Genomic DNA, 144,179 nt, shown 5'->3' with positions numbered 1-144,179 from the left:
TGTGCCTTTCTTCTTCCTCCTGAGTCCTCCTCTTTGCTTAGACATCATCTTTGCATCCACCCACCTTGTGCACAGTACACAAAATATAGCAAAAAGGTTTGGTGTCTAGATCTTGGGGGTGGCCGAAATGGTTTGCTGCTGGAGGGTTTGCCATCACAGCTTTGGTTCCAGCCCGCGAATGCAGCAACAACAAATCTAAGGGTTGGAACTTGGTTTCGTGATTGTTGCCATGTTTTCTCATGGCTCAAGACTCCCCCTCAAATGCGAACAGATCTCAAAATGCAGCGGAGTGCAAAGTATACGCATCATTTTGATCGTCTTCATTTTGATCATCTTCTGAACCTGTTGATTTGGAAGCTATGGCAGAACGCACGTCTGCATAGCTTCAGTCGGAGATCTGGCTATGTAATTAAGTATGCTCGTCTTCATCATCTTCTAAACCTGCGCAGCTTCGTGCATTTGAATTTCGAGATTTGTTCGCCTTCATCTTCCCTCATACTTTGCACTCCGGTGCATTGGATCTAACATCTTCAGAAACCCACAGCGCGGGTAACTTTCTTTCGGCCGTTCCTTTTCATCTTTCCAATTTGCATGTGTCTCTCTGTTCGCTTAGCACTACTCCACTTGAAGGCTTGCAACAATCGTGCCATCACGACACCTCCATGCATCATCGCTAGCTCTTTCTCCATCGACACCTTCCTCCTTCCTTGCAACTGCCTCCTAGCCCCCCCTTCCCTCTCTACCTCTTCCCCAGCATCCTCTACCATAGACGCAACTGTGATCCTCAAAAGTTCGGAGGCGAAGGCAGCATGGGTGAGAAGAAAGCACACATGGGTGAACGAACGAACCATGCAATCCAAAATTTTATTACAAAAGAAAAGCGACTTACCTGAGATGGCTCGTCAAGTCAAATCACTTGGCCCCATCTTTCGTAGCTGCGTTGTTGCTCCTCCGGCCTTGACACCTGCTAGGACTTCCTCAGGGAATTCCTCAGGTCTGTTGCAGCATCATTTTGAGTGAGCAGAAACTCTCACAATGTAACTCGAGCATCCGCTATTCTACGAACGTTGGAAGCACTCGACGATCTAGCAAGAGCTCCTGGTTTAATTGAAGCTCGACAATCTAGCAAGAGATCCTGGTCTGATTGAAGCTACTCAACGATCTAGCAATGATCTTTCTCTGGACATCTATTCCCTTCTATTCCCTTAAGGAGGGATCTACCAAAGCTGCAAGGTGGCCTGAGGCTGGAAGATGAAGAACGTTCGAACTTCGAATTGTGCCGTCCTGTGAATGTGGCGCGATGGAGGCGTTGTGAAGTGAAGGCGTGACGGCTCCACATTATGGGGTGACGGCGTTGTGAAGGCGTGATGGCTCGTCGACATCCCATCGAAGATCGTTGGCTTCCTCCCTCCTCGACACGTGGCGGTTGGCCTCGTTCCTCCTTAAGGAATAGAATAGAAGCTTCACTCTCTTAAAGGATATCCTCCTCTCCAAACACAGGCGTGCTTACCCTTCTTTGCTTGCCAAGAGACCCATTATTTCTTGCTCACTACATCTCGGTATCGACACCCTTATCGGTATGTTTTCCAGAGCCGCCTTCTGTTGCGCAGCTCACTTGATTGACCCCGTAGGTCCTTTGCTTCCCGCTCAAATGTCTCATTTATCTGGCTACTCTACCCTTACCTCTACTTTCCTCTACTGTGTCGACATCTTCCCTTCCTTTACGTCTTCGCCAACCACGCTGGCTATCGTAGCAGTTCTACGGACTTTACATTCATGCTTGGCAACATAATGTTCCCTTTTACGTAGCTGCTGCGCACATAGCCTTAGCTCCCTCTCAGAGCCGCTGCATTGTACCATGAGCTGCCCATCTTGCTTCACGGCAATTCTTTCCATGCAACTCTTTCCACCTTGGCCTCGCTTCAAGGCAGCTATTTATTGAGAACTTGGGACTGTACCTCGCAACGCTGTTCCTTTCTTTCATTCTTCCGTTTGCTGGATCCCTTGTTGGCGTCATAACAAGCTCAGGTTCATTCTTTCATACTTTCATTCTTCCCTCTGGCTCACGTCCCCTTGGACACTGTTGGCTTCATTCTGTGTGCTCTTACTCCCCTTGCAAGCCTCGTGTTGCCCTTTGCGTTGCTCAGTTCTCAGAACTTGCATTAGTGCATAGTTCTCTTTCTTGTCCGTCTACTTGTTGTTACTCACACACACACACACTCACAGGTTCTCCTCGCCATTAACGACGGTCTCCTAGTCTTACTGCTCAAAAAACCCACCTCTCAAGCTCATCCTCATACGTTGCGGCAGTCAATCGCCCTTCCACCTTTACTTTTACTTCTGATTTTGCTTTGCTTGTAGTGTGTTTCTTCTAGCCACGTTGGTGTTTTCACGACTCCACTGATTACCAGTACTTCTCTTCGGTTTGCCACACTTCTCTACGCTTCACCGTTACTTCTCTATGTTTTGCCACACTTTGGTGCTTCCTTCCGTGATGGCATTACCAGCCTCGCAAATTACTGTTGTTTTCGCTTTATGCATTTGCTCTTGCTTACCTCACCATTATGTTACATTCTTGGGCTCGTTTTGCCACTTTCGGTGCTTCTCCCCCTTTTTTTTCTTTTTTTTTCTTTATATATATATATATATATATATATATTAGTTTACCCTGCTTTTCTCTTTGATTGGGCTTGTTTTCTCTAATTATATATATTTATTTCCACTGATTCTCTATAATCTAGTAGTTCTACAAGTTTCTAGATTACATTGCAATGGTGTTTTTTCATGCAATCTGTATCCTTTATAGAGCATTGTAGATCCGGTGCAATAGTGCAAGACGTTAATGATTTGTTCATCAGTAGTTTCTATGTTTTTTAAGTGATGAGAGGTGTAGAATTTTATGTATGGAACAATTTTGTGGGTTCCAAATGAACCCCAAACGCCCTCCATATCTAATTGAGTTGAGTTGTTTAGTGGGCCAAGAGTAAGCAATCGACAATTCAAAGATGGAGCTATGAACAATTTCTTCAATTTCTCAAGATGTTGGACACTCGATCGCTCAAGAATACAAATCAAGTTGCTAGATGCTTGCATGTCCCAAATGTTGGCTTAGAAGGAACTTAAGATGACAAGAGGTGCCAAGGTCAATTGGGAAAAGCTAAAGACTTCATAAATCAATGACCAATTGGTGTAGCTAAATTCAATAAAATAAAAGTCAGGGTGATATGAGGCACACCTCTCCTATCTGAGTCATCATCCTTGGATAAGCTTTTAATTAATCCACACCTTTGTTCCACTCTTTTGGCAGCATCGACTAAGTCATTAAATCCATTCGGGCCATGGATCTCAATTCCGCTCAATACGCTACAGATTTCTTTCGGTAATCCCTTGCAAAAGTACTCTGCCAACATCTCAATTGTGGGTCATTTCGCCACATCTAACTATGTGTTGAGGCTTTGGAACTTTTGTGCATAGTGTTCCACCATCAATTTCTTTTGATGGAGCTATCGCAACTTCTTGCGGCGGATATCATTTGGTGTTTTCTACTTATGGAACCTATATAGGAAAGTTGTCTTCAATTCCTCATGGTCCGCAAACTATGCTACGCCATATGGGCTCAACCAACTCATAGCCCGATCGCTTAGGGTACCTACAAAATGCTGTAATTTCTCTAGATACCAAACATATTATCAAAGCAACTCGCCTGCCATTGGGTTTCAAATTGTGCCACATGGCTATCCATGTCATCCTTCTTCCAACCCTTCAATTTTTTGAGCTTGCAATTCAAGCTTGCTATGTTTGGATTCATTGGGTGGTTTGGTAGAGCCGATGAAATGGATGATACTGGTGGAATCGGTGGCACTTGTGGCACTACTGGGAGACTACTGGCTAGCACCACAAGCACTTGTGGCACTGGTGGCACTACTTATACTTGTGGCACTAGATTCACTACCTTTCAAAATTGATTACATTATTAAATTTAGATGAGCTATTGAATTAATTTGTGTTTGAATTCAATTGGCTTACAGTGTTCCAAGGGACAATCAAATTTAGTTACCTTATCGGGATTCTTGGATCGATTGGATTTGAGAATGTTGTTGGGTTGACTTGGCTTACCAGATCCTTTTTCTTTGTTGGATTTAATAAAATTGCAAATGTTTGGTTGTCCAAAACTACAATCTCAAAATAGATTCAATTCTATACTTGGTCCTACTAAATCCTAAGGTACTAAATACATATGAAATTGTGGCTCACGCTCCTTACGCCTTTGTTCAGCCCTTTCTAGCATTTCCCATAGTGTGGGTTACTACTACCCCTTGAGGTATTGCTAGACTCAGATACCATGGGCTACTGTGGGCACTACTGGACTGTTGGTCCTCATTAGATTCTCCTATAGGTTCTTTGGCTATGGGTTCCAATCCTTCTGCTACTACTATCATATGTTTTTCCTTGTCCTCGAGTTCTATGGTCGGATTATTTCATCCCTTCCCTCCAACTTGAAATAGATCATACCATAGTCGATGGTTGGTTTGCCACTAAGCCAATGTTGTAGTTTTAATTACAGAGAACACATCACACTGCAATTGATCTCCTAGTAGATGTTAGGAGCAATGCCATAATAGAGCAACAATGCGAGAAGCAAAATGCGTAAAATACACAATGCAAAAAGTGCACAGAATGGAAGAGACAGAGAGACACTGATATACGTGGTTCACCCAGTGTGGGCTACATTCATGGAGAAATAGTCAATCCTATTTTTTCCTTATCTAGCCAGCGAGAAGATACATAATGCAAGCAGTATATCCACTGCTAACCTGCTATCTGAGCCACCCTTATCTTACAAATTTGACCACACAATTCATGAGAAACTCGTGCACCAATTTTCATGTATTCGAACCCCTCGATGATAATACTAGGGGGGGCGTTGCCCCCCCTTACCCTCCTTCATGGGATGGGTATAAACATGCCTGGGTCCAAAACATGACAAAAAACAATCTATGGAAGAAAAAGATCAGGCTCCACGTACCACAACAAAGTCATACCTGTGTCATCCTGAGATGTCGTTGGGATGTTTCCATCCAATCTCAAGGGTTATTCCACATTTAATACTAGTTTAGTGGTTTGCAGATCTACATCTCACTCCTGTAGAGGCATTGTTGTCATGATTACTACTGGTTTAGTGGTTTGCGAATTTGCATCTTGCTCCTGTAGGTGTTGTTGTCACGATCACGTACACAAAGCAATGGGTCTTGATTAAGCCATTAAATTTGACATGTATCCCGTTGCTTTCCATTCCACCTGTACTATTGAATACACTTTGTAGATGCTTCTTCTATTAAAAAGCACCGGATCTTCACCAACCATGTAAGCAGAATGATTCTGCCACAAAATTGCGCTTGTTGTCTCCTTGTTCTTCCAAGAACATCAACATTATGGTCTATGAAATTAATTGAATTCTTGATATGTCAATTTTAAGGTTTGACATTTAGTAAGAGTGTAGAACATTTATTGATGTTAAAGACAATGGTCAACAAACTCATAGGTCATTTGTAGCAATTATAATGGTTAGGATAAGTCCAAGCTAATCTTATCAATGATGTAATTGAAGTTCCCACATGAAATTAGTGGCATGATTGCATGTTAAAATATTAAGATCTCCCTCCCTATGTAGAGAGAACATGATAATTGAATCTCTATGTTTCATGTCAAAGTCTATGGTGCCTTAATTTCATCTATGAGAGTCTCTCATACAACAACTCTTCCTTTTGGCTATTACCTTACTAGTCATGTTATATTAGTTAGTAGATTAGAATAAATGTTACTTCCTCCAATTGATATGAAGTTAGACACTAAAGAAGAGATTTATTTATGAACATCACCATACTTGAGCCATACTTGAGAAAAAACATCACCGTATTTATGAATATCACCATACTTGGGGGGGAAAAAACAAGATGAAATTGTTTTATAGGCTTTTGGGACTTCATATTTCTACTTATCACACAATGTTTGTCAATGCAACTTTTAATTTTGCCAAGTATCAAAAGCTATTAAGTATGTCCATGAGAAGAATCAAAGACAAAAAAAAAAGCAACAAATGTTTCTTGACACAAATTCTAGTGTGGTTGAAGAGGAGAGGGATAAGCACTTTTTATAGTTCTGAATGCTCAATTGTGAGGTTACCAAATTTCATCTTTTAATATTGTCGATCCATGATAAAGAAATTATTGGTATGACTATTTTCCTTTATTCAAATTGAATGTGCCATTAATATTACACTCTATGTGCTCTTTACCGCTTAAAGAGGTGGTGGAGTGTTTATGTACACAAAGAATGATATTGATGTACTTATTTCTTTTATTCAAATTGAATTTGTCATTAAAATTCAATACCTCAATGACATTCTCAAATCTTTTTTCCCTAGAGAGCAATCTAATGAAATTTCAATTATAACAATATAAGAAGAGCATTGTTAGTTTTTCTTTTTTCCAAATGACAAACAATAACTTTAGGACGATCGGATTATGTGTGCACGAGGATCGAGAAATATCAAGAGCCTAAAGCGAATAAAAGAATATTGTTGGGTTGTATAATGGAGGAGTGAAAGTAAACTGTTTTTTGGTTGGTTTCTTTTCTATTTCGGCCATTACCGTCTATGATATGTGGATATTTAAAACATCAAATTGGGACTGATTTCCAAGGACGCCTTGAATTGACGCGACAATCCTGAGACCAGGGGGATTGCTTTTGGAGGATGTGTAATCGTGGCCCATGCTCTTGGGAAAATTATGTTTCTTGGAAGCCCTCAAATTTGAAGGCTGCAACACCCTTCAAAGGGGTTTGTACCCTTCCCCTCAAGGGAAATAGAGAGATCAATCTTCAAAAGAAGGACCGCTTTGGGAAAAATTACAAAGGAAATGCCAGGTCACCCTTCAAAAGTAATTACAAGAAGGATAACTCTTAAATTGCCCTTCAAAATGAAATTCTAGGCTACCCTTCAAATTTGAGGGGTGTTTCTTGGCACAGTTGATAGTTGTGTCTGGAAGATGCGCTATTGCAAATGAATTGTCATGGAGTTGATAATTGTGTTTGAAAGATGCGCTATTGCGAATGATTTGTGTTTTGAATTGTCCATGAGTAGCGGCCCATACTGTTGATTGAGTCTGGATGTAGTGCGCATAATTTTCTAACAGCGCAGTACCACGATGTTCTCATCGCCAGTGCCAGTATTTTATAACACAATGATTCTGTCGGAGATTTCAGAGCACGATTAGAATAAGAGGTTGAGCCGCTTTACCATGGAGGTGGGCGAGATTTCGAACCAGTGATTTAAATTGGGTTTTACGAGACAATTGCCACATGCGCCCTTAGGACGAATTTGTTCAAGGTGTGGAACACGAGTTGTAGAACAGTTTCGTTGATGTAAAATATGTGATCGTAGCGCTTTCTAATGATCAGAATTGTTGCTTTGATGCAACATGTCGTAATTCAGAGACAAGAAGAGTATGGAAAGATGGATGGAGGAGAGTGCGCGCGGAGTCAAGACTCAAGACCCCGTTGCGTTCCAGCGGTGATGGAGCTCGATTATTCGTGGAAGCTCGAATCATCATCATGCAGTTCACTCCAATTTTTCCAAGTTGCACTGTGCATCTAGTCGATTCTTCAGCTACAGCTAGCCTCGAGCTCGAGGTAAGGCTATGCATATGCTGGTCGTTGATCTCACCTCACGATATATCTGTCGTACTGATTCTCCCTGCCAGCGCCATAGCTGCGACAGCGCAAAGGTGTGATCACAATGGAAGAGTGCACATTCTTTGGGACGGTCGAAGAAGCACCACCCTTTTCAGCTGTCGGCGCGAGTCGCCAACCTTAAATTCTCGCAGTCTCTGGGCCTTTCAGTATCAGTTGCTAAGTCCATAGGAAGATATCAAACCTTTCGTCGCCTGCTTGGTCTCCATCATTTCCCTCGTTCCCTCCATATTCCCTTGTCTACATCTCTTGCTCAAAGCTACAGCTCTTTTGTCTGCGGTTCGAAATTGCATTTATTTCTATGGATTCCAGGCGCATTTCCAAGGGCTCTTTGGGCTCTGAGGCAGAGCGCCGGTCATTGCCGCCGTGCCGGGGTCAGGTGAAAAAAGACATTGCTGCCAAGATAGTCCGCCAAGTTTCAACATTGATGTCCTTGGCCAAGCCCAGGTCGCAATCTTTCAACAGTGATTCTTCATCACATGGGAGCGTCAGCTACCCTTCGGAGCCTCCTTCACTCTCTCGTCTGTTTTCATACATAAACAGCTCCGATTCAGCCGCAGAAGACTAATACAATGCCTCTGCGTTCGGATAAGTTTCTCGTTGCAAAAGCCTCTAGACGTCCTCTGTGAATACTAGAGGTTTAAGCTCTTACTGAGCTTTGTATAGCATGGGAGCGTCGAGCTCCTTCAATTCAGCCGTAGTAGACAATTCAATGGGTGCCAAAGCAATGCCTCTGGCCAAAGTGTTGGAGCACTAGTTTCGAAAATCTTAGATGCACAACCGTGTAGATGTCGTTGTAAATACTAGAGGTTTATGCTCTTACTAAGCTTTCTATGGCACTGAGCAGCTTGATGTACAGCTTTTCTCATAATCACTATTTAAGAGATCAGCTGGGAATACCTTGATGATCGGTCTGTACCTGAACCCATGTATTGCAGCATTAATCTTATACCAAGCCATGCAAATATATCTCTGATGATCGTTGTACAATTTTGATGTAACGCCTCTTACAAATAATGCTACAGCATCCTTACGACAAGAATTCGCTTAGTATGATTCCAACAAAAATCCTAGCTTGCACCTTCCAAAGCCAGCTTTGTTCTTAAGAACGTTTTGGGCTTACGAACAAACACTAAAGATCTTAATTGTTGGGTTGGTAACTTTTGACATAAGATCTTAATTGTTTGGTTGGTACCTTTTGACATTCACATTGGATAGAAGCTGGCTCGGGGGTGCACTACTAAGAAATCCTAGGTATTACGTGCATTCAAGGGGTATTAAAAAAACCCCTCAACTAAAACCACCCCTCTTTACTTATGAAATAATGGAATTTTCTAAAATTTTGAACTAAAAAACTCTTCTGTTATTGTAATCCTATAAATTTTTTTTCTAATGTATGATTAAACTACCCCTCCTTTTAAATGCACGTGGTACACTAAAATTTCTGGGAATGAACCCCCAGAGCAAGTTGGTAAGAGGATTTATGTACATTAATAAAGCATACTTACTAAAATATTAAATAGAAATTTGCAATGCATAATAAGACATCTCTCTTATTCAATGTCATAAAATTTACAATGCATAATAAATTACATCTTTGAAATTTACAATACATAATAGAAAAGATGACCTACATGATTGCATTTTTCTAATTTCCACTCATATGTCATACAAGTTGTCATAACTTAGTAAAAGATGCATTTATAATTTGTCATAATTTATTTAAAGACAAGATAGAATCTAATTTGTTATGACAAACCACAATTCAGAATTTAAAAAAGAAGTATACTAATTAAGGCTTAACATAATGATTGTTGCTCTCTGTGCTAGGCATGTGGTAAGGATGCTCTTTTTCTATGCTGGAGCATGTGGCTCGCATGTGGAAATGACTCTTTCTCCATGTTGAGCATGTGGTAAGGATTTTTATCTTTGTGTGTTGATTTGATAGGTTTCTAGGGATAAATCCTTGAGTGTTTTGGATTTCTCCTACTTTTTCTACATGCTCACTATGACATTGATTGAGAGATATCCCTCAATATTGTGTAATAGATACCTTGGACAGCTCCTTATATTAATACACAAATAGGGTTAAGCTTGAGTAAAATTGTTCTACCTCTGAGGGAAAAAGAAAGCTTGAGGCATTGAGATGGGAGAGTCCACACATGATAAAGAGCTAGACTAATATGCGTAACTCAAGTTCAATTAGGTTACTAGGTTGTGATTTGTACTCATAGAGAGACTTAAGAACTTGCATATATATTGTTGTTGAAAAGAAACCAATTTCACATGTGAGTAAAGCTTCCTTGCACATGTGGCAGATGTGCTCTTTCTTCCAATCTTCTACTCACATTGTGCCCTATCTTGTGTCCAAGGCACCACATGTCTCAACATGTGAGCCTTAGTGATCTACCCTTGCATACTAATAACAATATGCGCCTGTGATATTTACATGATGTTGAGATCATTCTTCTTAACTGCAAAAATTAAAGGCATGTTGATTTGATGAAGATAGGTTTAATACGTACTATAGACATATCAATAAGATCAAGTGGCAATTGATAATGACCAAGACATCCTCAAAGAATAGGGTGTAGAGAGGGCAAACTAGGTAATAGTTAAGATGGCAATGAGAATGCTAAGAAGGAAGGATCTTCATTGTTCATTTTGGGTAGAGACAGTCAATATTGCTACATATGTAATCAAATAAACTTTGAAAAATGTAATTGTGGGGTGGACACCTCTGGAGATGTAAGCATGTGATCAAGCATTTTGAAGCATTGGGGTTTGACACTTAGGCCTGCGTACACAATGACACATGGAGGACACATGTAGTAATCTAGATCCATAGAGCTATAAGTTCATCTTCATTGGTTATAGTGAAGAATCCAAGGCCTAACATTGTACTATCCAAAGGTGATGATTAGTTGGGATGTGGTTTGCCAAGAGACTAGCTCTCTAGATATTAGAGCAACCCCTAGGATCACACTCTAGGGTAGACATGATATATTAGGTCTAATACCAAACCTGGATCCGACATTAGGAGATGTAGAGTTAGATCCAGATTCAAATGCTAGAAATATATAAATTTTGACAAAGGAGAGAGGATATTGCTTTGGTTTGTGAAGACACTGAAAGACTCCAAGAATGTTGATAATATAGCACTACAAAGCATAGGTCATTTTCTGATAGAAATATCGATCTTTTTTACACTAAAAAGTTTTTTTTAACGGGCGTAAAGGTCGGTATCTATGTCGCTATAAGCGTCAAAAAAGAACGGTCGCTATATAAGCATCGCTATATAGCGACGATTAACAAAAGCTTTAAAAAAACATTAGTGGGGCTAAACATGGTCACAGCAAGCCATGTTTTGCCCCACTAATATTTTTTATTTAGTAATTACAAAAGAATGTTTTTTGTTACAAAATTTTCCTTGTGAAAAGGGTGATATAAAATTGCTCAAATGAACCGAGCGAGAGAAGCATATACATGTCGAAGATATATAACATTGTTTGTTACAAAATTACCCTTTCGAAAAGGGTGATACAAAATCGCTCAAATGAACCGATATACAAAAGCATATACATGGCAAAGTATATGCAAACTACTACTAATACTACTACTACTGCTACTGCTCATCTGAATCATCGTCCTCGTCCTCGTCGTGCTGGCTTGATCCCTGGCCCTCGTGAGCTGCACCTGATCCCTAACCCTCATGAGCTGCACCTTATCCCTGGCCCTCGTTGAAGTCGTGTAAGCCTAATCCCTCATCATCATCGCTCACCTCCACTGATGGGACATTCGAGTTTTGATTCTAAGAGTGAAACCATATTAACTGGAAATTAGATTGGAACTTAAAGAATAAAACAGTTTAAAAAGTGAGATTACAAGTAGGAGTAGACTTATACCATGTGAGTAGCCACCTCAGCCCAATCGACCGTCGCTCCCAGTGCCTCTTACTCAATAAATCACAGCTTTATTCCTATGTGAAACACGTGTTTCGTCTTTGTGTTTGTAGGAAGGCGACCCATCGTAGCTTGTTGTGGGCCCAATTTATGAGAGTTAGATAAAGTGCATGCAATATGTAGTAAAACAAAATAGAACAATATATTAAATGAGAAGAAGTAGACTTACCACGATTGCCTCGAACACTGTCCACCTGCACCAAAGTGTGAAGTACCTACGGAGTCCAGCCGTCTCCTTGCAGCCCTCCTTTGACCCTCGAACTATTCGGGATGGTCCCTGTACTACTTCTTGAAAAACTTCCAATCAGCTTTGTCTGCCCAGCTGGGTTTAGCCTTCCCCTTTGCGATGAAAGTACACAAGGTTGACCTACGATGCTTCAAGAGGTCCCCCATGCGCTCTTTCATGTAATCCGAATTGAACTCCCAATTTGGAGGGTTAGGATATTGTCTTTTCAATTCATCGATGACTGCCTGCTTCTTTCCCTCATCTTGGTACCACTAGTCAATAGCTATGCGGCTCTTGAAGTGGTGGCTCATCAACCGCCTCATGGTGGCCATCACCGCTGTGTCCTTTTTATTTTCTATTATCTCTCCAGCAACCGTGATTTCATAAAACAAGTCCTTGACCAGGTAAGGAGGACTCATGGTAGTGGCAGAGTCAGAACGAGTGGTGTTTGTGAGAGCGCTTATGGAGCAAGAAGTAGCAGTAGGAGTAGGAGAGAGCAAGGGACTCTAGGGTCTTGGGACCAAGTGGAGACCTATAGTAAGGATGTGAGTGTGCTGACTCGTTTACATCTCCCGAGTCAGCACAACATAAGCGACCCCTCCTACTCTTCCTTCCCTTACGATGGGCATGACCAGGTGATGAACCCTCAGTCGAAGGGGCTAGAGGGGACGACTAGACAGTGGATCCAGCCATCGGTGTAGGAGAGGGATTTGCTGAGGTCCTCTAGGATAATAGAGAGAAGAATCTCACTGCCTCCGCATCGGTCATCTGTGCGATAAACTCGTCGGGACTCCCGACAAAGCCATGGGCTGCTAGCAAAGGAGTTTCCCAAGGGGTAGTCATAGTGCTACATCTGAGTGGAGTTGGGCCAGGGGTATAGTCATAGGGGTAGGCCCTTGAGGTGTTGCCTGAGTGGAATCAAAGTCCTCTGGGGAATAGAGATCATGATGTCTCCTCTTACAAGGGTTTTTGTATGTGTCGAACATGCGACATGATCCCATGTCTAATTTCGGGGGATTGGACAAATGTAGACACAAACACAAAACAAAAAACAAGAGTGAGTAAGAAGCGGAAAGCATATGCATAAGAGAAGGAGAAGCATAAGAGAAGGAGAGGGGAAAAGAAGAGAAAGCGAAGGGAAAAAGAGATTGAAAGAGGGGAAAAGAATCAAATATGCATAAGAGAAAAAAGAGAGAAAGCATATGCATAAGAGAAAAAGAGAGAAAGCACATGCTTATGCTTATGCATAAGCATATGAGCATATGCTCATGCATAAGCATAAGCATAAGCATAGGCATAGGCATAGGTATAGGCATATGCTTATGAAAAGAAGAGAAAAAGAGAGGGAAAAAGAAGAGAAGGAAAAGAGAAGGAGAAGGAGAAGGAGAAGGAGAAGGAGAAGGAAAGATATGCTCATGCATAAGAGAAGAAAAAACATATGCATAAGAGAAAAAGAGAGAAAGCATATGTTTAAAAGAGGGGAAAAGAGATTGAAAGAGGGGAAAAAGAGATTGAAAGAGGGAAAAAAGAAGAGGGAAAAAGAAAAGAAGGAAGAGGGGTATAGAGATTGAAAGAGGGAAAAAGGAAGAGGGGAAAAGAGCATTGAAAGAGGGGAAAAGAACCAAATATGCATAAGAGAAAAAAGAGAGAAAGCATATGCATAAGAGAAAAAGAGAGAAAGCATATGCTTATAAGCATATGGGCATATGCTCATGCATAAGCATAAGTATAAGCATAGGAATAGGCATAGGCATATGCTTATGAAAAGAAGAGAAAAAGAGAGGAAAAAATAAGAGAAGGAAAAGAGAAGGAGAAGGAGAAGGAGAAGGAGAAGGTGACATATGCTCATGCATAAGAGAAGAAAAAACATATGCATAAGAGAAAAAGAGAGAAAGCATATGTTTGAAAGAGGGGAAAAGATTGAAAGAGGGGAAAAAGAAGAGGGAAAAAGAAGGAGTTAGAAGGATTGTCTCCAACTGGGAGCCAAACATGTCTACTGTGGACTCGAGCAATCTCGGGCTCCTCTAATTTAGCTACTTGCATGGCCGATTCAATCTCTACCAACAGGATGGCAGCTACGGTGTCATGGGGGGACCTGAATCATAGCTGATCTAAGGGATGACTTGATAGCCATTAAAGCATTAACTTTGGCTTTACGGGTGTGTTTATAACTATTATCGAAGTGCTTGGCATAGATAAGGATGCTCCTTATGGTTGCATCCCATTTGTCGTATGGATCGTGGATTCCTTCTGAGCTCTCATGTCATGTCCTCCTGATATCCACATAGGACTTAAGGTGTCTTTTGTTAAGCTTGAAGGGGATCTTGGGGCACCAACTCAATATGTATTATGTTAGTATTGTTGTCCAAACTCTAGGGTATGGGGAGACAAGGTCCATATATAATATGCATGGATTTCCTACAAAAGTTTTAAATATGCAAGGAAAAAATATGACAATATCCAGTCCTCCTTACCACAAAGTATAAAGTTGAAAGTTCAAAAAATATGTTAGGGTAGAACACAATCATGCTAATTTGACTAACTTTTACTCATCGCATATTGTTAAATTCATCTCATACTCAAAGTTTTAATAAGTGTCCTTACAAAAGGAAGCTGGCATCCCAGAAAGGGGATATTGTGGGAGTGGCCACTCGTAATTGGCATGCAAAAGCTCCATTTGACTAGAATGTGATCCAATAGACTAGATACGTGTCCCCTTGCAAGGGGACATGTATCTACCACCCCTCCTCGGATATGTAGAAGCGATCTATTCTTCCATACCAAATCATCCCATGCTTCCTTCTCATTGCTACCAACGATAGAACTGCCGATTTGAGAGCAGTCCCAACCCTCCTTTGTGAAGTTCCAATCACCCCCAATGATCCAGTTGCCACTCGAGACTTTGGCTTTGAGGAAATTCTAGCAGCCCAGGTGCTCTTGGGGCACATTCAAGGCATAAAAACCCCCCACATTGAAGGAAAAGCCTTGGAGGAAAACCTCCACTGCAATGTACAACCATCATCATCTTTAAATAGCTCTCATTGAGGCATTTGTGCACCAGAATTAATGTTCCACTTCTACCTTGACACGGGCAATTGATCCACAATTGGTAGCCCAACTTGCTACATGCATACCACCAACTATTGTTGACTCCATGCTTTAGCTCCTGCAACACAACCACTAACGTCTTAGCCTTCCTAATGACATCTAGGCATCCCTTATGCTTAGGTTTACTACAACAACCTCTTATAGTCCACGTGACAATGGACACCTTCGACGCCCAAGGGTCACCGAACCCCTTAATGTGCAATTGCCTTCAGAAAAAGTTGAAGCATTTATCCCCTCTTGTGTTAGCCCCCACATGACCTCTTTGAGCCTTTTGGTGAGGCTGTGACGTCTTGATTCTGCACCCAAAGGTTCACCAGTCAAGCCTTTAGCCTTCTTCTTCTCCTCCAAAAGTCTTTTTTTCTAATTAGCATCTGGCATCTCCACTTCAATAACTTCCTTTGTACATTGTCTATCCCTAATGCACTCATCCTCCGTAGTAGACCAAAAAAAACCTTTCCCAATGAACTTCGTAGTATAGGCATTACTAGGCATGTCACAATCTTAGAGAAGGAATTGAGCCAGCTCATCAAATGAAGGTACCCTTCTTGTGAAGAAGAGGTAGATCCCACCCTTGAACCTCTTTGGAACGATGGGCAATCTCTACTTGGAGTAGCTTTTTGGCACCTTCATTAGGTAGCAACAAAAATCCAATGAGTCATTCTTGACACCTTTTCTTTACTAAGAAAATGCAAGAGAGAAAATGTTAACATATTAGATTACCTCTTGTGAGCCTCTTGTGCACTCATATTTCTCTATCATTTTCAACTCACATAAAAGTGAGTTGAGTGTAGACCCAAAGATAATTAATATTGAGAATGGATATGTTTTCAATGCTCTTTTGAGTCAATTTATATTGGTTTATGTGTACAAAGTAATCTAATACACCTTTTGATTCATTCTTTTAGACTCAATCATATATTTTTTTGAGTGCTTGAAAATATATGTTGTGGTGGCCATATAAAAAATGAAGGGAAGAACCTTTGAAATTTGCTCCGAAGTCAGTCTTTTAGAGTCCCTTGCTTCTGTAGCGAGTTCATTGCAAGCATAAGCATAATCCTAACCATCAATTGGCTCAAATTTACAATGCAACAATAAACTTTTCTTTGAAATTCTCTCATAATTTTCCTTTTCACCCTATTTGTGTGGGATTTGTTGAAGGTATTGTGTGAAGAATTGGGTGAACATCTCCTCAAAATGTGTAGGTACTTCAAACATAACTCCATTTTCATGGTTGCCTATCATTGGACAAAACATCATTGTATGCACAACTACATTAGAGACCACGAGTCTCTTGCCATCCACCAAAGCCTTGAATATCTGCATAGCATACAATATATCAAGATTCCATTCACAGCATAGGGATTCTGTCCCCATATATATCCCACATCATCTTCCATGATTGTCTCATTATGATGCAGATTTACCAGGGGTAAGTGAGGGGGGATAATCCCCCAAACTTTGGAGGTCCCTTCCTTGCCTCGTCTCCTTCCCTCCTGCACCAATTCCATGGTGCGTGCTCCATACCCTTCCGTTCTTTTGTCCTCCATCTCCTTCCTTTCCTTTGCTAATTCCATGTCGCGTCACTAACAAAAGGAAGATTGAAAGGAGGAGGAGCAAATGTCTGAAGGAACATAGAGGAAAAGGAGGAGGAGCGGGTAGGGAATCTAGAGGAGAAGGAAGAGATGGGTAAGGAAGGAGTAGTCCTGAGGAGGGGAGAGCGGAAGAGGTAGATTAGTAAGAGGGAATGGGAGACTAGGAGCTTACCAACAAGAGTCAAAAGAAAGAAAAAACAACGTTAAGGTAGAGAAGAAGGGAAGAGGAAAGGAAAGGGGGGTTTGGGGAGATTAAAATTTTAATTAAAAAAAGGAGAGAGTGCGGATGATTTAAATTTAAAGAAAATGGAAGTGCGGGAGATTCAAATTTAAATTAAAAAAAGAGAAGTGCCAACATCCTCTTAAACATTCTCCTTAGACCTTTCTCCATAAAATTCCTTCCTTACTTCATGACACACGACATTCTCTTCCATGAGATCCTTCCTCGCTTCACGACACTCCTTCCTGCTTCATGACATTCTTTTCCTAGTACGTTGGTAAGTTCGACCTCTATCATCTAGTTTTCCTGACACTCTTTGTTCTCTTTTGTTGCACTTTTATTGACACTCTTTGTTTCTCTCTCTGGCATATTCTTCTCTCTCCTTTCATCATTCTTACACTCTCCTTTATCTTCTCTCTTTATATCACCCTTCGCATATCCCTTTCCCACATTCCATTCCATTGTTTCGTCATTGCTCCATTCTATTCCCTCGCTCATCCTGTTTCCTTGCTCATTTCGTACTCTTGTGGTTTAGATCTTTGCAGAGTAATACTCTTCAGAAGTAAGCTCTATCAATCTTGGCTTTCCTATGGCATTTCCCTACTTAGTTGTTGGACCAAGTAAAGGATGTGTCCTATGAAGCATCTATCAGTTCAATTGCCTCTTTTAGTGCATTCCAAGAAAGAAGCTCTTTGCCTCCAATGGTATTCCTCAAACCTTGCCATCTATCCCTCTTGATTTCTACTATGTTGAACTCTCCTAGAGGATCAGATTTGTCTATATCACATTATCATCCCAAAGCAGAGTGCTGGGAGGGTAGGTTGAGTATATCTGGCAAGTCAAATGGTCATGGTTGAGAACTCGATCCAAATTCCATTAGGCCCAAAGGTGGGTTCAGCTTTGCCTATGAGCTAGGTTAAATGAGTTGCTACCCCTAAGAGAAGCACCTCCTCTACCTTCTTCATGGTTTATGACAAACCAAACTCGTTTTTCATCTATCTGCTTTAGGTTCTTTTCAACTTATCTCCTCAAACTTTTACTTCTTGAAGGGCTAGAAAGTCTAGATGAAGATCACTCTTTCTAATTCATCTCTTGAAAATTAGAGGTTTGAGATAATTTGTAAGCCCCTAAACACTAACACTGAGAAATGAAAACTTTTTTTGGATGGGGGTCTGCACTTGGTCTAAAGCTGACGGGACTGTGTTGAGGGGAGATGGTGAATTCTCTTGACATCCTTGTTCTCTCCCTTTCAAGGATGCTGGCTTCTTTCGGATTGTTAGTAGCTAGGTTCACTTTCTAACTTTTGCTTTTGGTTCGGAGTGTTTTCTTTCCCTTAACAACTGTGAAGGCCGTCTCTCCTTTTTCAACTAGCGTGTGTTCTTCCTAGGTTAGCTGCTCCTTGAAATCCTATGTATTAGCTATGAATTCTTCCTCCTCCTCCAAAGTATCATCATTTTGTCCTCATTTACAACAACGACTGCTTCACTTTTCTTCTATGGGGGAAGAGGATCTTTCCCTTCTTCCTAGGGCAGACTGATCAACTTCTCTTTCTGAGGCTCAATTTTGTCAGCTTTTGGGTCGATCTCCTAGTGTGGACTCAGTTTATTCTTTCTCCCTTCTCTTGCTAGATTTGGTAGGGCAGTCCTTGATAAATTTCCTCCCAGACTGCATAGGAAGCAGGAGTTAGGAATGTTTTTGTAGAAGACTCTTTGGAAAAACTCTCTTTGTCACCATCTAGGATTCAGATAGCATTTGGTGGGTTGATAGCAAGGTCCATTAGGAAACAAGCCTGGGGATCTCCCCTTGGTGTTAATAAATCTTTCAATTTCAAGGCCAAGAAACTGACCCAAAGGCACCCATAGTGCATCAATTTGTGGAAATAGAGAGAGTGGCAAATCTAGGAATTTCCACCTAGATCGAAGCTTTGGAGAGTCAGGGCTAAAGGAGAGATAGCAGTTGGTTTCTAATGGTCCAAGTACCATTTTGGATGACCTATGTAGCCATATCAAGCTTTTTGAAAAGGAATACCATGTACCCATTTCTTAGGAAGCATATACTAGTGATGTTCAAGCCTTTGTGCATCCATAAGTTGCACGCCCACCCTTCCAAGAAAATAGTCGGGAGCCTCAGCCTATGTATAAAATTGACAACAGCACATGCACACAACCATTTTGTTGTTTGATTAAGAATACTGTTTTGCACTTTTACCATTGGGATCTTACATTTTCCAAGCTTTCCATCTACTTAAGAACTTGTCTTATCTTTTTTCATTGCTGTTGTTCTGTTGGTGACCTCCAAGTCTTCTTGTTCCAATTGTTTGAAGACTTTGTTTGCTCTAAAGTTGAGCATCTCCTAGGCCATCTGTTTAGGTACTGGAGGTTCTTTAAAAAGTATTTGGCTTCTGCCCTAGAGAGCTCCATCATAGGTCCCTTTTGCTAGCATCTCAGGTAGGTATTTTCCGCTCTATGCATTCTAGAACATGTGAAGAGGCTTGAGGGCTCCATTGGTCTATATGTTTTGGCCCGCAGAGGAGAATAACTACACTTTTGTAGCATTTTGTATCTTGCTTTCCTTCTATCTGAAGCTAGGGGGATCCTTTTGGAAAGCTTCTACATTTTTCCAATAGCCTTTTGAGTGCATCGGCTTCTCTAGTACTTTTCTAAAGTTCACATATGTCGCTCTCCTTCAAGTGTAGTATGAATATAGGGAGGCGGAAATGGGATTCGGTTTATGTGGTAGTCTTTCTCCAGTTGTTTGCATGTCTACATCAATGTGACTTCATGTGTCCACACAGAAGTCCCTGAGTATCCTGAGCTTCGAGGCTAGGTCGACCACTAGTGGTGGCTAAGCTAGACAAAACCCTATCACTACCAAGGGTTTTAGCACAATCTCAAGAGAGCGAAGACACAAGGAAATGGAGATGATGGATGAATTGATAAGAAATGTGGGAGGCCGCAAGGAAGGTATAGTATGCTCCATGGTTGAAGGAATGAATGATTGGAAGAGCTTTATTCTACCTGTAGTGGCAACACTATTCTCATGATATAACATCAAAACCTAAAGGACCTTATAGTCTCTACACTTCAATTCCGATCAAGGAAATGTATCCAAAATGGGCTCCTATAATAGAATTCAGCAAGAAATTTAAGTGTGAAACAAAAGGCTTAAAGGTTTTATTAAATACAAAGAGGAAATGCTTTAGATATTTCCTTATTGGAATCCCTCTGGAAGGAACACACTGCTAGTATAACTAGCAAGACCTACCAATTGATAAAGGACTTGAGAAAATGCAAGAACATGATGCTAAGGAAGAACGACCTTTATTTTGGCCAAATGTTGGTAAAGACTTGCACCCATCTTGTGGACTCTTTGAAAATGAATTTGAATCGCTACTCCCATGTCCATATTGTGGACTGAAGAAGAGAGGGTTTATGCCACAAGTAGATATAGACATCCATTGTTTTGCTATAGTTCGACCATCGGACACTGAACATGAGAATGTGAAGTTTTGGGTTACAAAAGAGGTGGAAGTGAGCATGGATGATCAGAGGGGATATACAACATTAAAATGGTACGGTATGAGCCAAAGACTAGGAAGGAGGACCAAGATAACAATACACTATACACTGACTCTATGAAAAAGGAATGGGTCTCAAACCATGAAGCAGTTTTAGAGCTTTCCATAGAGTGTTTTAGCTTTAGCAGCCCAAGGAAGTTGGCCCGTGTTTCAGATGGATGTAAAATCTGCCTTTCTGAATGGGGATCTCAAGGAGGAGGTATATGTGGAACAACCACTGGGTTTTGTGATCCCCGGTTCAGAAGGTAAAGTCTGTAAACTGAAGAAGGCACTTAACGGGCCAAGAAACAGGCCCCACGAGCGTGGTACCAGTGGATTGATGCCTACTTTCTGCAAAATGGGTTCAGGAGGAGCCCATCTGATGCAAATTTGTATATCTTCAGAGAAGGAGGTAGGTGTATGATCGTGGTCCTTTATGTGGACAACCTTGTCATAACAAGGAACCATGAAGAGAAGATCTCATAGACAAAGCATTTGCTAGGAAGAGAGTTTGAAATGACAGACCTCAGACTAATGCATTTTTGTTTGGGGATTGAAGTTTGGCAAGAGCTGAAACAGATCTTCATTTCATAGCTGAAGTATGCTGGAGAGATACTGAAGGCATTTGGCATAGCTGAGTGCAAGACAGTTGGTATCCCTATGGAGGTTAACGTGAAGCTCTCAAACGAGGATTCATCACCACTGGTGGATGAAGCGAAGTATAGAAGGCTTGTGGGTAACTTGATTTACTTGTGCAACACGCGGCTGGACATCAACTTTACAACTGGTGTACTAAGCAGGTTTTCCAATAAGCCCCGGGAGAACCATTGGAGGGCAGGGATGCGGGTGGTGAAATACATCAACTGATTATGGCATCACCCATACCAAGGGCAACATCTGACCGGATTCTGTGACTCGGATTGGGTAGGAGACATGGACAGCAGGAGATCAGTGATAGGTTACTATTTCTCACTTGGATCTGGAGTTGTGTCATGGGTCAGCAAGAAGCAACCTACAGTTGCTCTTTCTTCTACCAAGGCCGAGTACAAATCTGCATGCTTTGCTTCTTGCAAGGCAGTGTGGTTGAGGAGGGTTTTGGGGGACATGGGTGCAGTGCAGAACAAGCCTACGCAGTTATCATGTGACAATTAGAGTTGCATGGTGATTGCAAAGAACCCTGTGTTCCACGCTCGCACAAAACACATTGAGATTCAATATCACTTTGTACATGAGCTCATCATGGATGGAGAGGTCGACTTGGTGTACTGTCCAACTACAGAGAATGCTGCGGACATCTTCACAAAGGCTCTTGGAAGAGACTTGCTGGAGAGGCATCTTCATCGACTTGGCATTGGGCCGAAAAAGTAAGTTCACTTGTGAGTGGACATTGAGGGGGGGTGTTAGATATCAATGCTCCACTCTCATGTAACTACGCGGGAACTAGCTATAACTCTACTTGTAAGCCTCCCATATGAGGAGAAGGCATTTGAGTAGCTCGGTTATCTGGTAGGTCCTAGTTTGGACACCAAATGGGGGCCATGTGTGGCCTGATGGCTGGACGGAGTTGGCACACTACCAACTAGGCTACATGCAAATGCGGGAAGGCATCCCATGACTGACCGCATTGAGGGTAGATGGAGCATTTCCCGGGGCAGCCCACTCTCAGGATGCGAGGCCCGTTTGGAGTCCCAAATGATACCGGATGGCTGTGGGCCGAACGGTGACCATAGGTCAATTGCTCTATTTTGTGCACCGGTTCTATCGTGTGGTCGGTGGCCTATTTCAGGACTGACCCCTAGTCAATTGTTTTGGGTAGATTGGGTCGGTCACCGAATTGGGTCTAACCGACTATGACTGGTGGCTATATAAGAGCAAGCCCGTGAAGCCCATTTCATCACTAGCTACAGCAACCCTAATTCCTTAGCATCCAGCCTCCGTATTCTACTGTTTCCAGCTCACCATCGAAGCTTCTTTCATAGGAGCGCACGGCTAGGAGGCAGCGCCATCTATTATATCAGTTCTACAGTAATCAAATTTTTGATTCTCCATACTATCTGCTTTTCTCTCTTGTGTACGAGATCCTGTTATCTGTTGAGCACAAATGTTGTATTGCTTTCTTATAGGGACAAATATCACATCTTCAAAGGTATATCATTGACAAAGAGCTGGGTTTAAGTTGCAAAATGTGAAATCATCTTAGGTGGGATTGGTGTTTTCCTATGCACCAAAAAGCAAAATTTTTAGTCTTGCATGCTCAAGAGAACAACAAAAATCAAAGTAGTACAGAGACGTGCTACAAGATCCTTTATATGGAGATATTGAATTTCAAAGGAGGAATCTAAGAGAACTACAAGTGTAGAGGAAATAAATTTAGTTATCTTAGGGGATATGGCCATTGAGCCTCATTGACATTGCATGTCTCATATTGCAAATGAGGTGGAGGCAACTATTATATGCATATAAGAATTAGCTGATGTGTAGCTTCCTTGATTTCTAGAAAAGAGTGCTCACTAAAATCATATCTAGCATGTAAGATTTTTTATTATGTGCTCCTCCATGTTCTAGAGTTGTGTAAGGCCAAAGGTATGCTCATTTTTCTGCCAAAGTTTTTGGAGCATAGATTGTCTCGATGCTTAGTTGGCTTACTAAGAATCAACTTACTATGAAACAAGAGTAGCTTTTCATTAAATTTTTTTAAAAGACTACCTCAAGTATGTTAGAATATTTTTTGCCTATTTTTGTACCATATAGAAAGATCATTGGTCTCATAGAATCTTTTGTGAAGCTTACTTTCATCTCTAATTACTTTGCATTTGTTCATATTTCATTAAGTCTTTGTGAAATCTATTGTTGGTCTATACTCATATTATCTCAAAAAAAAACCTAAAAGTCAAATAAGGAAAATCAAAGGACTTGAATAGTTTCTTGGAATGATAATTGCTTTACTTACTATAAACAAATAATTAGGCAATATAGAGTATATGATATCATGGTTCTAAGATCATGGACTAGTCTTAGGATGTTTGGTAGTAGAAAAAGGTCACCAAAATTTGGGGAGTCTAAAAAAATATCAGGTTGAAATGCACCAAAAGAGTTTCCTGCCAAAAGTACCTACTTTTATTTTGATTTTTTAACTTTGAAAGTCCTACCTTTTTTGCAAGGTTGCTCAATATTTTCATTACACTTTGAGAACTTGAACTCAAGCCCCTTACTCTCATATTTTGATGTCTCTACCACTGACACCATATAGGAAAGAATTCAACATGTTATACACACTATGTGAGCTAAGAGAATTGGGTCTTCATGATAGATGTGATAAAGCTTTTGGAAGCTGCAAGCACTTGAATCTACTAACTGTTTGGCTTATGAGAAGAACTCTTGATGTACTATAGAGATTCAAACTATATCCTCCATAAGCCAAATACTTAGTCATTTCCCACTATTTTGAGTCCACTTAGTTTTGTTTCCCACCATGCCAAGTCTAGTTTATTTTGGATATACTACCCATGTATTGTGAGTTTATTTGTAAGGAGTTGTGGGTATATATGGCTATGTATTTGGATTTACTACCCATGTATTGTGAATTTATTTGTAAGGGATGGTGGAAATATCTCGCTATATAATTTATTATGTATTTATCTTCTAGTCCTCATCCTCCATCACTTGCTCCTTCTCCTTCTCTTACACATTGACCTCCACCTCTCCACTCCTCAACCTCTATTTCTATTAAGCTAAACTACCTTTTGTGCCATCACTACCACTACCATCATTCATGCCATTTCTTTCCCACTTCCATTACCACTCCCACCATCACCAATGATTTAATGAACTCTAATCAACTTGATTCTTTCAAAATAATTATTAATCCTCTTGTACCACACCCATAAGGCATATTTTGGCCCATAAATTACTTTTTAGAGCATGTAGACTCAAGGGTCATCTTTAACTAGGGTGGCTGCTCCATTTAAATCTCCTCTTTGACGTCTCTATTTAAGAATGTTGATGTCTATCTAAAAGATGGACCCATAAGAATGGGTTGCCAATGTGATCACCATCTAGATTGTCTCCATTTGTGTTATGTGAAAAAATGCCTTGTCATGTGCAAGCCCCTTAGCCACCAGTCAAGGCAATCATCCTATTTGACTTATACTTGAGGTTTAATATCCACTTGTCCCTATAATAATTTGTCTAGCTAGAGAAATTCAAATTTGAGAAGATGTAGTCAAATAATAAAGATTCTTAGTTGGCCATGCAGGAAACATTGGAGTTTGGTGACTTTGGACCCTCACGCAGAGAAATGCTATTTCACCAATTCAATGGAAAAATATCATGGCTATGTGTTAGCATAAGTGTACTCTTAATGCCTTGTAACTTTCATGGTATGTATCTTGTGCAATGCACATATTCATTTTGTTGTATGTTATGATGGAAAAATCTACATTCAAAGTTAAAAAGTGCAATCGGACAAGTCACAAACTACCATGGTGACTTGCAATAAGAAATATCCTTAATGTTAGTCCTTATTTCATATTTTTCCATCTTGCATTGGATTTGTGCTCCCATTACCATTCTCGTATCTAGAGCCTTACTCTCACACTCTTCGCCTTACACCCTCACTTTATATTGTTCCTTGTTCCATCTTCCCTTAGCTCAACACTTCGTGGACCTTTTTGAAGTCATCTCTTCCATGGAGGTTGCCATTAGTAGTAATAAATATTAGATTGCAGAGAATGAGGCAAATAGAGAGCAGAGAAAGAGACAACGTGCTCCACTCACCCAAGCTGAAGAAGAGGAGTTTGCTCTTTAAAATTTCCTAAAGAGAGAGGGGAGAGGGGAAAAAAAAGTAGTTGTACTATCAAAATAAATATTTTAATTTCATATAGTAGAGAACTAGTAGAGTTTCTAAGTGAGGTTACTGCTCGTAGCACTCGTCATGGGAGATTTCCACCACATGAAGAGCAAGCCATACGGAATCAAGAAAGTGCTATCGAGGAAAAAAAAAATCCTTATTTATCTTCTATAATTGTAATTACATTGACCACGATGAGATGGTGGCAGCATAAGATTGGGTTGAATCTTGGATAGAAATAGAAAATGCTAATAGGCTTCCATTGACTATAATCTAGAGGCTTATTGTAACTTTTTGAAGGTGTTTGTTAACACCATTAGTAAATATTATGAGAGTTTACAAATGATTTTGGCCTTTTGGTGCAACTTAACTGTGTCATGTTAAATTTTATAATTTTAATGTTATTTCCTTTAAGAAACTCTTAAAATTTGCTTGCTTTTATGTTTTGATCTATATTTTGAATAGTGGTGTTTTTTCTTAAATTTAATCCAAAAACTTGTCCAAAAGTACCTATAAAAATAAACTTGGACATTGAAAATTCCAAAATTAATGAAATGTGTGTTACCAATGGCTACATCATATTTGGCTTGGTGAAGATAGCATTGACTTGCTAGAAAGGAGTCACCTCTTGCTTCACCTTGTCCTTTTTTCAAGCCAGTCCTTTGCTCCTCCACTAGTCATTCATTGCTCGCTCCCCTTCGATTTGTTCTTAGTCTTAGTTAAATTCTCTTGAGATGTCAAATTAGGGGCTCAATTCCTTTGTTCTTGTATCTCTCCCCTTAGCCTTTTGTTCCTCCCCATGAGGTAACCATGCCAAGAGTAGTATGATCTTTATTTCCTTGTAAATGATTTCAAACTTAGTCCATTGGGATTTTATGATGTTTGGTCATGAACCCTCTCCATTTTGACTCTACTGTTACCTTTTATAGTGATACTACTTCATCTCACATCCACCCTAATCAATTCCAATGATCTTCTTATGCCTTACACATTATGTACACACTAGATTTGGATGTGAATCAAGGGAGTGTTTTCTTTGTTGATGCATAATGCACATGTTGTGGATTTGAGAAATTATGAGAGTATCTTAGTCTCCCATTGGTGGTGAGCCCTCCTTGGTAGGCTACACTTCCCTCCCATTTTCCCCACCCCCTCCCCTAGTATTTATTATATTTCCCCACTTGTCCCCATCTTATCACTCTCTTGATCCCTTCTCTTGTCCTCCTAGTAGCCACCAAATCTTGTGTATCCTCTTTCCTTCAAAAGAAAGGATTCAAAGAGTCTTAAATACCACCCAAATCCATCGTGGACCTCCCCCAAATAGCTTCCAAGCACCCAGGGAAGCTGTTTGCAAGGAAACATCTTCTCTTATAGCATTGTAACAAGGGTGGGAATTGTTGCTCTTTCTTTTTCATATATAAAAGTAGATTTATGTTGGAATAAGGATCAATACCACTTTTTCTTGCATGCCAAAGATAGGCCTCCACTTTGTGTATGTCATAAGTAAATGATAAATGGCATTTGGAAATAAAAGAGTTTCGGATTTTGATGTGAGGTACAATGGAACCCTCTTTGATTGACCAACTTAAATCTCTAAGAAGGGATAGAACCAAAGGGAGAAACATAAGAAATGGAATATTTTTGGATTTGTAAATGGTAAAAGACTTTTAATATAGAGTGCAAGTTAGCTATATGACTTATAACATGTAGCTAAGTCTTATAGCTTAACCTCAAATTCCTTCAAATTATAACTTCTTTTGTGAATTCTAGAGCTTATGCTCTTCAATTTATTTTATTATCTTTCCATTTTGTGACTTTTATAGGTATCATTTTTCCATCCTTGATATTATTGTCTCATTATACTTAGCATATATTTAGCTATCATTACTTTGTATTATTTCTAAACTAATTTCATTTTAATGACGAGCTAGTGATAAAAAGGTCTTACAAGAGCATTCTATGATTTCCATGGAGTGACAAATGAGGTCACTTGATCTATTATGTACTTTTCTAGTTACTTTTTTAGTGTATATAGGTCTTGTTAAAACCAATAAGAACAAATGCCACTCTTAAATTTTGTTCATTTCAAATATGTGTTACCCCTATACAAGCATCACCAACTCATAACCTCTAGGCACGTTACATATATTCTCCCTTGATTACATTTATAAAAACACATCCTTGTACCTAAATTTCTAATATAGTAGATGACATGGGTATGCATGTACATGTTCTATACATAGGTATTTGTTCTCTTAGATGTTTAAATAATTTCTATGATATGGATACTTATGATGCATATAATGGTGTTTGGATCCTAAACATTAGGATATGATATGGATATCATTTTTATTGATCATTGATGTATATATTAGCTTTGAAAATTTAAAAGCTTATATACCATGCTTTCATTGACCTTTTAATAAAAACATTTAACAACATCTTTTTCCACTCCTATTCTATCCTTTTGCTAAAATTTTGCATTCTTGCATGCCATATCATTTTGAATTTATGTTTATTACATTTGATCTTATTAAAGTTAAGGAAGCTTTTTTGGATCATTTGAAAAAGGTCTTTGAAGGAAGTCCACAATTGACAAAATACAACTAAGAAAGTTCATTAACACGTTACCCATATCAAAGCATAATAACCCCTTCTTATATTTGGCATCATTGGAGTAGTACACTTAGTGGATTTACCCATGAGTGGATTGAACCATGACTAAAGATAAGCAATATCCAAGAAAAGTACGCTCCCAAAGCATCAATACCTTAAATTATAGAAAAAGAAATAGATTTTGATTATTGCAAGAATGATAATTAATATACTCCATCAAAGCATTTATCAAAAGAACATTGTTGTCATCTCTAAGTTACCAACTTTCTCTTCTATGCAAGGAAGAAATAGGAATGGCCACATGCAATTATGCACGATTGTTCTAAAACATGATTTAAATTCTAAGTCAATATGCCTATAACATCATATATATATTTATGCACTTACACACCTCTATATTTGTTGTATCAATATTGGAATTCCAAAGGAATCCACTCCAATATTTTTCCAACACCGACACACATATTCAATCTAATATATTTCATTTACAAAGTCCCACACACAATCTTATACCTATTAAGTTCTCTCACCCATCCATCAACTGGTATATTTCATGGATGATTGGCACCATTGGGATAGCATGGAAGCATTAGCTCCTTTTTAGCCACAATAAATAATTTAGTGGGTGGCAAAGCAATGCCTTTGACAATAGTTTTGGAGCACTAGTTAAAGTAACAATCTTTGTTACATAAGCATGTAGATGTACTCTCTAAATAATAGAGGTTTAAGATCTTACTAAGATTTGTATAGCAACTTCACATACAGCCTCTCTCATCATCATAATCAAGCAATCATGCTATGAATACTTTGACAATTATGCTATACTTGAATTCATGTATAGAAGCCTTGACCCTACCAAGCCATGAAGATATATATACCTTTGATGATCGTTGCACAATTTTGATGTAATATCTCTTACAAATAATGCTACAAGATCGTTTAGACAGGTGAATATGCTTAGTATCAGTCCAAAAATATCCTTTCTTCCACCTCTACCTTGGCTACATCATCAGAGATAGAGGGTAGGATTCCATTTCAACATTTTTGCTTTGTGTCCACCTTAGTGCTAGCCAACCTTTTCCTTGGTCTATGTCACTCAAGGTGTAAAGAATCCCCCTTGATATAGCTTGGTTGGGTGACTTAGAAGTTCATTGTCTTTGACACTCTCAACTCCATGGTTCTAAGGTTGTAGGGTATTATCTTTGATGGCTCATTGGTCATAGTTCTTTCTTATTCATGGTTGTGCCCAATACAAGTAATCCATCACACTAGTCCAAATGTCCATTTACACCACAAAAGGATAAGAGGAGGCTTAATCATAAAGGGTTTCTTTAGAACCACAAAAATTAATAGAAATGTTGATTCTTCTTGCCGCAGCAAAATCCTCCTAGACATGCCTCATGTCCAAGCCTTAGCTGCCCCAAAATGCTTCACAAAATACTTCTTTAGCTTCTTCTTAAGCGGCTACCCATCGCATGTTTTATTCATTGTAGAAGCCTTTCTCCCCTTCAAGAATAGTCAACAAAATTTGTGTGAGTCCTACATGTCCTTCTTTTGCATTTTGTTTCACTCCTCTAGCTCAAACTCTTTACTTCCTCTACCTCATGCATGTTGCTTGGCTGCTTTTTTCTTACCTTTCACTCAAGCTACCGTTCCATTGAGTAGGAGGTGCTATTTGGCTAATTATTCAAGCTTTTAAGCTTTCTTTGCTTCTTGACTGACTTATTTCTTTATTGGCCTTATCAGATTCCTTTTATGCTCCTTCTTCATGGGCTTTCTTTGGGATCTTTGTTACTTAATGTTCAATCTTAGCTACTCTTCACAGCTTCTCCTTAAATCTTTTCTCTTGTATCTTGTGTTGTTGCAAAGCTTCAGCTTCAAGCTCATCCTTGTCTATGTCTTGAATTATTATTTTTCTTCTCTCAGTTTAGGTCCATGGTCTCCTCATTGCCTCACTATCTTCTTCATGGTGCTCTGACTCTCCAAGTGATAGGTTGTTGTTTATGCTCACCACCTGCTTATTCTTTGATGGGGTTGTTACATTCTCTTCTTGTGACTTCTCTCCTAACATGCTTTCATTCTTAGTACTCAAGCATATATGAGCTTCTCAGTAAGATATTTGGCTACCTTCCTATAGGCATACAAGGCTTTCATTTGAAATATTGATTTATGCAAATTTTTCACATAACTCGAGCAAAAAGAGCCAACCCTTGCCTTTTCTGACCAAGGCATCAAACTCCTCACAAACAATAATATAATATGCCTAGTTCCAAGCATGTCATGGCATAACAAAACACTGTATATAATGCACAATTGAGCTGAGCGTAATGAACTCCCAAACCAAGACTTCCAAATTCAATTTGATGAATATTGTCCGAAGAAAGCTTCTCCAAGCATTTGATGTCCACTTGCCACACTTGTTCAACAATTACATTCTTCCTCTAACAATTAGGAGAGATGTGGAGTGATAATCATCATAACCTCATAGCCCTAAGAAAGTGGCTCCGATACCATGCAAATAAACATGGAATCAAGCAAACGAAAAGCTCAAGGAGGGTGGAATGGGTCCATAACCAAAGGGTAGATAATACTCCTCCTACCTTCAAATGATTATTTTATAGCCACTAAGGCTTATCTCTCATCTTCTTCCCTTAAAATGATCAAGTACATAATTTTATAGCCACTAAATCTTGTCTCATATAACCAATAAGGCTTATCTCAATCCCTATCTTATCTATCGAATCACCATTCTCAATTCTTATCCAACATATAGTTTTCTCTTCATTGTTTTGTTTTGTTTTGAGAGTTGGCTTTGCTGTGTGAGGCACTTACACCCACCAGACATCTCATCAAGAACTCTTTTATTTGTCTTCTCTTGAGTACTTATGTGCTTCTTTGCACACATATTCTAAAAACTTGTCCCAACCCCAAGGAACAAAGACCATCCTAGTATGTTTGGATTCCCACCATAGGGGAGTATGGGTCATTGCATTATATGAAAAAGGAAAGGGGTTGGTGGAATTACAAGAATTGAGGATATCATTGCCATTTTTGGTACAAGCTATATAAGAATAGGGATTGATGATAAATTTAGCAAATCTGGCCATGAAATACTTACTAGAATTGAGGATATCAATGTTGTTTGTGGGATCGCAATGTAGCAATGGGGATCAATGATAAATTTAGTGATATTGGCCATGAAGTACTTGCTGGACTTCTAGATATTGGTGCCATGTGTGGTACTATGATCGATGATAATAATGACATTGTCCATGATGTTCTTATTGGGGTGGAGGACATAGATGCCATTTATGGGAGGATTGATGACTTCGTGACATTGTTCATGAGGGCATAAATGATCCAAAACTTATTTGTGATGCTAGTCATGATGTGTGCACTAAAATGGAACCAATTTAATGGCATACTCAATCAAGTGCTTTTGAAAAAATATTGACTTCTATGAACTTGTTTAAAAGATTACCATTTCCAAGATATTACAAAGCATCAAAGAGTTTCTCAAGGCCACTCAACATTTGATTTTACGAGACGAAGATGCAAGAGAAATATATTCAATGTCATCAATGAGAAAAAAGAGATATTTTGCTAAAAAAGAAAGTATGTGAGTGTCAAGACGCAATGAATCATGGCACCAATTTTGGAATTCAAGGGGCATGTAATGCTATTTGAATAGAATATACAAGGAACTAGAATGAAATATTGTTGTAAAAGACTTTGCATTATAAGAGTTACCAAAGAAAATTATGAGGCTATAAATCTGAGTATTTGAAGTAAGACAAATAGAGATAATCATCTTCTTCAAGAGTTTTCTTAGCTCGTTCAACAATCTCAAGACAACTTAAAAGAATTCTATGCTATGCAATCCTTAATTGATATTGATAATTAATGGGATAGCCATTTCCAACTGAGGATATTGGTTGTTGATTGGATTATCACATGGAGAGGCCATTCAAAAGATGAAGGAATGAAACAATGTCAAGCACCCAAGATCCCCAACTCTCTTCCCAATGTAGGAGTGATTGCATCATACAATGATGGTGTTTGAAATGCCCATGATTGATATAGCAACTCTGATAAGGGGAGCTCATCAAGTATTGTGATACTATTGCACACTCACAATTAGGCAATACCTCTTCTTGTGGAGAACTTCACCCCCTTGAGGGTAGTTGAGAAGAGAACAAGCAACTAGCACATCCTTTGAAGAAGACAAAAAACAATGGAAAATCATAGCTATAAGGGAAGTAAAGGAGCACACAATAGTTTTCACAAAGTGAACAAGGCAAACAGATAGACCTAGGTACAAAGAGAGAAGCTCCTTGAAATCTTGAGAGGATCTTGGTTTGCATGACATAAGATTGTATAATAGGTCTCTAATATGCTACCATGACTTTTTCATGGTTGTTCCCCATGGATGGATATAGTGAAAGCATTCATAGAAAAAGGCAAGGACCAAAGGTTGGGGTGTGGGCTGCTCTCCCATGATATGACCCACTAGTTTGGGTTTCCCTTGCAGCTGCATGGCTCTGATCTTGTAGCTGGTCTAGTGATGGCATGGAAAGAGGGTGTTAATCTGCTCACCTTGAAAGGTAGGGAAGGCTTAAAAGGGGACTCGAGCCTACTCAGTATGGACCATTTGGATTCCATGACATAGTTAGGGCACACAATCTTTCAAGAAAGGCCTTATAGTGTGGGCGGACCTCTAACATTCCAGAGTGTGGGCCTTAAGAATGTGGGTGGAACTCTACATCCCAGATTGGCCGAATGGTAGTTCTAGAGCAGATTCGTGATTCATGGCGCATGAACACAATTGTGTCTCCTACAGGTGGTGGGTAAAACCTACCTCAGAAGGTCTCGACCAGAGTAGTGTACCGTCACCTAATGCGGGGTTGTCTCTTCTTCCAGATTTGAATAGGAAATGGGCACTGTGAAGAAGCTTGCTATGGTGGCGAAAGGGTTTGCATATAGATTGGAAAAGTTGTGTTGCAAGCAAGCCTAGATTCCTTTTATGGAAGATAATACATCAGTGGCTTCGAGTTAAGGGAAAAATTTCCAAGTTTTCCATGTCTCCCCAGTTTGTTCGCTCTGTAATCGATCGGTGGAGCACATGTGCCATCTGATGTGGTTTCATGTGAAGTATGGCGCAAGGTAGAGGGGGCAATCCATGAGTCAAGTCTTATGTCAAAATTTTACATAGGCTCGAGATGTGCCCGAGATGGCATATGGTTTTGTTGGGAGAAGACACGCAACTCCCGTCTTCTTTGACGGTTTGTTGGCCGTACATCCGTGCAACAATTTTGATTGCAGTGTTCAATGGTGGTAAGGGGGTAGGATGGGGAGAGTCAGCCATCACGATGCATGTGAAAGGGCTATTTAGGGATGTAGGTTGGGAAGCACCCCGAGGAATCTACTGGTAATCGAGACCCACCTCTAAGTCTAGTATGATGTGGCCTTTTCTAGTGCAAGATGAGGGCTTGTGACCCATTTTTTATCAACCAGGTTTGTAATCGGTCTCCTTTTTTTTTTCTTGACCAACCGCTAAATATATTTGGCATTTTGTGGAAATAAAAACTTTCATGTTGATTTAATCTAGTCAGCACTTCACCTTCTCTTTGACTCTCATGATGGGAACTTCATAGACCAAAATGTTATATTGACAACTGAATGCTCTTGGAGTGCTCTAGACTCCCTATACTCTGTGTGGTTGTCTTTAACATAGTCTGATGTTGTGAGCATCTCAATTTTGCACAATGGAAGAAGTCAAAAGTGACTTTTGGTTTTCTTGAAAAAAAAAAGTGACTTTTCGTGAATTAATTAAGTTCACTTTAGCCAAGCTTAGGGCGTTTACACTCTTGGCCCACCCTAGGCATGCCAAAGGTGCATGGATAGGCAAGATTGCCTGCCGATTGCCCAAAGTTGAGATGTATTAAATGAAGGTTGGGCGGGCTTGCATGGTCATAGTGTGTAAATGCCCTTACTCTCTACTATGCATCTCTTTCACTACATTTAATGTGGCTAGCAAAGCCTCTCTCTTTCTCTCTCTCTCTCTCTCACCCTGGGCACATGTACCATTTTTGGCATAGTTCAGGGTGCTTGACAGAAGGCAGAGGATGGCTAATGGATGCAATCTGACTACACGAGCAAGTAATGGATGCAATTGGACTACACGAGCAAGCAAGGTCCGGCAAGAGGTGGGTATCTAATAAAAATGCAGAACATTGCTTCTCGGACTTCAATCTGAACATGTGCAGAACATTGCTTCTCGGACGTCAGTCCAGCCAACTTTGGGCAACCATGTGCACCTGATTCTGATAGCATGTGATCTTAAGAGAGTCTCTCTCACTTTGCTTATCTGCTTGCCTTCGGAACAATCTTCTTGCTCTGGAGTGCTCTTTTTGTTTGCCCTTGTTCTGGAATGGCGGAACGAAGCACCCTAGGCATATGTGCTTCATCGTGGATGCGTCCCCCCAGCACGTTCTCGGAGCCATGCTTGGTATCGTATGGTTTCTTGGTGAGCAATCACTCACCGAGACTCTAGTTCAAGGTGCATCTATAGAGCTAAGAGACTACGACGCCATAGCACCACCCTCCCCACGAAGGACAAGGCTCTAGGCTCATCACGCACGGCAAATGAGAGTTGAATCGCCCACTACCATCTCCATCCGCATGACCACAGATAAGGCCGAGAAGAAAACCTATGAGGAAAGAAAGAAGGAGAGGTGGTCAAGCCACGCATAGCATTCGAACCCCAACTATGAAGAAATAGGAATGAGAGGCCGACGAGCGTAGAAGGCTCGAACGATCGTGAAGGAGGATGCAGAGGGAAGACCACGAACATGTGATCTGCAAACATAGCAAAAGGCCGAAATCAACTGTTTGTGTGGAGGAAACCCAGGCGGTACGGAGGCTACTCAACAGAAAGGTTGATGAAGGCTGAAGCTTCAAAGAACTCGCAATGAAAGAGAGCCTACAAGAGACTCAAATGGCCAAACAACAACAAAACGAGGTACAATAGTAGCAGACTCCTGAAGCAAGCAAAGGCTATAGAGGCTTGCTATAGAGACAGCCGACTGCACCTAGCAAGCTTGGGAGGAGCTTGAGGAACAGGCAAACAGTAGAGAGCCGAGAGAAGGTCCGCGAGGACGGGCTCAGACATACACTCAGAAGGGACTGTACTTGAAATTAGCAGGGTGTTCATGAGGAGCTCGGGTACGAGCTGCAAAGAAGGTTGAGGAGCTTGGAAGCTGTGAATTGTGAAGGAAGCTGCAGGCAGTCGAGGAAGAAACTTGAGAGGAGCAGCAAAAGACCTGCGTGAAGGCTATAGCGTGAAGGCTATATTAACGGTGAAAGGCGGTCACCCCACGAAGGAAGCTTTGCGGGATGGAAGCTTGAGCTATAGAGGAGGTTCAGGAACTAAGGCTCTTTACAAAGTGTCCCCATCCAAAAACATTCGTGGGTGGGCTCGAATGTGCACCCCCTTACACCCCAGCCGCCCAAGTGTGAGATCATTAAACTAAATGCTTGGCCAGGTCATATGCAGAGTTATATTGATTTTCGTAGACATGTAGTATGTATACATGTAGACCTCTATTCCTATGATTGGACGTTATGATGTGCATGATAATTGACATGATAGATACAATCTCATTTGATGTCTATTTTCTAATTTTTGCATAGGTCTCGCATAGGTGTTCAAAAGGTTGGGATATGTATACCTTTTGAAGAATATCTTAGTCCAAAGTTTGATGTTTGTTTTGAATTTGTAAACTCTAGAAGAAACTAATAAAAACAAAAGGAATTAATAGATTTGGAGTGGAGTCCTAAAGTACTATAAATGCGCATGAGAAGAATGTGCTCCTTAGAATATGTGCTCATGGATGGGAAGAGAGGGGAAAGGGGGGGGGGACCATACATAATGTACAGTGGAGAGTCGGCACAACTCTCTCCATAAATTTATAATCATAGGGAAACATGCCTTTCTCCCGTTTTGAAAAAGATCACCTCGAGTGTTGGAGGTGTAGCATATGAGAGAGCACATCTAGTGTTGGATTTGTTGAACAAAAATAAAACAACCTTGCAATGTCGTACTTACATGGACTGTCAATGGTTGGTAAGTTCACTCTGCTTATTGGCTATTGGATTGATGGTAGCTGCAAAGTCGACTAGGAGGATGACGTTGGAGACGAACTCGCAGATGAGCCGCCTTGCCTGCCACAAATTGCCTTAATTTGTTCAATTACCCTTATTACAGATGGGCAATTGCGACACATGAAGCTTTTGACCTTTCCATCGTGTCAAAAATCCTGCACATATTGTACAATTAAAGGCTCCTTATCTCATAAAATCTATGGCAACTCCAGCATGAAAATCACACAATATTACAGAATATTGGTATATGAGCGGCAAGACACCAATTCCATACTCGAAATACCAGTGATTAAAAGGTCATGATGAAAGAGAGGTAGATAATGACCCACAAGTTCTATAGCACATCTAGCTCCACAAGCTTCAGAAGATCTAGAAGACCCGATCATTGTTTAGCTTTAGGAGATCAAATGTGGGGCCCAAAGTCAAAGAAACAGTCACATGAGATTCCTAAGCACAAAATGCCATCTAGGATTCGAAAGGGTCCCAATCTTTATGAACATATGTTAGTACTCAAGAGACGTCAGTGATGGTAAAGCTATCGTTCATTATTCTCACAAATGACAATTTATTCTCAAAAGGGCAACCCAATAGATAAACCAAACATGCCAACTTGCTAATACTTTGCAATGATCATTACTCACAGCTATGGACCATACAATTGATTTAAAATTATCCCAAATAATTGATATGTCAAAAGTTGAATTTCACTGATTTGTCATCCCAATATGGGAGATAAATATATGAGTTTGGACAAACCGACTTTGTTCAGATGAAAGGGAATGACTTCTAATGAAAGCACGGAGACAAAAGGTGTTGAGTTTGCTCAAGTGAGTGTGTGTCATTCCATATAAATGCTTGGAACAATTGTGTCGACTTGATTTGCAGCGATAATACAAGCCACAGATTGGATCATGTTCTCAATGATTCTCGATCTGAGTCGTGTTTGAATTTGCAAGCTACACAAGAGGGTTGATCAGCAAGTTGCACTTGAGGAGGAAGCATCAAAGCCAGAAATCGAAGCCTCAAGCCTCATAATTTGCTCATTCTAATGTCCGGCTAGCAAGAGGATGATGGGAGAATTGGTGGAAAGATGGTGGCTTCCGTTGCCAATGATAGGCCCAACTAGTGAAGCGGGTGCAGGAAGTTTTGAAGGCGATGTGGCGAATTGGGCAAACAGCATCATGAAAGAGTTAGAGCCTTGAATGTGAAAGTGCCTTGAGCTCATGCAAGGCAAGCCCGCTTTTCCAAAGCACATGTGCTCGACATACCTTTTGTAGATAGTAGTGGTGTAGCAATCAGAGTGGGGGCCGAGCTTCTCGTTGCTATCTGTAATCCTCAACTGTACAATGGGAGCTCACACAAAGTGAAGAGTAGTAGCTTGACCTTGACGCATTTTTCATGCTTTAATTACAATCTAGTTGGGATCCTATCTGATCGGCCAGAAATCTCTCTGCTCACGACATCCCTTGCCATTACAAATTATAAAGCTCTACAGTAAGTGTATGGAATCCTAATCAAATTCTCTTGTTGTCAGAGAGGATTTGTTTAGCATGCGTGAACTAACCGACTAAAGGAGAGGGAAGAAGACAAAATGCAAAAATTAAAGCCAGTAGTTAATCGAACCATTCTACCTTCCCAAATAAGCCATCTTGTTTTTTACCCTTCCCTAATTTTAGACAAGGAAGGTTGTTTTTAGATCTGAGATCGGACGCTTTAGGATGCACCACATGGCTTCATAGGATTTCATAATACTATGAAATGCTCTGGATGGGCACCCCTTTTACACACCGCCCAAGTACAAACCCCTTTTGTAAAAATGAGGGCCCAGATGGGTGTGGAGCTTGGGGACCCAAACCCTGATGGTAATTGGCTGAATCTATAGCCATGACCATCGGTGGGCAACCAAGCTTGACTACACAAGGAAGGCCTTTCTCAGGGCATGATGTGGACTCCATGTTGGATTAAAAGGTCTAGGCTTGGGCACTGTATGTGTAAAGAGGTGCCCACCTAAACCTTAAATCATGGCTTTCTATTGGTCCAAACGGCTGCCGAACCTTGGGCAGAGTTTGGTGTGTTAACAACCTAAGAGGAAGCGAAGCAGCTAGTCTTGAATGAAATGACACAGCGATCGTGAAAGGATATGTACCCCCACCATCAAGGGCCAGGAAGATAACTTCCACTGTACAAGATGAATTTCATTCGAAGGGCTTGCCCATATTAGGAAATTGTAATTGCTTATTTTAATTGTCCTCAAGTAAAGTAAAGACAAGGGAGTAGTCCCACCAATAAATGTAATTTGTTCCCATCTTCTTGTTTGATTCAATATTTCTTGTTCAGATGTAGTCAAGAGAGGATCCATATATTGTTGTAGGCATCCATATTAGTTTTTTCGAATTGTGCTCTTGGAGATTAGTAGGCATCCGTATTAGTTATTTCAGAGTGTGTTCTTCCATGAAGGAGATTAGTAGAGATGTTCTTATAGGGTTCTTATTGTCGTAATGATGTAGTCAATGTTGAAGTCACCTACTATGTATGCATTTATTTGATCCGTTAGTTGTGATAGTAAATTTTCTACTGTTACAAGGAGGTGTATTGTTTTTGGTTTTGTTGATTTGTAAATATTGATTATAGCATGTAAGTCTTGTTCTCCCCATCGATTGATTGTTAGCAAGGCCTCAATCCCATTATCATTGTAGCAAGGTATTTTTGGCCTATAGTATGCAACCCCAAGGTCGTTATTACCACCACAAATGATGTGAAATCTCAGGAGTAGAAAGTTTTTAGGAATGGACTCATGAGTCTCTTGCAAGCATAGGAAAGTTTGCTAATAGCAAGCTCTCAGAGCTTAAGATGTCTTGTTTGTATGAGTTGAAAGATCTTGTATTAAGCGTTTGTGATTTTGTTTTGAGTTAGTGAGAAGTCAATGTGAAGATAGTGGGAGAGAAGGAAGGGGTCTCACTTGTGGCTTTCTCACATACACAATGGGGGAATACACACAAAGGTGGAGGTTGAAAATAGTTTTCCTCTTCTTAGTTGTGAAAGCCAAAAGAACTCTAGTACAAAGGAATAGAAGAACCCTATATGTGGGTCTCAAACAAACTCAGCTAACTAAGGTGGCATACTAACTAAGCCACGAACTAGAGTACATAAGGATAGCTATCATCCAGCTATTATTCATGGGCGGTGTACCAACCGCATCTGCAGCTAACAAGTCGGTGACATAAATGCACAACGGTCACCCTGGCATATCACAAGTGGAGCTCGATATCTCAACACTCCCCCTCGAGCTCAATCCCGATTCCTGCACACCAAGCAGGTCTCTGAACTTGCGCAGCTTCTCTGCACCCAATGCCTTCGTGAATATGTCAGCTACTTGATCCTCTGTGCTGACATAAACTAGATCAATAAGACCTAGTAAAACCTTCTCCGGCACATAGTGATAATGCACCTCAATGTGCTTTGTTCTAGCATGATAGACTGGGTTATTTGCCAAGTGTATACTGCTCATGTTATCTCAATAAATGACAACTGGCCCATCTGTAGACTGATGCATATCATAAAGTAGCTTATGCAACCAAGCTACCTCACATGCAACCATTGCTACACCCCTATTCTCAGCCTCTGTGCTCAACAAGGCAACTGTAGGCTGTTTCTTGTTGCTCCAAGTGACTGTAGCACTCCCAAAAGAGAACACATATCCACTGGTAGATCGTCTATCAGAAATACTACCAGCCCAATCAGCATCAATGTATCCATGTAGCTGTATCTGAACCCTAGTCTCATAAAATAGTCCATACTTCAATGTGGAATTCACATACCTGAGTATGCGTCTAGCCGCATCCAAATGCGGTTTCCTTGGAGCCTACATAAACTGACTTACCAATCCAATAGCATAGCTCAAATCTGGCCTGGTAATAGTCATATAAATCAAACTTCCTACTATGTGTCTGTACATAGTAGGGTCTTCCAGAAGCTCACCTGCATCTGCACTTAGCTTCACATTTTGCTCCAAAGGAACTGAAATAGGCTTACAACCTGTCATCCCATATTTGGATAGCATGTCCAATCCATACTGCCTCTGCAAGAGCTGTATCCCACTTGGTGATCTAATCACCTCAATGCCCAAGAAATAACGCAACTCTCCCAAATCCTTCATCTCAAACTTTTGCTTCAATAGCATTTTCACATGAAGGATATCTTCATCACTATCACTTGTGATGATCAAATCATCAACATAAATGACAAGCAGCATAATACCTTTCTCTGTTTTTCTCACATAAAGTGAGAAATCTGCCTTGGAAATCTGAAAGCCATTAGTGACAAGATACTGTCCTATCTTGTCAGACCATGCTCTAGGTGCTTGCTTCAAGCCATACAAGGCTTTCTTCAACTTGCAAACAAACTCAGGATGAACAGCATGAACATAACCTGGTGGCTGCTCATAAAGACCTCTTCTTGCAAATCACCATGCAAGAAGGCATTCTTTATATCCATCTGATGTAAAGACCGTCCCTTTGATGTAGCCATAGCAATGACTGCTCTTACGGTTGCCATCCTTGCAACTGGACTGAATGTTTCTTCATAATCAATGCCATATGTCTGTGCATACCCCTTGACAACTAATCTTGGCTTGTATCTGTTCACAAAACCATCTACATTGTGCTTCACCTTATAAACCCACTTACAGCCAATTCCATTCTTGTCTTTAGGCAAAGGCACCAATTCCCATGTAGCATTTGCTTCCAAGGCATCCATTTCTTCATCCATGACTTTCTCCCATTTTTCTTTTCCCATGGCTTGCTCAAAAGAAGTGGGTTCTGGTTCATGTATCACTTTGACCATATAGGCATAGTGAATGGCTGTAAATCGATCATATTTCAGCCTCAGGGGGGTCACTATGTATAAACCCTCTATATCACGTGTGTTCAAGGCATATTTCAAAAATCCCTTATCTGTAAATTTTTTATTAATAAAATGTACCCTTTTTCTATACAAATCTGTAAATTTTTTTGAAAATCGTTTTAAATGCTCCCTTATGTAAATTAACTTTTGTTAAATTTAGATATTAAAAACATCCTTCTGTTGAACTCACGTGACAGGGTTACATATAATGAGTGACCCCCCTGAGATTTCAGCCTATCCACAGGATACCTAGCTCTGGTAGACCTGCGCAAAATAGGCTCACTTCCAGTTGCTCATATCAAATGCAAGTTTGTCCATCGATAATCCTTGTGCCTGGTGTATTGTTCTTGCTATAGCTAGTTGGAGGGAATTGTGGTCTTCTAACTGTTTTCATGCTATTTTGCCTATTTGGAATTCCCTTGTTACAGGAAGAATTGGGGTCCAATTTGGTGGGGTTGTTTCATTCTTGTACAACAAACTGTTTTGTGTGCGCATGTTCCTACCAATGTTATTGTCGATGAATTGAATCCATAGTGTTCCTATGTTTCCCCTATCATTGAATATTTTAAATATAACATCAGCTCCATTTACCAACCCACCTTTGATGTTGAGGTTTCCAGAACATATCTCTATCAACATTCCTTCCTTTAGATTGAGTTCAGTATGCAGTCCAGCTGTTGTCTTTGGGTCTTGGGGATTTCGATTGTCTTACTGCATGTCTTGTGTTGTGTGCCCTTTGCTTTTAGTGTATGGGCTATTGTTGTTAGAATTTGAAAGACTTTGTTATTGTGTTTGTCTTTTGCATTGTTTATGTAGAAAAGATGTGGCAAAGTATGCTTCTCTGGAGGCTGTCTTTTGTAATGTTGATTAAGGTATGCAATTCCTTCATTTGTGTGTTGACCAATGCGTATTCTATTCGATACTTCAAGGAAGTGTGTGTCCTTTTAGCACATTAGTTTTGTTAGCTCGTAATATTGAATAGTGTTTGATCTCCAAACAGAGGGTAACATTGTTGTGGTCGTAGGCATGTCTGAGAAGATCCATGCATCCTTTGTTGGGCTCGCTTGGCATAAGTCTCCATATAACAACACATCAACTCATCCAAATGGCTCCATGTGATTGTGTTTAATCTCACGCATGTGCATGTCTACTGCAATGAATGTGTTTTATCCTATAAGCGAGATCTCATAAAAGACTATAAGCTCCAAGTTTTTGTATAGTGCTGATAGTTGTTGAAGTTTAACTGTGAAGATAAAGTTGTGTAGTTTAAGGTTAATAGAGACAAGTGCAGTGTGGAGTGTATGGTTGGCCCCCCTATGTTGAAGGCTACACAACACCCATGGAAGGTCAATGCCGGATGTTTCTTTGTGATTGCAATGTCTTAGAACTGCTTGGACAAGAAGCAATAGAGTGGATGCTTTTCCAGTGCCTGGACTTCCTGTGAGAAACAACATTACCTGTGTATGCTTTTGTAATAGCAAATATTCTAGGAGGAGTCATTGTTGCTTTTGTAAGCTATGTAACTTTGGATTAAAATGCTTGCTTTGGCATTGTTTTGTATGTGAATTTCTTGCACATTGGAACTATCTTCTTTTTCATGCTAGGTTAGCTTCTATAACAAGATCGAAACCTTTATAAATTTGTCCTTCCTCACAGTTACTTGCAGATGTGTGTCCTGTTCCAATGTCATTGGAACTTTTGATATCATCAACTAGTAGTTTATTGAATGATTCCATGTTATGTTCTATAGTTTCTTGCTAGTCAGTGTGTATTTATTATGCCATGTTGGAAATTCAATGGTAAATGTATGTTCATTCCCAATGAATGGAAGGTACAACAAGCATAGCTCCCTAAAATGGGTTTCTCGATCCTTTGGTAAGTCGTACAATTGTTAAATCAAATCACCTTTTGGCTTTCTTTTTTGGCGCAAACCTTTTTTGCAGCTATTATACTATGAAGCGAACTCTGTCAAATGTAGATGTTGCATATTCATGTTGTGCTTGCAATACTTCTTTATTTGGTCCTTGTTTTAAAAATGTACTATTGGGATCCATAATTTCAAGCTAGCGATGCCGTCTCAATAGAAGTGTCCAGTCTTCTAGAGCACTTCTACTGAGAGTCTACTAATGTATGTGAAGTTTCTAGTGCTACTCACATGAGAGGTAGAGATAAGGCTGAGCTCTTATATGTTGTGTATTGAGAATAGCATTCCCTACCTTTTGTTCCTGGCTCACATGCTGGAGTATTGGTTTCCAGACATGTTATCATTACTTGTTTGATTGCTTGTGTTGTTGCCTTGTCTGTTTTTGTCACATACGATGTACAGTATGATGTTGCACCATGCAAATTCAAGACAAATTATACATACGTGTTTGTGCTTGTCTTTTGGTTCCCTTCACAATAGTAATGTGGGTTGAGCTACTATTGCACGTAAGGTGTTAATGTATTCTTCTTCAATGAAGTCTAATTCCTCCAAGAAATGGTTGAAATCAAGTGTCATGGTGCGACGGACCTTCTCAATCATGTTATTAAGTGTAGTTCTAGTGGAAAAAGAATGAAAGTTTATCTCATGGGAGGTCTTGGAAATCCAAACCTACAATGCTTTGTTTCTTCTCTTACAAGTTTTTTTATGTTTATGCATTTGTTGTTCAACATTTGTGGATGCCAAGTTGGAACTGTCTGTTGTGATGTATTTGTCAACAAAGTTGACAATGTCTTTTGTTGATACACCATACTATGGGGCATTTTGTACCCATAGTAGCCCATGATCATGTTGGATACCTCTATTTTGGAATTCCATCAAGTAGTCACTGACTTTTCTAATGATTGTGTGATCTCATTTTAGTAATCGTTTCATTATTTGGAACTTGTGGACATAGTATCTTGTTGTGGTCACAAGATGTGATCTGATAAGATCCCTAAAGGGTTGGTGCTTTGGAGTCCCCTCTGTTGAATGTGATGCACAATATAACTCTTGCAAGCATGTAATGAGTGGACGCCATAGTCTTTCTGCTTGTTTTAAATGTAATGAAAAGTGCAACCTGTAGGGCGTCCCAATGGTCAAATCATTGCGAAACAATTGCCGGATCATTGTGAACAAATTCTTCTTGAGCCTATACTTATAATCTAAGGATGTGCAAAGGCATGTGAAGTCACGGTATCTAATGTTCAATTGTAGAAGCTTCTCTATGTTTGTGTCTTTTATTGTATCCTTTGCTTGTAGTGTCCTTCCTTGTAGTTGCTCTTTTCTCATTCATACCCATGTGGAAGAAAGCACTTGTCGAACCAAAATTTTCATGGTCTTGAAGAATAGGTTCTCAATCAAGTATGTGAATCGATGATATTTATTCATGAGCTCCTAACGTGCCACATCCTGGTAGCTTGTTCATATAGGGATGTTATACTTCCTTCGTTGTCCATAGAATAAAATTGGAAAGCCAAGCTCTTCAAAAAATTTGTCTTTGAAGATACCGAGTGGTCAAAAACCTTTAGAAGCAACAGCAACAATTAAATTGTCCTCAAAGTCCACAACTTGTTGAGAGGTGTATATACCATGCACCAATGTGTCTGTGTGGATCTCATCCTCTTCGAAGGATGAGTAAAGTCACTTATGTTGTCTTCTCCATCTTCGACAGATTCCTACAAATAAGAATGTGATCGACCCACAAAGGTTTCAGCTTAACATTGTTTTGCTTGTAAATGGTATTTCCAATAACTCTTTTTGAGCGTGTTTAGTTAATGTTGGGATTACAATGCCACTCACGTAATTGTGTGTATATTCTAATTTTCTTTTTATTGCAACTAGAATTGTTGAATCATCTATTAAGAAATAGGGAAGTACTCTTTCTGCTCTATCAACATCAGCAAGGACATTGATAATGCTTCCGCTCAACCCATATTGTCCATCATGATAACTCCCTTATTTGTGTGAATGGAACTCTTATTGCAACTATTATCATGATAATGATTCTGCTCAACCCACATTGTCCCTTATTTGTGTGAATGGAACTCTTATTGCAACTATTCTAGCTTCAATTTCATTACGTCTACATGTGTATGTTCTTTTATTTGCAAGTGTGAAAGTATAGGCACCTTATTTTGCTTGACTTGTTTAGCACACAATGAGCATATTTTACTTTCATCATTGGGGTTGAGTGGTTCTTTTGTTAATCTTGCTTGGTTCATAAAATCGTTACAACATGCACTTGCTTTCATTAGTTTTTGTTTGAACATGAGTGAGCCACAAGAAACACACAAAAAGCAAGGAGTGTCTTGAATGGCTATTTTGTATTCTTCTTTAAATCGAGTGTTGCTTCACTATCTCATGTACGTTCTTGATTGGCTAAGGTACTGACTATGTACCTGCATTGTCACATTGTTTGGAAGAAATTGGTTATGTTCATTCCCATCAAGTAATAATGAAAATGAAATTTTCATTCTATAGATTTTTCATTCTATCGCCTTTATGGTTTATGTTTATGCAGGAAGCTATCGTCATACATTAGTGCTATTTGTGCAACGGGCAAAAGCATGAATCTTCTAAGTAGTGAACAAAGTTGTTCTTCATGCTCATCTGTCCACATAACATATTTCATCTTGATTCTTCTCTTGTCAATGGGATGATTATGTGACATGTGCACCTTTGATCTACTAGTATATCATAGCATTTCTTGCCAATGGATGGTTTCACATGAAACATTGTTGATAATGTTTCCCCATCATATCTTAATACCTTGAATGAATGGTTTAATGCTTTTGAGAAGAATTTCAAAATGTGAAATAACAACTTTGAATTTGATCCACAATTGACTAACTCATGAACATGTCGAGAGATCATGCTCAACATCATGTGATCATGTGTGCATAGCACCATCATGTGATCATATGTACATAGCACTAACCCAATAGAGTGCTATAAAGGAAAGGATTAGATGCCCTAACCCTAACCCTAAATGTGTTTGCATATATTCTACATTTTCAAGTAAATCTAGTGTACAGTTAGTCATTTGTGGTGTGCTCTCTAGCTGTGCCCTTTCTCCTCATCTCCACTCTTCTCCTCTCCCCTCTTCATATTTTTCCATGGTATCAGAGCATGGTTCTGCCTTCCGTTGAGGCGCCATCCTTCTTGTGAGAGCAAGAGAGTAATCGAGAGATTGAGTGTCATGTTCCATTGAGCGAACTTCCACATTGATAGAAAATTTCAGTCATTTGTTTCTGCTCATTTGAGAGAGAGAGATAGGGAGTGTTCTTAGTATTCTGTTTCGTAGTATTCTGAGAGAGAGAGTTTTTTTTTGTGAGGAAGAGAGTCTTAAGAGCTTCGACTAGATCTCAGAGAGCCTATCCATCTAGCTCAAACTCTTGTGTGAGAGAAAGAGTTTTGAAGAAGACTCGACTTCTACATCCACAAGCTTCAATAAGGTTAATGACCTTCACAAGCCTAAGGGCAATACAAAGCTATAGTGAGCTTCTTCTCCATGCTTTAGACCCATTGAAAGAGAAGCACTAGTAATGGTCTATAGTGTGAAAAACTTCTAACAATATTTGTTGGCCATTGACTCAACGGGTGCACTATTAAGAAATCCTAGGTATCACATGTGGTCAAGGGCTATTTAGAAAACCCCTCAACTAAAATTCAGTCCCCTATAAAACCACCCCTCTTTACTTATGAACTAATGGATTTTTTCCTAAAGTTGAATTTTAAAACCCCTCCTATTACTGTAATCATGTTAAAATTTTCCCAAAAGTGGGATTAAAATACCCCTACTTTTGAATCCACATGGTATGCTGAACATTTTGGAGGTGAACCCCCCAAGGTCATTAACTTTGCATTTTACACATATCATCAAGCCCTATCATATCTTGTGAATTGACCATGTACCACCAGTCGGATCACCAGAATTCTACTACTCCAAGAATTCCACTTCGGATAGTGGTATGGAAAGGAGCTCAGCACTACATTGTATATCATATGTCACTATTGATTATAGAAGAAGAGCCCAAAGGAACATAAGTTGACTTGCAAGAGGCTGCTTTGTTCCAAATTGATGATGTGCCTGAATGGTGTGTAGACATCATTGGGTATTTAATGACAGGATGACCACCCCCTGAATTGAGAATAGTGGAGGCAAGGAAATTAATTATAAAATCTTTCCCCTACTAACAAGGTGGGCAATGATAAGATTCTTAGCAATACAAGATGGGCAATGATAAGATTCTCAACAGATGTGTTATGCTGCAGGAAATCATGCCTATAATAAGATAAGTTCATGAAGGCATAGCAGAAGGACACTTTGCAAGGGAAGAAACATTAAGAAAATTCCTCTTAGTAGGATATTGGTGGCCAACCCTTTGGGTAGCTGCTTATGACTATGTCAAATGATGTGATATATGCTAAAGAACGACCAAATCCTAGCACAAGGATTTCAGTCCCCTAACAACTATTATGCTCTTAGCAACCATTTGAAAAATGGGGTATTGATTTTATGAAACCCATACATTTGGCACGCTACATCATTGTGGCCATAGACTACTTCAAAAAGTGGGGTGAAGCTAAAGTAGTGAGAAAAGAAAATGCCGGAAGCATGACAAAGTTCTTGTATGAAAATGTGAATACACAATTTGGATGCCCCATTGAGATTGTGTCATATAGAGGCACACATTTTGTCAATGAGGTAATTCAAGAACTTTTGTCTAGATTTATGGTTATCCATAGAAAAATAATACCCTACTATCCCCAAGGCAATGGATATGCCGAGTCCACTAAAAAGGTACTATGCATTGTCCTCACCAAAATAGTAGAGCCAAAGAGATCTGACTAGGCAGAAAAGATTAATGCAGCATCTTGGGCATATGGAACCACACCAAAGGTGAGTATAGGATTTGTGCATTTTCAATTGGTGTATGGCCTTGAAGCAGTGGTCCCACTGGAATTTGTCATACCAAGCCTATGTATAGTAGTGCAAGAATGCATGGGCGACCATGATTTCCTCAAGGAAAGACTCTATCAATTGGAAAAGCATACAGATACAAGGTTAGGTGCCTACCATGCCATGATCTACATCAACACGCAAGCCATCCCCGACAATAATCGAGATTTGGGGCCCCCAAGTCTTCCATAGTTAGGATTATATTATATCACAAGCATGCATCACAAGCATGCACTAGCATGGATAATTTTTTCATGTTAGTTTTGTTAAGAAGCGTAACTTTTATATTGGTATTGAAAGCTTGTATGCCTTTATAAAAGTAAATGCATTAGGGGAGAATCGGGGTCTCAAAAGGCCTCCAATTAGTGTTTCCTAATTTCAAGGGATTAGAGAGTGATTTGAGGTGTACCAATGAGAGTGCTAGAAGGGCAATGGTATGTTGAGGTGGAGGGTGGGCAGGCTTGTAGAGAGCCCCTATTGGTTGCTCCCCTTACACAAGGGACCACCCAAACCATCCCCCCCCTCTTAACCCATGTTTGACCCTCCGACCAGGTGCACCTCTCCCACATGAGCCCAAAACTGCCTTCAATGGGATGGTAGGCACCTTCTGACGAATTTTTATTCTCCCCTCCCTCTTTCTAGGGCCTCTGCCCCCCACTATTCTGGTCTAGCTTGCCAAATCACTCCATTTGAACCAAATCCCATGCATTTTCCCTCTTCCCCCTCGTTCTCTGCTCCCTCCTGCTCTGGCTTGCTTACTGTAGCTCCTCTCTCTCTCTCTCTCTCTCTCTCTCTCTCTCTCTCTCTCCCTCTCCTGTGCCTCTATTAGAGCTGCTCTGTCCCTCTCCTTCTCCCTCGCCTGTGACACTTTTGCTATTGCTCAACCCCTCTCCTTCTCCCTATTTTGTGCCTCTGTTGGAGCTACTCTATCCCTCTCCTTCTGCCTCTTCTGTGCCTTTGTTGATGCTGCTCTGTCCCTCTCCTTCTCCCTCTTTTGTGCCTCTATTGGAGCTGCATTACCCTATTTAGGAGTCCCATTCTTGCTATTACAACCTCTACAAGCATGGTGAGGAGCAAGGCTATAAGACCACGTAATGTTGTGACCTCTTGTGTCTTCCACAACACTAGAAATGCATTTAATGAGTGGATCCCTTGCACCTATAACCTAAATGACTGGATAGTGATGAAAGGATCGGCCAAAGGTCCACATAAGCTTCCCAAGAGCAAGACAGATGACATCTTGTATGAGTGCAAGGGGCACATCTTGAAGTTCAAGTTTGGGAAGAAAGGATGGCTCGCAAAAGTGCAACATGTTTAGATGGGAAAAGATATGCAGCTTCCTCCATCATTCAATCAATCTAGGATACCATCACACTGTGAGCCTTTCGATCGATGTACCTTTTTCACTTGTAAGTGTAATGAGTCCATTTGGAAATTTTGTGTTTGGTTTTTAAGAGCTCTTATTCATGGTGGCAAATGTTTTCCCTTCGGACTTCAAGGAGTGGGAACCAGTTGAATCATTCATAGGCAAGTTCACTGCTATTCATGAGGATTTAGGTAAGCAAATGCATGCCGGGGAGAAGTTGGCCTCCTTGCGAATGAAGAATGTGTATTGGTATAATGCAACATACATCACTCCAATGACATCATCAAGCTATGGCTGTCTGCAAACCATTGCACCACCACAACTTCAAGACATGGATTGCAGCAATGTGGACTCGAGGACGTTGCAATCGTACAAGGACAAGATTGCAAAGGATGTGGGCATGGCCATGAAGTTTATATTTCGATCCAAATGGGCAAGGTTATCTTGGTTTATGCCTGTTGTTTCTATGCCAACATGGACTTAGGTAGAACAGAATGTGTGTGTAGAGTAGCGGCAAAGCTCCGCTTGTACTTGCATAAGGCTAGAAATAATCCCTCTTAGAAATCCAACTTGCAAGTTCTACATGCGAGTTTTACATGCAACTCCTACATGCGAGTTCTACATGAGAGTGCTACATGCAACTCCTACATGCAACTCCCACATGCGAGTTCTACATGCAAGTTCTACATACAATTCCTACATGTGAGTTCTACATGCAACTCCTACATGTGAGTTCTACATGCGAATTCTACATGCAACTCCTACTTGTGAAGAGAGTGGGAGAGAAGGAAGGAATCTCACTTGTAGCTTTTTGATATACACAATGGGGGAATATACACAAAGGTGGAGGTTGAAAACAGTTTTCCTCTTCTTAGTTGTGAAACCCAAAAGAACTCTAAGTACCAAAGAATAGATGAACCCTATACGTCGGTCTCAAACCAAACTCAGCTAACTAAGGTGGCATACTAACTGAGCCACTGAACTAGAGTACATAAAGATAGTTGTCATCCAGCTATTATTCATGGGCGGTGTACCAACCACATCTGCAACTAACAAGTCGGTGACATAAATGCACAACGGTCACCCTTGCATATCACGATGAGCTTGATATCTCAACACTCCCCCTTGAGCTCAATCCCAATTCCTGCACACCAAGTAGTTCTCTGAACTTGTGTAGCTCCTCTGCACCCAATGCCTTCGTGAATATGTCAACTACCTAATCCTCTGTGCTGACATAAACTAGATCAATAAGACCTACTAGAACCTTCTCCCACACATAGTGATAATGCACCTCAATGTGCTTTGATTTAGCATGATAGACTGGGTTATTTGACAAGTGTATATTGCTCATGTTGTCACAATAAATGACAACTAGCCCATCTGTAGACTGATGCATATCATGAAGTAGCTTATGCAACTAAGCTACCTGACATGCAACCATTGTTGCACCCCTGTACTCATCCTCTATGCTCAACAAGGGAACTGCAGGCTGTTTCTTGCTGCTCCAAGTGACTGTAGCACTCCCAAAAGCGAACATATATCCACTTGTAGATCGTCTATCAGAAATACTACTAGCCCAATTAGCATCAGTGTATCCATGCAATTGTATTTGAACCCCAGTCTTATAAATAGTCCATACTACAATGTGCACTTCACATACCTCAGTATGCATCTAGCCACATCCAAATGCGGTTTCCTTGAAGCCTGCATAAACTGACTTACCAACCCAATAGCATAGCTCAAATCTGGCCTGGTAATAGTCATATAAATCAATTTCCTACTATGCGTCTGTACATAGTAGGGTCTTCCAGAAGCTCACCTGCATCAACACTCAGCTTCACATTCCACTCCAAAGGAACTGAAATAGGCTTATAGCCTGTCATCCCATATTTGGATAGCATGTCCAATCCATATTGCCTCTACAAGAGCCGTATCCCACTTGTGGATCTAATCACCTCAATGCCCAAGAAGTAACGCAGCTCAACCAAATCATTCATCTCAAAGTTCTGCTTCAATAACATTTTCACATGAAGGATATCTTCATCACTATCACCTGTAATGATCAAATCATCAACATAAATGACAAGAAGCATAATGCCTTTCTCTGTTTTTCTCACATAAAGTGAGAAATCTGCCTTGAAAATCTGAAAGCCAATAGTGAAAGATACTCTCCTATCCTGTCAGACCATGCTCTGGGTGCTTGCTTCAAGCCATGCAAGGCTTTCTTCAACTTGCAAACAAACTCGGGATGAACAGCATGAACATAACCTGGTGGTTGCTCCATATAGACCTCTTCTTGCAAATCACCATGCAAGAAGGCATTCTTTACATCCATCTGATGTAAAGACCATCCCTTTGATGCATCCATAGCAATGACTGCTCTTACGGTTGCCATCCTTGCAATTGGATTGAATGTTTCTTCATAATCAATGCCATATGTCTGTCCATACCCCTTGACAACTAATCTTGCCTTGTATCTGTTCATAGAACCATCTGCATTGTGCTTCACCTTAGAAACCCACTTGTAGCCAATTGCATTCTTGTCTTTAGGCAAAGGCATCAATTCCCATGTAGCATTTGCTTCCAAGGCATCCATTTCTTCATCCATGGCTTTCTCCCATTTTTCTTTTCCCATGGCTTGCTCAAAAGAAGTGGGTTCTAGTTCATGTATCACTTTGACCATATAGGCATAGTGAATGGCTATAAATGCATCATATTTCAGCCTATCCATGGGATACCTAGCTCTGGTAGACCTGCGTGAAATAGGCTCACTACCAGGTGCTCTCAAAACATCCCTTGTTTTCCTTACTCTAGGTGTAACAACAGAAGGAATACCCAACTCATCATCAAGGCTCTATTCTGAGCCACTGGATTCACCATCCACATAAGAGTGACTTGCATTCACATCAACCATGGGATGATCTACTTTCTCTTTTCCTTTTTGTGATACTTGCATACCACTATCTGCATTGCTTTGAGGAGATCCTCATGATCTCAATCTACCTGTCCATGGCAAAGTATGTGAACCACTACTAGAGGACACTACAGGTCCACTAATATTTTGTGATTGCTAAGTGAACTTTGTGCAGCATTACCATTTTGTGCATCTACATCATCAATCACATTTACTGCTTTATACCAGTTGCTCATATCATCAAAAACATCTCTGCTCACTGTGAACTTACGAGTAGAAGGGTTATAGCATCTATACCCTTTCTGCTACAGAGAATAACCAATAAAGATGCACTTCTCAGCTTTTGGATCTAATTGGATCTCAACTCATCTGGCACATGAACATAGGCAATGCAACCAAAAACTTTCAAATGAGAAACATTTGGTTTCCTATCAGTATACCTCTCCTCTGGCGTCATGCCATGTATTGCTGCAGTGGGAGTCATGTTCATTATGTAGACTATTGTAGCATCTGCTTCAGTCCAATAATAATCTGGTAGGTCTTTTTCGTTAAGCATGGCATGAGATACATCTCCAATATGCCTGTTTTTCCTTTCTACAAGTCCATTTTTTTGTGGGGTATGACTGCATGAATATTGCTGCTTTATGCCATGATCTTGTAGGAAACTTGCAAACTCATTTGAGAGGTACTCTCCCCCTCCATCTGACCTTAAGCATTTTATTTGCAGGCCTATTTCTTTTTCAACCATAGCTTTAAAAGCTTTGAAATGCCCAAACATAGTCATATATAAAAGTGATAAAATAATGACAACCTCCAATAGATGTAGCTTTAGTAGTCCACACATCAGAGTGCATTAATTCCAGTGGCCTCTTACTCTCTTGAACATGTCTAGGAAATGGTTTCCTTGCCTGTTTTCCAAATTGACAGGCTTCACATACCTTATGCACTTCTACAACCTTGAACTTAGGCAATCCTGCAATAATATTTTGGGCTTGCATTAATTCAAGTCGTTGTACATTAACATGACCAATGTGTTTATGACAAATATTAATATCTACAACTACACTGGTCCCATGTGCAAACATTGCTGCACTCAATTCAGGCATGTCCACATCCAACGTAAACATCCTGCCCTTCTTCTTCCCTTTTACTATCAAGTGACCTTTATTTTTCATATCCTCAACAAAACATCCATGAGGATTAAATTTGACCTGCAAGCCCTACTCAACCATTTGCCCAACAAAAACCAGGTTCTTGGTGATATATTCGGGACATGAAATACATTAGACATGTATTTCTTTTTTCCATCCTACATAGACAAAGGAATTTTACCAATCTGCACAATAGGATGTACAGTATCATCACCAGTCTCCACAAATCCTGGTCTTTCCATTTTCCTTGAATCCTGCATCCATTCTGCATGACCTTTCATGTGCAGGTTTGATGCACCTGAGTCAACATACCACACATCATTGCTTCCTTCTACACTTGTCACAGAATTGGTCATGTGCTGCACCATAAACAGATGCTCATTTCTGTCATCACCCTGTCTACTAGAGGATGCATAATTGCCTTGCTGCAATTTTCCAGTCATGATGTCATTTTGCTTTTTATAGCAGTCTTTAACCATATGAGCCATTTTACCACAGTTGTAGCATTCAACATTGCTATTTGCAGTTTGGCCTCTCTACCATCCACCATGACCTCTTTGGCTCCCCCTGCCTCTAAAGTTGCCACGTCCTCCTCCATAGGATTGGTTTTCTTGAATTTGCTGCATATTCTGATTTCTACCATGGCCTCCACATCAACCTACTTTACCTCTACCTCTACCTCTTCTAGATTTGAGTAGAAGACAGCTTCTTTTGAAGTTCCTCTTGAAGAAGATGCACCACCATTTCTCTACTCTTCAGAAATTAGAAGAGAAATCAACTCCTAAAAATCAGAAAAATCCTCACGGATGGCAATGGATGTCTAGAATTGTGCGTAATCCTTTCCTAGACCATTCAAGGTCACAGAAACTAAATCATCATCTTCCACTGGCGACCCAATAGAAGCAAGTCCATCTGCAATCTTCTTCACCTTCATGTGGTATTCATTGATGCTCATATTTTCTCTCTGCACATTATGCAACTCCTCCTTGAGCTGCATTTTCCTGGCTTGCGTATTTGTGCTATACATTTTTGTCAAAGTATCCCATGCCTCCTGTGACATGCTTGCATCTTGAATATGCACAATCATAGAATTTGAAATACTGATAGACAACTAGTACATAACTTTTCTGGCTCTCTCATGCCAGCCTTTAAATGCCTGCAACTCCTATTGATTGGGAACATTAGGAATTATAACTAGTTCTTGTTCAGCTCCAGTAATGAACTCCCAATAGCCTTTTCCCTTAAGGAAATTTGTCATTCTAAACTTCCATGCTTGGAAGTTGTTCTTGTTAAGCTTTTCAGTGACAATCTGTGAAAGAGCATCAGACGCCATTACAGAACACTGCGAAATATTCTGTCACTGCAAAAAAGCAAAACTTCTGCCTCACAAGGGAAAATCTACAAAACTGACGAGAGTGGTATTTGCCCACACAGTCACTTCCTAGTGATGATTATGCATCAACAGGCAATAAGAATGATTCTATCACTCCTAATATCTCTGTACACAGGCATACGATGTAATTTCTGCGATAACTTTTGATTGACGTGCAGAACAGTGGTCGCACAACAGAAACAGGGGACCTTCCTGAGTGCCTGTGGAAAACTTCTGCCACCAAAACGAGCCCCAAATGGCCTCGAATCCAAAAAAATAATTTTAACAAGGGCGTCGCGCTAGCCCGTAGCATATAGTGCCCTTTTTCCACACCGCAAAGGGCGTCCCAATCTAAGACAGTGCACTCTTGCACTTTTTGGCTGTGCTACCTGCAGAGCTTTGCTCCCAAACACAAAAAAAAAAGGAAAGCAACACTGATCCTCTTTCTAGGACACCACGAACTTGGTTTGCTTTCTTGAGCTCCTTACCATGAACCATGGTCTAATACCATGTGAAGAGAGTGGGAGAGAAGGAAGGAGTCTCACTTGCAGCTTTCTCGCATACACAATGGGGGAATATACACAAAGGTGGAGGCTGAAGACAATTTTCCTCTTCTTAGTTGTGAAATCCAAAAGAACTCTAAGTACCAAAGAATAGATGAACCCTATATGTGGGTCTCAAACCAAACTCAGGTAACTAAGGTGGCATACTAGCTGAGCCACTAACTAGAGTACATAAAGATAGCTATCATCCAGCTTTTATTCATGGGCGGTGTACCAACCACATCTGCAGCTAACAAGTCGATGACATAAATGCACAACGGTCACCCTGGCATATCACGAGTGGAGCTCGATATCTCAACAGGTGTAGTGTCATATGAGGAATCACATGCTAAACCAAGAGCTCATTTGAGGTGGCCGGTTTATGTGTTGCCAAAGTCTTTAGGCATGCATAAGAAATAGTACGTCAGTGTTTTGGTGGTGACTGAATTCATATGAGCCAACCACTGTACTACTCAAAGGCACAACCAAAAAAAAAGGCTTGAACAAACAAAGCGTATCTCAATTTATATGAAAAGGACTATGGATAGAAAAGAACCACGATGTGTTCAGCCTGTGTAGAGAAACGGTGACCTGGTGTGAATTTCTTCATGGTGAATCACTCACGCTCGTGCTCCTCTAGGCTACTTGAATTTGCAAAGTTTGGCATATTCTGGAGGAATATTGTCTGCTACGATTCCGTTAGAAGTACATAGGTTGAGATGACTTCTTGGAAGGAGGATTCGATGCCTTTGTCGACTTGTAGAAGAAAAAAGAATAAAAGCCACATCATCTAAGGCTACCTTAGCCTTTGACAAAGCCATGTCATCTAATTCTTTTACTCCTTTCCAAAGTCATAAGTCCCCCTCTCTTTTCAAAGGTCCTTAAGTTTATTTCAACTCTTTTCTTTCCAAGATTCATTAGCCTCACCGATTTCAAGTAAAATATTTACAATCGAATCGAGACATTCAAGATCGAGGGAAGCAAAAGAAAGCGAGATCATGAATAAAAGAGCGCAAGGACACATCGATTTCAAAGACATATCCAAGACCTCGAACAAAGATCAGGAAGTGGGCATAATATTTTTTCTCTTTGACATAAAGCGCTTTGCTTTATAATTTTTGGAAAATACACATCTTTAAAATGACAACTCCAGAAAGGGATGATATGGTTAGAGAGGCCAAGGAAAGGGCTAGAAAAGGGCAAGTGATAGTTGGAGAGGAAACACATAAGGAGGTACAAATTGAAACTCAAGAGGATAACGTGGAAATGGAGGACATAGACTATGGTGATTAGTGAATTTCGTATATGGAATTCACTAAACTTGAAACTCAAATGCAAAATATAGAAACACAGTTAGGAGTTATCTGTGATACATTGAAAACCCTAGTTGAAGCTATAACTAAGTTAGCTGATTCTCAATCAGTAACTATTACATAAAAATCACTGATTCCTCCTAATCAAGTTGAGAGGTCATCCTCTTGACTTAGAGAAACCTCTAAGATCCTTAAGGACTTGAAACCACTAATTTTCAATGGGGAAAAAAGGTAGCGTAATAAAGATGTAGTTAATACATTCTTACAAAAATGGCAAGTTTTGCAAGACTTCCATCAACTCAGGAATACTCCTCCTGAAAATCAAGTTGTGGAAGCAAGTCTTTCCCTTGGAAATAAAGCCTATAAATGGTGGATGAGCCTCAGGTAAAATGATAGAATTCCTAGGTATTGGACTGAGTTTGAACAAGCCTTCCTAAAAGAGTTTTTACCGAAAAATGAATTAGAAAGAGCGTGGGAGTCTTGGGACAATTGCATTATGCGTAAAAACACTCTAGTCGAGTACATAGCAAACTATAGGGAGGCAGTCCTTAAGCCAAAGGGAATTGATGAATTCCAAAAGATAAGCAGTTTTGTGAGAGGTCTCAAAGACACTTATAAGGTTGAGGTGAAAATAAACTCTTCGAAAACCTTTGAGAAAGCCATTAAGTATGCCCAAATATACGATGATACAATAGGCAAATTCAAAGTTGAAACTTCAGAGTAGACAAGTTTTGTTTCAAAGTTCAACAAATTTCCCAATTTGAAAAGGAAAGGGCAATTCAAGAAGGAGGTTCCTCAAGTACCAACTAAGAAACCTCAAACACAAAATTATCCTCTCTTGAAGAAAAATGATTATGAAAGGGCCAGGAAAGAAAATCTTTGCTTCAAATGTTTAGGCAAAGACCACGCTACTTGGAACTACCCTAAAAATAAACAAGCGAGAGCTAAAGCCCCAAATAGACCTCCACAAAAACAAGTACATGTAGTGCAAGTGTTGCCGCTTAATGATACTAAAAAGTACATAGGTAGAGGTCTATCATGAGGATAGCACCCACATGTGCTGTCTATCATCAGAAATGTGGTAGCCCACCTTTCGTCCTCATGATTTGATGAGGATGCATGGAAAAATTAAGGGGAAAAGAGTAAGAGTGATGGTTGATGATAGTGCAACGCATAATTTCTTGAACTACTCATTAGTTAAGAAATTAAAATTGCCTGAGAGTCCCAGTGCCCATAAATATGTAGTCTCTTTGGCAAAGGACAGTGATAAAAAAGTTTGGGACACCATGATACATGGTGTAGAGGTGGATATTCAAGGTTATTAGGATGCCTTGGATTTCCAAATCATGCATCTCGACCAAACAGATGTAGTACTTGGTCGAGAATAGCTGTATAGTCTTGGGCATAACTTATAGCGGAGTTATCTTAATAACTCCATTATGTTTGGAAAAGACGGTAGATTTTCCAGATTAAAGGAGAACATCATGTGCCCAACTCTCCTCTTATTTGCTCAATGGAATTGGAATGACTACTACACCAAGAAGAATGTGAGGTATATCTCTATTAACTTACTTTTATTGGTAATTTTATGTCTTTTGCATCAGAAAGAAGTAATATTATTTTTTATAATGTTAAAACGTATAAATATTCTTTCAATGATTTAATGCTTGAATTTAAATATGTTTTGCCATATGATTTACTTGATGATTTACCTCTTGAGAGAGAAGTAGATCATAAAATAGCTTTAATTCCTGGATCTATCCCTGTTTTTAAACCCCCATATAGGCTTAGTCAAATGGAGGCTCGGGGGGGTCACTATGTATAAACCCTCTATATCACATGTGTTCAAGACCTATATTTAAAATCCCTTATCTGTAAATTTTTTTATTAATAAAATGTACCCCTTTTCTATACAAATCTGTAAATTTTTTCCAAAAGTATTTTAAATAGTCCCTTATGTATATTTATTTCTGTAAATTTTAGGAATAAAAAATATCCTTCTTTTGAACTCACGTGATAGGGTTACATATGATGAGTGACCCCCCCGAGAATGGAGGAATGTGAGGTCAAAATACAGTTAACAGAATATCTTAGGAGGGGCCAAATCCAACCAAGTAACTCACCTCGGTCTACACCAGTTTTACTTGTAAAGAAAAAGGATGTAAATTAGGGAAGAGGATGTCCTTAAGACACCATTTTGTACTAAGTATGGGCATTATCAATTTAAAGTTATGCCATTTGGATTAACAAATGCTCCAGCAACTTTCATGACACTTATGAATAGTGTCTTAAGGCCATATCTAGGGAAATTTATTGTGGTATTTTTAGATGATATCCTTATTTATAGTAAAACAAAAAAAAAGCATTTGGAACATTTGCAAAAAGTGTTCTAGCTGCTTAGATATAATTCACTCTTTGCTAATAAAGAATCCAAATGCAAATTCTTTGCAAAAGAAGTGAAATACTTGGGACATATAATATTCCAAGAAGGGGTTCGTATGGACCTTGACAAAGTAAGGGCCATATTGGAATGGCCACATCCTACAAATCTAGGAGAATTACAGATATTGTTAGGTTTGTCAGAATTCTATAGAAGATTCAACATCCAAGATTATGCCACTAAGATTGCTGTTCATATGTGGTGAACCTCAATAGAGAAGTTTTGAAAAATTAAAAGTAACTATAGTAGTAGCTCTAGAACCTAGTTTCTGTTGGTCAAATGGTTCAGCAGGGCTTGCAGGTCAGATTTAATCCTCATGGATGCTTTGTTGAGGATAGGAAAAATAAAGGTCGCTTGATAGCAAAAGAGAAGAAGAAGGGTAGGATGTTTACATTGGATGTGGACATGCCTGAGTTAAGTGCAGCAATGTTTGCACATGGGACCGGTGTAGTTGCAGATATTGATATCTGGCATAAACGCATTGGTCATGTTAATATACAGTAACTTAAATTAATGCAGGCCCAAAATATTATTGCAGGATTGCCTAAGTTCAAGGTTGCAGAAATGCATAAGATATGTGAATCCTGTCAATTTGGAAAACAGGCAAGGAAACCATTTCCTAAACATGTTCAAGAGAGTAAGACACCATTGGAATTAATCCACTCTAATGTGTGGACTACTAAAGTACATCTATTGGAGGCTATCATTATTTTGTCACTTTTATTGATGACTACAGTAGAAAAGTTTGGGTGTATTTTATGAAAAAGAAAAGTGAAGTGTTTGGGAATTGCAAAGCTTTTAAAGCTATGGTCGAAAAAGAAATAGGCCTGCATATAAAATGCCTAAGGTCAGATGGAGGGGGAGAGTACCTCTCAAATGAGTTTGCAAGGTTTCTACAAGAGCATGGCATAAAGCAGCAATATTCATGCAATCATACCCCACAACAAAATGGACTTGTAGAAAGGAAAAACATGCATATTGGAGAGGTATCTCGTGCCATGCTCAACAAAAAAGACCTGCCATATTATTATTGGGCTGAAGCAGTTGCTATAGCAGTCTACATAACAGGACTCCCACTGCAGCAATACATGGCATGACACCAGAGGAGAGGTATACTAGTAGGAAACCAGACATTTATCCTTTGAAAGTTTTTGGTTGCATTGCCTATGTTCATGTGCCAGATGAGTTGAGATCCAAGTTGGATCCAAAAGCTGAGAAGTGCATCTTTATTGGTTATTCTCTGTAGCAGAAAGGGTATAGATGCTATAACCCTTCTACTCGTAAGTTTAGAGTAAGCAGAGATGTTGTTTTTTATGAGATGAGCAGCTGGTATAAACCAGTAAATGTGATTGATGATGTAGATGCACAAAATGGTAATGCTGCATAGAATTCACAGCAGCAATCACAAAATATTAGTGGACCTGTAGTGTCCTCTAGTAGTGGTTCACATACTTCACCATGGACAAGTAGGGATCTCCTCAAAGCAATGCAGATAGTGGTATGCAAGCATCACAAACTCATCACAAAAAGGAAAAGAGAAAGTAGATCAGCCCATGTTTGATGTGAATGCAAGTCACTCTTATGTGGATGGTGAGTTAAGTGGCTCAAAAAAAAGCCATGATGATGAGTTGGGTATTCCTTATGTTGTTATACCTAGAGTAAGGAAGACAAGGGATATTCTGAGAGCACCTGGTAGTGAGCCTATTTTGCACAGGTCTACCAGAGTTAAGTATCCTATGGATAGGCTAAAATATGATGGATTTGCAGCCATTCACTATGCCTATATGGTCAAAGTGATACATGAACCAGAACCCACTTCTTTTGAGCAAGCCATGGGAAAAGAAAATGGGAGAAAGCCATGGATGAAGAAATGAATTCCTTGGAAGAAAATGCTACATGGGAATTGGTGCCTTTGCCTAAAGACAAGAATGCAATTGGCTGCAAGTGGGTTTATAAGGTGAAGCACAATGCAGATGGTTCTGTGAACAGATACAAGGCAAGATTAGTTGTCAAGGGGTATGCACAGACATATGGCATTGATTATGAAGAAACATTTAGTCTAGTTGCAAGGATGGCAACCTTTAGAGCATTCATTGCTATGGCTGCATCAAAAGGATTGTCTTTACATCAGATCGATGTAAAGAATACCTTCTTGCATGGTGATTTGTAAGAAGAGGTCTATATGGAGCAGCCACCAAGTTATCTTCATGCTGTTCATCCTGAGTTTGTTTGCAGGTTGAAGAAAGCCTTGTATGGCTTGAAGCAAGCACCTAGAGCATGGTCTGACAAGATAGGACAGTATCTTGTCACTAATGGCTTTTAGATTTCCAAGGTTGATATCTCACTTTATGTGAGAAAAACAGAGAAAGGCATTATGCTACTTGTCATTTATGTTGATGATTTGATCATCACAGGTGATAGTGATGAAGATATCCTTTATGTGAAAATGCTATTGAAGCAGAAGTTTGAGATGAAGGATTTGGGAGAGATGCGTTACTTCTTGGGCATTGAGGTGATTAGATCCACAAGTGGGATATGGCTCTTGCAGAGGCAGTATGGATTGGACATGCTATCCAAATATGGGATGACAGGCTGTAAGCCTATTTTAGTTCCTTTACAGCAGAATGTGAAGTTGAGCACAGATGCAGGTGAGCTTCTGGAAGACCCTACTATGTACAGACACATAGTAGGAAGTTTGATTTATATGACTATTACCAAGCCAGATTTGAGCTATGATGTTGGGTTGGTAAGACACTTTATGCAGGCTCCAAGGAAACTGCATTTGGATGCGGCTAGACGCATATTGAGGTGTGTGAAGTCTGCATTGCAGTATGGACTATTTTATGACACTGGGGTTCAGATACAGTTGCATGGATACACTGATGCTGATTAGGCTGGTAGTATTTCGGATAAACGATCTACCAGTGTGTTCTCTTTTGGGAGTGCTGCAGTCACTTGGAGTAGCAAGAAACAACCTACAGTTGCCTTGTCGAGCACAGAGGCTGAGTACAAGGGTGCAGCAATGGCTGCATGTGAGGTAGCTTGGTTGCGTAAGCTACTTTATGATATGCATCAGTCTACAGATGGGCCAGTTGTCATTTATTGTGACAACATGAGCAGTATAGACTTAGCAAATAACCCAATCTATCATGCTAGAACAAAGCACATTGAGGTGCATTATCACTATGTGTGGGAGAAGGTTTTAGTAGGTTTTATTAATCTAGTTTATGTCAGCACAGAGGATCAGGTAGCTGACATATTCATGAAGGCATTGGGCGTAGAGAGGCTGCGCAAGTTCAGAGACCTGCTTGGTGTGAAGGAATTAGGATTGAGCTCGAGGGGGAGTGTTGAGATATCGAGCTCCAATCGTGATATGCCAGGTGACCGTTGTGCATTTATGTTACCAACTTGTTAGCTGCAAATGCGTTTGGTACACCGCCCATGAATAATAGCTAGATGACAGCTATCTTTATGTACTCTAGTTAGTTACTCAGTTAGTATGCCACCTAGGTTAGATGAGTTTGGTTTGAGACCCACATATAGGGTTCACCTATTCCTTTTGTACTTAGAGAGAGTTCTTTTGGCTTTCACAACTAAGAAGAGGAAAACTATTTTCAACCTCCACCTTTGTGTGTATCCCCCCATTGTGTATGTGAGAAAGCTGCAAGTGAGACTCCTTACTTCTCTCCCACTCTCTTCACAGGTAAGAGTCCTTTTTACGTCACATTCTCACTTTCATGTTTAGAGAGCCATAGAAGCTCCCATCCTCAGAAGTTACTTCCTCCATCAACTACTATTTGCCACATGGATTCAGCTAGAACTGCATTCCATGAGTTCATCTCACGAACTGCATTTGCGGATTGTGAAGAAGAGCTATTTTTAGTGTTTGATAAAACTTTAGATGTCCTAGGCACATATTTGCGAGCCAAGGATGACTTCTCAAATCTCATACTTTACATGCAAGATAATTTCTCAAATTTTGCTTATACACTTGACCACTCTTCAAAGAGATGGGTTTCCATAGATTACATAAAGTATCTATTTGTAGAGGAACCCAAGTTTGTAAAGCACTTGGCCCACTTCTGTGACAACCTTATAGAGACGAAGGGTTTAGGATAGTCGAAGTTCAAGACATCCTAGACGTGGGGATCATAGGAAATATAGGCACCAAGTTCCTTTCACGGGAGATGACATTCATCTTCCTTCTCCAAGAAGGAAATTTAGAGGAAGAAGCCCCATCGTCTAGCACCCCCTCTAGTAGAACTACTGATCTAGTCATCCCTAGACTAGACTTGGACATGTACATGGAAGAGAGTCTTGATGATCCAATAGAGGAGATGGAAGTAGGTCAAGCATTGAGCCTACTTCAAGAGCCCCCAGTAAAACAAGAATCTGCATCAGAGACCGCCGCTAACCTAGACTTAGAATTATGGTCCTTGTCCCCCCTCATCATCGATGGAGAAGAGTACATATTCCTCCATGACATAGAGATTCTTTTTGGACTACAAGAGGATGAGGCACTCAGAGTCCTATCAATGATGCCACGTGTCAAAGATCCCGAGCTTTTAGGTACCAAAAACCAGACAATGGAAGACTTTCTCTTGACGACGCTAGTTTCAATGAGGGATGCAGACATGTCCGTATACGATGCACAACCCTCTCATGCAAGAGCTTCCACCACCAACACAGGTCAGGAGAAAGCGTCCACCTCATAAATGGAACATCACACAGCACCTGGTTCCATCAACATTGCAAATGAGGAAGGGATAGAAGCCAACGATGTTGTAGTGGTAAGTTCGAACAATATTTTTTATTTTGATATTCTTTCAATATAATTTGTTTTGTTGGTCTTCTAATGTTTGTTGAATTGTTGCATGACACGTTTGAGCTTGATGAATTCTCATCTCGACGAGCTAATGTTCGCAGTGCATTTGGGCGAGATCATTCTTTGGCCCATTACCTTGCCAAAGTCGCAGAGCATATCGTGGTCTTTCACAGCAAATTATCTCCTCAAGGTCCTTCGGATGCTGAAGTGTAAGGCATTGTCACGCACTATCGGATACTCCAAAATTACTCAGAATGCTGACAAAGTCATTTTGGTACATCACCTCACTGCTATCAATGCCTTTGGATCGAACATTCATGGCAGGGCATTGACAGGCAACGGCTTTGTCTTTGGCAGGAGAGGAGGATGTTAGTGCTGTTGCAGCTGGATTTATATCTAGGAATCCACTAGGGGATTCAAAGACCCGTCTTCTTGATGTACTCGAACTAGCCAAGAAGAAAGATAGCATGTGAGGCCTTTTGTATATATAAACATATATTTAAATAGATATTTCAATGGATACATGACTACATGTGTTTATTACTTGATTTAAGTTATCATTGCTCATCATGAGTTCCATTGTATTTTGTTTAAGTCATTGATGATATATTTTCTCCATCATTTGATTGTGTTAATTTAATACATTTCTAGCCAATTTAGTATCATTTTCACTCCATTTTCACCAATTCTGGGTATCAAAAGTTTATTTATGTCAAATCCTGAAGGAATTTCACTATCACACAAAAGGAAAAAGTGTCAGAGACATTGCCAGGACCCCAGAAAGCCCAAAACCCACCACGGAATGAATTTGGGCATTCTAGCAAGTCCAGAATGCCCAAATTTGTGCCACTTGCCAGAATGCCCAAATTCGTGCCGTGGCGGGTTTTGGGCTTTCTGGGGTCCTGGCGACATCCCGGACACTTTTGCCTTCTACGCGATAGTAAAATTCCTTCAAGTTCGGAATGCCCAAATTCATGCCGTGGCGGGTTTTGGGCTTTCTAGGGTCCTGGCAATGTCCCAAACACTTTTCCCTTTTGCGTGATAGTGAAATTTCTTCAGGATTTAATAGAAATCAAAGCTTACATTAAAATGATCAGTTACTGCAGTCATAGAAATGGAAAATACACAACAATGCGATAGTGTAGAGAATGTCGATATATTTTATTAAAAAAGATCAACCCTTGGGCCTTAGATACAAGATAGTGCCTTCAAGGGCAGGGGGTGGTCTAAGTCCTAAGAGTGGGCTGCAAGAGAATCTAGGGCTTCAAACTTGGGTCACTCCATAGCTGCTTCGCTAGAGCCATGTCCTTGTCCATGACCATGACGCACTTTTCATGGATGGCACACAAGTTGGCGTCCTCAAACAAAGCAGTGGTCACTTGCTCTGCAACCTCCTGGAGCACCCCCATAGGTCCTGTGCTGAATCACACGTCGTCCTTGTATCCTTGTGCTATCTCTCATACCACACGTTGGAAGGGAGCATGCAGGATCAGGTTGTCAGTGGCCATCTGCATTTACCTGATCTCCCTTAGGTCCTACACTCCTAGATTTGCTCTGTACGGCTTCTTGACTCTTGGTGGAGTCTTTATAGGTACCCAAACATGATCCCATAGCCTCCTATCTGCCTTGAATTTCTTCCGCTACTCTTGTCTACATTGATCCTCCTCCGAATCCTCCTCTCGTGGACGTCTTGAGCTTTGTTCTTCTTTGGGATGGGGCTTCCTCGATGTCTACTTTACCCTCTTCATGGGCAGAGGTATCATCTCTACGATGGGCTGTATCACTAGGAGAGGGAAGATTGTGCTCTTCTCAGTAGTCTATTGGCCCTCAGGAAGCCTCTCTATGTTCGAGAGGTTATCGAACACATTTTGTTCGATCGAGGGAGTGCTCTCATGGGGAGGGGAAGGCTCAGGCTGAGGGGAAGGCTGAGGCTAAGGCTAGGGGGAAGGCTGAGGGGAAGGCTCATGCTCTTGGGGCTTGGGAGATGGCTCACAAGACTTGGGAGTGGGCTCACAAGACTTGGGAGGAGGAGAAGGCTCACGAGACTGGGGAGTGGACTCATGGGACTTGGGGGAGGGCTCATGAGAGTTGGGGGAGGGCTCAGGAGAGTCCTAGAAGACCTCATGAGGGTTGAGGGAGGGCTCACAAGAGTCAAGGGAGGTGCCACCGGTCCCGGATAGGTTCATGTGCACATATGCCATGGAGGTGGTGGAGCTAGAGGAGGAAGGGTGGACGGCGTCCAGTGGGTCTAGCAGTGTTCTTCACTCTTGCCATTGAATAATGAGAGTTAGGGTTTTTTTTAACATTTTATATAGGCCCATCATGTTTTGACATCCCTTTTAATTACGTTCAGGGTTTCATCGTACCCCTTACCCCTGCCCTAACCCCTCCAAACCCCCCCCACCCTCATCACCCTCCCCCCCCCATTGCCCTCCCCCTACTTGCCTTGCCCTCCCCCATACTCCCCCTCCCCCCCTCCCCCCACCCTTGCTACCACTTTGCCCCTCCCCTTGCCCCACCCCATGCCCCTCCCTTCTCTCCTCCCTCCTTCACCATGTCCCCACTTTCCCCAACGTCATGTGAGTACAAAAATTGTGGTCAAAATAAGCAAGATATTAAAGAGTGAGTACACAAATTGTGGTCAAAATAAGCAATATATTTATTTCATATTTGTATACAATTACACAATAGCTTCTGTTGGTGGTTGGACCCAACTGCTCCCTTCTCTCACTCTAGCTTGCAATCAACACGTGTGACTCCTCGACTCCCTATGGATGCTTTCCAAGCACTATGCCTTCTATTCTTTGATATAATTTGAACTGGTTTTGCAAGTTCTGATGCCTTTGCCTTTTCAGACTTCAAAGTCCTTCCTAGTAAGCATCTAAAAAACCAGTTGAACATCTCATGCAATGCATTGTTGTGAGTGACACCACCACCATGCCTTGAGTTCTTGAAGTGATTTTGTACAAACCACGGTCCGTGTGCATAGAGAATATGATGCAAACATGATGAGAATCATTTCAACAAAACAAAAATTGTTTATAACGCAAGTGCTAAATATTACGATGGTGCCAAGATTACCATCATGTAATGCATAATGTGCAACTCCCCCCATGCTTTTGTTGAGATATCGAGCTCCACTCATGATATGCCAAGGTGACCGTTGTGCATTTATGTCACCGACTTGTTAGCTGCAGATGGGGTTGGTACACCGCCCACGAATAATAGCTGGATGACAGCTATCCTTATCTACTCTAGCTCATGGCTCAGTTAGTATGCCATCTTAGTTAGTTGAGTTTGGTTTGAGACCCACATATAGGGTTCTTCTATTTCTTTGTACTAGAGTTCTTTTGGCTTTCACAACTAAGAAGAGGAAAACTGTTTTCAGCCTCCACCTGTGTGTGTATTCCCCCATTGTGCATGTGAGAAAGCCGCAAGTGAGACTCCTTCCCTCTCTCCCACTGTCTTCACATGGTATCAAAGCCTTGTTCATGGTAAGGAGCTCAAGAAAGCAAACCAAGTTCGTGGTGTCCTAGTAAGAGGACCAGTGTTGCTTTCCTATTTTGAGTTTGGGAGCAAATCTCTACAGGTAGCACAGCGAGAAGTGCAAGAGTGCACTGTCTCAGATTGAGACGCCCTTTGCGGTGTGGCGAGAGGGCAGTATATGCTGCGGGATATGGCAAAGCCCTCAGTGACTTTATTTTTCTGATTTGAGGCCATTTCGGGGCCCATTTTGAAGGCGGAAGTTCTTCGCAGGCACTCAGAAAAAGGCCCTGTTTTTGTTGTGTGACCACTGCTTGGCTGGTCACTGAAAAGTTGCCGCAGAAATTGCATCGTATGCCTATGTGCAAAGATATTGGGAGTTGCAAAATCATGCTTGTTGCCTGTTGATGCAAAATCGTCACTAGGAAGTGACTGTGTGGTCAAATACCACTTTCGTCAGTTTTGCAGATCTGCCCGTGTGAGGCAAAAGCTTTGTTTTTCGCAGTGACAGAATATTTTGTAGTGTTCTATAATGGCGTCTGATTCTCTTTCATAGATTGTCACAGAAAAGCTTGACAAGAACAAGTTCCAGGCATGGAAGTTTAGAATGACGAATTTCCTTATGGGAAAAGGCTATTGGGAGTTCATTACAGGAAATGAAGAAGAACCAGTTGTTCCTAATGTTCCCAATCAACAGGAAATGCAGGCATTTAAAGGATGGCATGAGAGAGCTAGAAAAGTTATGTACTGGCTGTCTATTAGTATTTCGGATTATATGATTGTGCATATTCAGGATGCAAGTACGCCAAAGGAGGCATGGGATACTTTGGCAAAAATGTATAGCACAAATACGCAAGTCAGGAAAATGTAGCTCAAACAGGAGTTGCACAATGTGCAGAGAGAAAATTTGAGCATCAATGACTACCATATGAAGGTGAAGAAAATTGTAGATGCACTTGCTTCCATTGGGTCGCCAGTGGAAGATGATGATCTAGTTTCTGTGACCTTGAATGGTCTAGGAAAGGATTATGCACAATTCCGGACATACATTGCCATCCGTGAAAAATTTCCTGATTTTGAAGAGTTGTTTGCTCTTCTAATTTCTGAAGAGCAGAGAAATGGGGGTGCATCTTCTTCAGGAGATCTTCTTCAGGAGGAACTTCAAAAGAAATTGTCTTCTACTCAAATGCTGGAAGAGGTAGAGGCAGAGGTAGAGGAGGCTGATCTGCAGGCTATGGTAGAAATCAGAATATGCAACAAACTCAAGAAAACCAGTCCTATGCAGGAGGACGTGGCAACTCTAGAGGCAGGGGGACCCAAAGAGGACATGGTGGATGGCAGAGAGGCCAAAATGCAAACAACAATGTTGAATGCTACTACTATGGTAAAATGGGTCATATGGCTAAGGACTGCTACAAAAAGCAGAATGACATTATGAATGGAAAATTGCGGCAAGGCAATTATGCATCTTCCAGTAGATAGGGCGATGACAGAAATGAGCATCTATTTATGGTGCAGCACAATACCAATTCTGTGACAAGTGCAGAAGAACGAAATGATGTGTGGTGTGTTGACTCAGGTGCGTCAAACCACATGACAGGTCATGCAGAGTGGATGCAGGATATGCAAGGAAAATGGAAAAACCAGGATTTGTGGAGACTGGTACTGATACTGCACATCCTATTGTGCAGATTGGTCAAATTCCTTTGTCTATGCAGAATGGGAAAAAGAAATACCTGTCTAATGTATTTCATGTCCCGAATATCACCAAGAACCTGGTTTCTGTTGGTCAAATGGTTGAGCAGGGCTTGCAGGTCAGATTTAATCCTCATGGATGCTTTGTTGAGGATATGAAAAATAATGGTCGCTTGATAGCAAAAGGGAAGAAGAAGGGCAAGATGTTTACATTGGATGCGGACATGCCCGAATTGAGTGCAGCAATGTTTGCACATGGGACCGGTGTAGTTGCAGATATTGATATCTAGCATAAACGCATTGGTCATGTTAATATATAGCAACTTAAATCAATGCAAGCCCAAAATATTGTTGCAGGATTGCCTAAATTCAAGGTTGCAGAAATGCATAAGGTTTGTGAAGCCTGTTAATTTGGAAAACAGGCAAGGAAACCATTTCCTAGGCATGTTCAAGAGAGTAAAAAGCCATTGGAATTAATCCACTCTGATGTGTGGACTACTAAAGCCGCATCTATTGGAGGCTGTCACTATTTTGTCACTTTTATTGATGACTTCAGTAGAAAAGCTTGGGTGTATTTTATGAAAAAGAAAAGTGAAGTGTTTGGGCACTTCAACGCTTTTAAAGCTATGGTTGAAAAAGAAACAGGCCTGCAAATAAAATGCCTAAGGTCATATGGAGGGGGAGAGTACCTCTCAAATGAGTTTGCAAGGTTCCTGCAGGAGCATGGCATAAAGCAGCAATATTCATGCAATCATACCCCACAGCAAAATGGACTTGCAGAAAGGAAAAATAGGCATATTGGAGAGGTATCTAGGGCCACGCTAAATGAGAAAGATCTACCAGATTATTATTGGGCTGAAGCAGTTGCTACAATAGTTTACATAATGAACAGGACTCCCACTGCAGCAATACATGGCATGACGCCAGAGGAGATGTATACTGGTAGGAAACCAGACATTTCTCATTTGAAAATTTTTGGTTGCATTGCCTATGTTCATGTGCCAGATGAGTTGAGGTCCAAGTTGGATCCAAAAGCTGAGAAGTGCATGTTTATTGGTTATTCTCTGCAGCAGAAAGGGTATAGATGCTATAACCCTTCTACTCATAAGTTTACAGTGAGCAGAGATGTTATTTTTGATGAGATGAGCAGTTGGTTTAAACCAGTAAATGTGATGATTGATGTAGATGCACAAAATGGTAATGCTGCACAGAATTCAATGCAGCAATCACAAAATATCAGTGGACCTGCAGTGTCCTCTAGCAGTAGTTCACATACTTCACCATGGACAGGCAGATTGAGATCAGGAGAGTCTCCTCAAAGCAATGCAGATAGTGGTATGTAGGTATCACGAAAAGGAAAAGAGAAGGTAGATCAGCCCATGTTTGATGTGAATGCAGGTCACTCTTATGTGGATGGTGAATCCAGTGGCTCAGAATAGAGCATTGATGATGAGTTGGGTATTCCTTCTGTTGTTACACCTGGAGTAAGGAAGACCAGGGATGTTTTGAGAGCACTTGGAAGTGAGCCTATTTTGCGCAGGTCTACCAGAGCTAGGTATCCTATGGATAGGCTGAAATATGATGGATTTATAGCCATTCACTATGCCTATATGGTCAAAGTGATACAAGAACTAGAACCCACGTCTTTTGAACAAGCCATGGGAAATGAAAAATGGGAGAAAGCCATGGATGAAGAAATGGATGCCTTGGAAGATGAAGGATTTGGGAGAGCTGTGTTATTTCTTGGGCATTGAGGTGATTAGATCACCAAGTGGGATACAGCTCTTGCAGAGGCAGTATGGATTGGACATGCTGTCAAAATATGGGATAACAGGCTATAAGCCTATTTCAGTTCCTTTGGAGCAGAATGTGAAGCTAAGCACAGATGCATGTGAGCTTCTGGAAGACCCTACTATGTACATACGCATAGTAGGAAGTTTGATTTATATGACTATTACCAGGCCAGATTTAAGCTATGTTGTTGGATTGGTAAGTCAGTTTATGCAGGCTCCAAGGAAACAATGGGGGAATACACACCTCAATGTGCATTATCACTATGTGCGGGAGAAGTTTTTACTAGGTCTTATTGATCTAGTTTATGTCAGCACAGAGGATCAGGTAGCTGACATATTCACGAAGGCATTGGGCACAGAGAAGCTGTGCAAGTTCATAGACTTGCTTGGTGTCCAAGAATTGGGATTGAGCTCGAGGGGGAGTGTTGAGATATCGAGCTCCACTCATGATATGCCAGGGTGACCGTTGTGCATTTATGTCACCGACTTGTTAGCTGCAGATGCGGGTTGTACACCGCCCACGAATAATAGCTGGATGACAGCTATCCTTATCTACTCTAGCTCGTGGCTTAGTTAGTATGCCACCTTAGTTAGTTGAGTTTGGTTTGAGACCCACATATAGGGTTCTTCTATTTCTTTGTACTAGAGTTCTTTGGGCTTTTATAACTAAGAAGAGGAAAACTGTTTTCAGCCTCCACCTGTGTGTGTATTCCCCCATTGTGCATGTGAGAAAGCCGCAAGTGAGACTCCTTCCCTCTCTCCCACTGTCTTCACATCTTTCACCATTAATTGCATAAACTCTTTCATAGCCATCCTGAACCTTTCATAATACATCTCATCGATTTGAGCCTGGCAAAGCAATTTTATCAATGCATCTACCTTTGTCCATACTTTAGCTCTCAAAGTTGCTACTTGAGGATGAGAAGCCTTATTGGTCATGCATTCACACAATGCTTTTTAATATTCCCAACCCAAACTACTTTGAGACAAGGTATGTTTGTCTTTGTTAAGATTGTGGTTCGATAGGAATCTCCTTGCCTTCCCTCCACCCATGGACACTTTTACAGGAAGATTCTGTTGCCCTAGACATTTTCTTATCCTCCTCAAGTTTGACATGTCCTCCATGGAATCCCATCTCTGATAGCAACTTCTCAGCTTCTACAATGCACCGTGCAGACACTTCTTGTGGCATTAAATTCCAAGCATAAATAAGATGCAAATACAACTTATCAAGTACATGCAATTCTGCGTGTAAAGTACATATGTGTACTCTCTCAAGTGGGATGGGCAAGTCTATGGGATCCCACTTTGGATCCTTCTTGTTGCAGTTGGGAATTTGCATTTGGCTGTAAGATAGAATGCCATTCTCCCATTGTAAGCCAGCCTTTTGCTTACGTTGCAAACACATGCAATAAAGGCATGTGTTCATTGCATTTGCCCCTATATCACAACCATGCAAGCACTTGAGGGGTTTCAAATCACTAGCAAGATGTTATTCAACTTGAAAGGTTCCATGGCCATCGACTGTCAATTTTTTCCCTTCCTCTTGTCTTTGGATCATCAATGGGATTCCTATTCTATCCACTTCAATGTCTCATGGCACTCTTTCGAAGTCTCAAATGCTACAAGCCACCATATATCTTTCTCTGATTACACTGAGAAATCTTGCTCTACTTCTTCGTTCCCTTGAACAAAGGCTAAGGCTTTATTCATAATGCTGATGCTGACTCTCTCTAACTTGTGTTCTTTCACCAATTGAGCTTCATCCATTTTGATGACAAATATAAGCTTTCCATTGCAATCTGTACAACAAAAGAGAGAAATCATTAGGATAAACATGATATAGGAAATGAACTAAGAAAAGTGTAATGCCATAATGGATTTCCTCTTACCATCTTCTCTCATCCCATAGAATCTGACCATTGCTTGTTGCAATTTCTCAACATCTAAGTAGACATTATTGAAAGCATTCATCTCAAAGGTTTGCAAGCCAAATTTCTTTTTACTCTTCTAAGTCACTGTGCCCCTTACGCAATGGTACCCTCCAAGCATTTCTCTTGCATATTGGTATGTTTCTTGTCGTGCATGTCTCACAAACTAAGGTGTGGGTAGGGGCACTATAGGCTTCCTATACTTTCCCAAAAGAACCACTTGAAAATTTTGAAAACAAATGTGTAAGCTTCACAACTTACATCGGCAGTATCACAAGCTGCAAGCATCTCCTTTGCATCCATAATATCCTTTAAGTCCATCACCTCTTCAGCAACTTGCACACGTAGGTGCTTATGTCTTGGGTCCCTTAGTATCCCAATGACATCGCTTGACTTCAATAAACTAGCTAGAGCATATGAACAGTCAATATCATCCCCATCCGTTCTTCCCATCACATCTTCCATGAAGTTCCTAAAGAAGAACACAATAAAAACTTAGTCACAAACAGTGTAGCACAAAAGAGTGTAATCTGATTGGAACATTTGATAACCAACCTTGTAGCCCAGACTCTCCTCTTCCTAGCACCACGAGTGGGTGCCAATGCATCCATGTTACGTAAGTACCTTCTTTTCCTCTCCTTCAATCCCAAAGGTGTTTCTTTCATCTTTTGCACTCGTTCTTCTGCCTTCTCTCATTCCTCCTCTATGGCTCATCGAACTTGATTACATATAGATCTTTCCAAGCCTTTTTGGGACTCAGCTAGCTTACAAAGTGACTCTTCTAATTTATGTCACTCCAAGTCCAATGCATTTCACTCCAAGTCCAATGCTTTGGCTTTTTCATGAAGATCTTGGTTCTTTCTTTGAAGATCATGCATAGAGTTATGCATTGCAACAATGGTGCTATTTCCTAAATGTGCTAGCATCTCTGCTTGGGCTCTGCGCATCTCGTCTGCTTGCATAGCCATTGGCTGAGCATTGTTTAAGCGATTGCAATAACCAAGCAACCCCGCATGTCCATTTCCAACAAACAGAACTAGCTCATGCATTATATGGAAAGAAGGGCTCTTTTGGTTGGTAGGATCTAAAGGATGCAAGGATCCTTCTACCCAAAGGTCGAGATGCTTCTTTCCTTGTGAACAAAGATTGTGGATTTTGGAGGCTCCCCTCAATCCTAGGCTATGTGTGCTTGCATATCCAGCCTCCAACTCTAAGTGAACCTAGTACTTGTTTGAGACATCCTCGAATGGTGCCATGACTAAAGGAGTGTAGAGAAGGAGAAGGTGTGGAGATGTAGGCTTGAAGGAGCAGCACGTAGGAAGAGGGAGGGCGAGGAGGAGGAGGGATGGGGGAGGGAGGACCAATAGTTAAAGAGGAGGAAAGGGGGGTAGACCAACAGGTGTGGAGGGTGAGGAGGAGTAGGCGTGGAGGAGGAGGGAGGGAGGAGGGAGGAGTAGGAGGGAGGGGGAAGGAGGAGCAATAGTGGAGGAGGAGGGAAAGGGAGGGGAGGAGGAGCAGGCATGGAGGAGGGAGGGAGGGGGAGGGCAGGAGGAGCAAGCATGGAGGAGGGAGGGAGGGAGGGGGAGGAGGAGGAAGGGGGAGGAGGGACTGAGGAGGGGGAGGGGGAGGGGAGGAGAGGGGAGGGGGAGGAGGGAGGGAAGGAGGGGGAGGAGGAGGGAGGGGGAGGAGGGAGTGAGGAGGGGGAGTGATGGAGGGGAAGGGAGGAGGGGAAGGGAGGGAGGGAGGAGAGAGGAGGGAGGGAATTCAAAATTCAAATTTTGAATTTTGAATTTTTTGGTTCCCACCTAGGAGTAAGAGTTGTGTAAGAGGTGTAAGAGGTGGGGTCACTTTTGGGCTTAACCCACCTAGGTGAGGGGGGGTTAGGACTTTTTGGGACCTATCTTGGCCCTTTCATTAGGACTAATCCATTCCTTATGAGGCCTTTTAAGGACCCAATTCTCCCCTAATGGATGCATATGAAAAGTATCATGCCCATTGGGTATGAGCGCATTTGAATGACACACCTCAGATACTATTTCTTTGCAGTTGTGCATAACAATTGGTGAAACACAGGGTTTGTGGTGACTTTGACCATCCATAGCATATCCCATGGGTTAGATAGTTTGCACAAAGCTCAAAATATGTTGTATTGAAATACATGCAAAGTACTGTGCCCATTAGGTATGTGCGCATTCGAATAACACACCTCAAAGTGTGTTCTTTGGTGGTTGTGCATAACACTTTGGGAAAAATGGGGTTTGTGTCAAGTTTGATCATCCAAATCATATCTGATAGGCATGATAATTTGAAGAGGAATAAAAATAGGTTGGATTTACATTATCCTAAAGTATCGTGTCCATCGCCTATGCGCATGTTTGAATAACACACCTCAAATACTATTTTTTGACTGTTGTGCATAACACTTTCTGAAAAACGGGGTTTGTGACAACTTTGACCATCTAAATCATATCTGATGGGAGATATAATTTTACATGTCTCAAAATAGATTTTATTAATGTGTGTAAAAATTATTGTTCCTATTGGGTATGAGGGCATTTGAATAACATACCTCAGATACTATTCTTTGGCGGTTGTGCATAACACTTGGTAAAAAATGGGGTTCATTAGGGGAGATTTGGGGTCTCAAAAGGGCCTTGAATGAGTGTTTCCTAATTTCAAGGGATTAGTGAGAAATTTGAGGTATACCAATGAGAGTGCTCCTTTTTGTGGGGTAATGCCATGTTGAGGTGGAGGGTGGGCAGACAAAAACATTTAAGGACGAGAGACCTCTAACCCATAGTTTGGACCCATGGTCTTTCCTAGCCCTTGATGAAATCTCTATCCAAGGGATACATTCAAATTTGAGGTAGAGCACTCCCAACCATCAGATGAAGGGGTAGATCTAAGGGACATGATCAAAAGATATAGAGATCAATTTCCACCCTTGATTAAAAAAAAGATCTAATGGAGGAGATGAGAGGAGAAACGTGCTTCAATCAAGGCCATAGATAAAGATCTACATCCAAGGGAGGAGATGATGGTGATAGGCACTAGAATATGGCCCCTTGATCTAAGAGGGAGATCTAGGGAGGAGATAAGGCAAGGAGGCTCTAGAATCCGGCCCCTTCATCTAAGATGGAGATCTAGGGAGGAGAAAAGGTAAGGAGGCGCCTGAGAATCCGGGCCCTTCATCCAAGATGGAGATCTAGGGAGGACAAAAGGCAAGGAGGTACTTGAATCTGAGCCCTAGATCTAAGATGGAGATCTAGGGATGTGGTACTCCACGAATGTGGGTGGCCAAAAGGAGCATTAATGATGGCATTCATGAGCTTTGACTTGATCTAGGCCCTCTATTAGTTGTCTCATTGTGAGCCCTCCATCATGATCCTAATCAAGGGCCCAACTTTAAAGGCCTCTCTATCCTAGCCCTCCATTATGCACCTAGATCTTATCCATTTATCTTGATTTGCTCATCAATGGCTCTAATTCAAACCCTCCTCCACACATCTTAGCCTTTAATCTTAATTTAGATCAAGGGCACACATTGGCAGCCACCTAAGCCCTCTTAATGAGGCCTATCCCAAGCAAAAATTTATTCAATGCTAAGGGGCCCTTAGCTCATGGGTTACCACAGTGGGTTCATTTCTAATTAGCTTAATCTTGCTCTTAATCATTTCCTTATGAGGCCCTTTGGAGACCCCATTTCTCCCCTAATGTGTGGTGTGTTTGACCCTCCAAATCATATCTAATGGGCATGATATTTTTCATGCACATACAAATATGTTATATTTACACTTGTGCAAAGTATCATGCCCATTGGGTATGAGCACATTAGAATAACAACCTTAGGTATTATTTTTTGGGGTTGTGCATAACACTTGGTGAAAAACGATGTTTGTAGCAAGTTTGACAATTCAAAGCATATTCGATGGGCACAATATTTTGTACACATTTTAACATATGTTATGTTTATGCATGTGAAAAGTATCATGCCCATAGTGTATGTGAGCATTCCAATACCACACCTCAAAGCGTGCTTTTTGGTGGTTGTGCATAACACTTGGTGAAAAATGGGGTTGGTGGTGAGTTTGACCATCCAAATCATATCTGATGGGCATGATACTTTGCATAAGCCTCAAAATAGGTTTTATTGAAATGCATGCAAAGTACCATGCCCATTGGGTATGATTGCGTTTGAATAACACACCTCAAATACTATTTTTTTACGGTTTGGCATATTACTTGATGAAAACCGGGATTTGTGGCATTTTTGATCATCCATATATGATGGACAAAATACTTTTTATTATTTTCAAAATAAGTTTATTGATGCATGGGAAAAGTATCATGACAATCAGTTATGTGCGTGTTTAAATAACACACCTCAGAGCGTGTTTTCTGGTAGTTGTGCATAACACTTGGTGAAAAATGGGATTTGTGGTGTGTTTGACCATCCAATGCATATCCTATGGGAACAATATTTGTACAAGACTCAACATAGGTTTTATTGACATGAGTGCAAAGTATCGTTCCCATTACATATATGTGCGCTTGAATAACACACCTCAAATACTATTTTTTGGTAGTTGTGCTTAACACTTGTGAAAAACAGGATTTGTGGCAAGTTTGACCATCCAAAACATATCTAATGGGCACAATATTTTTCACATTCCTCAAAATATCTTATATTCACACATGTGCAGATCATCGCCATCCAGTATGAGTGCATTCGAGTAAAAGACCTCAGATACTAGGTGAGTGGGTGATTCGCAAGCCAATGGAATGCTAGCTTGTGGATTGGGGATGAGGACCCTAATCCTAATCTTTGTATAAGTACACGCACAAGTTGAAGTGTGTGGTGTGGAATGGAAATCCAAATGTAGGAGTTGGATAGCTCTTATCTCTTGCTCTCTCTCTTCCACCATCTTTTTTTCATTGAGCACTCTTTCTCCTCTTGAGCATTTCAATCCATGTTTTTTAACTTGGTATCAGAGCATGGTTTTTCCTTTTCAAAAGCTATTTCCTTGGCATGAATATGTCTCTACTTCATTGATTTATTTACTTCACTACTCACGACTTGGAGTCAAGAAGCCCAATGTGGCCTTCTCAAGTTCTTACATTTTCTTAGCATCATGATCAGGCAACTCACTCAAATAATTCCCTTTGGTACTCCATTTTTGAGACGAGGGATCTCTTCCAAGCATTTGCGGGCTTCATTATTCTATTCTATTAATCAACGTGGTGATTTCTATTTATAGCAATTATCTTTCTTGGAGGTTTATTCTCAACACTGTTTATCCCAGGCAAGGTTATTGATCAGCTGGCATGAAGTGATCACATCATTGTAGAAGAGCCTTGTTGAGCATTTGTTGCGACCACCAACAAAGAGGCCAGTCTTTTTTATCTTGACACTTATTGGTGATGGTTATAGCAAAAAAGCACCAGTCCAAAGCTTTACTGATATCGTTCATTTTTGGTCTATCATGCCCCTAGGTTTTTCATGTAAGAAGCTTCCACAACTAGAGTTGATTCTATTATGATTGGTCCCTTCTCCTATGATCTTCTGCAACTTGTTCTCTCAATGAAAACTCTGAGCAATGTTTCTATTACGGGTTCTTCTCACAGCTTCTCATAAACCTATGGCTCACTTCTGTAAGTCTCTTGGCTGAAATCAAAAGGTTTTGGAACAAGCATAGAATCGTCCCCGCATCTCTTAGTCTATACCGCGATGAAGATACGACTGTGCAGATGTCCTTTCATTTCCTTTTTCTCCAAAGTTCCTTCAAAGGTTCTAGGATGTCTCTTCTCTTGACACATGGCATTTCAAATTTTCACCCATAGCCCTCCCCAAAGGTTCATTTCAAGTCAACTTTGTAGTTGACTGAACCTTTCTTTCACCTTTTTCAAGGCATTTGAGGAGTTGTTTTTTGAGGCACTTATTGGTTGCTATTGACTTCATTTTTTGCACATATTTACCAATTAAGAAATTGTATTCATATTAAAAATGGTGACAAAGGAGATTTCTTTTGGTAATATCAAGACATTTGATGGAGAGCGGCTTCACACGTGACAAATACAAGTCAAGTATTTGTTGATGTAAAAAGGTTTGTGGCCTTATGTGAAAGGCACAAAGCACATCAACATCATGATAGATGAGGAGGATATTGAAGAGCAAGCATTGGTCATCATTGCACTGAACCTTCATCCAAAACTCATTCACTTGGTGGCGGGAGCCATGTCATCAAAGAAAGCTTGGAATGAGTTGGATCAACTCTATGGAGCAATTTTCAAGCACTCTCGCATTGCACTCAAGGTCAAATTATTTGGTTTACGCTTTTTTGAAAATGAAAATTTGAGTGATTTTATAAGTGAGCTCCATAGTATCACAATGCAATTGGCCACTATTGATGCTATGGTGGAAGAGGAGGACGCGAGCCATATGAGCACCTCATCACAACCTCAAAGCATCTCCTTGAACCTAATTTGGAAATCATTATTAGTGCTTTACTTGATGAAGAGTGCAACATCAAGACAAAGAAAGGAGAGGGTGTATCTACATCAACTCAAGGGCAAGCCCTATCCATGGGTCATGGCAAGAAGAAAAAGTTTTTCAATGGGTTCAAATGTAATTTTTGTAATAAAAAGGGTCATGATGAGGCCCATTATTTTTTGAAAGACCCTTCATGAAGAAAGTGTCATCATTGTGATGAAATTGGTCATCTTGTAAAAGATTGCAAGAAGCCACGTGAAGTGGGTGACTTTGTAAGCTGAGCGTTAAATGACACTTCTAATGGAATCCTCTAAGTAAAAGAGGAATATGCGTTATGCGTTTTGTATATTGGCATTTTCCTACCGTATGCTATGTAATCTTGTATGCAATGCTCAACATGGAAGTTTCACATGTTGGCATTGAGAGGGGATGTTGAAATCTCTTCCTCTAGTAGAAGCAAGAGAGCACGGTGAGTGGGTGATTAGCAAGCCAATGGGATGCAGGCTTGTGGATTGGGGATGAGTAATCTAATCCTAATCTTTATATAAGTATACACACAAGTTGAAGTGTATGGTGTGGAATGGAAATCCAAATGTAGGAGTTGGATAACTCTTGTCTCTTGCTCTCTCTCTTCAAACATCTTTGTTTGATTGAGCACTCTTTCTCCTCTTGAGCATTTTGATCCATGTTTTTTAATAGTTACTTTGAACCATGACCTAGCACTTCTCCCTTCCCCTTTAATGGATTTGTGGTCTGAAAAGGGAAGAGATGTCAGGGCACTACTTTCACAACATAGGGCTTCATCTAAGACTACTCATGACATATAAGCTCTATTGATTCTAGCTTTTCTATTATTTTGTTCGATTTGGTTATCGGTTCAAGTAAAAGAAGTGTCTTCTGAACCATTAATGAACTCTGCAAAATCTTTGAATAAATTCCAAGCAACCATATCATTTTCCCTATTAACATTGCCAAGCCCTTGCCATTTGTCTCTTCTGGACTTTACCATGTTGAAATCCCCTAGGAAAATCAAGTTTGCTTGGACAACTTTGTTATCCCACAATAAGGTTTCATCTCTAGTTGTGTTTGGGGCATATATAGAGAAAATCTAATAAGATTGTATTCAATCCCAATCCCATTACTCCCAAAAATTGGTAGAACCCTGCCAATTGCATGACTCAAATGATCAGCTACTCCCCAAGGCTGCACTGCCCCTACTTTCATCATGATCCATAGTGAACCAAATAATTTATCATCTATCATTTTTAACTACCATCTAAGTTTTCCACCTCCCACTTTAACTTCTTAAAGGGCAATGAAGTCTGGTCTAAGGCCTCTTCCTCTTAGCCACCTCTTGAAGACTAGTGGTTTAAGATCATTCGTCAGTCCTTGGAGGTTAATGCTTAAGAAAGAAATTGTTTCTTTCATGGTGCTCTTCATTATTGGGTAATATTTGTATTTCTCTTCTTTTTGAAGTTTATCGGGATGTGCTATGCAGTCAAAGCCTCCCAACATCCTTTGTTGCTCCCTCTATATCAGACTCATTTCTTTTTCCTTGTTAGCAAAGGTTCTTGCTTGCTGGTTCTTCCTTTCCACGTGAATCATCTGCTTCTCATTTACGACAACAAAGGGCGGCTCCTCCATTTCTAAGTTGGCATGTTCCTCCTGGGTTGGTTGTTTTTTCAAATTATTGAGTATTGGCCACAAATTATTCCTACACTTCTGAGCTATCTTCCATATTTTTATTGGAGACTTAATCTCTTTTCCCTAGTCTGGCATTAGCCTACCTCTCCGTATTTTGGAGCAACATGTTTTTCACTCTATTCTTCACCTTTCTCTTCCCTCGACTCTGGTCATTAGCCCTGTTGAAGTTCTTCATTGTTGTATTTTTCTTTTCTTTGACTTGCTCTAGGTGGGCAATGTTTAATTAAATGTCCCCTAGCCCACACAAAAAACAAGAGTTTGGGATGTTCTTGAAAAATACTTTTTGGATTAACTCACATCTGTCTCCCGTCTAGAATTTGAATGACATATGGCGGGTCAACAGCTAAGTCCATCAAGACATGGGACTATGGGAACTTAAGTCTTGGTCTCTAACAAATCTTTCCATTTCTAATGCCAAGAACTAGCCAAGCGAGGAACACAAGGACTCGATATGGGGGGAAGAGCAAGAGGGTAAGGTCATGGATTCTGCCCAAATGGGGGCTTTCGAAGGGGGCAATGAGTCCAAGCTTAAAGAGGGATCCCACAACTAGACAAAAAGGGTATGATTCCTAATCATCCCAGTACCATCCTGCACTACGTTAGTCAGCCATTTTAACCATTATGCAAGAAACATATGCTTATGACATCAAATCCCTTCTGTTTCCAAAAATTGCAAAGTGTCCCTTCCAAGATGACTCTTGTGCTAGGGGATGAGGGCCATGGATATATACTATTACCGCACATGCGGAAAGACATTTTGTCCTTTTTTTTAGAATTCCATTTTGGACTTTTCCTGTGCGGATATTACCGTTTCAATGCTTTCCATCTTCTTGAGCATTTGCTTCATACTCTTTAGTCACTCTGGTTCCTTTGGAAGCTTCTATGTATTCTTTGTTTGGGTTCTAGAAGGTCTTTCTAGCTTGGGTGGTGAGCATTTTTCATGTTGTTTTTTTGTCACCAACAGAGCTTTAAAATACTTCTTCTTTCTCCTTGGATAGTGCTAGCATAGGACCTCCTTATTGGAAACTCCAACATGGACTTCCCTTTCGTTGTGTTTTGGTCCATGTTTGTGAGGATGGGGACTCTGACTTGGTGACAAAAAGGTCTAGACTTTGTGGACCTTTGTATTCTACTCTCTCCTTGACCAAACCCAAGGAAATTTTGTGGGGCGGCTATAAACTCTATCAAAATCATTTTGAGTCCATCAGCCTCTACCATACTTCTCTGCAGCTCTAACATGTCCCTTTCCTCCAAGTGTAATGTGAATCCTGGAAGGGGAGGGGATAGATTCGGTCTATCCACCCTTCCTCCCTCATTTCCTTGCATATCAACATCAACTTCACTGTTTGTGTCAGCTACATGATTTCTCATCAATCCTTGTTTGCCTAGACCTCTGTGACCAATTCCAATGCTTAACTCACATTTTCCTTTTCCTCTGTGACCAGTTCCAATGCCTAACTCACATTTTCCTTTTAAGGACTCTAGGAAATCATTTTGGAATTGAGTAAAACTCAATCCATTAGCAATTGGCATTCAACTTAGGGATTTTGCTACCACATTGAACTTCCCCTTCTGATATGTCAAATGGATATCACTCTTGCATTATTTCAACCACCCTAAATTTCTATGAGGATTACCAAAAAGTGAGCAAGGAAAAGTGAGCGAACCAAAAAAAGCGAGTGAGAAAAAGCGAGTGAGCCAAAAAAAACAAGCAAAATAAAACAATAACATATTGAAACATCCCGTATTTTAGTAGCAAAAATCTCTAAGGTCCATGAGAGAGTTGGACCTATGTCATTTTGCTAGGGCATTATTAGTAAAGACAAACCGTATCTTCACTCTCTTTTGCTCGCTCGCTTTTTGGTAATCCTCCATAATCAAGCGCTCTCTCTCCACCAACATAAGCGAGATCACCACTGAAACCTTCCACGTAAGCTAAAAGTTTCCTAGGACTCCTTGAATGGAATAGTCCACATTACATGCATGTGCAAATGCTTGGTTTTGAAACTCTATTCACTCTTGGAACAAAACCCATGTTTTTGTGTTATTGTAAAAACATCCCTCCCTAATGACTGACACCTACATCCCACCAATCCAATAAAATATAAAGATTAAGTACATCCCTTTCTTTAAAATGAATTAAATTCCAAAAGAAATCAATCTTTTCTTATAGAAATTAATAGTAGAAGCCAAAATAGACAACATATTGACATGGTCCCTATTAGGTAAACTTTCATCTAGATCTGATGCAACAAATTATTAAATTCACATTTTAATGCATGAAATTTTATTAAATGGTGCAAAAGGTCATGATAATCATCTAAATCATGAGAAACATGAGAATTTTGATGTCATGTTTTGGATTTCGATGTCCTTTATCTTTTGATTTACAAATCCAAATGGGATCATGTTACATATCAAATTGAATGGCAAGGCATAATTTAAATTATTGTCATGACCTTTTGCACCATTTAGTAATTTCATGCTTTAAAATGTAAATTTAATGGAATTTTGGCCAATTTGTTGCACTAGATTTAGAGCAAGGATGCCCATAATAGGAAGCATGTTAGAACTCTATCTATATAGTGGGACAAATATAATCAATCTTTTCTATGCAAGTTTATCTGATGGACATATATAGAACACTTTCACCAAGGTAGATTTTCAATATTATGTTATGATCATGTTCAATGTTGAAGTTTTATTGAATGATGCACTTCAACTATATACTAGTTTGTTGGTAGCCAAACCATTTCTATGCAAGTTCATTTCATGAGAATAAATATACTTGCAAACTTATATTATAATCATCTTCAAAATTGGGCGAAACTATAAATCTTTATTAACGATGAGTACATACATATAGTGAGGTTATGTTTTTATCAAATGAATGCTTGTCAACTATATAGTCCCTGTCGAGAGCCAAATAATTTATTTTCAAGTACATCTCATGAGAATATAGAACACTATCACCAATGTACACTTGCAATATTATGTTATAATCATGTTATATTCACGTTCAATATTGAGGAAGCACTATAAATTATTATTAATGATAAGTACATACATACAATGAGATTATGTGTTGGTAGTCCAACCATTTTTGCTTCTCTTGCTAGTTTGATCCTTCTCACTTAACATCACTCGCTGGATTGATTGCCTCCTTTTTTACCTTTAAGCTCTAGCTAGTTGCAAATCCAGTTAATGCATTCTTGATTAAAAAAGATCTCAAATTTGGCACCATAAACATAGTGCCTTCATTTCTTCAAAGCATAGATTATAGCATACACCTCCTTCTCATAGACCTAGTTATTCCATTGGGCATGGTTTAACTTTTTCCACTACCTTTAAGATAGGAGCAGATGCTATAGCCACTTTTAACTTCTCAAAACTATTCTTTTGAGGTTCATCCCATATGAAGGTAGAACTCGATTCATTAACAATTGGCATTCAGCTTAGAGAGTGTGCTACCACATTGAATTTCCCCTTCCAATATGTCAATTGGATATCAACTCTTGCATTATTTCATCCCACCTAGCTTTTCTACTTTTAAGCTCTACCTTATTGCAAATCCACTTAATGCTTTCTTGATCAAATCTGATCTCAAATTTGTCACCATATAAATAGTGCCTCCATTTCTTCATTGCATAGATTATAGCATATAGTTCCTTCTCATATGCCAAGTAATTCCATTTGGCATGGTCTAAGTTTTCCATATAAATAGTGCCTCCATTTCTTGATAGTAGGGATTATACCATACTGTTCCTTTTCATATGCCAAGTATTGTGCACGGTCTAACTTTTTGCTTTCAAAAGCCACTGGTCGACCCTTTTGTAAAAGTACTGAACTAAGAACAAAGTCACTGGCATTTGTTTCAACCACAAATGGTTCATTGGGATACACTACCTTTAAGGTAGGAGTAGATGCTGTGGTCACTTTTAACTTCTCAAAACTATTCTTTTGAGGTTCCTCCCATATGAGTGACTTTCCTTCCCCTATAAATGAGGATATCATCTAGGAATAATACTGCAGTTTTTCCCAAATATGTCCTAAATACATTGTTCATAAGTGTGTCCAAATCATCATTCACCACCTAAAATCACTTGCTACTCATTGAGTACAAAACATCATATGTTCCTCTCTGACTCCAACTAGAACTGTCGCTTATTCTCTCTCCTACCTATGCTCTCACTTATTTTTCTCCTACCAATAACTAGCTGCTATACAAACACATTTCTCAGCACTCAACCCGTACCTTTGATACCAATGTTGCACAAACTATATAAGAGGGCTCTCTGATATGTTTCCATCCAGTCACAAGACTATTAGAGAGCTACATGCTAGAAAGTTGCATGAACCTAAGTATCCACGAGTTCCCTCCAATGTCTTCCTTTGAGATGGACCTTTCTCTCTCTAGAGCCTTGCCTCCACTATCTTCCTCTCATATGGAAATTTCTCTCTCTAGAGCCCAGCGCTTGCCATTTGGCCTTCTCCTTTAGTACCATGTGCCCCACAGGAGACCTTACCACCATAAGAGCCCTCACTTGGGCTCCTTTTGCACCTTCTCAATATTGCCTAGGCCTAGGTGTGACCCTAGACCTAAGCCCTCTAAGCCTTTCTAATGCAAGTGTTGTTGAGCCCTCTAGTTTCCCGCCTTGCCATAACCAAAACCATGGGCTTCCACTATTATGGCAGACATAACATCTTCTTGCATGCACCAATCCCCCCATGCTCTACTTTGTGTTGCACTTGCATGTCAGCTTGACCATGTTCTTTTCCCATTTGCAGGTTTCTTACATATGGGTGATGGGTGTTATCTTAAAACCTTACAATTATTATCCTATGGTCCCATATCACCCTAAACTAGAAACAATTCAATAGGGTAAGCATATAGATTAGGCCAAGAAGTTCCAAATGGGACACCTTTTTATATAGCTAAATGTTGCACACAAGTAATGATACGTGAAATGCCTCACCCCCATTGGAATCTATTTAGCCATTCAAAACCCTTTAGTACTCACTTCATATTGCGCACTAATTAGGAGTATTTTCATACAATAACATTTAGGATGGCTTCAAGAGGTTTAGTCGATATGAATGGAGGAGATCTTTAATCATGAAACCTCAACCTTGCAGTGAGATTTCACATTAATTAACATGTACTTTTACAAATATTTTCATATAGCCAAGACCCTAATTGTTCATATAACCATTGACATGATAGTGGAGATAAGGATCAATGTAAGAGTCGATATTATGGTCAACATGTCCCCAAGTTAAGCTTTGATGAATTTGTGGATATAACCATTTCTTAAAATATTTTGGATGCTTATATTGATGATGTGGATTAGTTTTCTTGCTTATATCAATGGTTTTGTCACTAAATAGTAAGCATACCCATTGCATCACCATGTCCTTTGTTATTATCTTCCTCTAGGACAAGCTCACCCCCTAGCCTATCCTCCATCCAAACTACTCTTCTTCCATCCCATGCCCCTCTCCATCCACTACTACACACAGACCTTATTCCGATGGTTAAGTGCCGACATTTAGCATGTGTGGGGCGTTAATCATCAGTAAGCAAAGTGGGTTTGAAAAAGTGTTGCTATATAGCAATGTTTTATAAAGGTCACTATATAGTGACCTTTATAAAATGTTGCTATATAGCGACGTTTGCCAGACTTATAAAAGGTCATTATATAGCGACACTGAGACACTTTCCTATAGCTACGTTTTACAGAGAGTGTTTTTCCCCATATCGACCTTTAAAGATAGTTTTTCCCAAGGATTAAAAAAAATTATTTTCATACACGTTTGATCCTTTGAAATAATAAAAGTACAAGAGCATGTACATCAAGTTTGAAGCTCATATATATATTCATGTCCATGTTTGAGATGAAAAAAATCAATGAAGAGCATTTACATCAACAACTTCATCCTAAGCCAAGTCTAGCGTGCCAAACAAGTCTATCTCCAACTCTATACCAAGTTCATCTCCTATATCATCATCGTACTCTGGCATGGTATGTTCACCTAAGACTTGATCATCTTCTTCAATAAAGGTGGGTGATTCTTGATGATCGACGTCAACTTCTTCCTCCATATCATGATCTCCATCTTCCTACCATACGATGTCATTATGCGCATCTTCCTCTTGGCTCATATTGTGATCTTCATCTTCTTCTCTATATCCATCTCGATCAATTGGATCCAGCATTGGTAGTGGCATCTCCATATCCACATCTCTATCTTTAAAAATTTGCTTACTTCGTGGTGCAACTTGGATCACGTACCACCATCTTGGATCAAAACGATCTGGATGAAAAACCACCTATATTGAAGATGGGTGCCAAATGCCATCAATTATATGAAATTACGCTTAAGTACATGTACCAATTGATCTTTAAAAATGAAAGCTTCGATTAATTAAATCATTAGTATGTACCTGCTCACAATGCTCGGGAAGAATAAAAGTATCACTTTCATCGGTCCAAAGTTTGGTGGAGTCTATTGCAAAGAAACCACCACTATCTTTCCTCATTATTGCATGGGGACCATCTAAATAGTTCTAAACCATTTTACATCAAGAACGAAAATATTAAATCGTTTAAAATCAATTTCATAGATTTTGTGTATGGTCCCACAATAATCCAACTGTGACGAGAGAAGATTGGTATCCGAAGCACTCTCTTTCATCCTCTTTTATCTCTTTCATAAGCATATGCATTTGTGTATGCTTATGCTCATGTATGAGCATATGCTGATATGCTCATGCATATTTATAAACATATGCTTTCTCTCTTTTTCTTCTTTTCCCCTCTCTTTTTTCCTCTCGTTTCTTCTTTTCCTCTCTCTCTTTTCCTTCTCTTTTCCCCTCTTCCTTTTCTTTTTCCCTCTCTTGACCCTCTCTCACTTCCCTTTTCTGCTCTCTCAAACTAGATCTACAGATGCATTAATGGACACTAGCTAGGAAATTGTATTGATCATCACTACCTGAAACATCTGGATATCAAGATGCAGATAGGATTTTGATGGTACTCAAGTCCATCTAGCTCACATCCTGACAAGTAACTGGATAGATATTGTACAAACTCTGATGGCAGCTAAGTGGTTGAGGATGTTACGAACTTCTAGGTTTGCTTCGGCCAGGAGGCTGATTTGGTCAGTTTGCTCTTTCTTTTTTGAGGCCATCAAAGGCAGTTTCTTGCCACAGTCGTGGTTCTTATCTAGTTTCTCAGTTTATCAGACTTTTTAGCTCTCTTATTTGTGCAATGTAGCATTTCCAAATCAAATATATACTCATACCTTTGATGTCAATGAAAAGGCTGCAACAATTGCACATCCAGCATAGCACACGACTCAGCCAGTTGCTGGACTGATTAAATCAAGGACAAAATTTTCCAAAGCCACATTCTCTTCCACACTCCCTTCTACAGATCTGCAACCAAGTACTCTACAATCTCTCCCCCAAAAACAAGCTCAAGCATATAGGTGCAAAGTCATGTCAAGTGCATGCACATCAGTACATGTCATATTAAGCGACATGCCATACAACCTGCACATTGATTTCTTTGGTCCAAGCATGGTAGTTTTTAAAAGCTGAAGACAGACGACAAGGCTGATCCAAAGCCTCTCATGACAAAAGAATCTAATAGAGAGACCTTGGAAGGCATCTGCAAATGGATAGGACTTAAAACTATCAGTTGCCAGAAGATTTGCAATATGCACGCACAACACATGCACAAGGCAAGATAGAATTATCAAAGAATACTAAATTCAAAAATAGATCACAAAAATGATCAGGTCTGCCTCCTATGCTGGCAAGGTGCAGCCATTTGACATTATGATCGTCTTTTCTCCATGTCTTGCGCACACAGCTATGCATGACATGGCTACATGCTTTCACGTCCATACTCATCCTATCACAGGGAGCAGAAGAAGCACATAACATTTCAAAAAATCAGATGTAAGATACGTGTTACTTTCAAATTTCCATACAAAGCTTGATTTCAGGCCAACCTAGCCCCATGACAAAGGCAACTTACACGACTAAGGAAGAGGGAGTAAATGTGGGACAGCCCATTAAAATGTTTCCTACAAGGAGATGGGACATATCTGCAGGAAGTAAAGGAGATCAGCCATTAGACATTACCAGACTGAAGGAGATCAACGCCATACACAAAACACAGTTGCAAAGGAGCACAGGGTAGACAGGTACGAACATGCTCTCAGAGGATCCTCCTGCCGACACACGTTCGGGTGGCCATCAAGGGAAACTCATAATTAAAAGATAAAATTCAGGCTTGATATGGAATGCTGCCGAGGCTCACAAAAACTGAATACCCAAAAGGACAAACCAAAGTACACTCTCGGCCTGCATTTGATCCAATTGTCTAATGAATAGCAGTAGCCGCCAAAAGAAGGTTACTCAAAGTTGGACTGCCTCCTCAACATCATTCCAAGTGCAGTAGAGGCATCATCATAAAGTGGATCAAATGCTTAACAGCTGGATGCCTGCTCTGTGTGCTCTGAAGGTGTTCCCATGCCATTTTGTTCCAGATGAAGTCCTCAGATATCGTTACGCAAGTATCATAACTTTGAGAGAAACTTCTCTACAAAAAGAGTGACCAGATCACTAAGTCGTATTAGTGTGGTCTAAGAAATCGTGAATGTGCCTGCACGGACAGCTGTGGACACCACATCTGTCTTTTATGAAAACCTTCTCATTCCAACACCAGTAGAAAAAACTTTTTCGCTATGGTGTCACAGTAGAACCCTTGATCGAATTCACACTAATATTCCCTTCAGAAGCTGGCCCCATTGAAACCTCCACAGACCCACTGCTGAGAGCAAACAGCTTCACCGACTCATCAACAGCCAAACTATCCGTTCCCTTGCTTGAAGGTTTCTCCGGTGTAGGATAAGGAGAAAAATGTTCCTCGGTTCCAAAAACACAGAGAGGAACAGCAAATGGATCAAGGCTTACACTTTGAGCACTCACCGGCAAAGAACTGAAAACCCATCTCACAGCCAAAGCATCAGCAATGGGTTGCACAACCAAGATCCCCTTCCCTACAGATATACACAGCAGAACAGTGAGAAAATCCAGGAAAGCAATCAGTTCAAAATGAGGACTGCCTGCCGTAGACAGAACGGAGAAGCCCATGAATAAAACCTGCAGAGGGAGTAGCATCCCTAGCGCCAAAACCAAACCACAAACTCGTGCTTGTAGCCTCTTATTAATAACAACCGCCACCATTCTCCAGCCCAGCCACAGAAAGCAGCCATTGTAGATGCAGGTAAATGATCCTAGCACCAGTGTACTCAATAGGGGATAAGTACACAGTGCCTCGTTCTGTCTGTGTACTCCTCGGATAAATGACCTCGTGAAATATGCCGGGAGACCAAGTACTCTACGTTCATCCGTGTACGTATCAGAAGGTGCAAGTCTGAGGTTGATTAGAACTAAAAAGGCCTGCACGACGAAAATTGGAAGCGAACGAAGAAGAATGAAACCGATCGTCTTCTCGTTCCATTTTTTCCGTGGGGTGAAAGGGGCGTCTTTCACTGATGCGTGAACAAGGAACAGAGCGGTCAGAAAGAAACAAGGCTCCACAAAGCCGAGGCATGACACTGTGTAGATCCGGCAAAGGGTAGCCTGCTGCTCAAAATTCCAAGAGTAGAAAGGCCCCCCCTTCTGCCTCAGGAGAGGCAGTCGCAGCAGCTGGAGCATGCCCCAAAGCATTGCAAACACGATTAACATGATTCGCACAATCCAGAACGCATTGAATTCCCGAAGGGCAAGAAGTTGACCTTGGCGAATTTGCGACCGAAAGTAGAGGACGTAAGAAACACAAGAGACGCCGGCTAGGCAAAGGATGATGATCAGCACGAGTGTTGCCACCCCGAGAGCATCGACGATAGAACTGTGTGGGGGCATTACCGGAGATGGGCATACTCTCGCTACACATGGGTTCTTATCCCTCGATTGTCACTTCTCCTGTGCTCTATCGTGCAATCAACAAAACTCCGGTCGATCCAAAATTCTCTCATGAGCATCTATCCATTGGAAAAATAGTTCCTCCGGCACAAATTCCTCTTTAATTGAACCAATGATATCCGTGCTTCTCTGGATATGAAGCTGCGCAACCTCCCCCGCAGCTCTCGCTTTCGGCAGAAGAAATGCAATGGTTTAAGAATGAAGGATCCTGCACGAATGGGATAACTGCACGCAGTAGGCGAGGAAACTTGAGGAGGCCGGCATCAGCCGGTGACCCTTAATGCCTCTGGTGCAGGATAGTGCAGCACAACGAGGTGGGGGAAAGATCAGCTCTCTACGATCGCGCATGCGAGCTGTCGACAGCACCAACAGGGAAATCTTCATGGAAGACGAAACGACAAGAGGAGCGAAGCGGTAGTAAGCAATAGAATATTCAAACGCATGGTGTGAAAACGGGCAGTTTGGGCGGTGAAATTGAGGATGAGGCAGCCAGCTCTACGACAGCAGAAGTGGCGGCTAAATAACTGAGCCCTTGTATGATCCGTCAACAGGACGATGAGATCGATCAAGCATGCACAACCTGAGGTGCGTGGAATCCGTGGATCGTCTGAACTTTGAAGCTTGGCTAGTAATCTCTGCTTGATTACTCCACGAAGATCGGTGCACAAAAAGTCTGAACTTTGAAACTCGATCGCTCCACGAACTTCTGATTTCTGCAGAAGCTATCGAAGATTGAAACGTCCGGACTTTGGAATTTGATCAATCCACAAACAACTCATGCAGTAGCAATCGAACATCGAAAAGCCTGATGCAGATTAAGCTATCGAACGTCCGAACTTCGAAACTTGATTTACATCTGATGCAGAAGCTATCGAGCATCGAAAAGTCCGATCAATCGACGAGCATGATCTGGTACAGAATTAGCGATCGAACATCGGAAAACCCTGGACGTTGAAGCGTGATTAATCCACGAAAAATCTTGGCTTAATCTTGCATCAAATGGATCGATATATGGAATGCGGGCAGAAAGCGCGGAAGCAGGAAAAGATCGATGGAGGGAGATGGATCGATATAAAAGTGAGCGAATCTAAGAAGCTGGAATCGATTGAGATTAGCATCGAGATTAGAACAGTGCAGCCGGCTATGGCGGATGAAGAGGATGATCGTGGAACATGACCGGGAAACAACATAAATCCGGCAAAACCTTCGCCGATAATTTTTCCCCGGCCCAATAAACCGGCATCCACCGCACCCTCTCCACGTGGCGCACTTCCACCGTAGTTCCACTTACAGCTGGCCACCTGCCACCCTCCAGCTGGCCTGGCCCATCCACGCGTCACATCCTTTTTGTTTTTAATAATGCTTTTCTTAGTCAGACCCTTTTCCACTTCATTGAGAATATTTCGCGCGTTTAAAAAAATCTCCCGGCTTCCAGGCTGGCCCTGCATGCACCTGCTGACGTGGACCCCACTTGAATTCCCGCCCATCCGGGAATCTGCGGTCGGCAGCACATGGTTTTCGTCTCCAAACGGGGGTTCTAAATGTGACGTCTGGATAGCCTTCATTCCCTCGCCCCTGTTTTTGGACGGCGCTTTTAGCAGGATCTCATTAAATTTGTCACTTACCCCCCTTTGTTGCAGCCGTCAGCTTTCTGCCTCCACCCTAGCGCCCATTCCCATGTTGGAGGACCTTTTACACTTCAAGGAGACTCCCCACTCCCACGTCTTTAGAGACCGTCCCCATAGAGCCCCCTTAAAGAACGTTCCCCTCTGACTCCATGCCCGCGCGAATGCCAAAAAGGTTTAACACCACAGACGTTCCCGTCGCTCCATTGGATGAATGCACTTCCCAAACCAAGCGTTGCAAGGCTCCAAAGGACACAAAAATTTGAGGTTTCTCCCCGGGCATTTTCGACGCCAGGTCTCAATCTACCAATCGAACATTTGGTTTCCTTTACCTTTTCAGACGTCGTCAGATTTTGAGCATTTATGCTAGCAAAGCAAGAGTTCCCACGAGCAGCAGCATTGCCACTAGCATGGCGTTGAGCTTTGGCATTCCTGCTAGCATGGAGTCAAGAAGGAACACCCTCTTATTAGGCTCATCCCCATATGGCACAATCCAAGACCAATGCTCCTAGCATGGCGTTGAGCTTTGGCATTCCCGCTAGCATGGAGTTAAGAAGGAACACCCGCTTATTAGGCTCGTCCCCATATGGCACAATCCAAGACAAGACGGTCGAGCACATGCCCTGAGGTACCCCTAAGACCTTCCATAATTGTCTAGTGATGATATGGCCAACTCGTGGCCAACAACAAGACTCAATAGCCAAGACTACACAAATTTGAGGGGGGACAGCTCATAGCCACCAGTTATGAGCTAGTTGATGAGGAGGGGTATGGAGATGGCTTCCACCACCTCCCCCACCTTCTGACAGTACCTTTGAGAGCTGTCGTCACACCTTATCTATCCATGGTAAGGGGACGACCTCTTACCTATTTTGTAGGAGGCTTTTACAACAAGAAAAGCTCATGGCAACATGATCATTCCTCTCATTATACAAAAATTTTGGACTAAAAAAGGAACCCTTTGGAGAATTACTAAAATATTAGAGGCTTGGATGAGGGAATATGGTATCCATGAAGGAGATTACGCCATGTGGACTTCTCTATAACAAAGGCTCCCCAAATCTAGGGGAAATTTTAGTTTTTCCCAAAATACCCCAAAAAATGTCATTGGTGGTTCACAATTATCTTTGGCAGGCCTGCCCTGACCATGTGAGGCCTCCTTGTTTTCCTCCCATGGCAAACTATTCGCTAGCTAGAACTATGCTCACGTTTTCCATTTGGTTCAACCATTTGGCCCAAACTTTGACTTCCTAACTAGCTCTCTCCCTATTCTCTCTCTTCCAAAAACGTTTCAAACATTCATTCCCACCACTTTCTAGCAGCCGCTCATTTCAAAATATCTTCTTTCCACTCTTGCTTAGTCATTCTCTCTCCTCTTTGCTCACGTTTTTCTTCCACATTCGAAAATCTCTCAGAGAAACTTCTGTCCAAGCTCTATTCATCCCTCTTCTCTTCCATTCATTCTCTACTTATTTCACTCTCTCTTAGAAACCAAAGTTGTGACCTAAATCTGCTTGGAAGGAGTGAGAAAAATGGGTGTTCTCTCATTTTCGGTTCTTTCCTCACCTTTTTCGAGTATAGAGAGTCACCTCCTGAAGTTGCGACCTAAATCTGCTTGGAAGGAGTGAGAAAAACAGGTGTTCTATCATTTTCAGCTCTTTCTCTACCTTTTTGGAGTATATAGAGTCAACTCCAGAAGAAGGAACACATACTTTCCAGGTAATGAAGTGATTTTTCCTTGAAAGTTTTGTTTGTATTAAGTAAATACGTTGGATGGACAAAAGCAGTAGAGCCTAATCCACCTTCACAGCCACCCTCATCCACGTTAAAAACAACTGAACAACACCATCAGAAAGTAAAAGGCATTCATTCAACATCCTCGTCTCTTTATATTCAATTCATACATTGGCCACACTTCCTTTGGAAGCCTAACAACTCTTTTCAAAAAAAACAGTGGACTACACAGCCCAACATGAGCTCCTACTGATTGAGCTCAAACTCAGAAAACACACAAAGACACATGAAACATAAATTCATCTCTGCAAGCGTACTCCACAAGTGCAATTATGCACTATGCTTAACCACTTAAGGGTTTCACCCATCTCATATACAAGTTATTTGCTATTCATGAGCTCTCATCAAAATTCTTGGAGTCCGAAGTAAACCAAGCTCTCCTACAAAAGCTTGCTATCCTTTGAGTTCATCACAGCTAGTATTCCATCTTTTGCCTTCACATTTATCCAGTGAGTTGCCAACAACCCATTGGCAATACTATCTAGCACCCACAAGCTCCTAGAGGGATTCATGGAAGTTTGAGGTGTGCTAAGCTCCCCTATCATAGCTTGCCATCCCTCTTGGTCCTATGATAATCCTTCTTAGCTTCTCCAAGCCTTAGTGTAGTAGAGATGCCACCCCTACCATCCGTACCTTATCCCATGCACTAGCAATACTTCACTTCCATCCTGTAACTCAAGTCTGACTTCACGATATCCATGTCGCCATGTACCCCCAGCCACAACCAACTACCACAACTTCCTCTCCTACTACTCTCAGAGCATTCGCGATGCCTTTCTCCTTCACGTGATCATATCCAACAACTATGGTCTTGCTCTCAAAGCATTCGAGCTCCCGTCACCCTTCTACTTCATGCAATAGTAGCTGCCTTTATGTAGCTTCTCCTACAACTCCTGTGCACACACTCATAGCCCAAGGTCTTCCAATTCCCTGGCCTACATAGTATCGATGCCCAAAGCCCTGTATTTACCACATAAGCCAGGCTCTTAGGCTCTAGCAAAAACCGTAGCTCTTAAGATAGCGCATAGTATCGCCTCCTTTGTCATCAAGGCTCAGCACCCATAGCTTCTTTCCCTATTGGTCCTTCTAACAAGCTCCTCCTTGTGCAACCTTGGACCTCTCCCAGCTCACCTCCTTGTTCTCTCATGTGAAGATAGCTTTCTCACAATAGCTCTACTGCTCACAGAGCACCTACATCATCATGGTCCTCCAAGTCTTCACAAAAATAGTCATAGCGCACCCATCCTCCTCCAAACACTCATCTTCGTGACCCCCGAACTTCAGAAGCTCTCCCCTTCAGCAGAGCTACCGCCTCTCTATTGTCCACCAACTCCAACACTCCATAGTAGAGACCCTCATCCAAGCAAGCTACGCCCCCCCTTCCTCATGGAGCTTTCCCGTCTACTCATTTGTCTCCTAGCAACTCTTCTTCTCTAAGCTCCCAACCCAGATCCGACCACCCTGTGCAGGACAAATGACCCTCATTGTCTGAGACCCTCCCTTGCTCCTTGCGTGATCTTTGACCTCCTTCGCAGCTTCCATTGTAGGCTTTCCCTCCCAGGCTTCCCTCCAACGGACCTCCAGCCTGCAGTGGCGACCTCGGAACCTGAGAGCTCTCCCAAAGCAACTATCCACTCCCCATCCCAATTCCCCACATTCATAGTTGCCATCTTCACGTACCCTAGCTCACGACCAGAAGCTTCCTTTCCTATCACGTAGCCACGTGCATGCATGCTCCTTTCCAAATCAATTCGGCCACCTCAGCTTCATTTAGCCACCTCAACAATGGTATTTTACCACTCTCAAAGATTTTCCCTTAAATTCATACACCAAGCTTAAATGCTCATTTCCCAAATCTTAGATGTTGATGCACATATGGTTCTAGTTAGGCATTCAATCACTTGCATGCCACCAACACTTAGCATTTAGTTGCCTAGACTACCACATATGGTGAACACCATCCCGGCACAATGGATTTACAAGACAACCACGGCAAAAAAAATGCTCATGCCCTCATACAGAAAGGACTCGAGACAACCATGAAAGGCATATGTCATCCCACAACAAAACCCCATCACACTCTGGATACCATACTTTGGATTGCCTGGTGCACCTACACTGCATCTGCATCACTTCCCAAGAGTCCCTGTAGAAGTATCTACCATCTCAAGAAAGTATATCATCAGTGTGGAGTCCTTCATGAGGGTGTCCATAGCTCAAAACCACCACCAACTAGCTATGTACATAGCTATTCACCTACCCATCAGCATGCAACAAGTGAAAAACATTTTTTCATTTTTATCCACACATCTCTAGCAACCCCTTTCTTCTACTGTGACATTCATGTCCAGCAATGAAAAGAAAAAATCAGTAAACCACCTAGATCAAAAACAAAATGAGTTTGTACTTTATGGATCTGCTTTCCTTTTCCCAGATCAAAGGGAAAAAACTTTGAACCCTCCACTGCTAGATATGCATAATCCACCATCCCCCTGGATTAAAAGGAATCAACAACACACCAAATTGATGTAGCCACCAGCTCCTTTCATATACCCACATTCTCACTAAGCCTCCAGGATCCCATAGCTTATCTTGCCAAGACATCACACAACTCCATTGGCTATTAGCCATCACACTTGTATCATGAGTCTTGCTCATCTTCACATGAGCTACATCTTTTGTGCTCACTACCTCACACATAGATCTCTCAGGCATCACTAGCTCATAATCTGTGATTAGAGACTTCTCAATAGACCCAATTGCCTCAACCTTGTAAGCTGCAAAACCTAACTCATCACATGAATCATCAAGATCACCCAGGAGCAAACAAACATCCTTCTCACTTGAAGAATGCTCAAACATATCAGCATACTCTTTGCTATGCATTAGGTCTTCACTGACATCTTCATTCTCTGAACAATCATGAGAAGTACATATTTTCTTGTCATTACCACTGTTTTGCGCACCGGTTCCATCGTATGGTCGGTGGCCTATTTCGGGACCGACCCCCAATCGATCGTTTTGGGCGGACTGGGTCGGTCACCTAATTGAGCCTAACCGACTACAACTGGTGGCTATATAAGAGCAAGCCCGTGAAGCCCATTTCATCACTGGCTACAACAACCCTGACTCCTTAGCATCCAGCCTCCGTGTTCTACTGTTTCCAGCATGCCATCGAAGCTTCTTTCACAGGAGCGCACGGTTGGGAGGCAGCGCCATCTATTGAATCAGTTCTACAGTAATCAAATTTTTGATTCTCCATACTATCTTGTTTTCTCTCTTGCGTACGAGATCATGTTATCTGTTGAGCACAAACGTTGTATTATTTTCTTACAGTTCCTTGTGCCTTTCTTCTTCTTGAAGAGCAATAATAAGACCTTCAAGAGTAGGATTAGGAAGATTTTTCAATTGGGTAACAACATGATCATAATCTTCAGGCATAATTTTGAGCAATACTGCCATTGCATCATTTGTAGTGATTGGAGAGTTGATAGAAGCAAGTTGAGTCATGAGACTCCGCATGTGATTGCATGGGCAGCCAAGGGAGTGCCACTAGCCATCTTCAATTCAAAGAAAGCAATCTTAAGTGACAAATTTGAGACGTGAGAGCTAGCACCAAAATAATATCAAGCCTTTGCCAAGCTTCAGAAGGAGACTCCAAATCAGAAATGCGATGAATATAGTCATCTCCTAAGCCAAGAGCAATAATGCCATAGGCTTTCTCCTCTCTACCAAGATCTCGTGTTGGGCATGTAGGAGCTGAGGATTCTCCAGCATTAGAGGCTGTTGAAGAAGAAGTTGAAGCAGGTTTGAGAAGCCCCCAGAGGTTTTCCCTCATCAATGCAAACTTAACTTTCATCTACCATGTGTGAAAGCCTTTACCATTGAACTTATCAATATTCAAGAAGGTAGCCATGAGAGGTTCTAACCCAAAATGGGCAGTGTCTACTCTCTTACAAGGCTAGAAAAAGTTGAAAAGCTTCAAAGTACAAGCATTTAGTGTAGCAAAGACTTGTAACCAAATTCCATAAAAATCATAATGAAAATGATACTTCAACTTGCATGCTTCATAGAGGTGGCTAAATGAAAGTATTCCAAGCAAATCCAGGTATAGCAACCTAAAGGAAAGTTGTAGCCACAATTGTATTGATGCTATTCAACACTTTAAAACATCAGAAATGCCAAAGTAGCATCTAATGTAGCACCAAACTCACAACATTGTCAAAACTGTCCAAAACAGAGGCTTGATCTTGGAGGGCTTGTATCTCACTCTTGAAAGCAAAGAAAAGAGGGCTTTCTAGGTAGAAATGAAGCTGGTATACAAAGAAGAGCCACTGAAGAGGAAAGGCAAAATGCCGCGTCACGTCGCCATAGCCAAGAGCTTGATTATCGACTGGTTTTTCGTCTATTTCTCCCTCCTTGGTGGACCATTTCACTTCAAATCTGGATAGGGGCTAGCTCATGATGTTGTGCAAGCGTGGCTTAGAGGAATTTTGAAATGGTTGCTCCAACAAGTCGTATTGCACAAAATGGCATTAGGAAGAAGGCGGCTGTTGCGCGGGTCTATGGGCACCATTGCCTAATTGCTCTGACGTGGAAGGTCTCCCATATGAAGGGTCTCTCCAGCCAGAAGGACTCTAGGAATGGTTGCTTGCAGGTAGAGAAATCAACCCTCCAAGTGGTTGGGTAGAAAGGGGCAAAATGGAGAGGAAGGTGAAGAAGAAGAAGATGATGATGATGACATGGCATAAATGGGCTCAAGGAGGATCATAGTGCTTTGATACCATGTTGAAAAAGTGAAAGGAAAGCATGAAGTTGAACATGAAACAAGAGAATGCTTGCTTATGGAATGAAGAAAGGTGAGGTGCATATGTAGGCACCTCTACATGAGCCACCAAGCTCCGCAATCATCTCCTCAATCAGCTCCTAGAATCTCTCAATCATCCTATGTGGCATCTACCGCCACCTAACAGTGCTTATGGGCACCTAGTTGTGCCTCTAGCACACACATATAGAACCTAAGGTGTGCTTGGGGCATACACCTTGAGATATCCCATCAGTGTTTACATTCTTTTCTGACGAGATCAATGCTAACATATCATCTAGTGCATCATCAAGAATGTAATCCCGCTCATCATTTGAATCACCATCATCCTGTAAACACTGAATCTTAACCTCATCATACACATTAAGGTCTGCATGCACACAATCAACACTTGTTGGTCCCACCCAATCTAAGAGTTTTAATTGTAGGTTTTTTACTTTATCAGTAATAGCCACATCAGCTTCATCACTGTCAGACATGATTGAGCTCTCATCTTCACTGCTAATTTCACACCTCTCTTCCTCACTTACTGAACTTGAAATCTCAGCCTCATCGGTATGCACAATCATAGTGTCAACCACAAACTGATTGCATTCAGCCATCATATGCACATCATCACACAACACAGGAGCATGATCATCATCTACCACTACACACACAGACTTATCCTTAGTTGCCTTTAATGGGCTCTCAACCTTTCTACCATCTATGGTAGCAACCCCTTCACTCGGGATCTCCTCTGCCACCTCACACAGATCTGATTGAGCAACACCCCCTCCATAGCAACTGACAAGCCTCCTTTCATAGTAAGTGTAATGATTTCTAGCTCCCCTACATCATCAACACTATATGCATCTGGTTTCTTCAACAGTGAAAACAACTGACTCTCTTCCTCTTATGAGATGCTCTCTTCCTCTGTCTTACTCTCTGTATCTTCGTCTGTGACTGTCTCCTCAGGTTCCTTTTCCAATTGTAGCCTATAGCTCATATTGCACTACATGGGTACAGACATAATCTCTGGTATGGTCTCCATTCTGATCAGGCTAATTGCCTTTCCTTCCCCCTTATCCTCCCATTTCACACCACTGATAGAGAGCTGATTCAGATCTTTCACCTCCATACTGTAATCACTAGATCTATCATTTGTTCTCTGCTGCTCAGGATAGACATCTCCTCCTGCCCTGATTGGCTTATTACAGTGAGGGCTGATATGTCCCCACTCCCCACAATTCTAGCATTGGACATTGCCCATATAACCTCGTCCTCTCCTTGCACCAGCTGAACTTCCTTCTCCTTCATCAATAGCCTCTCTCATGTTATTCTGACCTCTGCCTCTTCCTGTAGTCTCCATCTAATTTAGGCTGAGTGTTTTCATCAGCTCCACAGCTTCATGTAAACCCTTTTTCAGGAAATCATCCTGCACAGGAATAGACACCGGCTCTCTCTCTGCATATGCCTTGATCATTTCTAGGCTTCTAATTAGATTCTTAGGCTCCTATTGCATGCCAAGCTACCTCAACCTCTTGACTTTCCACTCCTTCTCCCTGGCCACTCTAACTGCATCCTCAAAACTATCAATATTCCTCAACTCCACCTTCAAACAGAGTGAAGTCTTTAGGCTTGAAATGAATCAGTCTCTCTTAATCATTTGAGGAGCCACCTCTAGCACAAGAGCTTCACACCACAGACTCCATAACTCCTCCATAATCTCCCAAATTGAATCAGGTACTGGTCAACCTCTTGCTCCTCCTCCTATCTCACTTTACACAGCTCTTTCCAAACTTCATTAGGGCTCCTGGACTGTGCAAACCGTGCAAGAAAAGCTACTCTCACCACTGTATATTCTGGATTTTGTTGCTGAGGATGAGCAGTGTTGAAGGTAGTCACTTGAGTCTATAGCCATGCTTTTGCATTTCCCTGTAAGAAATAATTCATGATCTGAAACAAAATCTTAGGGGTTGCCCTATCTTTCATAAGTGCTATAAATTCCATCTTTTCCAGGAATCTCTCTACATTCTCCTATGGCATCCCCCAAAACTCTGGAAAGTCCTGTGCCATCTCTCTCAACTCTTCAACACTACAACTGACTACATAGCTTCACAATTGTAAACTGAAGTGCATAGTCCTCTATGGAGGAACCAAAACGTGGATGGACAAAAGCAGTAGAGCCTAATCCACCTTCACAGCCACCCTCATCCATGTTTAAAACAACTGAACAACACCATCAGAAGGTAAAAGGCATTCATTCAACATCCTCGTCTCTTTACATTCAATTCATACATTGGCCACACTTCCTCTGGAAGCCTAAAAACTCTTTTAAAAAGAAATCAGTGGACTACACAGCCCAACATGAGCTCCTACTGATTGAGCTCAAACTCAGAAAACACACAAAGACACATGAAACATAAATTCATCTCTGCAAGCGTACTCCACAAGTGCAATTATGCACTATGCTCAACCACTCAAGGTCTTTGCCCATCTCATATACAAGTTATTTGCTATCCATGATCTCTCATCAAAATTCTTTGAGTCCGAAGTAAACCAAGCTCTCCTACAAAAGCTTGCTATCCTTTGAGTTCATCACAGCCACCTTCACATTTATCCATTGAGTTGCCAACAACCCATTGGCAATACTATCTACCACCCACAAGCTCCCAGAGGGATTCATGGAAGTTTGAGGTGTGCTAAGCTCCCCTATCATAGCTTGCCATCCCTCTTGGTCCTATGATAATCCTTCTCAGCTTCTCCAAGCCTTTGTGTAGTAGAAATGCCACCCCTACCATCTATACCTTATTTCCTGCGAGCTCTTCCATGGTTCTTCCAACCCATGCACTAGCAATACTTCACTTCCATCCTACAACTCAAGTCCGAGTGCCCTTCACGATATCCATGTTGCCATGTACCCCCAGCCACAACCAACTACTACAACTTCCTCTTTTGCTACTCTCAGAGCATCCGTGATGCCTTTCTCCTTCACGTGATCATATCCAGCAACTATGTTCTTGTTGTTCAAGCATTCGAGCTCCTGTCACCCTTCTACTTCATCCGATGATAGCTGCCTTTATGTAGCTTCTCCTATAACTCCTACACACACACTCGTAGCCCAAGGTCTTCCAATTCCTTGGCCTACATAGTATCGATGCCCAAAGCCCTGTATTTACCACATAAGCCAGGCCCTTAGCCTCCCAGCAAAAACCGTAGCTCTTAAGATAGCGCATAGTATCGCCTCCTTTGTCGTCAAGCCTTAGCACCCATAGCTTCTTTCCCTGCTGGTCCTTCCAACAAGCTCCTCCTTGCGCAACCCTAGACCTCTCCGAGCTCACCTCCCTGTTCTCTCATGTGAAGATAGCTGTCTCACAACAACTCTACTACTCATAGAGCACCTACGTCGTCATGGTCCTCCAGGACTTCATGAAAATAGTCATAGCGATGCCCATCCTCCTCCAAACACTCATCTTCGCGACCCCGAACTTCAGAAGCTCTCCTCTTCAGCAGAGCTGCCGCCTCTCTATTGTCCACCAACTCCAACACTCCATAGTAGAGACCCTCATCCAAGTGATCTATGCCCCCCCTTCCTCATGGAGCTTTCCCGTCTACTCATTTGTCTCCTAGCAACTCTTCTTCTCTGAGCTCCTAGACCACCCTGTGTAGGACAAATGACCCTTGTCGTCTGAGACCCTCCCTTCCTCCTTGCGTGATCTTTGACCTCCTTTGTAGCTTCCGATGTATGCTTTCCCTCCCAAGCTTCCCTCCAACAGACCTCCAGCCTGCAGTAGTGACCTCGGAACTTGAGAGCTCTCCCAAAGGAACCGTCTGCTCCACGTCCTGATCCCCCACAATCATAGTTGCCATCTTCACGTATCCCAGCTCACGACCACAAGCTTCCTTTCCTATCACATAGCCATGTGCATGCATGCTCCTTTCCAAATCAATTTGGCCAACTCAGCTTCATTTAGCCACCTCAACAATGGTATTTTACCACTGTCAAAGATTTTCCCTTATTTTACCAATCTCAAAGATTCATACACCAAGCTTAAATGCTCATTTCCCAAATCTTAGATGTTGATGCACATAGGGTTCTAGTTAGGCATTCAATCACTTGCATGCCAACAACACTTAGCATTTAGTTGCCCAGACTACCACATATGGTGAACACCATCCTGACACAATGGATTTAAAAGACAACCACGACAAAAAAAATCCTCATGCCCTCATATAGAAAGGACTCGGGACAACCATGAAAGGCATATGTCATCTCACAACAAAACCCCGTCACACTCTAGATACCATACTTTGGATTGTCTAGTGCAGCTACACTGCATCTTCATCACTTCCCAAGAGCCCCTGTAAAAGTATCTACCATCTCAAGAAAGTATATCATCAGTGTGGAGTCCTTCATGAGGGTGTCCATAGCTCAAAACCACCACCAACTAGCTATGTACATAGCTATGCACCTACCCATCAGCATGCAACAAGTGAAAAATATATTTTCACTTTTATCCTCACAACGTTTTTGTATCACTTTTTGTCTATATGTTTGTTACAAGAGACAGGGAAGAGGGAGAGATTGAGGTAGATGATATTTAAAACTACAAGACGATTTTTGACTTTTTTTTCTTTGCTAGTATAGGAGGGATAGTTAGAGGAATGGAGAGAGAGAGAGAGACGGAGAGAGAGAGAGAGAGAGAGAGAGAGAGAGAGAGAGAGAGAGAGAGAGAGAGAGATTATATGAATTGCTATGTTGTTTTCTATTTGAGGGGATGAGTGAGGGAGAGAGAGACATAAAATAGTCATTTTTTCTTCATTAGTATAGGAGAGATAGATAGAGGAAGGGAGAGAGAGAGAGAGAGATTATATTTGAAACTGCTATGTTTTTTTATCTGTTTGAGCGGATGAGTGAGGGAGAGAGATAGAAAAAAGTCATTTTTTTCATTGCTAGTATAGGAGGGGTAGATAGAGGAAGGGAAAAGAGAGAGAGAGATTATACTTCAAATTGCTATGTTTTCTTCTGTGCAGGGGATGATTGAGGGAGAGAGACAGAAATTGTATTTCAAACTACTAGGTTTTAGAAGTAGTTGAGAAAGAAGGAAGAAAAAGAGATCCTAATCAAAGAGTTTTGGGAGGGAAAGAGAGTGATATGATATTGATAATGTTTCTTTGTTTGTGGAGAGACAGAGCAAGAAGAGATCATATCGTAAACTAAGTATTTAAAAAAATTATGATGTTTGTATGTATGAGGGGTACCTTGGAAGACACACTGAGAGAGAGATAAGTATTCTATGTTTTTTGTAATAGTATTTTATTGTTTTTGGAACATGTCATGCTGAAGATTTAGTACAATGTTGTTTGAACACTTCATATGTGACATTTTGGTGAGAAAATCTTACAATTCTTGTTTGTATAAAAAATGATCAAGATACTATGTATTAACAGATCCCAAATTTTGGAGGTATTTCATTGGAAGGCAAAATCTCTACATGACTTTCACATATAGAAGGTTTAGATGGAAGAACCTTCAATGGGAAGCAATGGATGATGCATCATCTGCACGATGGGACTCATAGTCTTGTTATCAATGTATCAATTTATTGGCAAGGACATCTTGATCTAATGTTGGAATTGGAAGAGCTTTGTTAATTTCTTTGCAAGTTGTAGGCAATTAAGGAAAACAAAGATTACTTACACTTACAAGAGCTTAGAAATGGACTGGCTGTCTGAGCTATTTGACAATGGATGGACAACAAGAGCATGTCATGCTGAAGATTTAGTACAATGTTGATTGAACACTTCAGATGTGGCATTTTGATGAGCAAATCTTATAATTCTTGTTTGTATAAAAAATGATCAAGATAGTATGTTTTAATAGATCCCAAATTTTGCAGGTATTTCATTGGAAGGAAAAATCTCTGCATGACTTTCACATATAGAAGGTTTAGATGGAAGAACCTTCAATGGGAAGCAATGGATAATGATCTGCACGATGGGACTCACAGTCTTGTTGTAAATGTATTAATTTATTGGCAAGGAAATCCTGATCTAATGTTGGAATTGGAAGAGGAGTGGACCATGCGATTTATCAAGGAAGAATTGCAGTTGGCAACAGCAAGCCCTCCCCAAGACTATTATTTTAGACTTGATAATCGCAAAGTTAGATATAGGGATGAGACAAGTATCCTTTGTAAGAATTGTTTCCCCCCCCCATACCACCATACTCTAGAGATAGTAGAGACATGATGGTAGGTATTTCATAATATCCAATTTCTTGGATCCTTAGTGCTTCAACAATGCACTTGGCAATGAGGCATTGTTACATGTATGAAAAAAAATCATAAATAATACAAAGTGTTGTTTCATTTATTGTTAAGATTTAATTTATTCAGTCTGCACCTCTAGATTGATGGCTCTCTATGGTGTATGAATGATAAAGTGATAAATATTTATAATTTTAAATCTGTGTGGATATTTGTATATCTGTATTGTAGAGAGAGAGAGAGAGAGAGAGAAGTTGATAGTGCAATAAGTGACACAAATAATGCACCTGGCCATGAGACAGAGTTATATGTATGAATAGAGAGAGAGAGAGAGAGAGAGAGAGAGAGAAGTCAAGGACACAAGTAATGCACTTGGCCATGAGACATTGTTAGATGTATGGATAGAGAGAGAAATATACTATGATAGAGAGAGAGAGAGAGAGTAGTAAGGGACGCAAAGGGAGGGAAAGAGATAGAGGGAGGGGGAGGGACACAAAGGGAGACAGAGAGAGTTAATATTGCATTTATTCATTTGCCTCTCTAAGTTGAGAAAAGCAAAAATACGAAAGTTAATTAAGGTCTTTAAAAGACTATGAGATTGGAAAAAAACCCAGATACGACTAATCCAAAGGGTGGAGCCGCTAACAAAATACAAAAAGTGTATATGTAAAATCAATGTCCATGACAATGGAGACGGGGATAAAAAGAGGGAGATGGAGAGTGGGATATGCGGGTCTATGAGAGAGAGAGAGAGAGAGAGAGAGAGAGAGTTAAGGGCAACAAGAGAGAGAACGAAGAGAGGGAGAGAGAGGAGAGAGAGATAGCTAAGGAGAGATACAGAGAGAGAGAGAGAGTCTAGAGAGAGAGAGAGAAACACTTTCCAAAGAAAAAACAATTATAAATATAAAAATATTGTAATTAAGAGCATTTTTAAGGGCAATGCCCATTTTTAAAGTACACTTCTAAGGTCATTTTCACATTTTCAGTTTCCCACTCTTAAGTAACCTTACGAGATGTTGGTAGGATTGTTACTCTACAAACTTTAGGGTGCAGGACATGGATGTTTTTATCGAAGCTATATTTACATATTAATATAAAATACTAGCGAAGGTTTCTAGAGATATTTTTTAAAGTTTCATAATATTCATAGAATATAGCACAATTTTGTATATTTTCTTTTGAATTTTGAAGTAAAATATGTGAATCCTGGCGAAACTTCAAAAATTTTCACACAAAAGTTGCAAATCTTGGCGAATGTTTCAACATTTATTTTTTTTGGGGCATACAAACTTTCAACACCAACATAAAAGTTTCGCTTCTTAACGAAACTAACATGAAAAAATCATCCCTGGTGTAGGCTAAAGCTATGAATGTTGAGATATCAAGCTCCACTCGCGATATGCCAGGGTGACTGTTATGGATTTATGTCACCGACTTGTTAGCTGGAGATGCGGTTGGTATACCGCCCACGAATAATAGCTGGATGACAGCTATCCTTATCTACTCTAGTTTGTGGCTCAGTTAGTATGCCACCTTAGTTAGTTGAGTTTGGTTTGAGACCCACATATAGGGTTCTTCTATTTCTTTGTATTTGAGTTCTTTTGGCTTTCACAACTAAGAAGAGGAAAACTGTTTTCAGCCTCCACATTTGTGTGTATTCCCCCATTGTGCATGTGAAAAAGCCGCAAGTGAGACTCCTTCCCTCTCTCCCACAATCTTCACATGGTATCAGAGCCTTGTTCGTGGTAAGGAGCTCAAGAAAGCAAGCCAAGTTCGTGGTGTCCTGGTAAGAGGACCAGTGTTGCTTTCCTATTTTGAGTTTGGGAGCAAATCTCTGCAGGTAGCAGAGCCAGAAGTGCAGGAGTGCACTGTTTCAGATTGAGACACCCTTCGCAGTGTGGCGAGAGCGGAGTATATGCTACGGGCAAGGGCAAAGCCCTTAGTGACTTTATTTTTCTAATTTGAGGCCGTTTCAGGGCCCATTTTCAAGGCGGAAGTTCTTCGCAGGCACTCAGAAAAAGGCCCTGTTTTTGGCTGTGCGACCACTGCGCGGCTAGTCGGTGGAAAGGGCCGCAGAAATTGCATCGTATGCCTGTGTGCAGAGATATTGGGAGTTGCAGATTCATGCCTGTTGGCTGTTGATGCAAAATCGTCACTAGGAAGTGACTGTGTGGTGAAATACCACTTTCGTCAGTTTTGCAGATCTGCCCGTGTGAGGCAAAAGCTGTGTTTTTTGCAGTGATAGAATATTTTGCAGTGTTCTGTAATGGCATCTGATTCTCTTTCACAGATTGTCACTAAAAAGCTTGACAAGAACAACTTCCAGGCATGGAAGTTTAGAATGACGAATTTCTTGATGGGAAAAGGCTATTGGGAATTCATTATAGGAAATGAAGAAGAACCTGTTCTTCCTAATGTTCCCAGTCAACAGGAAATGCAGGCATTCAAAGGATGGCATGAGAGAGCCAGGAAAGTTATGTATTGGCTGTCTATCAGTATTTCAGACTCCATGATTGTGCATATTTAGGATGCAAATACGCCAAAGGAGGCATGGGATACTTTGGCAAAAATGTATAGCACAAATACGCAAGCCAGGAAAATGCAACTCAAACAGGAATTGCACAATGTGCAGAGAGAAAATTTGAGCATAAATGAAAGTGAAGAAAATTGCAGATGCACTTGCTTCCATTGGGTTGCCAGTGGATGATGATGATTTGGTTTCTGTGACCTTGAATGGTCTAGGAAAGGATTATGCACAGTTCCGGACATCCATTGCGGTCCGTGAAAAATTTCCTGATTTTGAGGAGCTGATTGCTCTTCTAATTTCTGAAGAGCAGAGAAATGGGGGTGCATCTTCTTCAGCAGGAACTTCAAAAGAAACTGTCTTCTACTCAAATGCTGGCAGAGGTAGAGGCAGAGGTAGAGGAGGCCGATCTGCAGGCCGTGGTAGAAATCAGAATATGCAGCAAACGCAAGAAAACCAGTCCTATGTAGGAGGACGTGGTAACTCTAGAGGCAGGGGGAGCCAAAGATGCCGTGGTGGATGGCAGAGAAGCCAAAATGCAAACAGCAATGTTGAATGCTGCTATTGTGGCAAAATGGGTCATGTGGCTAAGGACTGCTACAAAAAGCAGAATGACATTATGAATGGAAAATTGCAGCAAGGCAATTATGCATCTTCTAGCAGGCAGGGTGATGACAGAAATGAGCATCTATTTATGGTGCAGCATATGACCAATTCTGTGACAAGTGCAGAAGAACAAAATGACGTGTGGTATGTTGACTCAGGTGCATCAAACCACATGACAGGTCATGCAGAATGGATGCAAGATGCAAGGAAAATGGAAAAGCCAGGATTTGTGGAGACTGGTGATGATACTGCACATCCTATTGTGCAGATTGGCAAAATTCCTTTGTCTATGCAGGATGGGAAAAAGCAATACTTGTCTGATGTATTTCATGTCCCGAACATCACCAAGAACCTGGTCTCTATTGGTCAGATGGTTGAGCAGGGCTTGCAAGTCAGATTTAATCCTCATGGATGCTTTGTCGAGGATATGAAAAATAATGGTCGCTTGATAGCAAAAGGAAAGAAGAAGGGTAGGATGTTTACGTTGGATGCGGACATTCCTGAATTGAGTGCAGCAATGTTTGCACATGGGACCGGTGTAGTTGCAAATATTGATATCTGGCACAAATGCATTGGTCATGTTAATATATAGCGACTTAAATCAATGCAAGCCCAAAATATTGTTGCAGGATTGCCTAAATTCAAGGTTGCAGAAATGCACAAGGTCTGTGAAGCCTGTCAATTTGGGAAACAGGCAAGGAAACCTTTTTCTAGGCATGTTCAAGAGAGTAAAAAGCCATTGGAATTAATCCACTCTGATGTGTGGACTACAAAAGCTGCATCTATTGGAGGCTGTCACTATTTTGTCACATTTATTGATGATTTCAGCAGAAAACTGTGGGTGTATTTTATGAAAAAGAAAAGTGAAGTGTTTGGACACTTCAAAGCTTTCAAAGCTATGGTTGAAAAAGAAACAGGCCTGCAAATAAAATGCCTAAGGTCAAACGGAGGGGGAGAGTACCTCTCAAATGAGTTTGCAAGGTTCTTGCAGGAGCATGGTATAAAGCAGCAATATTCATGCAGTCATACCCCACAGCAAAATGGAATTGCAGAAAGAAAAAACAGGCATATTGGAGAGGTATCTCGGGCTATGCTAAATGAAAAAGATCTACCAGATTATTATTGGGCTGAAGCAGTTGCTACAACAGTCTATATAATGAATAGGACTCCCACTGCAGCAATACATGGCATGACGCCAGAGGAGATGTATACTGGTAGGAAACCAAATATTTCTCATTTGAAGATTTTTTGTTGCATTGCCTATGTCCATGTGCCAGATGAGCTGAGGTCCAAGTTGGATCCAAAAGCTGAGAAGTGCGTCTTTATTGGTTATTCTCTGCAGCAGAAAGGGTATAGATGCTATAACCCTTCTACACGTAAGTTCACATTGAGCAGAGATGTTTTTGATGAGATGAGCAGCTGGTATAAACCAGTAAATGTGATGATTGATGTAGATGCACAAAATGGTAATGCTGCACAGAATGCACAGTAGCAATCACAAAATATCAATGGACCTGGAGTGTCCTCTACCAGTGGTACACATACTTTGCCATGGATAGGCAGATTGAGATCAGGAGAATCCCCTCAAAGCAATGCATAGAGTGGTACGCAGGTATCACAAAAAGGGAAAGAGAAGGTAGATCAGCCCATGTATGATGTGAATGTAGGTCACTCTTGTGTGGATGGTGAATCCAGTGGCTCAGAACAGAGCATTGATGATGAGTTGGGTATTCCTTCTGTTGTTACACCTGGAGTAAGGAAGACCGGGGATGTTTTGAGAGCACCTAGAAGTGAGCCTATTTTGCACAGGTCTACCAGGGTTAGGTATCCTGTGGATAGGTTGAAATATGATGGATTTACAGCCATTCACTATGCCTATATGGTCAAAGTGATACAGGAACCAGAACCCACTTCTTTTGAGCAAGCCATGGGAAATGAAAAATGGGAGAAAGCCATGGATGAAGAAATGGATGCCTTGGATGCTAATGCTACATGGGAATTGGTGCCTTTGCCTAAAGGCAAGACTGCAATTGGTTGTAAGTGGGTTTATAAGATCAAGCACAATGCAGATGGTTCTGTGAATAGATACAAGGCAAGATTAGTTGTCAAGGGGTATGCACAGACATATGGCATTGATTATGAAGAAACTTTCAGCCCAGTTGCAAGGATGGCAACCGTAAGAGCATCCATTGCTATGGCTGCATCAAAGGGATGGTCTTTACATCAGATGGATGTAAAGAATGCCTTCTTGCATGGTGATTTGCAAGAAGAGGTCTTTATGGAGCAGCCAGCAGGTTATGTTCATGCTACTCATCCTGAGTTTGTTTGCAGGTTGAAGAAAGCCTTGTATGGCTTGAAGCAAGCACCTAGAGCATGGTCTGACAAGATAGGACAGTATCTTGTCACTATTGGCTTTCACATTTCCAAGGCAGATTTCTCACTCTATGTGAGAAAAACAGAGAAAGGGATTATGCTGCTGGTCATTTATGTTGATGATTTGATCATCACAGGTGATAGTGATGAAGATATCCTTCATGTGAAAATGCTATTGAGGCAGAAGTTTGAGATGAAGGATTTAGGAGAGCTGCATTATTTCTTGGGCATTGAGGTGATTAGATCACCAAGTGGGATACAGCTCTTGCAGAGGCAGTATGGATTGGACATGCTGTCCAAATATGGGATGACAGGCTATAAGCCTATTTCAGTTCCTTTGGAGCAGAATGTGAAGCTGAGCACAGATGCAGGTGAGCTTCTGGAAGACCCTACTATGTACAGACGCATAGTAGGAAGTTTGATTTACATGACTATTACCAGGCCAGAATTGAGCTATGCTGTTGGGTTGGTAAGTCAGTTTATGCAAGCTCCAAGGAAACTGCACTTGGATGCAGCTAGACGCATACTCAGGTATGTGAAGTCCACATTGCAGTATGGACTATTTTATGAGGCTGGGGTTCGGATACAGTTGCATGGATACATTGATGCTGATTGGGCTGGTAGTATTTCTGATAGACGATCTACCAGTGGATATGTGTTCTCTTTTGGGAGTGCTGCAGTCTCGGGGGGGTCACTATGTATAAACCCTCTATATCACGTGCGTTCAAGGCCTATATTTAAAATCCCTTATCTGTAAATTTTTTCATTAATAAAATGTACCCCTTTTCTATACAAATCTGTAAATTTTTTCCAAAATTATTTTAAATAGTCCCTTATGTATATTTATTTCTGTAAATTTTAGGAATAAAAAATATCCTTCTGTTGAACTCACGTGATAGGGTTACATATGATGAGTGACCCCCCCGAGGCTGCAGTCACTTGGAGCAGCAACAAACAGCCTACAGTTGCCTTGTCGAGCACAGAGGCTGAGTACAGGGGTGCAGCAATGGCTGCATGTGAGGTAGCTTGGTTGCATAAGCTACTTTATGATATGCATCAGTCTATAGATGGGCCGGTTGTCATTCATTGTGACAACATGAGCAGTATACATTTGGCAAAGAACCCAGTCTTTCATGCTAGAACAAAGCACATTGAGGTGCATTATCACTATGTGCGGGAGAAGGTTTTACTAGGTCTTATTGATCTAGTTTATGTCAGCACAGAGGATCAGGTAGCTGACATATTCACGAAAGCATTGGGCGCAGAGAAGTTGCGCAAGTTCAGAGACCTGCTTGGTGTGCAGGATTTGGGATTGAGCTCGAGGGGGAGTGTTGAGATATTGAGCTCCACTCGCGATATGCCAGGGTGACTGTTATGGATTTATGTCACCGACTTGTTAGCTGGAGATGCGGTTGGTATACCGCCCACGAATAATAGCTGGATGACAGCTATCCTTATCTACTCTAGTTTGTGGCTCAGTTAGTATGCCACCTTAGTTAGTTGAGTTTGGTTTGAGACCCACATATAGGGTTCTTCTATTTCTTATTTGAGTTCTTTTGGCTTTCACAACTAAGAAGAGGAAAACTATTTTCAGCCTCCACCTTTGTGTGTATTCCCCCATTGTGCATGTGAAAAAGCCGCAAGTGAGACTCCTTCCCTCTCTCCCACAATCTTCACAATGAAGACTCAAGACTAGTAATGACTTGAATGGCTTGATGTTGCTGCCTCGAATGCTCCCACCAATCGTGACACCACAGCTCATGTTCCTCGTGACAAAATATGAAGAGGGGAGAGGAGAAGAGTGGAGATGAGGAGAGAGGGCACAGCTAGAGAGCACACCACAAATGACTAACTGTACACTAGAATTAGTTGAAAAATAGAATATATACAAACCCTTTTAGGGTTAGGGTTAGGGGAGCTAACCCTTTCCTTTATAGCACTCTATAAGGTTAGTGCTATGCACATATGATCACGTGATGGTGCTATGCACACATGATCACATGATGTTGAGCATGAACTCTCAACACCTTCCCTCAAGATCAACATCATGAAGTAGGCCTTCCCTCAAGATGATGATTCTGGGGAATCGAAGAAGGACTGAGCATTACATTCCATCACACCCCTTTAATGGGAATGTCCTTCCTCTGCATCAAACCAAGAGCTAGTCGGTGTTTCTCGAATAGCTCTTTACCGAGTGGTTTGGTAAAGATGTCTGCAACATTTTCTTTGCTATCACAATGCTGCAGTATGATGTCACCAAGTAACACTCTTTCTCTGATGAAGTGCTCTCTGACATCAATGTGCTTTGTTCTGGAGTGATATACTAGATTTTTGGCCAATGCTTGAGCCGATTGATTATCACAGTATATTGTTGTTGGCTTTGACTCATCAAAGTAATCTGTTTTTGACAATAGTCTTCTGAGTCATATAGCCTCACATGCACCTGTAGTGAGTGCTCTATATTCTGCTTCAGTCGAAGACAAAGAAACAGTTGGCTGTTTGTTTGACAACCATGATATAGCACCTTGACCAAGGAAAAATGCATATCCCTGTGTCGATCTCCTGGTATCATGATCTCCAGCATAGTCACTGTCACAGTATCCATGCAACCGTGGATGACTTCCTCTGTATTCTATCCCAAATTGTCTTGTACCTCTGATGTATCTCAAGACTCTTTTGGCTGCATTCCAGTGAGACTGTTTTGGATTTGCCATAAACTGTGCTAGTGAGCTTACTGCATAACAAATATCTGGCTGTGTGATTGTCAGATATATAAGAGATCCAATGAGTTGCCTGTAGTATCTGTCATTGACTGTAGGCTTTTCTGAATCTTTAGTAAGTTTCAAACTCTGTTCCATGGGAGTGGCTGCAATCTTGCAATCTGCCATATGAAACTTCTTCAGGAGACTGTCAACATACTTGAGCTGACTCATGAATGTGCTATCTGAATCTCTCCAGAACTCAATTCCAAGACAATAGTGCATAAGTCCAAGATCTTTCATGTCGAACTCTGCAGATAAGTCTTGTTTTAGCTTTCGGATGAAGCTATCCTTGCTTCCTGTCACAATCAGATCATCTACGTACAAAAGTGCAATAGTAATATCTTCCCCTTGAACTTTGTAGTAGAGAGTATGATCTGCATTGGACTTCATGTATCCCAGATCAGCAAAATACTTGTCAATTCTGCTGTACCAACTTCTGGGTGCTTGCTTTAAGCCATAGAGACTTTTCTTGAGATGGCAAACCTTGTTCTCCTGTCCTAGTTCAACATAACCGGCTGGTTGTTGCATGTAGACTTCCTCGTCTAGATAACCATTGAGAAATGCATTCTTGACATCGAGCTGATACACATTCCATTTACTGAGTGTCGCTAGTGATATCAAGAACCGTATGGAATCCATCTTTGCTACTGGAGCATAAGTCTCATCATAATCTTGGCCATATTGTTGTGCAAATCCTTTTGCAACTAATCTGGCTTTGTATCTCTGAATACTACCATCTGGATTGTACTTCACTTTGTATACCCATTTGTTGGCTATGGCCTTCTTTCCTGGTGGAAGGTCGCATAATTCCCAAGTGTTATTTTTATACAAAGCATCCATTTCTTCATTCATTGCAGTTTGCCATTCTGGCTTATCGACTGCGTCTTCGAAGTACACTGGCTCTTCTGTGGCCATGATGGTAGTCATAAGAGCATAGTTGGTGGTTTCCACCTGAATTGCTTTGCCTTTCTGAGCATATGTCAATCTGGCTGGTGGTCTGCTTTCCCTAGTAGACCGTCTGAGCTGCTGTGACGCTGATTGGGGTGTTGCTGGCAATTCTTGCTCTTCTTCATCAACCTGTTCTATAGATGACTGTGAAGTCGATGCTTCTATCTCCTGTGTAGGTGAGGTTTTCCATTCTGATTCCTCATCGAAGATTACATCTCTGGAGATAATGACTTTGCGGTTGATGGGATCATACAATTTGTATGCTTTACTTTCTTCACTGTAGCCAACCATGATGCATTTGCGTGACTTCGCATCCAATTTCCTGCGATGATCATCATGTATGTGGGCATATGCTATGCAACCAAATATGCGGAGATGCCCAATGCGTGGCTTGTGTCCAGCGAATGCTTCATAAGGAGTCATACCTTGTATCGGTTCGGTAGGAAGCCGATTAAGCAAGTAGTTAGCTGTAGCTATTGCTTCTGCCCAATACTGATTCGGAAGATGCTTTTCACTAAGCATTGCTCTAGCACTGTCTGCTAAAGTCCCATTCTTCCTTTCAGCTATTGCATTTTGCTGAGGAGTATCTGCACATGTGAATTGTCTTCGAATGCCGTGAGTTTTGCAAAAGTTCATGAATGCTGAAGACATGTATTCACCTCCTCTGTCTGATCTCATGACCTTGATCTTTCTGCCTGTTTGGTTTTCTACCATGGCTTTAAATTCTTGAAATCTGGCAAACACTTCAGATTTCTCTTTCAGAAAGTAGACCCAACAATATCTGCTGTAGTCATCGATGAAGGTCAAGTAATAAAGTGAACCATTGATGCTGCGAGTCTGGGCATAACCCCATACATCTGTATGAATCAAATCAAGAATACCTCGTGCACGAGAGGTACTTCTGACAAAGTTGGTTCGCTTTTGTTTGCCGAAGCAACATGCTTCACAAACCTTTCCAAGAAACTGTAGCTTCGGAATCCCAATTGCCATATTTTGATTCCTTAGATCTAACAAGTACTTGAAGTTGACATGACCATATCTCTTATGCCATTTTGCAGATAGTGGCATCTGTTGCATTTGAGCTGACATGGCATGTTTATCTGGTACTGTAGCTAGCATCCTGTACAAGCGTCCTTCCTTGACACCTTTTGCTACTAGCTGACCTCTTTTGGATTTGTCTCTGATAGTGCATTCATCACCGTCGAAGATGACTTTGTAGTTGTGTTCCGTCATTTGACCTACTGACAAAAGGTTCTTACTGAGCTTCGGAACATAGAGCACATCTTTGACTAATCCTTTTGTACCAGTGAAATTGTTCATAGGGATAACACCTGTCCCTTGAACCGGATTCGGTGTATTGTCTGTTGTATAGATGACATTCTTTTGACCTTCTAATGGCTTCATTTCTGTGAACCATTCCTGATGATTTGTCATATGAGATGATGCACCGCTGTCGATGTACCAAGGATCCTGTTCCACTTGGTCGACTTGATAACTGAAATCTTCTTTGGGATTGAAATCAGTGTCTAGGTGCATTGTATCAGTCTGATGCAATTCCTCACTTGCAAGAAACATATTGCCATGTTCATTTGCAAAATGACTGTGACTAGAATGTCCACCACGATGATTTCCTCTTCCTCGAGAATTCCCTCGTGGATTGACCGTTTTGGTCATACTGCTTCTTGCGGCAATCTCTTTCATAGTGTCCAAACTTGTGACAATAGTTGCATTGAATGTTTGACACATTGGTGGATGCATTCCCTCGTCCTTGGAATCTTCCTCTGTTGGAATGATTTCCTCTTTGCTGATTTTGATGTTGCTGAGGATGCTGCTGATGCTGATGCTGATTCTGACTTTGATTTTGACCACTTTTCTGATATGATCTACCTCTGTTTCTGCCTTTGCCTCTGCTTCTGTCTGAAGCTGTGAATGCTTGATCATTAGAATGACCTTTACGTGCTTGAATGGCCTGAGTCCTGAGTTCTTCACCAAGTAGAACTGACTGAAGTTCTTCAAGTGTTGGAATTTGCCATTGGATGGCAATACTCTGGACCAGATTCTCATATCCTTCTCCTAGTCCATTCAGGATTACTTGAACCATTTCTGCGGGATTCATAGTCTCTCCTGCTGCTGCAAGTTGATTGTTATAGTCTTTGATGCGGAGTACATAAGCATGACCGGTTTCATTGCTATTGCGGAAACTCTGGTTGATCTGGTTTCTCAAGGTGAGAATCCTGGATGTATTCTTGGACTCGTAGAGAGCTGCGAACATATCCCATGCTTCTTTTGATGTCTTGACTGTGTTGAGCTGTCCTAGCATGACATCTTGCACATTCTGCTTGATCAGGTGATAGGCATACTTGTCTTTCTTATCCCATTCTACTTGAGCTCGGGCAATGGCAGGATCTGCTACTGATGCGGAAACTATTTGTGTAGATGTAGATCCCGATGTAGATCCCGTTGCTGGTGCTGTGACAACAGATGGAGTAGAGCTACTGTGGCTGGATCGGCCAATGGTCTAGGTATGGATCCATCAACATACTCCCATTTGTCCTGAAGCACAAGAATGGTCTCCATTCGGTATTTCCATGTACCGTAATTGTTGTCTAACTTAGCAGATGCCTCCAGATTGAGGTTGCTAGTCGACATGGTGCAAACAATGTACTCAAAAAGTGTCCTGGAAAACTCTGTATGAATCAACTGCAAATACACTGAAGATGCCAAGTGAAATCTCTGTACCGTCGGTGAAGATAGAACTGCAGTAAATAAGATCTGACCTGTGTCACAAGGCTTGTGGCAATGATGCCGGGAATAGCCAAGAGGCTTTACAAGGCTGAAAAATGATGTGCACGATGCCGTGAGATAGCCAAATAGGCTTTACAATGGTGGCATGTGTGTGTGAAATCAAGTGCTATCTGCCCACTGAATCAATCTGCAATGCCTCTGAACTCTGAAGTCTGCTCACTGAACTGATGAACGTAAGGTTTCAGGTAATGCAATGATGTGAAATCGGATGTGAGCGTATGGACTGACTCCGAGTAGGTACTAGTCGGGAATTTCGGGCATGGCTTAGATTGGCAACTTGGGGAATTCAAAGCGTCCCCTCTATGGCGATCTAGTCTACTTTGATCTAGATCTAAACCAACCGTCGATCGATGAAAGAGTAGCAAATAATTCCTTTTCCTTTGTTCTTTTTAAGTGCTGGGTCAGATGCGTCGATGTAGAGGCAAATGTGCGTGAAGGAAGTGGTTTTGTCGGCGAGGCTCAAATGTGAGTGTAACTTGCGCCGAAATGTGCGCGTGATGTAACGGGCGCGTAGAGCACGAAAAATCGAGCGACTTTCCTTTTTGGAGCACCCTCAAATTCTTCCTGGATCAAGAGATATGACTCGATCTAGGTGGAGGGGCAAAAGGAGTGCAAATGGTGCTCAATGATGATGTGTCACTGTGAGTCACATGCAGTGATGATGTGGCACTGTGCTTAGCAAGAGGTGTGCCAGTGAAGCTTTGTGCTGAGGTGGCAGTGCTGAGGTGTCACTGATGACATGGCACTGATGATGTGGCACAGATGACGTGGCAGTGATGACGTGGCAGTGATGATGTGGCAGCTGATGTGGCAAAGGTGACGTGGTAGCTGACGTGGCAAAGGTGACGTGTCAGCTGACGTGGTAGAGGTGATGTGGCAGCTGACGTGGCAAAGGTGACGTGTCAGCTGATGTGGCAATTGGAGATAAGGGTTGCCACGTGGCAAAACGCTATCTGCCACGTGTCAAAACGCGAGGCACCGGAATCTACCCAAGATTCTGACGGAATCTTGGAGATTCCGTCGTCTTCTCCATTGATGGAGGCGGCCGTCGAGGAGGAAGCACGCTTTGTGGCTACGCTGCCAATAAGCTTGCCAGCAAACACCAGCGCCTCCACCTGCTCAACAATCACCACTCCTCCAAACTCCCGCAATGCGACATTTGCCAGGAAAAGACCGCTTTCATCTTTTGTTTGGAGGATCGCGCCTTGCTTTGCCGGGATTGTGATGTGTCCTTACATTTGCCCAACACCCTCGCTTCTAGCCATCAAAGGTTCCTTGCCACTGGAGTTCGAATCGCTCTCAACGCTGCTATTTGTCAGCAAGACCCCGTAAATATCCTCCATGGGAAATCTGAGGAGCCTCGCTCGCGATTTCCTGGCACCGAGTCGGCTGTACAGGTGTCTGAAAGGTCAAAGGGCGTAATCTCACCAATGATCCCGTTAGCTCTTCCGGGGGCAAGCGAGTTCAAGGAGGCAAGGAAAAGGCCTTCAATGTCTACGACTGCTCCTCACAATGGATGTGTAGTTCCTATCAAACGGGGAACTGCCGGCGAGGCATGGCAAGTTGAGGAGGTGATGAACCTGCCGGATCTTGCACCAGGAGATCGATCCTCCCCTTTCATGTCGCTCGCCGCTCGTCGCAACACACACACACGGTCGTGAAAACCCCCTAGCCAGAGTCCAGGAGATCAAGAAGAGTCTGCGCAAGACTCTGGAAGAGTACAACGCCAAGGAGAAGGCCTTAGAGGCCAAGATAAGCGAGGCTCAGGCCGCTCTGGAGAAGAGACGTCGCCAGGGAGCAGGCTTCACTAGCCCGCATGCAGGCTCTCTTCACGGGTGGTCTGAAGCGCAGGTAGCGTAGGAGCCGGTGGTCAGCCAGCCACATCGAAGCTCCTAATCACTGGAGGGCCTTAGATGTCGATGGAGTAGTTGCACCTGTAGTAGCCTTTGAAGAAGCCCGAGAGCTGGGAGTGCACGTTTGGATGGATCCTCCCATCTATCTCTCTCTCAGAGATCTCGAAATGAACCTTACAAAGAACTCTTCTAAAGAAGAAAACACCTCTCTCACTCTCAAATCACAATGGAAAGAATAGATGTTCTTTCAAACAAACGGAAATCTCTGATGAATGAAATCTCACAATGAACGGAATAATCTCTCAAGTGAACGGAAGTTTCTCTCAATGGAAGAGAAGATCACTCAAGAAAAAACTCTCAAATCTCACAATCTCTCTCACACTCTCAAGAATCTCAATGTCTCAACGGAAGACAAGGGAGCTCTGATACCATGACAAAATATGAAGAGGGGAGAGGAGAAGAGTGGAGATGAGGAGAGAGGGCACAGCTAGAGAGCACACCACAAATGACTAACTGTACACTAGAATTAGTTGAAAAAATAGAATATATACAAACCCTTTTAGGGTTAGGGTTAGGGGAGCTAACCCTTTCCTTTATAGCACTCTATAAGGTTAGTGCTATGCACATATGATCACGTGATGGTGCTATGCACACATGATCACATGATGTTGAGCATGAACTCTCAACACCTCGCTCTGGTGGCAATGATCGAATGTGCACATTTGCAACCGCTTCTTGCTTCTGCTACTCTGGAAGGAGTCTTCTCTCTTCTCGTTGTTTCTCCCTTTGCAAATGTTGCAAAAGTGTCTTCTGTTGCACGTCGATATTGTGCTAGCACTTCTCTTGACCTGCACTCTGTTCCTTGTGCCTTGACGTAGCTTTTTAGCTTTCCTATCTCGTAGCCTCTGTCTGCTTCTTTTGCAAGCCATGACAAGTTGCATGTTGCCCCATGGATGTCATGGCCATGATCAATCCAGAATAGACCCAGAGAAACTAGCTGGTGAGGCAAGCAAAGAATAGAAGACAACTTACTCAAAAGAAGACAATGGCAAACCAAAGTCTATGCAAGGTCACATCGAGGTGCATGTGGGTTACACTGCTTTTGCAAGGCAAGGGCAGGTTGCAAGTACTTAATCTTCCAAGATTTGATGGGCGAAAGGTGTTAAATTTGAAATTTGTGGGAGTAGCCAAATTTTAGTTGTCGGTTCCCCCCCCTCTGGTGATACACGTCAGTAGAATTGGATATCCCAAACAAGTGCAATGTGGCCTAAAATGCTTCAAAACACAAATAGACCAAAGGGCACACTATCAGGTCTGATGCCGTGTATTATTAAATGCAATGACCTTTGGCATGCTTATGAGCCATATAGCAAGCAAGTGCATGGAAAAAGATACAATTCAAAATTGTAAATAGTGTTGGACTTATTAAAATATATTTTCCAATGTCCCGAGCTCAGACATGGCTTCTCCTCATACCTTGGACCACTGGTGGTTACCAAGAGGGTGGGGCATTGAGCATATCTAACATCACCCTCTATGATTTCCTAACGATCAACCTATAATGGCTTTCCCTGTCCCACTATCTCCACACTTATTCACTATCATACGTGAAAGAGACCAGCAACTTACCAAATGATTTGGACCGATGCAAATCATCTTACTCCATGAAACCCCAAAACAAGTAGCAAGATAGAGTTGTTCGGTGGGGATGCTAAGGAAGGAAGCATAGCAGCTTCAATCTAGGTGGGGATGCTAGAATAGTTGTAGAGTTTAGTTCATGCTATCCATAAATAGTTGCATTAGAGGATAGAGGGGATAGAAGTACATAGAGGGGATAGTTGCATCACAATTTAGAGAGAGAGAGAGAACTTAGGACTTATGTTTTATGATCTCAGGTGCAGTTTAGCATAAATTCCAATGGCAAGGATGAGGGCTACTGCTAGGAAGATGGACAGGGGTCCCTCGATAGCAAAATTGGCAACATCTAGAGGACGGGATTCACATGCAAGAAAAGGAAAGCCAATGCATCTTCTCCAAAAGCAAAAAAAATAAGATTAACACAGAAGGTCAATACTTTAATGGAGATAAGAAGGTGCCAAAAAGCCATGGGACTATGCATTCCCAAGGCTCCTTTTCAAAGGCTTGTTAGGGAAGTTTGTGATGATATGAACTTTATAGGCCTTAGATACTGGTGACAGAGAACAGCTATTTGGTTATTACAAGTAGCTACCGAGGACTTTTTCATAGAGTTTTTCTCAGATACATTTCTTCTTACAGCCCATAGCCATAGGGTGACAATCATGGCAAAAGATATCACCACTTTAAAGATGGTGAGATGGAGATACAACAAACTCCTGAAGGCTACAAATATGATAGACAAGAATATGAGAGATATTTTGCTTATACCACCTGCTCGAATACCAAAACAAGACGAGGTGGCTATAGAGGAAGTCACTCAAGTGACTCATGGAATAAAAACAAAAGCAAAAATAGCCTTCGAGGAGGTGGACAAGAATAAATATAAGGAAACCAAGCATCTTTGTACCTCATCCACTAATCTAGATACTGCAAAGCTAGAGCTACATGTTCTCGAGCATCTATATACATCAAGACCTGCTATAAGGATAAGTTTTGTAGATGCAGAGTCAATCAAAGAGTTTATCCTAATAGAAGATTGTCTCAAAGCAATCACAGACAGAGCAGGAGAAGTTACCGGTACAATTATCCTTGTAGGACTCAGGTAGGTTTTTCTTATTATATATCAATTTAGACAACCACTTATTTTGAAAACTATTCTGAATTCATCTTTTGATTTGTAGCTTACTCAAAAAAATGTTACATGAGGAGATTAAAGGTATGGTTCATATTGTGGACTTAGCTATCTCCTCCAAAATGAGGGATCCTAGGGAGCTGGTGGACCAGCTTGTGAAGTCGTTCACATATTGCAATTTTGAATTTGTAACCCTAATTATCATCCCTTACCATTCAGAGTAAGTGATTAGTAAGTACATTGCATAAGGAGCTAGATTGATATTTTCAATCCACAAATGCTAATGTTTACCACATTTGTCAAATGAAGTCACTGATTGGAGCTTAGCTTGTATCCATCTGCCATCAAAAGGATGCTTTTTCTTCAATTCAGTTACAGATACTCATCCAAAGATTGATTTGTAAGTGAATTTTTGAATGCATAAAATAAGTATCATAATTTTTTAAAATAACAAATTATTTATTTTTTAGAAATTTGTTCACACTCGCATATGCAACTTGTAGTGATCTGAAGAGACTATCTCTTGCAATCGATTTCTGCGAAAAAAATTCGTTTAAGTTGGGAACAATTGAACTGCTACATTTGGACGTAAGACATAAAATCCTTTACCCTCTCAGTACTTTTTTTAAATTAATTAGAATAATTTTATGCTTACAAGACTGGATGCTTCAAAGACACCACAACAATACGATGCCCACTCTTATGGATGAGGGTCCTTATAAATAGCAAGTACATTTTGGAGGCTTATTTGTTGTCAGGAGATACAGTGGGTCTAGTAAGTACCATTATTGACGCATTTAAAATTTATGCATAACATAAATATAACACTGAACTTGAAACTAAAGTTTTGTTTGCATTTTTGTAGATGATAGAACAAATCTATGAGAATCAATTTGTGTTAAACTTTAGAGCTAGTATGATCATAGTGACAAAATATGAAGAGGGGAGAGGAGAAGAGTGGAGATGAGGAGAGAGGGCACAGCTAGAGAGCACACCACAAATGACTAACTGTACACTAGAATTAGTTGAAAAAATAGAATATATACAAACCCTTTTAGGGTTAGGGTTAGGGGATCTAACCCTTTCCTTTATAGCACTCTATAAGGTTAGTGCTATGCACATATGATCACGTGATGGTGCTATGCACACATGATCACATGATGTTGAGCGTGAACTCTCAACACCTTCCCTCAAGATCAACATCATGAAGTAGGCCTTCCCTCAAGATGATGATTCTGGGGAATCGAAGAAGGACTGAGCATTACATTCCATCACACCCCTTTAATGGGAATGTCCTTCCTCTGCATCAAACCAAGAGCTAGTCGGTGTTTCTCGAATAGCTCTTTATCGAGTGGTTTGGTAAAGATGTCTGCAACATTTTCTTTGCTATCACAATGCTGCAGTGTGATGTCACCAAGTAACACTCTTTCTCTGATGAAGTGCTCTCTGACATCAATGTGCTTTGTTCTGGAGTGATATACTGGATTTTTGGCCAATGCTTGAGCCGATTGATTATCACAGTATATTGTTGTTGGCTTTGACTCATCAAAGTAATCTGTTTCTGACAATAGTCTTCTGAGCCATATAGCCTCACATGCACCTGTAGTGAGTGCTCTATATTCTGCTTCAGTTGAAGACAAAGAAACAGTTGGCTGTTTGTTTGACAACCATGATATAGCACCTTGACCAAGGAAAAATGCATATCCCTGTGTCGATCTCCTGGTCTCATGATCTCCAGCATAGTCACTATCACAGTATCCATGCAACCGTGGATGACTTCCTCTGTATTCTATCCCAAATTGTCTTGTACCTCTGATGTATCTCAAGACTCTTTTGGCTGCATTCCAGTGAGACTGTTTTGGATTTGCCATAAACTGTGCTAGTGAGCTTACTGCATAACAAATATCTGGCCGTGTGATTGTCAGATATATAAGAGATCCAATGAGTTGCCTGTAGTATCTGTCATTGACTGTAGGCTTTTCTGAATCTTTAGTAAGTTTCAAACTCTGTTCCATGGGAGTGGCTGCAATCTTGCAATCTGCCATATGAAACTTCTTCAGGAGACTGTCAACATACTTGAGCTGACTCATGAATGTGCTATCGGAATCTCTCCAGAACTCAATTCCAAGACAATAGTGCATAAGTCCAAGATCTTTCATGTCGAACTCTGCAGATAAGTCTTGTTTTAGCTTTCTGATGAAGCTATCCTTGCTTCCTGTCACAATCAGATCATCTACGTACAAAAGTGCAATAGTAATATCTTCCCCTTGAACTTTGTAGTAGAGAGTATGATCTGCATTGGACTTCATGTATCCCAGATTAGCAAAATATTTGTCAATTCTGCTGTACCAACTTCTGGGTGCTTGCTTTAAGCCATAGAGACTTTTCTTGAGATGGCAAACCTTGTTCTCTTTTCCTGGTTCAACATAACCGGCTGGTTGTTGCATGTAGACTTCCTCGTCTAGATAACCATTGAGAAATGCATTCTTGACATCGAGCTGATACACATTCCATTTACTGAGTGTGGCTAGTGATATCAAGAACCGTATGGAATCCATCTTTGCTACTGGAGCATAAGTCTCATCATAATCTTGGCCATATTGCTGTGCAAATCCTTTTGCAACTAATCTGGCTTTGTATCTCTGAATACTGCCATCTGGATTGTACTTCACTTTGTATACCCATTTGTTGGCTATGGCCTTCTTTCCTGGTGGAAGGTCGCATAATTCCCAAGTGTTATTTTTATACAAAGCATCCATTTCTTCATTCATTGCAGTTTGCCATTCTGGCTTATCTACTGCGTCTTCGAAGTACACTGGCTCTTCTGTAGCCATGATGGTAGTCATAAGAGCATAGTTGGTGGTTTCCACCTGAATTGCTTTGCCTTTCTGAGCATATGTCAATCTGGCTGGTGGTCTGCTTTCCCTAGTAGACCGTCTGAGCTGCTGTGACGCTGATTGGGGTGTTGCTGGCAATTCTTGCTCTTCTTCATCAACCTGTTCTGTAGATGACTGTGAAGTCGATGCTTCTATCTCCTGTGTAGGTGAGGTTTTCCATTCTGATTCCTCATCGAGGATTACATCTCTGGAGATAATGACTTTGCGGTTGATGGGATCATACAATTTGTATGCTTTACTTTCTTCACTGTAGCCTACCATGATGCATTTGCGTGACTTCGCATCCAATTTCCTGCGATGATCATCATGTATGTGGGCATATGCTATGCAACCAAATATGCGGAGATGCCCAATGCGTGGCTTGTGTCCAGTGAATGCTTCATAAGGAGTCATTCCTTGTATCGGTTCGGTAGGAAGCCGATTAAGCAAGTAGTTAGCTGTAGCTATTGCTTCTGCCCAATACTGATTCGGAAGATGCTTTTCACTAAGCATTGCTCTAGCACTATCTGCTAAAGTCCCATTTTTCCTTTCAGCTATTGCATTTTGCTGAGGAGTATCTGCACATGTGAATTGTCTTCGAATGCCGTGAGTTTTGCAGCTCTATATGACTTTGTTATAGCACCATGGGGAATTGGGCAATCAATGGTATTCCATGTTGAAAGGGCTAGTTTCTTCAACACACCATGGGTGTTGGCTTTATCCAATAGTTGGTAAAAATGATCATAGAAAAAAACTGCTGATTGAGCTAACTGTGCTGCCGATCTACCTTGATTTTGCAACTCTCGTATGGACCCATGTAACACATCCATGAATCCTAAAATGCATTTGGTAGGCTACCACTTTTGATAAGATGAAGGATATATATCTGAAAATAAAAATAAATACATTGAGGTTGAGGAAATTCTTTGATTATGAAATAAAAAATTTCAATGAAGTCACAATTTGGCCTGTGTTGTGGAAGATAAGTTGGATACTTCTCTCGCAACACAAGCTCTCTATGCGTGTACACATGTTGAACCAATATTTCCTTTATTGATTTCATTCCCTCCTTGGTTCTAAAACCTTTCACCCTACCCTTCTAAGATGCCAAAAAGAGATTACTTGAATGTGGCTTCTTCCTTGTGTTTGTTTGCATGAGCACCCAACTTCCTTTTGATACAGTCAGCCCGGAGCCATTCAATGTAACCTTGTTGACAACATCGATGGAAGATATAAAGGAAATAGGTCAATGAGTGATGGAGCTCACGTCTATAGCTTTATCCTCAATAGTCTGATCAACATGAAATTTGGTATAAGAAGGGTTCTGATTATCGATGCATGCCATTGAGAGTTGAGACTAGAATCCAAACTTTTACTTGAACACCTGAAACTCAATGGACATATCAAAGAGCACGCATTAGACTCTAGTCTTGAACAAGCAAGATCTTCTTATTCAAAACTTAAGAATATTATCAACGAGAGAGTGTGACAAAGCAATGATATCATTCTCGTACCTTGCACTTCAATATTATGATCAACAATGCTTCCTAAAGAACTAAGACCATGGAAAACTTTCAAAAGTTACATTCCATTCTGCAGCATCTTTATAAATACATCTTGTTCACCAAAAACTGAAAGAATATTATCCAACTTAACACTTTCACATCTTATATCTCAAAAAAGAGAGCTTGAAAAAAACAAAGAGCTCACTATTGTACCTTGCTCCTCGATATTTTGATTAACAAAGCTTCTCAAAGAGCGAGGTCCTGTCAATGGTTTGCCATACCCATGAAAAACTTGCAAAAGTTATATTCTAGTCTGCATCATTTTGATAAACACACAATTTTGCGCAAGCATAGATTAGATTCAAAGAGAGATATTGACAAAGAAACGAGCTCACTTTTGTACCTTGGTCCTAGAGGTACTTCGAGTTCTAGTTTGTCGTCACCACCCAAAACTCATGGCGGAAAGAAACCCAATCCACACATTGAAGGAATGTATACGAGGAGGAAACCAAGAGAGTGAGAGAGGGAGGGAGGGAGAGAGATAGAGGGATGGAGAGGGAGAGAGTGAGAGAGAGAGAGAGAGAGAGAGAGAGAGAGAGAGAGAGAGAGAGAGAGAGGGAAGAGTAATTTGGGAGGGGAGAGTAGTTTGGGGGGAAAGCACAGTTCGGATAATGATGTATTTTGAATGAGACATGAGTCAGGTAGTAGAATCGTGTTCGTAGCTCGACCAGAATTTTCAATTGTTTTTTATAATTGTACATTAATAAAATACTTTCTTGCTCTGACAATCTAGATACAATTCAAAATTTTTATAATTTTCCCATGTTACGTTGGCTCTATGGCCATTGGTTGAGAGCTATTTTTCATTTTGGCCAAAAGTCCCCAAAATGAGCTCCCTTTTTTCCTAATGTTGTGGCTTGGTATAGAAGTCATGATGCCATGTCCCATCTAGATAGACAGTGCCAACAAAAGCATGCAATCCCGCTAAAGAAGCCACCCCATGCAGTTAGGAAGGACATGCATGTCCTCCTCCTCTGCCTCCCTTGCTCCTAGCAATTTTGTATCCATAGTGCAAAGGGGTGAAACAAAGTTGTCAAAAGAAAATTGCGACCAGGGATGGAAGTCTATGTCTTTTGCCAACGGGGGGAAAGTTGCCTCATCATCCAAGGCAATGTCATCATCTAGTAGCAAGAAAGTGGGTAGATACTTGGACATCATGTCCTATCCTACTCATGAAGTGACAAGAGCTCCATATGAAATTTGAAATATCTCCATGTGCTCTGTCCTGGTGGTTGAATGTTGGTTGGGCGAAGGGAGAATAGTAGAGGTGTTCACAAAGGAGCCTTCCACCTTCTAGCTCGCTACTCTCTCCATCTCCATCCTCCATCTCCAACCCCGATCAAGGCAATGTTCATTATTTTATTTGGGGCTAATCTTCCTCAATGGCTCAACTTTGTCACTTAATTTGTGACCAATGAGTCATGTGCCTACAATAAATCCATGGCTCAACTCTGTGCCTATAATAAATTGGTGGTTCACATAATAACGACTTCTTAGATGCTCCAACAATCATATTACTCACTCTATTATAAAGGTAAGCTAGTGGGCTAAGACTTTGAGATGAAAACCAACAATGGGCTAAGGTAAGCTAGTGGGCTAAGACTTTGAGATGAAAACCAACAATGAGGAACTATCTTTGAGGCACATGGAGGTGGCTAGCCAAAGATGACTAGGCAAACTGGCCCCTCAAGTAGAAGTCTAGATGTGGGTTTAAACGGATGGATTTTTTATCTTTACAATCACAAAGTTTACATATAAAGCTGATCTTTTAATTTAGAAATACAAATTTTGAATTTTTATAAAGGGAAAGGAGTCTAGCACCTAAATCTCTCATAGAGAATAAAGTTCTCTCTCTCTCTCTCTCTCTCTCTCTCTCTCTCTCTCTCTCTCTCTCTCTCTCTCTCTCTCTCTCTCTCTCTCAGTGATAGCTATGTTCTATGATATAACAACTTCCTGCTTCCACCTATGCAAATTGTTGGGAGGGATATTCTTATCTCTACCAATACTTTGGCATAGTGATAGATTGCTTAAAAATCATATGCATGCATGCACATGTTTATGTCCAAAGAGGCTCCTTATTCATTGTATAATCTCCCATAAGTTAGACCATAATATTAGTAAACAAACATAAAAGGCTTTTGATACAAGCATTGTTAGGGTCCAAGGATTTGCAAATGTAGTCAATTGAGTGGGTTATATGGTTTTTAGGCTATTTATGTAAGCATATCCACTTGGCCATCGACCAATCATTACATGATAGTCTTATGATTAAAGATAATACTATTAGGGGACCCACGCATTGTTGTGGCACAACATGATTGTACCTAGTGGTAAGTGGAGTTCATAGAAACAACAAACTTGGAAGTAGTGGAGTTCTTGGCTAGAGCCTTGATTGATTGCCTTTCGCTCACTTAAGGCCACCTCAAGGTTTGAACAATTGGTTGGCCCTTGGATCAAAGCCTGCTTTGAACTTTGCAATCATTTGTCATTAATGATTCTATTGAACCTCTGTGCTCAGCTGCTGCAATGTCACATTGATTGATTGCCATTTTTGAGATATGCTTACATGCACACATAGATTAAAGGCTAAGGTATGGTGTAGGAATGTATTAAAGTAGCCACCTTTGGATGTGGACTACATGATGTGAAGATGTGGAGCAAGGACATCCACTAGGAGAGATGTGGATCTGAGAATCCCATAAGTGTTGACTATTCTAAAGGCTCTCTCCATATAAGAAGCATGTCTCTTGTATTGAAAATATATATTGGAATACTTTGCTTTTAGTGTGCCTATCTTCCTTATCTTCCTCTCATGGCTGATCTCTTATACATTGATCCACCTTGAGTTGTTTTCACAGCCATTTGATTCCTTTGGTAGGCTAATTACCTCAAACTTGAACCTTTGCTTTGGATAAAGAAGTGCACTTGAACTTTTGTGCCACTTGTTCCATTGTTTCTTTGCTTTTCCTTACCCTCATTTTTTGGAGCTTTCTGATGGTGACATGTGTAGAGAGAGTGTTATGTCAACTATATTACCGAGGCCATGACAAGAGGTGGGAAACTATGAGGGCTTGATAGTGCTACAGTGGACAAAAAGGTTAAAGGCTAGGAATATTCATGCCTAGAATTAAAGAGGGATGGCCAAGCAAGGTCAAATGGTAAGGTCCGATAGGGGGAGACTCTCCATGTAAATATCCAATGTCTCTCTTCCTCCAACAACATACACTTGTATAATTGGGTGGCCCCCTCATAAATGCCAAGATGATCCTCTAAAGATACCACTATAATGTGGCTAACTGTTCCTCGAACTATATACCTAATTAAATGGTAAATGCATGTTTCGGTGTAGTGTCCATGCAGATGCCTAGTTGTTATCACTCTTACCCTCCCCTTCACAAATGTACCATCCACACTGGCCACCTTGTCCATGCAACCTACCAAAGCAAGTCATCTTTCTGATAGATTCAATTCTTCAAATCATCCCACATTGTTTTTGGCACCTTTCTCTCCTCCACCACAACTTCATAGGGCCCTTCATTCTGGCTAGATTGATTGTGTTGCTTGCTTGTTTTAACCGTGACATATTCTAGTCTATGACTATTGTGACATGAAGTTGGGGGTAATAAACTTCACGCACCTCTTCACTTCCTGCTGCTTTCGAACTGATTGCCAAAGATATTTATCATTGAGAATGGGACATTAGAAAGAAGCTTTTATGCCAAGATACCACACCATACGTTCCTCCCTTAGATGAGAATGAAGATGGTAACATCCCAAGTGATGTTGTAATCAAGCATAGGGAGAAGCAAAGGATCAGCAGAGGCCATAATCTCAGCGAGTCGATCTGCGCCAAAGAGAAGAGCGATACATTATTGAAAGAAGATCTTGCGGCTCAACATAACATGAACTGATATACATCAAGGAGTTTGAAGGGGCTAATTGGGTTAGATGGGTAGATTCCGAGGAAACATTGCGCCTCCTTCATAGACACCTTTACACTTAGCTCAAAACACTTTACAAACTGTCATTAGACACAGAGGCCTATAACTTTCAGTAGAGACATGATATCGGAGATTCAAGTATAGAAAGAGATGCTCTTGAGATGAGCTTCGTGCTGATATAAGTTTCATTGAAAACAGACAGACGGTTGAAGAGATATGGACAGTTTACTGGAAGGGGGTAAAAATTGTCATAAAAACAAACTGTTAAACACAGAGACCCATAACATTTTGCAACAGTATCTGATTCAAGATCTAAGCAATAGAGACATGCATCTTAAAGAGAGCTTCGCGCTGATATATGCTTCGTAAGAAACAGAGAAGCAGCCAAAAAGTTATGAATAGTTTACTAGACGGGGGTAAAAACTGTCATGAAAACAGACTGTTAGACACAGAGACTCATAACTTTTTGCAGTAGTATCTGATTCAAGATCTGATTACATATAAACATGCGCCTTGAAGAGGGCTTCGTGCTGATATAAATTTCATTACAATCGGACTATCGAGCAGAAAGTTATGAGTAAAACACTAACAAGGGATCAAACTGTCATGAAAACTGCCCTCCACCTAGGCTAATCTCGCCTGAGCAGGATGCTCCCTCAAGACCACCTTCACCAACGATCCACTCCTCATAGATTTTGCCTAGAAGAGGGGAAGAAGTTTTCATGGTAGCTCGGGAAACAGATGGATCATGTATGCACAGTGAGCGGCCGAATAGAAAGAACTTTCAAGGTTTTAAAAGAGAAAAGGGACGAGACACTCAAGAGAGAGAGAACCTGAAGTGATCTTCATTACAAATAGAGTGAGAATCCACTCCAACACTACTACAAACACAAGGGAGAAGAAGAGGTTTCATACATACAAGAGGGAGCGGAAGCTCCAAGACTACTCATAGAGAGAGAATAAACTAGAGAGAGATGGACTCAAGAGTCTACATAAGAGAATATCTACAAGAGGGAGAGAAGGCTCATGGAAGAGGCTTGGGGAGACTAGAGCTACAGCAACATGAGGCCTAATGGTGGAAGAGATTGATGAACAAGGGAGAGAAGGGCTCTTTTTATAGAGATTTTGTTACCCTCCTTCACCCATTTATAATTGCTGCCTGTAGATTCCTTTCTCATCAATCACCTAAGCACGTATGTCACCATCCATGTCCTTTTTGGCTACTCTTGCCATGTGTCCCATCAAAAGATGCTCAAGACTCTTAAAATATTGAGAAAGTCAAGAGTCTCCTCACATGGAGCCCATAGGGACCCTCTCTTTTCCTCATGTCCGCATCCTCCTTATTCCACATAGGAGTTCTAGAAGGATTCCTCTTGACTTCACACTCCTCCACATGCCTTCTACACGCTTGGCATGTGGCCTCTCTTATATTATTGGAACACATGGACATGAGCCCACCTCTTTATATGACTCACTCTTCCTATTTTCTAAAAAACTCATAATATCCTATACACAAATAACTCTCACCCCATACCAAGGTATTTATAATTCATACCTATGGTATTTACAATGAGCCATTCCACTCATCCTCTCAATCCCATACAATATCATAGAAAATAGAAATAAGTGAGAGCCGCTAGGCTATCACTTGATACTCAAACTCTTATCAAACATAGAGAAAAACAATACCAATGCCAAATTAAAATTATCAATTTTTGGCGTCACATCTTTCCCCCCCCAGCAGATCCTCTCTAGTACAGAGAGGGTCTGCTGGCCCTCAAGGTGGTCGAGCATATAAGAATTTAAGGCGATACTCATTGGTGCATCTGGGTATCACCATGCCATCAACATGCTCAAGCTGATAGGTTCCATTCGTGACATTCATATACATCCTTATGGAGGCATGGCCAAAAGTAACCAATCTCTGCTTCTGTTGTGGAGTTAACCCTCGAGGAAACATGCCTTCTTCTACATATTGCTGAACATCTTGTAGTTTTGGCCATCCAGTGTCTACCCAAGAAACCACCCCCCGGTCTGGCACTACAATGGCTTGAGTAGCTAACTCATCTGCCCTTTGATTTTTTTTTCTGTTTATATGAACAAACTTGCAAAAATCAAACTGAGTACATAGTGCCATAGCCTTTTGATTAAGCTCCTTCAAATGAGGACTTCTTGTGTGGTAATGCCCTTGCATTTGCTTTATAATAAGCTGAGAATCTCCTCTTACTTCCAATTCTTTAACTTGACTTTGAAGACAACCCTCCAAACCAAGAATCAAAGCATTATACTTAGCTGCATTGTTAGTTGTGATACCTGGAAGCTCTTCTCCTCTTGCCCATACCTCTTGACCTTTAGGATTCATCAAGACTATCCCCCGGGCTCCTTGTTGGCATGAAGGGCTAAAAGCCCCATCAAAATACAAAACAAAAGCTGTTGGTGGTGTATCCCTTTCATCTTTAATATTCTCCTTACATTTCTTTTCTTCTCCTAGATCCTCCCGTCCTATGAGCAAATCTGCCATAGTGGACCTAGTGGTATTTTCAGTGACAAAAGAGAAAGGGAACTCTTGAAGCTCTGACAACCATTTTGCAAATCTCCCCCCAGGATTAGGCTTGCAAACTAGATATGCTAATACAGACTGAGAGGTAAGGAAGAAAAATGGTCGAGGTAATAAATAGGAGCGAAACTTTGTGACAGAAAACACCAAAGAGAGAGCTTGCTGCTCCATTTCTTCATACCTTGTTTCCACATCTGTAAGCTGTCGGCTAGCATAATAGATGGGTTGCATTCTACCTGCCTCTCCTTTTTGTAGCAATACAGCACCAACTGAATGCAAAGATACACTTGGATTTACATAAAAGTCTTGAGACCAATTAGGGGGCTTCAATATTGGGCCCTTACTCATGGCCTCCTTAAGTTGCTGGAAAGACTCTTGTTGCTCCACACCCCATTGGAAAGAAACTTCTTTTCTTGTCAACAAGTTCATGGGATGCACTATCTCTGTGAAATCATCACAAAAGCATAGATAATACTTGCACTTTCCTAGAATTCTGTGAACACTAGTGACACTCTCAGGACTTGGCAATGCCATGATTGCTCGAACCTTGTCAGGATCCATTTGCAGGCCTTCTTGAGACACAATATGCCCCAACAAGACTACTTTTGTTTGAGCCAAATGACACTTGCTAGGATTTAGACACCATTTGGCTTCATCAATCCTAGCTAAGGCCATCTTTAACTTCTCCATGTGATCTATGTGCCGAGAATAAATGCAGAAATCATCGAAAAACACCCGTATGGACTTTCCCAAGTAAGGCTCCAGGACTTGACTCATGAACCTTTGAAATGTAGCTAGTGCATTGGTCAACCCAAAAGGCATCACTCTATAAGCAAAAACTCCCCAAGGTGTGACGTGAATGATGTTTTCTTTTGATCTTCCTCCCGAATACGAATTTGAAAGTACCCAGAATACCCATCACATACAGAATACATCTCATGCCCTGCTACTTGGTCTAGTATTTCATCTTGGAATGGCAAAGGAAAATGATCCCTCTTAGTGCATGCATTCAAAGGACAAAAGTCCACAAAAACTCGCCACTTATTTCCTTTCTTTGGTGTGACAACTTCAGGAGATATCCATTCTGAATCATCAATAGGAAAGATGAATCCTGCCTCAAGTAGTTGTGTTACCTCTTTCTTTAGTGCCACAACTTGGATCACCCCCAATCGCCTTAAGCGTTGCACAGCTGGCTTGCTTTCTGGCTTCAACTCGATCTTGTGCTCCACAAGAGAGACTGGCCGAATCTGTGAATAGCTTGTTGCAAAGAGACATGGAAAATCATCTAGCATATCTAAATACTGGAGCTTCTCACTACCTGATAGAGAATCACCAAGAAGCTCTTCATTGCGTTGGTGTCGTTTAGTGTGCTCCACATCCTCCACATGAAGTGTCTCTACAGGATCTTCTTGCACCACCACCTTGTTCCTTCCTGACTCATCCCGATTAGCACCAAGACAAAGACCAAAGGCCACTCCTTCCACCTCACCCTTTGAGTTGGACTCCTCGGAGCTACACCCTGTCTCTTCTTCTTCATTGGTTAAGTCAAAGCTTGAACTCTCTGATGTTGAAGACTCCTCCTTGACAACTTTCTTTTTGCGGCTTCTAATGTTGTAGCACACCTTCTTATCATTTCCCTGCAAAATTAATTCTCCCGTATCCCACTTTTGAACAGCCTTCACCTTGCGTAGCCAAGGCCTTCCCAAAATCAATGGATAGGCACGTGCATTTGGCTTGGTAGGGATCACCTGAAAAGTAGTCGGCACAGAAATTCCACATACATCCACTTCTAGATTCTTCATAACTCCCAAGGTCTTAACCCTAGTGTTGTCAGCCAATTTGATGCGATAAGGAGAGGTAGTACTAGAGTATTTTAAATCAGCATCTATCATGATCTTCTCACTCATGACATTAATCGATGCACCTCCATCAATGTACACATTAGAAATCACTTGACCATCAATGATCACATCAACCATAGGTACATCATCACCAACATCTATATCTACCTTTTGAACAACAGGAATGGCACTTTTCTTCTTTTTCTTCTTTGACACTCTTGTGCTTGCTAGTTTTTCCCATTCCTTCCGTAGTTTTGGAGATAAAGCAAGTAATTGACCAAAGGTGATATGAGCTTCCTTTTCTTTAAGGTTGGACAACAAGTCATAGCTTCCAATTCCTTGTCCTAAAGGAAAGTCTGACTGGCTAATTCTCCTTCTAGATGCCTTCTTTTTCTTACTATGGTGTTCCTCTTCCTGATGTTCCACATCTACTTCTTCCTTACTTTCTTCCTCTTCTTTTGCTTTACCACGCCCCCGTTTAGCCATCATTACTTCTCTTTCCTCATCCCCTGAAGAAGCTTCTAACAAGGATACTTGTTTTTCTTCTTTCTTTCTCAATCTAGGACACTCGGGGCGATAGTGACCTTTTTCGTTACATTCATAGCAAGTGACCCCACTCCTATCTCGAGGCCTATCTTCACTCTTTGGTGCTCTAGGTTGTCATGCATTAACCAAATGCAATTTCAAATCAGCAAACTCTGCCATGAATTGGGAGATATTATGATCTAACTCAGAGGACTTTGGTACTTGAGGAGTGCCCATTACCTCCACCTTAGAAGTTGAAGCTATTGAAGACACAAAAGAGGATTCGATCTTTAGAGAAGCTTCTTTCTTGGTTGCAATGCGAAGTGCCTCCACGTATGTTATTAGATCTTTACTCATTACTTTTGAGCAAAGAGGAGGCTCTAAAGCCATAACAAATTTGCTCATCTTTAAGTGCTCCATCCCTGAGAGACTTTGAGGGGCTGATGATGCAGATGCCACAGCTCGCAAAGCTGCCCTTTCATACTTTGTCTATAAAGTTTCATATCGGATTGCCAACGCAGAGACCAACTCACCCTCTCCTTGACAGAACCGGTCCAACTGCAACATCAAAGCATTTGGCGACTCCACTGCCCCAAATCTCTGCTTCATTGCTGCCACCACTTGGTCCCAGTCCTTCTTGGTAGAGTCCGGCAAGGTCTCATGCCAACTCAAGGCTACACCTTCAAGAAAATCAAGCAAAATCTCTGCCCTATCCTTCATGGACCATCTAGAAAGCCGGCATCCTCGAACAAAATCCCGAAGATAAGACTCCGGGTCTTCTCCTTGGATCCCTCGAAACACTGGAATCTTTACCATGATGAAACACAAAAAGGAAACACCAAGATCCAAATAATATCCCAAACAAGATCCGAACAAGATCCCACAGAGCCTTAGTATACCAAGACCAACTGATTATGCATAACCACTTGTTGAAAACCCTCCACAATGTGATCCTCAACAAAATCTTCAAAAATAAGTGACCAACCAACACCATGAAAACATTGTGTATACATGCATTCTAGAATCACCCTTCTCACAATAGGAAGTGCACATAAAAGCTTCAAGATATCGTACTCTTCATCATTTGCATAGCAAAAGAAGTTGAAAGCATTAAGAATCACCACTCCACTATTATAGTCGAAAACTACCCAAAGACTCAACTCTTCTTCACACCAAACTGCCAGCGCATGGAACAATCCCCAATCTATCATTGTGCCTGCTGACGGTGTTGTCGATTCACCAACATATTCAATAGTGCAAACATAAAGGATATGATCATGGTGACCGTGCGAATAGCTTGAGCATCACCTTCACAATCTTTAAGTTCTCTTAAACGGGTTGCAATCTCTTCTCACGGAGTTCTTCCAGGCATCTTCTTTATCTCATCAAAACACATGCCTCTTTTAGGCATAACATGCAATCAAGTACACTCGAGACTGTTTAGTAAGGTGGGATGAATCCAATACAAAACGTACCCGGCGTCTCCACCAAAAGATGTGACATGAAGTCAGGGGTAATAAACTTCACGCACCTCTTCACTTCCTGCTGCTTTCGAACTGACTGCCAAAGATATTTATCATTGAGAATGGGACATTAGAAAGAAGCTTTTATGCCAAGATACCACACCATACTTTCCTCCCTTAGATGAGAATGAAGATGGTAACATCCCAAGTGATGTTGTAATCAAGCATAGGGAGAAGGAAAGGATCAGCAGAGGCCATAATCTCAGCGAGCCGATCTGCGCCAAAGAGAAGAGCGATACGTTGTTGAAAGAAGATCTTGCAGCTCAACATAACATGAACTGATATACATCAAGGAGTTCGAAGGGGCTGATTGGGTCGGATGGGTAGATTCCGAGGAAACATTGCGCCTCCTTCATAGACACCTTTACACTTAGCTCAAAACACTCTACAAACTATCATTAGACATAGAGGCCTATCACTTTCAGTTAGACATGATATTAGAGATACAAGCACAGAAAGACATGCGTCTTGAGATGAGCTTCGTGCTGATATAAGTTTCATTGAAAACAGACAGACGGTTGAAGAGATATGGACAGTTTACTGGAAGGGGGTAAAAATTATCATAAAAATAGACTGTCAAACACAGAGACCCATAACATTTTGCAGCAGTATCTGATTCAAGATCTAAGCACATAGAGACATGCGCCTTAAAGAGCGCTTCGCGCTGATATACGTTTCGTAAGAAATAGAGAAGCAGCAAAAAAGTTATGGACAGTTTACTAGACGGGGGTAAAAACTATTATGAAAACAGACTATTAGACACAGAGATTCATAACTTTTTGCAGCAGTATATGATTCAAGATCTGATCACATATAAACATGTGCCTTGAAGAGAGCTTCGCGCTGATATAAATTTCATTACAATCGGACTATCGAGCAGAAAGTTATGAGTAAAACACTAATAGGGGGTCAAACTGTTATGAAAACTGCCCTCCACCCAGGCTAATTTCGCCTGAGCAGGATGCTCCCTCAAGACTCCACCTTCACCAACGATCCACCCCTCATAGATTTCGCCTAGAAGAGGGGAAAAAGTTTGCATGGTGGCTCGGGAAACAGATGGACCATGTATGCACAGTGAGCGGCCGAATAGAAAGAACTTTCAAGGTTTTAAAAGAGAAAAGGGACGAGACACTCAAGAGAGAGAGAACTTGAAGTGATCTTCATTACAAATAGAGTGAGAATCCACTCCAACACTACAAACACAAGGGAGAAGAAGAGGTTTCATACATAGAAGAGGAAGCGGAAGCTCCAAGACTACTCATAGAGAGAGAATAAACTAGAGAGAGATGGACTCAAGATTCCACATAAGAGAATATCTATAAGAGGGAGAGAAGGCTCATGGAAGAGGCTTGGGGAGACGAGAGCTACAGCAACATGAGGCCTAATGGTGGAAGAGATTGATGAACAAGGGAGAGGAGGGCTCCTTTTATAGAGATTTTGTTACCCTCCTTCACCCATTTACAATTGCTGCCTGTAGATTCCTTTCCCCATCAATCACCTAAGCACGTATGTCACCATCCATGTCCTTTTTGGCTACTCTTGCCATGTGTCCCATCAAAAGATGCTCAAGACTCTTAAAATATTGAGAAAGTCAAGAGTCTCCTCACATGGAGCCCATAGGGACCCTCTCTTTTTCACATGTCCACATCCTCCTTATTCCACATAGGAGTTCTAGAAGGATTCCTCTTGACTTCACACTCCTCCACATGCCTTCCACATGCTTGGCATGTGGCCTCTCTTATATTATTGGAACACATGGACATGAGCCCACCTCTTTATATGACTCACTCTTCCTATTTTCTAAAAAACTCATAATATCCCATACACAAATAACTCTCACCCCATACCAAGGTATTTATAATTCATACCTATGGTATTTACAATGAGCCATTCCACTCATCCTCTCAATCCCATATAATATCATAGAAAATAGAAATAAGTGAGAGGCGCTAGGCTATCACTTGATACTCAAACTCTTATCAAACATAGAGAAAAACAATACCAATGCCAAATTAAAAATATCAATTTTTGGCGTCACACTATCCCCATCTAGTAGTTCATCATGTAGTCACTGGCCTTTTTTTCTGGACACTATGCTGATAGTCACTCGTTTGTTGCATACTATCTTCAGCCACACCCATCTCGTGCATAGAAGCATTTGCCATATCAACCAATCGCTTTTTAGATGATGAACCAGCACCTCTATAAAAGCGCTCAGTCATATTAGCCATGTCAGGGCCACAGTTAGACCTGACCCCCTTTAAATATGCACTAAATTTTACACTCTAAAGAACAGCCAGGGATAAATCTGCACCATTGGCCTCAAATGGAGTGATACGTTCTTTGTGCCCCACACTTGCCCTCATGCTTGCATGCTTGGACTTAGAGAGGTTTGTGGTGGGAACAAAGATACCTAAATCATCTTCTGAAACAAACCAAGAGCCCCATTGAAATGCTCTAGTGTCGCACCAAGCCAACCGCATCTCCAATGCAGGAATCTCACCCTGAACAGCATGACCTGCATGCCAAAATTTCCTAACCTCATTCTTGTACACGTCAATTGCATTGGCAGATGGTGCATTCCTCCATTTCCTATGAAGCGATTTGTGCTCCTCTTGGGAGGATGTCCTTATGCACTTATATGTGTGACTCACCATTTGCCTCATCTTCCATAAAGCCTCTGAACTCAGGTTTTGCAAACCCTTGTTTTCAGCAACATCATTTAGCATTTTCCAAAATTTAGCCTGGACAAATCTATCCTCAACCCTGAACTCACATGTTGAGCTTGCACACAAAAGGATCATACACATGTGCTAACATTGTCGGCCAACCTAGAACTCTGTGAACCTGATCAAAATGCACCCACATTTTCTTCAAGTTCCCCCTGGTCGCATTTTGTTAATGAGGTCAACACCAGTTCTTGGACCCTTGGTGGACATTTTAAACACATGGGGTTGGTGTTGTGCACCCAATTGACCTGGAAACAAACCATTGTGTATGAAAGAATATATGCACTTCTTCTTCAGTTCCAAGATGGTCTCAAGTCCTTTAGATGTTAAACATTTCGCCTTTTTAGCATGTTCTAAGCACTTCTCAATCCGCTTATTACTAGACAATAGAGTGGCATACTCTAGCAACTTGATGAATCATCCTCCCCAATCTCGGTATTCTCTTCGGCTGAATCACCCATAAGCATATCCAAAATCATGTCCCTACCCACACTTGTCTCTAGCTGCTTTTTTGTTGTAAAAGGATTCATCTTCACTCTTGATACCAACATTTCCTTGATGCTATCAACATCCACCCTACTGGTGGCCTCTTTGTAAGGATAAGGATGATTTCCTATATGTATTCCACATTTGGTGGTGTTTTCGTGATCTTTTGGAATGCAGTAGTATAAAACTGTTGGATAAGTGGAAACACATTCTGGAGCTTGAGCATAATGGTGACAAGTCATATTTCCATCCTCTGCTCTAATCAATCCCACATTACAAATACGTTTCATTATCCCTTTCCATTGACTCTCATTTTGAAGATGCATTCTAGAGAAGTATGAATATTCGAGTTTGATGCATTGAAGGTGCCCTGTGCATCTTCTGAAATGTACTGCCCCATCAAAACAATAACTATTGCATGTCACATAGTCAATCCATAAATGGCAGTCATGCTTTCATTCCATCGCATGCATGGAACTCTTATTTCCATAGGGAGGTAGCTCAAAAGCAACATATCCATCATAGATATTTGGCCACTCTTCAACTCTCATGATATTTGCAACATTATGCATAGCAATATGCAAACTAGTGCTCAAAGGAAGCCCACAAATCAACTCAAGAACACTAGTGCAAGACTTACTATTTTGTGTTTATCTCGTGTTTATTTTATGGTTTGTAAATGGTCTCAATACCTTGTCTTTCAGGGGAGAGTATTAGTTGGGTGGAGCACTACTACCGAGTCTCAGAGGTCCATATTGCAGGACGCATTGTAGTTGTGCATCACACCTTGTTTGGATCCTATGAGTTAATTGGATCACACATTGGGGTGATGCTTGTTTCAAGCTCTATTTCCATCCTTCTTATTACATTGGATTGTGCAGGTAACTAATTTGGTTTTGATGTTTGTAGGCTTGTACATCACACATATTTCTATTGCATCACCGAGGGATGCACAGTTAGACTTTTGTTAATCGTGCTTGCCCATTCTTCGAGGCCCTCGGCATGCACATGATAGATGATGTGATGTACCACTACATCACCGACGATGCTTTGAGGACCGTCATGGCATGGATGCCTATGAGGGGAGGCATGGAGAGGGCGATTTGCATGGGCCTCAACAATTGTCAAGGTGGTGATTGGTTCTTTTGTCTAAGTACGCGACTCCTGAGGCCTTTTTCATTGGCTTGCATAGGTATGGGTGTGTGAGTTATGAGAGCCGGTTCTATACCATTGATAGTAGAGTATTATAGGTTGCCATGATCTTGTGAGATCTAACAAGGTCGGTCAACCTGAGGAGACTTCCATGGTTGTGTTGATTGTTTGAATTCTAAAAGTGTCTTCTCTGATCGTGCATCAGTTGGTTGTAATAGAAGGAGTACACGAGTTGATTGTTGAGCAAAGTGCTCTGTCATTTTCAGGAGAGTATTGGTCATTTTATGCAATCTCCTTGTCTTTCATTTCATGCGAAGTTAATTGTTTATATATCCTTCTGTGGTATCTGAGCAGATAACTAGTCTTGGGAGATCCTATACATGTTGAAGCATTCAAGCTTAAAAGTGATCAGTGCACCAAAAAAGATAAGGAATCCAAGGTCAAAGAGAGTCTCAAAGTCATCTTTAGATATATTAGCTGAAGTCTTCTTTTGTATTCAATTGAATCCCGTACATCACTAAGATGGATACAACACATAGAGAGAAGTTTGGTCGTGGGATTTCCCTCATCACCTTTAGTGGTAAGAATTTCTCATCGTGTGGCAGCTAGCCACCTGTTTATTGTTTATGCAAAAATAACTATGGGGAGTTTTGTTGGAACAGAGAAGAAACCACAAGCCTACCAGTACACTTTACCAAGAATGTCAGTGTATACTGGTATTACCAATGGGAATACAATACGGTTTATACTGGTATCATGTAAGTAATGTATCTATTTAATTGATGCTATAGGTGGAGCCCTTATTCAAGGAAATGTACCCATACATCAAGATTTGGCAATGGGAATTTGAGAACTTGAAGCCTTATTTCATGCATAAGCTCAAGGATAGCTACACATATTGTATTACACACATTTAGATGTCCTTAAAGGATGCCTTGAATCGCATGAGTCATCCTGCTTTTGGATTGCATGGATATGTATGTCAATGTGATTATGATATTTGTATGGTGGATGATCACTCAAAAGGATACAAGTCTATGAATAAGTCCTACAAGGATGCTAATTAGTTTGGGAGTTTGTTGTTGAGATATCGAGCTCCACTCGCGATATGCCAGGGTGACTGTTGTGCATTTATGTCACCGACTTGTTAGCTGGAGATGCGGTTGGTACACCGCCACGAATAATAGCTGGATGACAGCTATCCTTATCTACTCTAGTTTGTGGCTCAGTTAGTATGCCACCTTAGTTAGTTGAGTTTGGTTTGAGACCCACATATAGGGTTCTTCTATTTCTTAGTACTAGAGTTCTTTTGGCTTTCACAACTAAGAAGAGAAAAACTATTTTCAGCCTCCACCTTTGTGTGTATTCCCCCTATTGTGCATGTGAGAAAGTCGCAAGTGAGACTCCTTCCCTCTCTCCCACAATCTTTACATGGTATCAGAGCCTTGTTCGTGGTAAGGAGCTCAAGAAAGCAAGCCAAGTTCGTGGTGTCCTGGTAAGAGGACCAGTGTTGCTTTCCTATTTCGAGTTTGGGAGCAAATCTCTGCAGGTAGCACAGCCAGAAGTGCAGGAGTGCACTGTTTCAAATTGAGACGCCCTTCGCAGTGTGGCGAGAGCGCAGTATATGCTGATTTGAGGCCATTTCGGGGCCCGTTTTGGAGACGGAAGTTCTCCGCAGGCACTCAGAAAAAGGCCCTGTTTTTGCTGTGCGACCACTGTTCTGCGGGTCGGTGAAAAGTTGCCGCAGAAATTGCATCGTATGCCTTTGTGCAAAGATATTGGGAGTTGCAGATTCATGCTTGTTTCCTGTTGATGCAAAATTGTCACTAGGAAGTGACTGTGTGGTGAAATACCACTTTCGTCAGTTTTGCAGATCTGCCCGTGTGAGGCAAAAAGCTGTGTTTTTTTGCAGTGACAGAATATTTTGCAGTGTTCTATAATGGCATCTGATTCTCTTTCACAGATTGTCACTGAAAAGCTTGACAAGAACAACTTCCAGGCATGGAAGTTTAGAATGACGAATTTCTTGATGGGAAAAGGATATTGGGAATTCATTACAGGAAATGAAGAAGAACATGTTCTTCCTAATGTTCCCAGTCAACAGGAAATGCAGGCATTCAAAGGATGGCATGAGAGAGCCAGGAAAGTTATGTACTATCTATCTATCAGTATTTCGGACTCCATGATTGTGCATATTCAGGATGCAAATACGCCAAAGGAGGCATGGGATACTTTGGCAAAAATGTATAGCACAAATACGCAAGCCAGGAAAATGCAACTCAAACAGGAGTTGCACAATGTGCAGAGAGAAAATTTGAGCATAAATGACTACCACATGAAAGTGAAGAAAATTGCACATGCACTTGCTTCCATTGGGTCGCCAGTGGATGATGATGATTTGGTTTCTGTGACCTTGAATGGTCTAGGAAAGGATTATGCACAGTTCCTGACATCCATTGCCGTCCGTGAAAAATTTCCTGATTTTGAGGAGCTGATTGCTCTTCTAATTTCTGAAGAGCAGAGAAATGGTGGTGCATCTTCTTCAGCAGGAACTTCAAAAGAAACTGTCTTCTACTCAAATGCTGGCAGAGGTAGAGGCAGAGGTAGAGGAGGCCGATCTACAGGCCATGGTAGAAATCAGAATATGCAGCAAACGCAAGAAAACCAGTCCTATGCAGGAGGACATGGTAACTCTAGAGGCAGGGGGAGCCAAAGAGGCCGTGGTGGATGGCAGAGAAGCCAAAATGCAAATAGCAATGTTGAATGCTACTATTGTGGCAAAATGGGTCATATGGCTAAGGACTGCTACAAAAAGCAGAATGACATTATGAATGGAAAATTGCAGCAAGGCAATTATGCATCTTCTAGCAGGTAGGGTGATGACAGAAATGAGCATCTATTTATGGTGCAGCATATGACCAATTCTGTGACAAGTGCAGAAGAACAAAATGATGTGTGGT

General features: G+C 41.1%; 2 protein-coding genes across 2 annotated transcripts; one reads left to right on the top strand and one right to left on the bottom strand.

Annotated features, from left to right (window-relative positions):
- Positions 1–88,928: 88,928 nt before the first annotated feature.
- On the bottom strand, positions 88,929–91,889 carry LOC147894242 (uncharacterized). The gene has a single exon (XM_087384959.1). The coding sequence runs from the start codon at positions 90,826–90,828 to the stop codon at positions 89,644–89,646; it is 1,185 nt and encodes a 394-aa protein (XP_087241085.1). The 5' UTR covers positions 90,829–91,889; the 3' UTR covers positions 88,929–89,643.
- Positions 91,890–91,899: 10 nt separating this feature from the next.
- On the top strand, positions 91,900–119,062 carry LOC147894241 (uncharacterized). The gene is made up of 2 exons (XM_087384703.1): positions 91,900–92,053; positions 118,416–119,062. The coding sequence occupies exons 1-2, from the start codon at positions 91,900–91,902 to the stop codon at positions 119,060–119,062; spliced, it is 801 nt and encodes a 266-aa protein (XP_087240829.1).
- The last annotated feature ends 25,117 nt before the right edge of the window (positions 119,063–144,179 follow it).

The sequence above is a fragment of the Dipteris shenzhenensis genome, chromosome 14, assembly GCF_047967505.1.
Source record: "Dipteris shenzhenensis isolate YYH24624 ecotype China chromosome 14, Dip_SZ_1.0, whole genome shotgun sequence".
NCBI classification, from domain to species: Eukaryota; Viridiplantae; Streptophyta; class Polypodiopsida; order Gleicheniales; family Dipteridaceae; genus Dipteris; species Dipteris shenzhenensis.
Note: the sequence above shows the minus strand (reverse complement) of the source record. Positions and strands in the feature narration are given on the sequence as shown.

Excerpts from the sequence above, each read along its gene's own strand:
- LOC147894242 (XM_087384959.1), bottom strand. The coding sequence starts at position 90,828 with ATGCCCCCACACAGTTCTATCGTCGATGCTCTCGGGGTGGCAACACTC.
- LOC147894241 (XM_087384703.1), top strand. The coding sequence starts at position 91,900 with ATGGAATGCGGGCAGAAAGCGCGGAAGCAGGAAAAGATCGATGGAGGG. Across the intron at positions 92,054-118,415 it reads GGCGGATGAAGAGGATGATC|ATTCCGTCGTCTTCTCCATT; the intron begins GTGGAACATGAC and ends GGAATCTTGGAG.